Source organism: Oncorhynchus gorbuscha, linkage group LG09, assembly GCF_021184085.1.
Source record: "Oncorhynchus gorbuscha isolate QuinsamMale2020 ecotype Even-year linkage group LG09, OgorEven_v1.0, whole genome shotgun sequence".
Lineage (NCBI taxonomy): Eukaryota > Metazoa > Chordata > Actinopteri > Salmoniformes > Salmonidae > Oncorhynchus > Oncorhynchus gorbuscha.
The window spans coordinates 77,546,506-77,665,806 of NC_060181.1; the positions used below are offsets into that span (position 1 = coordinate 77,546,506).

Below are 119,301 nucleotides of genomic sequence, written 5' to 3' on the forward strand. Positions count from 1 at the left end.
AGATTGTTTCCGGGCCTCAGTGCCAGTGCCTAGACAAGGTGCTGGACTCTAACCCAGAAGCTTACAAGAAATCCTGCTATGCCCTGCTATGAACCATCAATCAGGCAAAGCGTCAATACAGGGGTAAGATTGAATCATACTATACCGGCTCTGATGCTCGTCTTATGTGGCAGGGCCTGAAAACTATTATGGACTACAAAGGGAAGCACAGCCGCGTGCTGCCCAGTGACACGAGCCTACAAGATGAGCTAAATCACTTCTATGCTCGCTTCGAGGGAAGCAACACTGAGGCATGCATGAGAGCATCAGATGTTCCAGACAATTGTGTGATCACGCTCTCCATAGCCGACGTGAGTAAGACCATTAAACAGGTCAACATTCACAAGGCTGCAGGGCCAGACGAATTACCAGGACTTGTGCTCCGGGCATGTGCTGACCAACTGACAGGTGTCTTCACTGACATTTTCAACATGTCCCTGATTGAGTCTGTAATACCAACATGTTTAAAGCAGACCACCATAGTCCCTGTGCCCAAGAACACAAAGGCAACCTGCCTAAATGACTACAGACCAATAGCACTCACGTCCGTAGCCATGAAGTGCTTTGAAAGGTTTGTAATGGCTCACATCAACAACATTATCCCAGAAACCCTAGACCCACTCCAATTTGCATACCGCCCAAACATATCCACAGATGATGCAATCTCTATTGTACGCCACACTGCCCTTTACCACCGAGACAAAAGGAACACTTGTGAGAATGCTATTCATTGACTACAGCTCAGCGTTCAACACCATAGTGCCCTCAAAGCTCATCACGAAGCGAAGGATCCTGGGACTAAACACCTGTACATACTACCCCTATTGGGCCAACCAACCAGTGCTCCCGTACATTGGCTAACCAGGCTATCTGCATTGTGTCGTGCCACCCACCACCTGCCAACCCCTCTTTTACACTACTGGTACTTTCTGTTCATCATATATGCATAGTCACTTTAACCATATCTACATGTACATACTACCTCAATCAGCTTGACTAACCGATGTCTGTATGTAGCCTCGCTAATGTATATAGCCTGTTTTTTTTACTGTTTTATTTCTTTACTTACCTATTGTTCACCTGATACATTTTTTACACTATTTGGTTAGAGCCAGTAAGTAAGCATTTCACTGTAAGGTCTACACCTGTTGTATTCGGCACACGTGACAAATAAACGTTGATTTGATTTACCAGATTGACTGGTGCTGGAACCAGGACCACATCCAAAAAGTCAACCTCCCTCAGAGCTGAACAGCCCTGTCAATGTCAGGAACAATGAGGCATTAACTGATTAAGATTGCATAAGAGTAGACTTCAATCTTGAACTAAAACAGACAATGTCATGGTGGTCTGTCTCCCTGTACCAGGCTTCTCACATGGTACCATTTCCAAAATCATTTTTCATCAGTCTCTGTGGAAATTCACTCTGAATGTGCTGAGGAGAAAAACCCCCACACAGAAACGCCACGGACGCATAGGGATGATGCATACATACAGTATCTATGTCATACTTTGGGTAGTGGGTGTTCAGCGTAGTACTACAGTTTAGTATTCTGTTCAGAATTCAGTTTATTACTATTCCACACAGGGAATTTGAATTATTTTTCAAAATGTTCAAATACTGTGTGAAGAAGATACATGGTCAAAGCTCATCATTACAGTTGTATGACACACGTGCATTCCATGCCTGTTATGCAGAGATGGTCATTTTTAATATGTATAACAGAAAGCGGGTATAGCCAGGTCCAACATTGTCACGATCGTCGTAGTGAGGACACCAAAGCGCAGCGTGATGTGAATACATATTTTTAATGAAAGACGAAAAACACCAAGTACACTAAACAAACAAAATAACAAGACGAACGTGACCGCTATCAAAACTGAGTGCAAACATGCAACATCACATAGAAGATGGCTGCCTAAAAATGTTTCCCAATCAGAGACAACGATAAACAGCTGCCTCTAATTGAGAACCAATCTAGGCAACCATAGACATACATAAACACCGAGATGGTAGACAACGCCATAAACCTAAAAGAAACTAGACAGTACAAAAACACATACATCATCCATGTCACACCCTAACCTAACCAAATATATAAAGAAAACAAAGAATACTCAGGTCAAGGCGTGACAGTACCCCCCCACAAAAGTGTGGACTCCGGCCGCAAAAATCTAATCTAAAGGGGAGGGTCGCGCCTCAGGAGCGGGGACCCTCGCAGCGGGCCCCGGACTGAAGATCATCGTAGAGAGCGCCACTGGACGGAAAGGCACCTCTGGACTGAGGAGCAACTCTGGCAGCTCCGGACTGAGGTGCAGCTCTGGACTGAGGGGCAGCTCTGGACTGAGGGGCAGCTCTGGACTGAAGGGCAGCTCCGGACTGAAGGGCAGCTCCAGACTGGCTGACAGCTCTGGCGGCTCCTGGCTGACGGCTCTGGTGGCTCCTGGCTGGCTGACGGTTCTGGCGGCTCCTGGCTGGCTGGCGGCTCCTGGCTAGCTGATGACTCTGGTGGCTCCTGGCTGACTGGTGGCTCAGGACAGACGGGCGGCTCTGGCGGCTCAGGACAGTCGGGAGGCTCTGGCGGCTCAGGACAGACGGGGGGGCACAGATGGGAGGGCTCAGGACAGACGGGAGGCTCTGGTGGCTCAGGACAGACGGGAGGTTCTGGCGGCTCAGGACAGACGGGGGCACCTGTAGGGATGAGACGGAGAGACAGCCTGGTGTGGGGGGCTGCCACCGGAGGGCTGGTGCGTGGAGGTGGCACCGGATAGACCGGACCGTGAAGGCGCACTGGAGATCTTGAGCATCGAGCCAGCCCAACCTTACCTGGTTGAATGCTCCCTGTAGCCAGTGTGGCGAGGTGGAACAGCCCGCACTGGTCTGTGTTGGCGAAATGGGGACACCATGCGTACGGCTGGTGCCATGTATGCCGGTCCGAGGAGACGCACTGGAGACCAGATGTGTAGAGCCGGCTTCATGGCACCTGGCTCGATGCCCACTTTAGCCCGGCCGATACGAGGAGCTGGAATGTACCGAACCGGGCTATGCACACGCACTGGGGACACAGTGCGCTCCACCTCATAACACGGTGCCTGCCCGGTTCCTCTCTCTCTCTCCGGTAAGCACAGGAATGTTGGCGCAGATCACCTACCTGGCTTCACCACAGTCCCTGTGTGCCTCCCCCAATACATTTTTGGGGCTGCCTCTCGGGCTTCCAGCCACGCCGCCGTGCTGCCTCCTAATACCGGCGCCTCTCTGCTTTTGCTGCCTCCAGCTCTGCTTTGGGGCGGCGATATTCCCCTGGCTGTGCCCAGGATCCTTCGCCGTCTAGAATCTCCTCCCAAGTCCATGAGTCCTGCGTTCTTTGCCGCTGCTGCTGCTGGCCGTTACCACGCTGCTTGGTCCATTGTTGGTGGGTTATTCTGTCACGATCGTCATAGTGAGGAGACCAAAGCGCAGCGTGATGTGAATACATATTTTTAATGAAAGACGAAAAAACACGAAGTACACTTAACAAACAAAATAACAAGACAAACGTGACCGCTATCAAAATTGAGTGCAAACATGCAACATCACATAGACAATAACACACGAAATACCCAAAGAAGATGGCTGCCTAAATATGGTTCCCAATCAGAGACAACGATAAACAGCTGCCTCTAATTGAGAACCAATCTAGGCAACCATAGACATACATAAACACCTAGATGGTACACAACCCCATAAACCTACACAACCCCTAGACAGTGAAAAAACACATACACCACCCATGTCACACCCTGACCTAACCAAAATATATAAAGAAAACAAAGAATGCTCAGGTCAGGGCATTGACAATTATTTTCACCCTTGATAAAGGTGAACAAAAAGCACCAATACTGAGCCGTATTGTATGCTAAACAAATGGGGAAATTATAATATTATATACTAATACAATCCCCCCCCCCAACCCGAGAAAATAACGACACTGAGCATTTTTCTCAAATGTTTTGTGAGATTGTAGAACACATTGGGAAGATCTTAAACCATTCCCCCATACGTCTCCAGAATGTTTTGTCATCCTCCCCCTCAGCACAATGCTCTGCCAACGCAGCATCGATGCTCCAAGCTTTCCCAGACCGACCAACGTGGAGGACACATGTACAGTAGGCCTACTCCTTCATAACAGGACTTCATTTATCTTCTGGATTTTGCTCGCTTTTTTGACCACACAATTGTTTTAGTTTAGCAAAGTTGCAGTATGGTTCCGGTTCCAACCAGGTCTCCAAAATGTAGCACATAAGACTCCTGTGGTCCTAAAAAATATGTTATTTTGGTGTTTACTAAAGAAGAACATTCTGTACTGGTCTGTCTACATTTGTGATGCCAAAACCCATAAGCCATGCAAGCCTGTGGCTGAAGTGTGCTTGTTGGTGACAGGTCCCTGAACACCAATGACCACAGTTGCATTAACTTTGTCTTTAAACAGATGAACTGACACTATTGACTAAGGGCACTTAAAAACATGATCAAGCATTGCAACTGTGGAGTGAAAGACTAAAGCCTGAAAATAGGTATGATGAAAGAGGGAATAGAGGAGAGGTGAAAGAGGGATGACATGTCAGGTTGACAGAGGTGGGAGAAGTGTAAAATGTGAATAAAGCGGAAATAAGAGGGAAGAAGACACGCAGGTTGGAAAGCAGCGTTGGTGGTGTATGAGAAAGAGTGGACGTGTGTGAGTGTGTGTGTTAATGAACACTGATAGCCTGTGAAACAGCCTTAATAAAGACATATGGAGCCTCCTCAGCCCTGCAGCAACATGTGTGTGCCATACAGGATTACTCAATCACTTAAGGAGAGCCATCGTGCATTCCCTACACACACACACACACACGATGTGCACAGAGCTATACGCTATAAGTGTGTACGTCACTCTTTGTTGAACCTGAACTAGACCTCTATGTGTGTGTGTGTGTGTGTGTGTCAGTTAGTTAGTTAGAGAGATAAGATGTGCTATGGACTGCTAGGCGTTTAGGGTTTGCTATAGAATGACCTTACATATAAGTTACACCTCAGACCATTGCATGACACTTTGTGCTAAGGTTAGAGGAGGCAGGGGAGACTGTTTGTTGTGGGAACTACATAGAGGGCTGACTACACCCACACTCACACACACACACACACATACTTTCTGTTTGAAACAGTTCAACCTTGTCTATATAACTTCAGGAATTCAAAGGTGTTCTCTTGCAGTCTAAGCTAGGTGGGCTTCTATTTTGACCCCACGCATTCAGCTAAATGGGTAATCAATATTTGCCATATCTTAAATTTAAGCATTCTAGAAAGTGTGTGCCCTCAGGCCTGGAGGGAAGCAAAAGTAATTCCGCTACCTAAGAATAGTGAAGCCCCCTTTACTGGCTCAAGTAGCTGACCAATCAGCCTGTTACAAACCCTTAGCAAAGTTTTGGAAAAAAATGTGTTTGACTAGATAAAATGCTATTTTACTGTAAACAAATTGACAACAGACTTTCAGCACGCTTATTCAACAGCATGCTTTCAGCACGACATTCAACAAGCACAGCACTTATACAAATGACTGATGACTGGCTGAGAGAAATTGATGATAAAAATATTGTGGGGGCTGTTTTGTTAGACTTCAGTGCAGCTTTTGACATTGTCGATCATAGTCTGCTGCTGGAAAAACACATGTGTTATGCAATATTGTAGATGAAGAGTTACCTGTATAGCAGAACACAGAGGGTGTTCTTTAATAGAAGCCTCTCCAACCTAATCCAGGTAGAATCAGGAATTCCCCAGGGCAGCTCTCTAGGCCCCTTACTTTTTTCAATCTTTACTAATGACATGAGTCAAGCCAGTGTGTCTATGTATGCGGATGACTCAACACTATACATGTCAGCTACTACAGCAACTGAAATGACTGCAACACTTAACAAAGAGCTGCAGTTAGTTTCAGAATGGGTGGCAATTAATAAATTAGTCCTATATATTTCAAAAACTCAAACCATTGTATTTGGGACAAATCATTCACTAAACCCTAAACCTAAACTAAATCTTGTAATAAATCATGTGGAAATTGAGCAAGTTGAGGTGACTAAACTGCTTGGAGTAACCCTGGATTGTAAACTGTCATGGTCAAACATATTGATACAGCTGTAGCTAAGATAGGGAGAAGTCTATCCATAATAAAGTGCTACTCTACCTTCTTAACAGCACTATCAACAAGGCAGGTCCCACAGGCTCTAGTTTTGTCGCACCTGGACTACTGTTCAGTCGTGAGGTCAGGTGCCACAAAGAGGTACTTAGGAAAATTGCAATTGGCTCAGAACAGGGCAGCACGGCTGGCCCTTGGATGTACACAGAGAGCTAACATTAATAATATACATGTCAATCTTTCCTGGCTCAAAGTGGAGGAGAGATTGACTTCATCACTACTTGTATTTCTGAGAGGTTTTGACATGTTGAAAGCTGTCTGTTTAAATGACTAGCACACAGCTAAAAGACCCATGCATACCACACAAGACATGCTACCAGAGGTCTCTTCACAGTCCCTAAGTCCAGAACAAATTATGGGAGCTTCACAGTACTACATAGAGCCATGACTACATGGAACTCTATTCCACATCAGGTAACTGATGCAAGCAGTAGAATCAGATTTAAAAAACAGATGGAACAGTGGGAACTGTGAAGCAACACAAACATAGGCACAGACACATGCCTACACACACATGATAACATACGCACTATACACACACGTCCACATGGATTTTGTGTTGTAGATATGTGGTAGTGGAGTAGGGGCCTGAGGGCACACACTTAGTATGTTGTGAAATCTCTTATGAATGTATTGTATATTGTTAAAATTATATAGCTGCCTTGACCCCAGGATGGGTATCCATAATTAATACAAATACAAATGCACAATCAAGTTGCACATTACTGTAAATGGAAAAGCCAAGCTCTGTCACTAGTAAATAAACTATAAAGAAGAGGATAGCCATACCCTGATGATAATGGTTCATTCATAACAGCAGCCATTACCTTAATTGTTATAAGACGTGACCAGTGCTGTCATTGTGTACACAGCTGCTGACCTCCGCCCCTCAGTAAAGTAGTGTCCAGGGATTGTACTGGTAAACAGTAACTTTATGCCAACAAAGACTTTTAAATATAATTTAAATTGAATGAGGGAGATTAAATATCATCTTACAGTATATACCATGTTGCTTGATTTTAAAGAAAAGATGCAGCAAAATGTAGCTCCTACTAAAAATCCCTTTCGTACACTGAGTTTCACAGATCTACAGTTAACACTTTAGTTAAGTGACTAGGCCCATGCCGGCTTCATCTTTTGTGAAAATATATTATGTTGAAAGTGTGTTAAAAGTGATTGTGAGAGTTTGTTTGTGTGATTCAGTTCACTGTAAGACCTCCCCTTCCTTCAGAGCTCCCACAAGTGTTGATGGAATTTGCCTTTTTTGGATTAAAGCAAATGTGAAACATCACTGACCCAAATAGTTGCCTCATCTGCCATCTGGAAGTGACAAACAAAACTCAGAAAGAACTCAAACCACATCTCTTCACTGACAGAGAATGTGTGTGCGTGTGGGGGGGGGGATGGATGTTTGATACCAGTTTCGGTCAGATCATGTCCAGCTGTTTGCCTGCTCTAAGTTGGAAAGGACTTTTTCTGTTTGTCATTTACTAAATCTTGTTGTTAACCAAGTGCAAAGACTGAGAATGACGACAACCTACTGGGCACACACTGGTTGAATCAACGTTGTTTCCACGTCATTTCAATGAAATTAATGTTGAACTAACGTGGAATAGATGTTGAATTGACGTATGTGCCCAGTGGGAAGCCTTCAGCTACCATACATAGCTTTAGTCACCACCATACTTTGTCTCTGTCAAAAAACAGAACTGTGTTGGTGTGTACACAGTGTTGCATCTACTTTTATCTGACATACAGTATACTGTATGGTTGTTTCAAACAAAGTCTCAGGAACGCTATAGGCTATATTGTGTAAAACCATACTGCACCGTCTCTCCACAATGCTCTCCAGCAGCCTCTGTAGTCCAAGAATGTACCTTGTTTGTCATCCAAAGGTCCATGAAACTATGTTACATAATGGAAGAAACAAAACAATAAAAGGCCTGTATTGTAATAGACCATAATCCTCTTGTTTCCCAGGATGCAAGGAAAACTCCTCTTTTATGAAAATATGTCAGTCCATGTGGTATGTGACTTAATTCAGTATTTTCTAACCTAATCCTTCTTTTTATGACCTAATCTTGTGAATGCAATTGAGTTTTGAGAAACAATCAACCTGGCTCAGTAGTAGGAGATTACTACAATACTTTACCCTAGAATTGGGTGGCAAGTAGCCTAGCGGCTAAGAGCATTGGGCCGTTAACCAAAAGGATGCTGGTTCAAATCCCAGAGCTGACTAGATAAGAAAATACAATTAGTCTGTGCCCTTGAGCAAGGCACCCCACCCTCGTCGCTCTGAATGAGAGCGTCTGCTAAATGACTTCATTTTAAAATGCCATCCTTGGTCCTCTCACCTTTTGACAAAGGCTATTCAAAGACAATCTGATGTTCGGTAAATTATTCTAGCCCTGATCAATGTGTATCTACCACGTATCTACAAACAACAGTCTTACAGTACTTCATGCAGCACATGTTCCCTCTTGGGTAAATGTCATTCAGAAGCAAACAACATTTCTCAACATTTAAAACCACAGAACTCCACCTTTCCACCCCTGCAACACATTTTCCACAATGTTCCTCTGACATTTATACATGACCAGAGGTTGCTTTTATGTAGTGGCAGCAGCCAGAGTCCCTGAGGGGATGTTGTGGAGAGGGAAGAGGAGACAGGTGGAGGTTATAGCTCTTAGTTACGCTAAGCCTCGCTAACTCCTACCCACAGGCTAGCTTCAGCTACAGAGCCTCAGCATTTAAAATTAATTTAGTTGAGGAAGGAAGCATCCCAGCGGATGTCCTTTCTGCCTTTCTCTCTCTTTCTCAATTCAATCTCTCTCTCTCTCGCTCTCTCTCTTTCTCTAACCCTCTCCCTCTCTGCCTCTCTCTCTCTCCAGTGACAACCTGTACTGGTTGTGTAATGGTAGGATATACCGCTGATTATATTTCCCACTTAGTTAGCTATGTGTAAGGTTTTGAAGGGGAGTTTAATGTAACAGCAGCGAGAGAGGGCAAAGGAAGGTGCACTGGCCCTTTGTTGTGTAGGCTACTGATACTTTCTTGTTGTGATATGTTCTTTTGTCCTATATTTTTATTTAATTTGACCATTTTAATCCCAGCCCCCGTCCCCGCAGAAGGCCTTTTGCCGTTTGGTAGGCCGTCATTGTAAATAAGAATTTCTTCTGAACTGACTTGCCTAGTTAAATAAAGGTTCAATAAAATAATCTAAAATAAAAAATACTGGGAGACAATAGGGAGAGGCAAGATTTCTAAATAGGGTCATTGAAAAGTGGGGTTGGCCCCGTCTTCTCCCAATACACGAACATGCACACACACACACGCATGCACGCACGCACACACACACACACACACACACAGAAACAAAACTACAAACATAATAGATTTACCTAGTGTCCTTATAGTCGTGCCAAGGAGATACACCGTAGGGGGGTTAGATCGCCACATGTTTTTATACTCAGGCTGGGGGATGATGGGAAAATAACAGCATGTTTCAGCGCCCACTGTCCATCCCTTAGTGCCACTTCCTGTTGACCCACAGTACAGTTCACACACAAACACTGCTAATAATATGGAGGCAGGAATGCTGTTTACGTCATAGAGCTTCTACCATATTTACTTAGTACACAGAAAGATATATACAGCATCTTAAACAAGATGTTAGGGGACGGACATAGCTCTTGTAATGTAACTGACACAGGATGTTTTGATTTAAAACCAGATAAACAACATAACACCATAAGCATCATTGTTTTTCTGAAAGGTAGCGTTACACCTACATAATGTTCGTCCCTCAACCGATCAGTACAGATGATTCTCTGGGCTACCTGACGTAAGACAATGCACCTTCGTAAGAAGTGAGCGACACTGTCATAAGCACTAAGCACCCCTAAACCTTTAGAAGCAGTGAATAACACTTTTATTTGCAAAACAAGAGCATTTATCATGAACATGTTAGCATGGGGTTGTGCAATCATCATTATGATGGCACACCTATATTGGACTCATTGGAGTCATACCACGTTTGAAATATGTGGTTGTTTGTCAAATCAAATTTATTTATATAGCCCTTCGTACATCAGCTGATATCTCAAAGTGCTGTACAGAAACCCAGCCTAAAACCCCAAACAGCAAGCAATGCAGGTGTAGAAGGACGGTGGCTAGGTCCCTAGAAAGGCCAAAACCTAGGAAGAAACCTAAAGAGGAACCAGGCTATGTGGGGTGGCCAATAATAATAATCACAGGCAGAACAGTTGAAACTGGAGCAGCAGCACGGCCAGGTGGACTGGGGACAGCAAGGAGTCATCATGCCAGGTAGTCCTGAGGCATGGTCCTAGGGCTCAGGTCCTCCGAGAGAGAGAGAAAGAAAGAGAGAATTAGAGAGAGCATACTTAAATTCACACAGGACACCGGATAGGACAGGAAAAGTACTCCAGATATAACAAACTGACCCTAGCCCCCCGACACATAAACTACTGCAGCATAAATACTGGAGGCTGAGACAGGAGGGGTCAGGAGACACTGTGGCCCCATCCGATGATACCCCCGGACAGGGCCAAACAGGAAGGATATAACCCCACACACTTTGCCAAAGCACAGCCCCCACACCACTAGAGGGATATCATCAACCACCAACTTACCATCCTGAGACAAGGCTGAGTATAGCCCACAAAGATCTCTGCCACAGCACAACCCAAGGGGGGCGCCAACCCAGACAGGAAGATCACATCAGTGACTCAACCTACTCAAGTGACACACCCCTCCTAGAGACGGCATGAAAGAGCACCAGTAAACCAGTGACTCAGCCCCTGTAATAGGCAGAGAATAATAGGCAGAGAATCCCAGTGGAAAGAGGGGAACCGGCCAGGCAGAGACAGCAAGGGTGGTTCGTTGCTCCAGAGCCTTTCCGTTCACCTTCACACTCCTGGGCCAGACTACACTCAATCATATGACCCACTGAAGTAATGAGTCTTCAGTAAAGACTTAAAGGTTGAGACTGAGTTTGCGTCTCACATGGGTAGGCAGACCATTCCATAAAAATGGAGCTCTATAGAAGAAAGCCCTGCCTCCAGCTGTTTGCTTAGAAATTCTAGGGACAATTAGGAGGCCTGCGTCTTGTGACCGTAGCGTACATGTATGTATGTACGGCAGGACCAAATCAGAGAGATAGGTAGGATCAAGCCCATGTAATGCTTTGTAGGTTCGCAGTAAAACCTTGAAATCAGCCCTTGCCTTGACAGGAAGCCAGTGTAGGGAGGCTAGCACTGGAGTAATATGATCAAACTTTTTTGGTTCTAGTCAGGATTCTAGCAGCTGTATTTAGCACTAACTGAAGTTTATTTAGTGCTTTATCCGAGGAGTTGGAAAGTAGAGCATTGCAGTAGTCTAACCTAGAAGTAACAAAAAAAATTCTGCATCATTTTTGAACAGAAAGTTTCTGATTTTTGCAATGTTACGTAGATGGAAAAAAGCTATCCTTGAAACAGTCTTGATATGTTCATCAAAAGAGAGATCAGGGTCCAAAGTAACGCCGAGGTAATTCACAGTTTTATTTGAGATGACTGTACAACCATTAAGATTAATTGTCAGATTCAACAGAATATCTCTTTGTTTCTTGGGACCTAGAACAAGCATCTCTGTTTTGTCCGTTTAAAAATAGAAGGTTTGCAGCCATCCACTTCCTTATGTCTGAAACAGGCTTCGAGCGAGGGGAATTTTGGGGCTTCACCATGTTTCATTGAAATGTACAGCTGTGTGTCATCCGCATAGCAGTGACAGTTAAGTCAAATGACATCCCCAAGAGGTAAAATATATAGTGAAAACAATAGTGGTCCTAAAACAGAACCTTGAGGAACACTGAAATTTACAGTTGATTTGTCAGAGGACAAACCATTCACAGAGACAAACTGATATATTTTGGACAGATAAGCTCCAAACCAGGCCAGAACTTGTCCGTGTAGACCAATTTGGCTTTCCAATCTCTCCAAAAGAATGTGATAATCGATGGTATCAAAAGCAGCACTAAGGTCTAGGTGCACAAGGACAGATACAGAGCCTTGGTCTGATGCTATTAAAAGGTAATTTACCACCTTCACAAGTGCAGTTTCAGTGCTATGATGGGGTCTAAAACCAGTCTGAAGCATTTCATATACATTGTTTGTCTTCAGGAAGGCAGTGAGTTGCTGCGCCACAGGCTTTTCTAAGAGGAATGGAAGAGGAATGGAAGATTCGATATAGGCCGATAGTTTTTTATATTTTCTGCTTTATTACTGCCACTTTTAGTGAGTTTGGTACACATCTGGTGGATAGAGAGCCGTTTATTATGTTCAACATAGGAGGGCCAAGCACAGGAAGCAGCTCTTTCAGTAGTTTAGTTGGAATAGGGTCCAGTATGCAGCTTGAAGGTTTAGAGGCCATGATTATTTTCATCATTGTATCAAGAGATATAGTACTAAAACACTTGAGAGTCTCTCTTGATCCTAGGTCCTGGCAGAGTTGTGCAGACTCAGGACAACTGAGCTTTGGATGAATACGCAGATTTAAATAGTCCGTAATTTGCTTTCTAATGATCATGATCTTTTCCTCAATGAAGTTCATGAATTTATTACTGCTGAAGTGAAAGCCATCCTCTCTTGGGGAATGCTGCTTTTTAGTTAGCTTTGCGACAGTATCAAAAATACATTTTGGATTGTTCTTATTTTCCTCAATTAAATTGGAAAAATAGGATGATCGAACAGCAGTGAGGGCTCTTCGATACTGCACGGTACTGTCTTTCTAAACTAGTCGGAAGACTTCCAGTTTGGTGTGGCACCATTTCCGTTCCAATTTTCTGGAAGCTTGCATCGGAGCTTGGGTATTTTCTGTATACCAGGGAGCTAGTTTCTTATGACAAATGTTTTTAGTTTTTAGGCGTGCAATTGCATCTAGGGTATTGCGCAAGGTTAAATGTAGTTCCTCAGTTAGGTGGTTAACTGATTTTTGTCCTCTGATGTCATTGGGTAGACAGAGGGAGTCTGGAAGGACATCAAGGAATCTTTGTGTTGTCTATGAATTTATAGCACTTATATAGAATTATAGCACAATTTATAGTGGTGTTGGCAGAAAGCAGAAGTTTATGCTTTTCAGGGATACAGTCATTTTTACTTCTATTTCCCTGAAAAACAGAAGTGGGATCTCTGCTCAGGTGTCTTTCTACGCTTGCTATATTAGGCTAGTCAGATTTGTCATCATCCTCAGTTGCTGTCATATAGACTCAGAGGTTTGACTCACACTGTGTCCCTTTTAGTATTCATGTATCTTGGTATTTGCCCCTCATGGTGTCTCCACAACCCATTCTGTAAAACAATACAATCAGATGGCTGAGGCCATTACTCCATGAGGAGAAAGCACCAATGTTTGTTATGTTGTTGAATGTGACTTGGATATTACATAATAGAACATGTCTTCCTTCATGCAGGCAATGTTTTGCTTGAAACCATAGTTAAGATTGGGTTTGGTCTCCATCATCATTTCTCCCTGTCCACAACCGCAAGGCTCTCCAGAAGGTGGGTCTGCACAACGCATCCCAGGGGGCAAACTACCTGCCCTCCAGGACACCTACAGCACCCGATGTCACAAGAAGGCCAAAATTATAATCAAGGACAACAACCACCCGAGCCACTGCCTGTTCACCCCGCTACCATCCAGAAGGCGAGGTCAGTACAGGTGCATCAAAGCTGAGACCGAGAGCTTCTATCTCAAGGCCACCAGACTGTTAAAAAGCCATCACTAACACAGGTAGTTGTTGTGGAATTGTTAGATGCCATGTTAGATACTGCTACACTGTCGGAACTAAAAGCACAAGTATTTTGCTACACTCACAATAACATCTGCTAACCATGTGTATGTGACCAATAACATTTGATTTGATTTTAGCAAGGGCCTGGTGCCAAACATAGCTTAGTGGTGGGTTCGCTGCAAGTCCCAGAGGCATTCCTGGGCATTGCCCAATGTGCCAGCCCATTGTTGCGAGTGAGGTTTGTCATTCATTCCTTCTAATGACCTCCATATTGTGTAGCTATGGTTTTGATTGCCTATGTGTGGGGCTTGGCTACTAGCAGGATAAGGTGAAGAAATCCTGACTGATCTGCTCTCTCAGTGTCACCTTTTCTGGAATAATTATCGGACCAAGCTGCAGCGCAATATGGTTTCCACATATTATTTATTAGAAATGCACAAAACAACAAAGAAAGAACAAAACAAACAATGAACTTCAACAAAAAGGTGTAACATACACTAACTCAAAACAATATCCCATAAAACACAGGTGGAAAAAATGCTACTTAAATATGATCCCCAATTAGAGACAACGATAGCCAGCTGCCTCTAATTGGGAATCATACCAAACACCAACATAGAAAAATGAAACTAGAACCCCACATAGAAAATAACAACTAGAAAAAACCCCGGTCACGCCCTGACCTACTCTACCATAGAAGTTAAGGGTTCTCTATGGTCAGGACGTGACACTCAGAGTCTCAAGAGGCTCTCCTGTTAATGGAGTATGGGGGGGGGGGAGCATGTGTGTGCCCCCTTGTCCACATCAAATTCATCAAATAAACTTTTGAAAAAACATGCAAATAAATCACATTATTCTCATGTCTCTACAGAGGGCAGTACATCTGTCATACAGAACAGACCGTGTTGAAGTAAGACATTACAGAATCGTTATCATAATACTTTTAGCTAGAGATGTAGGATCTTCATTTTAGGACCCAGCCAGTCTAACAAACAGCACCATGTATCCAAAGTAATGAATGTGCTGCCACACTACCAATAGTACAATCATCTCAAAACTGTAAACAACAGTTTATTTGGTCTTCATGGCCAAGTTTACTTTAGTCAGCCTGAGTGAGTACTGCTGTATAGGGAGGAATTGCTGACCGTGTTGTTTTGAAATAGGCCACAGCACAGCTCAAACGGTATTTCCAGAGTATTGAGCCAGAGATGCAGAGTGAGAGGCCATGTGATGTGTTAGCAGGGAGTGCAGGATGAGAGGAGGATTGGAGTTGACAAAGAAGGAGTGCTGGGCTGACCCTCCAAGCAGACTTGAGTCATCATCATCATCAGCATCATGCCTGGCTGGCTGAGCTTATGTGCCCCTGCCATGGAGAAACCTCCACACACACACACACACACACACACACACACACACACACACACACACACACACACACACACACACACACACACACACACACACACACACACACACACACACACACACACACACACACACACACACACACACACACACACACACACACACACACACACACACACACACACACAAGCAAGCAAATATTCCTCAAAGGGACTGCTCCCTTCCTTCTCTTCTCCTTATCTCTCTCTCTATATCTCTCTTATTCATACAATGACCAAATGACCAAATGTAACTTTGCTTCAGCTATTTAAGGTAAATTGGGATTGAATTATTTCCCCAGTATCAGCAAAACTGGGGTGAAAAGCATATTCTGACCAATTTCTTCTGACATTTACTAGATATTGTGATGACAAGCCATGTGTTTCTTTTCCACACTAAAGTGGGCTACTCAAATGTCAATTTAGTTTTGCATATGTTCAGATCGCATTTTATTTGTCACATGCACCAAATACGCCAAATAAAACCTTACTGTGAAATGCTTACTTACAAGCCCTTAACCAACAATGCAGTTCAAGAAACAGAGTTGAGAAAATATTTACTTAATAAACTAAAGTAAAAAATAAAATACAAAGTAAAAAATTAAATAATGATGAGGCTATATACAGGGGGTACCGGTAACAAGTCAATGTGCGGGGCTACAGGTTAGTCGTGGTAATTTGAATATGTAGGTAGGGGTAAAGGGACTATGCATAGAAAATAAACAGCAAGTAGAAGCAGTATACAAACAAGGGGGGGGGGTACATTTAAATAGATGTTATGTAGTAATCTGTGCATCCTTAGACATTTGTGATGTTTTTAACGCTTCGAGCTAGCCAAATTAGAGGAGGACGCTAATTCTCCCATTAACACAGAAGCCTGCTCCTCTCTCACAAGGTGCTAATTTGCGGCGTGATGATGGCTGTTATAAATTAGATCAATGAGACCCTGCATCATACTGTATATCAGCCATAGGGAGGGTTGAACCCAACAGGAATGAGTCTACGGCCTCAGAATTAGGTCAGCAACACGCTAGCAGCATGAAGCTAAGGAATAAACTGAAGGGGATGACATTAGCCTGTATATAAAACACAATATGGGTCAATGGAAACTGAAGTCAGAGCATAAGCAGGGAGTCGGCTTCCAGAGGCCATGGGTGATTGGAATTATTGGCTACTGGCGACATCAGGCGCTAGGGTTTATAGTCACCCTCAGATTTTTGGTAGTACATTGCATGCTAGATCATGGAAAATTAAATGTGTTCTAATTGTAATTTTATGTGCTGGATCAGTGTTGTTCGTAACGCAGCATGAGCCGTGATAATTTAACACAAAGCAGCAGGTACTCTTCCTAGAGTACATCATGAGAGAGAGAGAGAGAGAGACAGAGAGACAGAGAGACAGAGAGACAGAGAGACAGAGAGACAGTGCTGCAAACTGAAGCAGATATCTAGATTATTACAACCAGTATGATTATTGGCAGTGCCAGCCTGCTGCGTGCCCTGTACCAGCAATAGGCACAACAGTCCCGTGTGACTTCAGCCCGAGCTCATGCCTGGTGAATGAGAGAAAGAGGTTTGTGAGTGGAAGGGGATGAAGGGGGTGCACACATGGATTCCTCAGAGTGTTTGCCCTCCACTCCATGTGAGAGCAGTGTTTGCCCTCCACTTCATGTGTTTGTCCTCCACTCCATATGAGAGCAGATGTGTGGAGATTAGGTCAGGGGGCTCCATAGTGAGCCCCCTGACTGCTACGCCATCCAAGATGGCGTAGCAGTAACTCGTCCTGTCGTATCGTCTCTCTGTAAATATCGTCTCTTTTTCGTTTTAGATATTTTAGATATTTTTTTCTTCGCATTTCTTTAAAAACATTTTGCTAAACCTAAGCTTCCAAATACTCTTCTGCAACCCGCCAATGTAGCTACTTTTCCTAAAGTAGTTATATTTACTTCGAAACCGGAACCCTTCAACTGAAGCTAGCCAGCTATGCTAGCGGTCTTCAGCTAACCTTTAGCTCGGAAAGCTCTCGCCAGTTCGAACAACGCGACGCTAATCAGAGCATAACGGACCTATTTATTTTTTATTTTTTACTCCCGGATTCCCACCACAAACGGAACATTCTTCAGCTGGATCTTCACAACTAGCTATCGAGCTAAACAGCAACCCTGGTTGATTACTCCTGGCTAGCGTTTCCATCCACGTAGCTTGAAGCTAGCCCGGCCAGAGCTCCTAGCATACTCCTGGGCTACAATACCTTGACTACGACCGGTCTATCGATGTCACCGCATGAAGAGGAATAAACAGACTCACCCCATCGTAACGTCCTCCAAAGGCTAACTCTCTAGCCCTCGTTATCTCCTTGCTTGCTAACTCGGCATGCTAACTGCTAGCTTGTTTAGCTTGTTTAGCCCAGAACACACCCAAGAACCTCCAGAAGCTAACCAGCTAGCTACAAGCTATTTAGCTACCAGCTAGCTAGCTACAAGCTACTTAGTCATTGTTAGTTTTCTTAACCTGGATAACACTCGCCAGCACCCCTGCCCCTGGACTCTGATCACTTGGCTACATAGCTGATGCACGCTGGACTGTCCATTAATCACGGTACTCGATTCTGCTTGTTTGTTTTATCTGTCGGCCCCGTTGCCTAGTCAATGCCATTTTACCTGCTGTTGTTATGCTAGCCGATTAGCTGTTGTCTCACCCACTGTTTTAGCTAGCTTTCCCAATTCAACACCTGTGATTACTGTATGCCTCGCTGTATGTCTCTCCCAAATATCAATATGCCTTGTATACTGTTGCTCAGGTTAGTTATCATTGTTTTAGTTCACTATGGAGCCCCTAGCCCCACTCCTCCTACCCCTGATACCTCCTTTGTCCCTCCTCCAACATATGTGGTGACCTCACCCATTACCACCAGCATGTCCAGAGATAAAACCTCTCTCATCATCACCCAGTGCCTGGGCCTCCTCCGCCATACCCGCACCCCACCATACCCCTGTCTGCGCATTATGCCCTGAATATATTCTACCATGCCCAGAAACCTGCTCCTCTAATTCTCTGTCCCCAACGCTCTAGGCGACCAGTTTTGATAGCCCTTAGCCGCACCCTCATACTACTCCTTCTCTGTTCCGCGGGTGATGTGGAGGTAAACCCTGGCCCTGCATGTCCCCAGGCACCCTCATTTGTTGACTTCTGTGATCGAAAAAGCCTTGGTTTCATGCATGTCAACATCAGAAGCCTCCTCCCTAAGTTTGTTTTACTCACTGCTTTAGCACACTCTGCTAACCCTGATGTCCTTGCCGTGTCTGAATCCTGGCTCAGGAAGGCCACCAAAAATTCAGAGATTTCCATACCCAACTATAACATCTTCCGTCAAGATAGAACTGCTAAAGGGGGGAGGAGTTGCAGTCTACTGCAGAGATAGTCTGCAATGTAATGTCATACTTTCCAGGTCCATACCCAAACAGTTCGAACTACTAATTCTGAAAATCACTCTCTCCAGAAATAAGTCTCTCACTGTTGCCGCCTGCTACCGACCCCCCTCAGCTCCCAGCTGTGCCCTGGACACCATTTGTGAATTGATTGCCCCCCATCTAGCTTCAGAGTTTGTTCTGCTAGGTGACCTAAACTGGGATATGCTTAACACCCCGGCAGTCCTACAATCTAAGCTAGATGCCCTCAATCTCACACAAATCATCAAAGAACCCACCAGGTACAACCCTAACTCTGTAAGCAAGGGCACCCTCATAGACGTCATCCTGACCAACTGGCCCTCCAAATACACCCCCCGCTGTCTTCAACCAGGATCTCAGCGACCACTGCCTCATTGCCTGTATCCGCTACGGTGCCGCAGTCAAACGACCACCCCTCATCACTGTCAAACGCTCCCTAAAACACTTCTGTGAGCAGGCCTTTCTAATCGACCTGGCCCGGGTATCCTGGAAGGACATTGACCTCATCTCGTCAGTTGAGGATGCCTGGTCATTCTTTAAGAGTAACTTCCTCACCATTTTAAATAAGCATGCTCCGTTCAAAAAATGCAGAACTAAGAACAGATACAGCCCTTGGTTCACTCCAGACGTGACTGCCCTCGACCAGCACAAAAACATCCTGTGGCGGACTGCAATAGCATCGAACAGTCCCCGCGATATGCAACTGTTCAGGGAAGTCAGGAACCAATACACGCAGTCAGTCAGGAAAGCTAAGGCCAGCTTCTTCAGGCAGAAGTTTGCATCCTGTAGCTCCAACTCCAAAAAGTTCTGGGACACTGTGAAGTCCATGGAGAACAAGAGCACCTCCTCCCAGCTGCCCACTGCACTGAGGCTAGGGAACACGGTCACCACCGACAAATCCATGATTATCGAAAACTTCAACAAGCATTTCTCAACGGCTGGCCATGCCTTCCGCCTGGCTACTCCTACCTCGGCCAACAGCTCCGGCCCCCCCGCAGCTCCTCGCCCAAGCCTCTCCAGGTTCTCCTTTACCCAAATCCAGATAGCAGATGTTCTGAAAGAGCTGCAAAACCTGGACCCGTATAAATCAGCTGGGCTTGACAATCTGGACCCTCTATTTCTGAAACTATCCGCCGCCATTGTCGCAACCCCTATTACCAGCCTGTTCAACCTCTCTTTCATATCGTCTGAGATCCCCAAGGACTGGAAAGCTGCCGCAGTCATCCCCCTCTTCAAAGGGGGTGACACCCCGGACCCAAACTGTTACAGACCTATATCCATCCTGCCCTGCCTATCTAAGGTCTTCGAAAGCCAAGTCAACAAACAGGTGACTGACCATCTCGAATCCCACCGTACCTTCTCCGCTATGCAATCCGGTTTCCGAGCCGGTCACGGGTGCACCTCAGCCACACTCAAGGTACTAAACGACATCATAACCGCCATCGATAAAAGACAGTACTGTGCAGCCGTCTTCATCGACCTTGCCAAAGCTTTCGACTCTGTCAATCACCATATTCTTATCGGCAGACTCAGTAGCCTCGGTTTTTCGGATGACTGCCTTGCCTGGTTCACCAATTACTTTGCAGACAGACTTCAGTGTGTCAAATCGGAGGGCATGTTGTCCGGTCCTCTGGCAGTCTCTATGGGGGTGCCACAGGGTTCAATTCTCGGGCCGACTCTTTTCTCTGTATATATCAATGATGTTGCTCTTGCTGCGGGCGATTCTCTGATCCACCTCTACGCAGACGACACCATTGTATACACTTTCGGCCCGTCATTGGACACTGTGCTATCTAACCTCCAATCGAGCTTCAATGCCATACAACACTCCTTCCGTGGCCTCCAACTGCTCTTAAACGCTAGTAAAACCAAATGCATGCTTTTCAACCGATCGCTGCCTGCACCCGCATGCCCGACTAGCATCACCACACTGGATGGCTCCGACCTTGAATATGTGGACACCTATAAGTACCTAGGTGTCTGGCTAGACTGCAAACTCTCCTTCCAGACCCATATCAAACATCTCCAATCGAAAATCAAATCAAGAATCGGCTTTCTATTCCGCAACAAAGCCTCCTTCACTCACACTGCCAAGCTTACCCTAGTAAAACTGACTATCCTACCGATCCTCGACTTCGGCGACGTCATCTACAAAATTGCTTCCAACACTCTACTCAGCAAACTGGATGCAGTTCATCACAGTGCCATCCGTTTTGTCACTAAAGCACCTTATACTACCCACCACTGCGACTTGTATGCTCTAGTCGGCTGGCCCTCGCTACATATTCGTCGCCAGACCCACTGGCTTCAGGTCATCTACAAGGCCATGCTAGGCAAAGCTCCGCCTTATCTCAGCTCACTGGTCACGATGGCAACACCCATCCGTAGCACGCGCTCCAGCAGGTGTATCTCATTGATCATCCCTAAAGCCAACACCTCATTCGGCCGCCTTTCGTTCCAGTACTCTGCTGCCTGTGACTGGAACGAATTGCAAAAATCGCTGAAGTTGAAGACTTTTATCTCCCTCACCAACTTCAAACATCAGCTAGCTGAGCAGCTAACCGATCGCTGCAGCTGTACATAATCTATTGGTAAATAGCACACCCATTTTCACCTACCTCATCCCCACAGTTTTTATTTATTTACTTTTCTGCTCTTTTGCACACCAATATCTCTACCTGTACATGATCATTTATCACTCCAGTGTTAATCTGCATTATTGTAATTATTCGCCTACCTCCTCATGCCTTTTGCACACATTGTATATAGACTCCCCTTTTTTTCTCTGTGTTATTGACTTGTTAATTGTTTACTCCATGTGTAACGCTGTGTTGTCTGTTCACACTGCTATGCTTTATCTTGGCCAGGTCGCAGTTGCAAATGAGAACCTGTTCTCAACTAGCCTACCTGGTTAAATAAAGGTGAAATAAAAAAAATATTAAAAAAAGAGGTGAGATAGAGATATCCCTAAACATGCGCTAAGGCTTCGCTAAACCACTTAGGCCTATCTCCAAGAATAATATTAACCTTTCGCTTTTCACTTTTCTGACATTGAATCTGGGTCGATAAGGCATGTGTGATATTTATTCAACATGCTCAGGATCACACCTATCTCCTTCAGTCATCACCATGTCAACACGGTCATGTGAGTGAAGGATTGATACGTATCCCTGGCCTTCCTAGTCACTGATGCAGATTTCAACACTGACAGACCGCAACTATTGTTTTTGTGTGCTGTGGTTTTAATGCTCTCTGGGGGCCAGTTTGACCACAATTTAGAGATTAAGGATTGTTTTGTTTCATACCTATTTGGGGGTCACTAGCTTTACCAAAACTGTCTAACTTTTTATAGACTAATGGTATTGTCAAACCATCTTGCATATAGACAACATATAGACAACTGTTCAGTGGATTTGTTCTTTAATAAATGTTTAGAGACATACTACCACTGGCCTGTAGCTCTATAAACATGTCATAACCCCACTACAGTTCCATAGCATAGCCAACTGATTGCCTGCATAACTTAGGGCTCAGAGCGGTAGGATTGTTGAGCGTCTGCCTGCCGAGAGTAGGACTACTTAGCACCTCTGAACAGAATGTCGGAAATCATTTTGGATTTTACATAGCACAGATCCGCACATATCATCATCCGTCAGCTTTGTTAAAATACTCCCAACCAGAAATTGCCAGTAGCATTACTTTCATAAGCTTTGTTTGGCATGTCCCATTGTTGCTAGTTGTAGGTAGCCAATGTCAGCTAACCACTTAGCTGCTTGTGTTAGAAAGCCCTTGTTGATACTAGCCAGATGGCCACAGCTAGATAGCTAGCTAGCAAGATGATGAAGAAATAATTTTATCCACTCTCCATAATCCCATACTGACAGTGCTAGCCCAACTAGGCACATTTCTAGCTAGCTAGAATGTTAATGTTAGCATGTAATTCGCTAGCTCGCACAACATAGCTAGCTAGCTAAAGACACTCCACTGACTCGATCAGCAGTTAACAGGCAGCTGCTTCATGAAACTAATCCATTGTGATTGATTTCTAATGTTACTAGTTACAGTGGCCAGATAGCTATCTTAGATGAGGATTTAGTGTTGTGTGCATTGTGTCTGTGCACTTAGCTAGCTATCATCTCATTCATTGCATATGAAGTGTGACTGGCTCATTTAGCAAGCTGCAAGGGGGTGTGAAAAGTACCCTATTTGTTTCCGTATTTTTAAAAAATCCTCTTTTCTGATTAGTGCAGAGTAAAATGTCTGTATCGACCGGCAAGGCGGGCAAAATCAGATGGCAGTCAAACGCCATTGTTGTTGGTCCCAAAAACATACCATGCAGTGAACAGGCGGACGAACGGCAGGAAAATGGCAGGTGAACAGCAGACATTCAGTGCTTTGTGTGTGGTCTCTTTTACTGGATGACTGCACCCCTTGACTCCCTCCCTCCCCCCTCCTTCCCTCCTCCCGATCACGACTCAGGAATGTTTTCCTGGAGCGTTATTGATGAAAACCGGCCCAGGTGAGGTCAGGTCACCTGACAAGCCTTCGCTAAAACCACTCATCTCCAAGAATAACATTAACCTTTCACTTGTCGTTTTTCTGCCATTGGATCTGGGATGATAAGGCATGTGTGGTATTTTTTCAACATGCTCAGGATCACGCCTGTCTCTTACAGTCATCACTATGTCAACATGGTCATGTGAGTGAAGGATTGATACCCCTGGCCTGCCTAATTACTGAGACGGGAATTGCAACACTGACAGACCTCAACTATTGTTTTTGTGTGCTGTGGTTTTAATGTGCTCTGGGGGCCAGTTTGGCCACGATTTAGAGATTAAAGGAGAAGTTTACCCAAATCCAGAGTCTCCCAAGTCATTCCATACATTCAAACTACTGTAGTTCAGTCGAGTTTTCCCTCTTCCCTCACAGCTGCAAAAACTGGTCACCTGACACGTGACGTTGCTGGATGCAGGTCTCACTCTGCTCCTTTGTCAGTGAATGCATGATCCACAAACCTGCGAACGGTGGACAAATTCATTGTTTTATTGAAAGCGTACGGAATAATTAGCTATTTTTGTCAAAAGTACTGGCAGTTTTGAGTCAGGAAATGTGTACTTTCACACCTAAAACATTATTTTATGTCATTATTTTATGTAGCTGACTCTCCACAGCAGCGGAGATGGGTAACAACTGTGCATGATTGCCCTCGTATTGGAAACTTTGCTACGTTGAAAAGTCAGGATATGCCCTCATATGGAGCTTGATGTCATAGATTACAGTTATTTTGGGGGGTAGAAGTAGTGAGGACACTAAAGACAGTACAGTTCTCTTGCAAAAAAAACAAGAACATGTCTAACGACGCAAGAGTCGCGAGTGAGGAGGAAGAGTAGCCTACTAGAGGGGCGTTGATGTTGTCGAACCTTATTTATTTATTCTGATGAAGAATTGAGGGGAATTGAACTTCAGATGTCAGCCACCGTTTTAGACACAGAGGCCACAGCAACAGCTGGACCAGAGCCCCAACCCTAAACGGAATTGGAGACACAACCCTGTTCCAGCTGTGCCAAATGGGCAGTTCACTAATGAGTAAGTAGCTAAACTTTACTTCATTGAATGATCGCTTATAATAAACCTCTATGAGCGGGACCGTTAGTTGGTTTATGTTTTCACATTATCTCAAACCACTATATAGCCTATGTTTATTCAACACAACACCTTTTCACCTGTCTTTGTGATTGTCTCCACCCCCCTCTGGTGTCGCCCATCTTCCCCATTATCCCCTGTGTATTTATACCTGTGTTCTCTGTTTGTCTATTGCCAGTTTGTCTTGTTTGTCAAGTCAACCAGCGTTTTGTCTCAGCTCCTGCTTTTCCCCAGTCTCTCTTTTTCTCGCCCTCCTGGTTTTGACCCTTGCCTGTTCTGTCTCTGAGCCCGCCTGCCTGACCACTCTGCCTGACCCTGAGCCTGCCTGCCGTCCTGTACCTTTGCCCCACTACTCTGGATTATCAACCCCTGCCTGCCTTGACCTGTTGTTTGCCTGCCCATGTTGCTATAATAAACATTATTACTTTGACAGTCTGCATCTGGGTCTTACCTTCAAACCTGATAATTGTCTTCTCAACCCCCTGTCATAAATGCATAGGGCACATATCGTTGCTGTCTGATGAAAACCTCTTATCTCCAACTAAATTACCATATTTTCCCATTAACAAACATACAATTATGAAACTACAGAAGCTATTTTGAATACATTTTCTTGGGCATAGAGTCATGAAATGTTCAGAGTACATTGAGGGAAGTTACTGCTTTCGATAAAAACACATTTTTTTAAAAGGCAAAACTTACTTACTAGTTTATCATCAGACAGCGAAGATATGCTAACCTGTAGAGCACCTAGGCCTATATGTCTACATGATGGTGCAGTGGTAATAACACAATAAGAATGCCTCGAACTTCAAGGATCAGGCTACATACCTCTGCACCCTTGCTTTGTCGTTTTCTCTTCTCAAACACACCTTTGTATTTTGGCACTGCACCAGATCTAGTCCATGGAAATACAGTAGTAACAGCTGTATCTTTTATTATAAACTGAGTGGTTCGAGCCCTGAATGCTGATTGGCTGAAAGCCGTGGTTTATCAGACCTTAAACCATGGGTATGATAAAACATGTATTTTTACAGCTCTAAGTTGGTAATCAGTTAATAACCAATGGCAATAAGGCATCTAGGGTGTTCGTGGTATATGGGCAATATACTGTACCACGCCTAAGGGCTGTTCTTAGGCACAAGACAACACGGCGGGCCTTATTGTTTAAGTAATAAGTCCCCCTGAACAAGGCAGTTAACTCACTGATCCTAGGCCATCACTGAAAATAAGAATTTGTTAACTGGTTTGCCTAGTTAAATAAAGAATAAAATATAAAAATAAAATGGTCGTGGACAGGCAAAAAGGTCAAAACCAGATCAGAGTCCAGGAGGTAAAGAGTGGCAGACAGGCTCATGGTCAAGGCAGGCAGAATGGTCAGGCAGGCGGTTACAGAGTCCAGAAACAGTCAAGGGTCACAACCGGGAGGACTAGAAAAAGGAGAATAGCAAAAAGCAGGAGAATGGGAAAAACATACAAGACTAACTGGCACAAAGAGACAGGAAACAGGGATAAATTCACTGGGGAAAATAAGCGACACCTGGAAGGGGTGGAGACAGGGATGTAATGTTGGCGGCAGAAGTTTGTACATCGAATTTACTATTTATAATTGCTACTCACCATTTTCTGCATCTCTATGTGTCTTTCAGTGGAAAACTGTGAAATTTGGTGCCGTCCTCTCTTGATTTAATGTAATCAAATCAAATTTTATTGGTCACATACACATGGTTAGCAGATGTTAATGCGAGTGTAGCGAAATGCTTGCGAAATGCTTAGGTTTGTGGGCGGAGCAGTTGCCGTACCAGGCGGTTATACAGCCGACAGGATGCTCTCGATTGTGCATCTGTAAAAGTTTGTGAGTGTTTTCGGTGACAAGCCAAATTTCTTCAGCATCCTGAGGTTGAAGAGGGGCTGTTGCGCCTTCTTCACCACACTGTCTGTGTGGGTGGACCATTTCAGTTTGTCTGTGATGTGTACGCCGAGGAACTTAAAACTATCCACCTCCACTACTGTCCCTTCAATGTCGATAGGGGGGTTCTCCCTCTGCTGTTTCCTGAAGTCCACGATCATCTCCTTTGTTTTTTTGTTGTTGAGTGTGAGGTTGTTTTCCTGACACCACACACCGAGGGCCCTCACCTCCTCCCTGTAGATCGTCTTGTCGTTGTTGGTAATCAAGCCTAACACTGTAGTGTCGTCTGCAAACTTGATGATTGAGTTGGAGGCGTGCATGGCCACGCAGTCATTGGTGAGCAGGGAGTACAGGAGAGGGCTGAGAACGCACCCTTGTGGGGCCCCAGTGTTGAGGATCAGCAGGGTGAAGATGTTGTTTCCGACCCTCACCACCTGAGGGCGGCCCGTCAGAAAGTCCAGGATCCAGTTGCACAGGGCAGGGTCGAGACCCAGGGTCTCGAGCTTAATGACGAGTTTGGAGGGTACTATGGTGTTAAATGCTTGTCCAGATGGGTTAAGGTAGTGTGCAGTGTGATTGCGATTGGGTCGTCTGTGGACCTATTGGGGCGGTAAGCAATGTATTAAGTCTAAAGTGCAGCCAGCCTACCATTTCTTTTCCATTTTGTGTCACTAACTTTACCTGCGATGGGCCTAACTCGATAAACTTTTGCACCAGCTCCTCCCACCAAATAAAGCTGTGACATAAGGGCATATCGTGATCAGGGTTTCCCCCACAACGGCACACATGCACAGTTGTTACTCATCTCCACTGCTGTGGCAGTCAGCTACATAAAATAATGATATAAAACAATGTTTTTGATTGAAAAGTACACACCTCCTGACTCAAAACTGATAGTAATTTTGACAAAAATAGCTAATTTGGCTGTATGCTTTCAATAAAACAATGAATTTGTCCACAGCTCACTGATTTGTAAATCAAGCATTCACCGACAATGGAGCAGAGTGAGGCCTGCATCCAGAAACGTAGCAGGTCACATGACCCGTTTTTGCAGCTGTCTCAGTTCTGAAATCCCGGGAGAGAGAGGGGGAGAGGGCAAACTGCACTGAACTAGTTTCAATGTAATGCCAGGCTCTCTCCAATGTATGTAATCACTTGAGAGTTTCTGGGTTTTGGGTAAACTTCTCCTTTAAGAATTGTTATGTTTTGTTATTTTTTGTAAGTCACTAGCTTAACCAAAAGCTGTGTCTCTATCTTTTTTTTACAGTCTAAAGCCCTGAATCATAAGGTATTGTCAACCCATCTCTGCATATAGACAACTGTTCAGTGTACTTGTTCTTTAATCAATCTCCAGAAACATAGTACCTCTAGAAACATAGTTCCTCCTGTAGCTACATAAACATCTCATAACCCCACTACAGTTCTATAGCATAGCCAACTGATTGAACGCATGGCTTACTGGATGACCCTTTGGAACCCTGCCTGCCTGTCTCCTGATGTGCTAATCAGGTCGGCTAGCCTAGTGCTACACTAACAACCACCCCGTGGTCTGAGAACATGCTCTATCTAATGGCCTAGTTCTCCTGCAGGAAAATAATGAGAATATCATGAAGAGTTTTAAATGAAAACACGGTGTGGTGGGGTGACCGTGGGCCGTGGGTGGCCTAGACAGACAGATGCCTAATTAGATGTATTCTTTCCCACTCCCTTTAAACTCATTGTTAGCACGACTTGTCAGGTGGCTGCTAGGGATTAATGAAGCTTCAATGGGCCAACAGAAGCAAAGGTGGTTGTTTAAAATGTGATGTGAGAGAATGCTGCTGCTGCTAGATGATAAGACTGTTTAGCTGGAAGTAAATCTCCACATCAGCATGTTGTGTAAATGCCAACACAGTATCACAGCTTATTGTGAAATAGACACAAATTACTTATTCGAAATTTGTGACAGGCACAGGTTAAATGGTCAGAGTTAGCTCAAAAGTAGTAAGTAGTTGCAAAGTAGCTAATTAGCGACAATGCTAAAGTTATCCGTGGTGAGATTCAAACACACAACCTTTAGGTTGCTATACTTTCGAGTTATACGCCCACCCAACCTCCCCCTATCGCATTACATGCCCACCCAACCTCCCTCCTATCGCATTACATGCCCACCCAACCTCCCTCCTATTGCATTACATGCCCACCCAACCTCCCTCCTATCGCATTACATGCCCACCCAATCTCCATCCTATCGCATTACCTGCCCACCCAATCTCCCTCCTATCGCATTACATGCCCACCCAACCTCCATCCTATCGCATTACCTGCCCCCCAACCTCCCTCCTATCGCATTACATGCCCACCCAATCTCCATCCTATCGCATTACATGCCCCCCCAACCTCCCTCCTATCGCATTACCTGCCCCCCAACCTCCCTCCTATCGCATTACATGCCCACCCAATCTCCATCCTATCGCATTACATGCCCCCCAACCTCCCTCCTATCGCATTACATGCCCACCCAATCTCCATCCTATCGCATTACATGCCCCCCAACCTCCCTCCTATCGCATTACATGCCCACCCAATCTCCATCCTATCGCATTACATGCCCCCCAACCTCCCTCCTATCGCATTACATGCCCCCCCCGTCGCGGCCTAGTATGGTTCTCAATCAGAGGCAGGTGTCATTAGTTGTCTCTGATTGAGAATCATACTTAGGTAGCCTGGGTTTCACTGTGTGTTTGTGGGTGATTGTTCCTGTCTCTGTGTTTGCACCAGATAGGACTGTTTGGGGTTTTCACATTTCTTGTTTTTGTATCCAGTTGTTCATGTGTACATTTACGTATTAAAAGAACCATGGACACTTACCACGCCGCATATTGGTCCTCTGATCCTTTTCGCCTCTCCTCTTCGGAATCCCTTACACCCTCCTATCGCATTACATGCCCACCCAACCTCCATCCTATCGCATTACCTGCCCACCCAATCTCCCTCCTATCATATTACATGCCCACCCAATCTCCCTCCTATCGCATTACATGCCCCCCCAACCTCCCTCCTATCGCATTACATGCCCAACCAATCTCCCTCCTATCGTTTCTGTGTTAAGTAACATACAGTCTTTATTTGTGATTGAAATGCACTGAAAACATAATTGTGTACTGCACACAAAAAAATATACTTTTTGGTGTGCCTGTCACAGAATTCCAATAAGCAATTTATGTCTATTTCACAATAATCTGTGATACTGGGTTGGTAAATGCACCAATGCGTGTGCAATGCATATGAGAGAGAAAAGATGCATGTTTTTGTGTGTGTAAGGATAGTTTTTAGGCATCATTTCATGCATGTAGTGAATCTCTGTCCAAACTTAAGGCAGAGAAAATCCCCATCATAATAAATGACTACAAACAGTTACATTTGCCTCTTAGCGTGCTGATAGGAGTTTAATTCTTACATATACACTCACATTGCTTTCATGAACCATTGAAATTGGAGAACATAAACATATGCATGTTGTGATAAGAGTTTGTTTATAGTAATGGTACATTACTTAATCAACACAGTATACACAGAGCAGTCAAATGTCATCAAAATATGGCCTTCTTTACCAGCACAGATCTTTTCTCTTGCAACTCTCTCAGAAATAGGATTACTCCTAGAAAGACTGACTGGTTAAGGCAAAGTGATGTGTTATTTTTAAAATCAAATCAAATCAAATCAAATCCAATTTTATTTGTCACATACACATGGTTAGCAGATGTTAATGCGAGTGTAGCGAAATGCTTGTGCTTCTAGTTCCGACAATGCAGTGATAACCAACAAGTAATCTAACTAACAATTCCAAAAAAAAACTACTGTCTTATACACAGTGTAAGGGGATAAGGAACATGTACATAAGGATATATGAATGAGTGATGGTACAGAGCAGCATACAGTAGATGGTATCGAGTACAGTATATACATATGAGATGAGTGTGTAGACAAAGTAAACAAAGTGGCATAGTTAAAGTGGCTAGTGATACATGTGTTACATAAGGATGCAGTCGATGTTGTAGAGTACAGTATATACATATGCATATGAGATGAATAATGTAGGGTAAGTAACATTATATAAGGTAGCATTGTTTAAAGTGGCTAGTGATATATATATATATATATATTTACATCATTTCCATCAATTCCCATTATTAAAATGGCTGGAGTTGGGTCAGTGTCAATGACAGTGTGTTGGCAGCAGCCACTCAATGTTAGTGGTGGCTATTTAACAGTCTGATGGCCTTGAGATAGAAGCTGTTTTTCAGTCTCTCGGTCCCAGCTTTGATGCACCTGTACTGACCTCGCCTTCTGGATGATAGCGGGGTGAACAGGCAGTGGTTCGGGTGGTTGATGTCCTTGATGATCTTTATGGCCTTCCTGTAACAACGGGTGGTGTAGGTGTCCTGGAGGGCAGGTAGTTTGCCCCCGGTGATGCGTTGTGCAGTCCTCACTACCCTCTGGAGAGCCTTACGGTTGAGGGCGGAGCAGTTGCCGTACCAGGCGGTGATACAGCCCGCCAGGATGCTCTCGATTGTGCATCTGTAGAAGTTTGTGAGTGCTTTTGGTGACAAGCCTAATTTTTTCAGCCTCCTGAGGTTGAATAGGCGCTGCTGCGCCTTCTTCACGACGCTGTCAGTGTGAGTGGACCAATTCAGTTTGTCTGTGATGTGTATGCCGAGGAACTTAAAACTAGCTACCCTCTCCACTACTGTTCCATCGATGTGGATAGGGGGTGTTCCCTCTGCTGTTTCCTGAAGTCCACAATCATCTCCTTAGTTTTGTTGACGTTGAGTGTGAGGTTATTTTCCTGACACCACACTCCAAGGGCCCTCACCTCCTCCCTGTAGGCCGTCTCGTCGTTGTTGGTAATCAAGCCTACCACTGTTGTGTCGTCCGCAAACTTGATGATTGAGTTGGAGGCGTGCGTGGCCACGCAGTCGTGGGTGAACAGGGAGTACAGGAGAGGGCTCAGAACGCACCCTTGTGGGGCCCCGTGTTGAGGATCAGCGGGGAGGAGATGTTGTTGCCTACCCTCACCACCTGGGGCGGCCCGTCAGGAAGTCCAGTACCCAGTTGCACAGGGCGGGGTCGAGACCCAGGGTCTCGAGCTTGATGACGAGCTTGGAGGGTACTATGGTGTTGAATGCCGAGCTGTAGTCGATGAACAGCATTCTCACATAGGTATTCCTCTTGTCCAGGTGGGTTAGGGCAGTGTGCAGTGTGGTTGAGATTGCATCGTCTGTGGACCTATTTGGGCGGTAAGCAAATTGGAGTGGGTCTAGGGTGTCAGGTAGGGTGGAGGTGATATGGTCCTTGACTAGTCTCTCAAAGCACTTCATGATGACGGAAGTGAGTGCTACGGGGCGGTAGTCGTTTAGCTCAGTTACCTTAGCTTTCTTGGGAACAGGAACAATGGTGGCCCTCTTGAAGCATGTGGGAACAGCAGACTGGTATAGGGATTGATTGAATATGTCCGTAAACACACCGGCCAGTACTAGCTTACTTTCAGTTAAATTCAAATGTATGATTCCGTATTGAGAAACGTTATGAACAGTGAATATCAGATACTCAGATGGTCTTGGCAAACCTTCCGTCCATGTTCATTGTGCAGTGTTGTCAGGGGGACGTTGGCTCTAGGGTTAGAATCCTTGCCTTCAGCACCGTATAAAGTAATGTCAGTGTGTATGTTTGCATCATGACAACACACTAACAAAAGTCTGCTATCATAAATATCTCTATTGTGTGACAGAATTATATATAGAGCCAGCCTCGTTCTCTCAACACATCTCACACTCAGGTTTGCATAAAGTGAGCACGTTTTCTTCTTCCAGCTTAGTCCTTATTAGCCCTCCAGGATTATTCTTTCACTGTTTTGGTTTTGTTTAGTTTAGTTTCTCCAGGATGATTTGCTTTATCCTGTGAAGGAGACTGAAGCCATTCTAAATGTCTCTGGCTGAGTGGTGGTAGCTAATCCTCTATTTTTCACTGAAACGTCTCCACACGCCTCTTACTGGAGGCATGCACAGGTGGGTGCAGAGCAACTGAGGGAGAGAAGAGGTAAGGATAGAGAGAGGTTAAGGAGGGAGAGAGAGTCTGCACTCTACAGGGATGCACCTCTGTGTGTTTTGGTTTCCACACTAAACCTCCGTAACCATGGCTGTCAGTCTGACATTGTGTTGGTGGCAGGCAAGCACCGGTGGGATCCCCTAATCTTCCCTGCTGACAGACAGGTTTCCAGACACAGGATGTGTTTTATTACCCTGTTCCTGTGCCAGCAGACTGGCTGTCCAACCTGGCACCTGTTCCATGAGACATTGCACCATTCTGAATTGTATAGATATCCCTCTAGTGGTGTGGGGGCTGTGCTTTGGCAAAGTGGGTGGGGTTATATCCTTCCTGTTTGGCCCTGTCCGGGGGTGTCCTCGAATGGGGCCACAGTGTCTCCTGTCCCCTCCTGTCTCAGCCTCCAGTATTTATGCTGCAGTAGTTTGTGTCGGGGGGCTAGGGTCAGTTTGTTATATCTGGAGTACTTCTCCTGTCCTATTCGGTGTCCTGTGTGAATCTAAATGTGCGTTCTCTAATTCTCTCCTTCTTTCTTTCTCTCTCTCGGAGGACCTGAGCCCTAGGACCATGCCCCAGGACTACCTGACATGATGACTCCTTGCTGTCCCCAGTCCACCTGGCCATGCTGCTGCTCCAGTTTCAACTGACCTGAGCCCTAGGACCATGCCCCAGGACTACCTGACATGATGACTCCTTGCTGTCCCCAGTCCACCTGGCCATGCTGCTGCTCCAGTTTCAACTGTTCTGCCTTACTATTATTCGACCATGCTGGTCATTTATGAACATTCGAACATCTTGGCCATGTTCTGTTATAATCTCCACCCGGCACAGCCAGAAGAGGATGGGCCACCCCACATATGCTCTCTCTAATTCTCTCTTTCTTTCTCTCTCTCGGAGGACCTGAGCCCTAGGACCGTGCCCCAGGACTACCTGACATGATGACTCCTTGCTGTCCCCGGTCCACCTGACTGTGCTGCTGCTCCAGTTTCAACTTCTGCCTTGTTATTATTCGACCATGCTGGTCATTTATGAACATTTGAATATCTTGGCCATGTTCTGTTATAATCTCCACCCGGCACAGCCAGAAGAGGACTGGCCACCCCACATAGCCTGGTTCCTCTCTAGGTTTCTTCCTAGGTTTTAGCCTTTCTAGGGAGTTTTTCCTAGCCACTGTGCTTCTACACCTGCATTGCTTGCTGTTTGGGGTTTTAGGCTGGGTTTCTGTACAGCACTTTGAGATATCAGCTGATGTACGAAGGGCTATATAAATACATTTGATTTGATTTGATAGTACTGATCATGTATGTAAACACATGCACAATGCACATACAGTACATGGAGACACACACACACACACACACACACACACACACACACACACACACACACACACACACACACACACACACACACACACACACACACACACACACACACACACACACACACACACACACACACACACACACACACACACACACACACACACACACACACACACACACATACATACATACATACATAAACATAATGCCTGACAGACAAATAAACAGGCACTTGTGATTTGCATAAAAGAGTGGACAGTGCCAAAGCAGAAGACAAATACTGCCTGTCTTCACTTACATGGGCGTTTTGTGCTTCTTGGGACAAAACAATGACATGTATTTATTTGAATTTGAATGGGTATTGAATCAGTGTTGGGTGTGAAGGAGCCCAACAACAGGGAGCAGCCCTGAGTGACACTGACAGACAAGTCACCGTTTGTTATTCTGACCTCAGGCTTTAGCCGTCAGTTTATCTCCCATCTCTTCTACCTCTCCATCTCCTCCCCTCCCCTCTCCTCTCCCTGATCTCTCTCACCTCCAGGTATAAACGGGAAGAGGTTGCGATAAAGGAATAGAGGACACGGAGAGGCGAGATGAGTGATTGAAGAGTTGACTGGCTATAGAGGAGTTGTATGAGAAATGGCCCAGAGGTGGAGAAGAGTAACGTGTGGAATTTGGAGATAGAGGGTAATCTGTTAAGAGTGAACTAAAGGCAGGGGCGGAAGAGAGCGGGGGGTGTTGGGGATTTGCAAAAATTTGCTCGCTGCTTCCCTTCTTTTTTAAATATGCCTGGAGGGCGCCACAAACCCCACCCCTTACCACCTGAGCCCCTCCCCTATCCCCTCCTCCGACCTGTGTGAGCAGATCTTCCACCTAAGAGAATGCTGAGCTGAGAGGGACAGAGAGAGCTAGCCTGGACAGCGCAACACACTGCCTGACTCACCCTCCCACGGTGGGGCTACTCTGGATGGGATAACGTGCATGGAGCAGCCTGGAGACAGCCAAGCAGGCCAAAGAGTGGAGCATTGGTTAAAGAAGCCATGCTCTCTCCATCTACTAATGGAGGACTCTAAGTAATAGGGCTCAGCTTCAGATATCTCCTCTATCTGCTTTCTACCAGGACCTGAGGCAGCACACACATCCAGACAGTTGTTTATGTGAATGTGTGGGTAGTCCACACCTGAGAGAGAGACAGAGGGAGGGAGGGAGAGAGGTGATAGGTAAAAAAGAGAAGAAGAGGAAGAAGAGAGGAGGAAGGAATACAGAAATCAAGTTAGACCAACTAAATCTCAAACTTGCTGTATCTCAACTTACCTGTGACTGAACCTGTGTCTACACACACAGACACTCAGAGATAAGTTGAGAGGAGATGTACAGAAGAAGTTAGACATGGATCTCTTACTTGGAGACGGAAATCTTGAAGACCACAAGAGGGACAGGTCTGGGAGCTGTGTAGAGTTCTACCAGGTGAAAGTGAGTGAAAAACCACACTACCTTATCTTACCTTATTAATGTTTTTTTTTTTTCTACCCACATGGCACACTTATTCATGTTTTGTACTAGGATATAATTCTACACTGGGCCTTGGCAATGTGGGCTCAGGCATGTGTTTGTTTTTCGATGAAGCTTGAGCAGGGGCAGGGGCAGACAGGGCTGGTCCATTTTTAGCTTAGTGGGCCTGTCTAACAAAAAATATGTGCACTAAATTAGCATTATCAGGTTAATAATGGAGGCCTCAAGGAAAAAAAGGGTCTGCGTGTTAGAAATGCCAGACGCGATTTCTGGTCCCAGTCTGCCCCCGTGAGTGAGTGAGTGACACCTGTTTATCAAGTCTTGCTCACTAGCTGTGGAATTTGTAGTTTTCCTTTTGGGTTAATATAGTTATCGTGTGAATTACATTGTACATTTCGGATAGACAGCTATGGCTATCTTCTACCTCTAAAGATTCTCAACTGAAATCTCTAAAGTGGTCAAATAATCCAAACAAATCAAATTCAATATAGAGACTTGATCAGTCATGACATCATGTCAGTCTCGATGAATATTCAGACATATCACTTTGCCATATGCTCTAATATGTGGGTTAGTGTTCCTTGTGATAATACGTTACCTTGTAATATACACTGAGTGTACAAAACATTAGGAACACCTTCTTAATATTGAGATGCACCCCTTTTGTCCTCAGAAGAGCCTCAGTTCGTTGGGGCATGGACTCTACAAGGGATGCTGGCCCATGTTGACGCCATTGCCTCCCACAGTTGTCAAGTTGGCTAGATGTCCTTTGGGTGGTGGACCATTCTTGATACAGGAAACTGTTAAGCATGAAAAACCCAGCAGTGTCTAAACTCTTGACACACTCAAACCATACCCCATTCAAAGGCACTTAAATATAATTGTCTTGCCCATTCACCACCCTCTGAATGGCACACATACACAATCCATGTCTCAACTGTCTCAAGGCTCAAAAACTCTTCTTTAACCTGCCTCCTCCCCTTCATCTACAGTGATTGAAGTGGATTTAATGGGTGATATCAATAAGGAGTCATAGCTTTCACCTGGATTCACCTGGTCAATGTCATGGAAAGAGTAGGTGTTCCTAATGTTTTTTACACTCAGTGTATATGACTATATTTATGTGACCTGTGTGACCGATCTGGCACCAGTACAGAGTCCCATGACTGTGACTGTCTTTCTGAAGGTAGTTCACAGGGTTACAGTAGAGCATCAGGTGCCTTCGTGTGAGCATGTTAGCAGCAAGTTAGGAGTGTGTGTGTGTGTGTGTGTGTGTGTGTGTGTGTGTGTGTGTGTGTGTGTGTGTGTGTGTGTGTGTGTGTGTGTGTGTGTGTGTGTGTGTGTGTGTGTGTGTGTGTGTGTGTGTGTGTGTGTGTGTGTGTGTGTGTGTGTGTGTGTGTGTGTGAGAATGTATGTGTGTCCATCACATGTGCTTGGTATAGCAGTGAGAAGAATGCGGTGGAATGCTGGTAATGAAACATGAGAGACCTATAAGGTCTGTGATTTAAAAGGATGCGGCCCAGGTTTTTGTTTGGATTAGCTATATATTGACTCCATATGAGTTATTACAGTATAGTAATGATCAGGAGAGTTTGGGGGTGTGAAGCAGGAATGTGCTATAGGCAGGGGTATTTTCCAATCATTTTGTTCTGAACAGAAGTACTCTTTTTTTTGTTATGTTCCACTGTTGCAAGATGCAGCTGAAATTTTACGGGTGGGGAGAAAGCGAGAGAGAGTTGAGGAGGAGGCTTGAAGCGCTGGGCATCTTAATATTACATACATTATCTGAGGTCCACAGAGTTATACCTTGGAGGAGCGGCTTCTATGGAAGAACTTTGAATGTCCTTTGAGCTAGCTGGCTAACAAGCTTGTGTGTGCATAGGAGCATCAGAAATAAAAACACTTCTTACCTTCTTGTAGTTAACAAATTTCAATGTGAAACAGGATTTCTAGGCCTATTGTATCCTTAACTAGCATTATCCATTCTTCTCTAGCTAATTAAAAATCTCTCTTCCTATTTTCTGAATCTGTAACGGCGTTCGTCTGTTGAAGGAGAAGCGGACCAAAATGCAGCGTGGTGGTTACTCATGTTCTTTAATGAAGAAAAGCGATACATGAAATAACTTATAAATATTACATAACAACAAACGGAACGTGAAAACCTATACAGCCTGTCTGGTGAAATAACTAACACAGAGACAGGAACAATCACCCACAAAATACACAGTGAAACCCAGGCTACCTAAATATGGTTCCCAATCAGAGACAACGAGAATCACCTGACTCTGATTGAGAACTGCCTCAGGCAGCCAAGCCTATGCTAGACACACCCCTAATCAGCCACAATCCCAATGCCTACAAAAAAAACAATACGACAACACAATAAACCCATGTCACACCCTGGCCTGAACAAATAATTAAAGAAAACACAAAATACTAAGACCAAGGCGTGACAGAATCGCGCTTGTCACGTCAGTACAGTAGCCTATGCTCCAGAGGGGGAAGGGCCAGGTAGCCTAAACACTCACACGCACAGGCAAATATTATAATCTTGCAGGCAGACACTGGAATACGTTTCTTAGTGACAGAGTGAGGGCTTTGCATAGACGCCTTGTTGCGTTTTATTGTGAGAGTATAAAAAATGCCTGGAACATAAAATAACATTATTAAGCGGTTCCCATGCTTTTAATATAATGTTTCTTTTCCAGAACAGTATGGATCACTTTCGTTTCAGGTTTCATTTCTCTTCCTTGAAAATGTTTGTTCTTTTACAATTTTTGGATCTGTTCCCTGAACCAGTTCCAACCTCTGGCTATAGGTCTTCCAAGCGTTTTACATTTAGCGTAAATATTTACTAGAGTAAATATTACTTAGAGTAAATGTAAGTGTGGATGGCACGTGTTAATGCATGTGCCTTGACTCTATAGCGTGAGCTAGTTAGGTTGGTGAGGGGGAATGTGAGTAGTTGTTGTGTACATAGAGGGAGTGATATGATCAGGTTTGTGTCCCCATCACATCCCTATTATCTCACACACACATGTGCACGCACATACTGCAAGCAGAGTGTATGGAGAGGGGGGTCCATTTGTTGCCTAATCAACAGGTGGCTAACACTGGTAAGTCTACTGTAACAAATATTTGTTCATGTATGGTCATTTTGTATCTTTACGCAGCACACCGTTTCTCAGAATCACACCTATTCCCAGAAATGTACTTAAAAGTACAGTTCTGTAGATGCTAATAACAACCCTCAAATTGATCTGTCTCTGAAAGCTGAGGCGGTCGGATCTTAGAGGTCGGGGTGGCAGTGCAAGGTATTAGACCAAATAAGAAAGATTATGTCTCAATGACCCCATGTTTTCAGGTTAGGGACGAGGGATGGAGGAATGGAGGGATAATAGAGTTTATAATGAGATGGGCTCTGACAGCCCTAGGCGCCCTTTTGGACAACAGCTTTGAGGACTCTGAGGAGAGGGAGTAGAGGGAGAGAAGGGCAAGAAGCCGAAGGGGGAGAGAAGGGCGAGAAAGGGGAGGAGCCCCCTCTACTGTTCACCTTTGGTGCAAACAGCCCCCTCCCCCCCAATTAGATGAAGGAGAATTAGCCGACCCCCCAGAATGAGCGCCTGGGTCAGGGAGGATTAAAGAGCGTGGGGGGTTTGTAAGGGGTAAAGGGGGTAGGTAGGGGTTAACAGGGTCTGTTTTGGTCAAAGACAACATGAGTCAACATGGCTACCTTTTAACGAACAAGCCACTAGAGAAATGGAGAAAGAACTAGAGTGCTCCAGGCCGTCATTCACTATCTAGTAAATTCATGATCTAGAGATCAGATTGAACAATTAGACACTGAAGTATGAGGAAGAGAGGTAGGATGTTTGTCTCTGTGGTTTGATTTCCGGAACTCGCACAGTTCTGTCTACTATATCTGTTTCTCTGGAAGTACTATTCTGCGGCCGATGTTAGTGGGATTATTTCCACATCATAGTTGGAATGTTGTGAGCCAAGCTGCTTCAAGATGGCCTATTAGATTGGCTGGTTTGAGTTGGGCTCTCTGGGTTGCTCCGCCTCCCAAGCCATCCGTGAAGCAATTAGGTCATTAGGTTGGTTGGTCCACGGTGGTTTCTGCACCAGGGAATCCTGGCTGGGAATAATGTAGTAAAAACACAATGTTTTATTTTTTTCTTATTATTCTGTTTGAAGCCTTCACCCAATCTCACTGTGTGAAACCTCAATGGAGGCATAGAAGGCTGTCCATTCACAGTGTTTGAAAAAAATATAAACAGGATAATTGGCTTTTATGTGGACTTTTGCAGAATTCAGAGCGATAGAGCAGAGAATAGAGAAATAAAGTTTTCCTTCAAGCACCCAACGAAGCAATGGAGCATCTGATTCATCCATTGGGCTATACTGTTCTATTCTGGGATGTGGCAGATGATGGATGACCGACAGGACAGCTGGAAGGAGAAAATAGAGAGAGATTTTATTGAACACAGGGACATTTTCCGGGAGGGAGGGAAAATCTTGTTTCAGAGTCTGCAGCCAGCCAGAGAGAAGAGAACAACACTAGTGGTTTCAAATTCCTTCAACGGTTTAATGATGAATGAATTTGAACCGTACTGCTGATAGTTTTATGTTTGTTTGCTTGCATGCTAAAATGAATTACTGTACAGTAATGAATATGTACATGCAGTGTGCGTTGCGTTGTATCAACATGTGTTGTGTCATGGTGTCAGTTTAATCTCTGAAAGCTAACAGATATAGGATCTTAATTTTAGCAAATGTTTCTACAGCAGGAAAATAATCCTGCAGCTACAAGAAATGTTCATTATTATGTGCATTATAATTAATGCACATTTTTGTAAGGGAAAATCAAGTCTGAAATTTCACGGTGGAAGTTACACATTTCTGAAGCCTTTTTAAAGTTCAAATACACTACAATGTTTCCCTTGCAAAGGGGTGATCAAATTAAGATCCTACATCAGTTACAGAACACAGTGTTTTGATTTGACAGATAACCCCTGTACCGTGCTATGGTTTAATATATTTTGGTTTTCGATTTCTTGTTACTCATCTGATTGACACTGTTGATAAATCCTGTGGCCAATTCTTGCACTGACAGGCAGGTTGAAAATGTACAGATATCATATATTGTTAGGGCAGAAGCACAGTCAATATCTGTCTCTGGGGAGAACTAGGGCAAAAAGCAAACCCTTGTCCTTCATCCGTCAGACACAAGATAACACACACCAAAAAGAGAGAGAATGGCATTTATTTGGTTCATTTCTCCTCTCTCATCTCCCTCTCTCTTCTGTCTTTTAATGTCTACTGAATGTTGTGAGAGGTAGGTGGTATAAATAACTTAATCAACTCCGTCCTCTGCAATGAGGTTTGTGTCTCTTGTCTCCTATATGTTCACTTTGATCTGATAGGAATTTGAGCACAGTGAAGTTTATCTACCGGCTGCATTTTCACTTTATCATCAATACACGAGAACAGAGAGCAAGATAGCGGCTTTCCACAAGTCTGGCTCATCTGTTGATAGGGAGGCAGAGAGAGACGAATGAGGGAGGGAGGGAAGAGAATATAAAGAGAAACAGAGGGGCATTCGCCTGATTATTAGAGAGATTTTTAGCAGGTGAAGGTTAGTTGTGGGATTCCATTATTTCTCCTCGGGACCAGTTTCCCTCTATGGCAACAAAATATTTCATTAAATGCTGATGTTTAGAACTTCTCCCTAGGTGTGTGTGTGTGTGTGTGTGTGTGTGTGTGTGTGTGTGTGTGTGTGTGTGTGTGTGTGTGTGTGTGTGTGTGTGTGTGTGTGTGTGTGTGTGTGTGTGTGTGTGTGTGTGTGTGTGTGTGTGTGTGTGTGTGTGTGCGTGTGCTGTGCGCGTGCGCGTGTGCGTGTGCGTGTGTGTGTGTGTGTGCGCGTGCGTGCGTGCAAGCACAAAGCGCAAGCGCAAGCATTGGTGTGGTTTTGGCATGAGGCCCACTAAGAAATACACTGAGTGTACAAAACATTAGGAATACCTGCTCTTTCCATGACATAGACTGACTGGTGAAAACTATGATCCCTTATTGATGTCATTTCTTAAATCCACTTCAATCAGTGTAGATGAAGAGGAGGAGACAGGTTAAAGAAGGATCTTTAAGCCTTGAGACAGTTGAGACATGGATTGTGAATGTGTACCATTCAGAGTGTGAATGGGCAGGACAAAAGATTTAAGTGCCTTTGAACAGGGTAGGTGCCAGGCACACCGGTTTGAGTGTGTCAAGAACTGCAAAGCTGCTGGGTTTTTCACGCTGAACAGTTTCCTGTGTGTATCAAGAATGGTCTACCACCCAAAGGACATCCAGCCAACTTGACACAACTGTGAGAAGCATTGGAGTCAACATGGGCCAGCATTCCTGTGGAACACTTTTCAACACCTTGTAGAGTTGAATTGAGGCTGCTCTGAGGGCGAAAGGGAGTGCAGTTCAATAATAACTAAGCAATAGAACTGTCCATTAGTCCCTTGTGTGACCATCATCAGAGTCCCTCTGCTCACGCCTCCCTATAATGAATCTGCAGCACCAAAGGGCACACACTCACACATTGTAAACATAAAGAAAGAGACATGTACATATTGTATTCACATTCCAAAGGTGCTCTGAGTGAATCCATCTCAAATTCCCACTCTATATTTTTTAAACTGATAAACAAAGGACACCACCACCTCATAAGTTCTTCTCTCCATTCCAAGTGAGCAGACACACTGTCTGCCCAGTAGATGTAGCAGAAGCTCCTTTTCTGGAGCCAAACCTTCAATCCATCATTCAAGAGCATTACTAACCTTTGACCCTACTGATACTTACTGATTACAGTGCTTGCCGCTAGGGCACAGTGCACAGTGAAAATAACGTCTACAATGGCAGACGCAAGTCTTTAGATTTTTTTCTCAATCAAAACACTGTTGAGGTGCGAATCACAAAGATGTCATGTTTCGACTGTCGCTTGAGAAAACCATGACATAAGCCACTCTTCTCCCTCCACAAACTCTTGTCTGTTTCAAACACTCAAGTACATCACGTTTTTGAACCTCTGTCCTCTCTTTGTAAACTCATGGACTTTGTAAATGCATTGACCCACGTACTATTCTCAGCCTACTGTTAATTTGTGTCCGATCGGCTTGATTCGATCTTATGTAGCAAAATTTGACAACATGTTTTTACATTGGATATCATACCCTACAATTGAGGAACAGTGGGAAAGTAATTCTGCTTTGAAAGTTGATTCACTTGTAACCCCACTTTTAAGAAAATGTTCCTTGAATGTTTTGGTACACCTACTGGAGACCTCTTCTTTGGCTATACTCATTCAGAATCGTTCACACCCTCTTAAGCCTTAGCTCCACACATCTCTTTAAGGATTCACATGTGAGGCCATTTGCTATACAGAGTGAGAGGTAGTGTACTAAACAACCAAAGAGTTCAAGACTAAAGGCTGGTTTATACTACGTCTATCGACATGTCTGTAGACCGTTGTCGCAGTGGCATAAACATTCTATTGTCGTCCGACATCAAACTTGTTATTGTCTTTATGAAACAGTATAAACACAAAAACGCATGACATCAGCAGCCTGGTGGTCTAAAATAGTGCAACTGGTGTATTTTAACACCAATAAACCCAACCGTTTAAAAATGAATTTAGTATATGTCAATCTAGCAAACCAGGCAACTTAAAGCAACTTTCTAAACAATGTTTTTGTTATTTTCTATATTGTTAGCTTGCTAGCTACAGTGCCTTGCGAAAGTATTCGGCCCCCTTGAACTTTGCGACCTTTTGCCACATTTCAGGCTTCAAACATAAAGATATACAACTGTATTTTTTTGTGAAGAATCAACAACAAGTGGGACACAATCATGAAGTGGAACGACATTTATTGGATATTTCAAACTTTTTTAACAAATCAAAAATGGAAAAATTGGACGTGCAAAATTATTCAGCCCCTTTACTTTCAGTGCAGCAAACTCTCTCCAGAAGTTCAGTGAAGATCTCTGAATGATCCAATGTTGACCTAAATGACTAAAGATGATAAATACAATCCACCTGTGTGTAATCAAGTCTCCGTATAAATGCACCTGCACTGTGATAGTCTCAGAGGTCTGTTAAAAGCGCAGAGAGCATCATCAAGAACAAGGAACACACCAGGCAGGTCCGAAATACTGTTGTGAAAAAGTTTAAAGCCGGATTTGGATACAAAAAGATTTCCCAAGCTTTAAACATCCCAAGGAGCACTGTGCAAGCGATAATATTGAAATGGAAGGAGTATCATACCACTGCAAATCTACCAAGACCTGGCCGTCCCTCTAAACTTTCAGCTCATACAAGGAGAAGACTGATCAGAGATGCAGCCAAGAGGCCCATGATCACTCTGGATGAACTGCAGAGATCTACAGCTGAGGTGGGAGACTCTGTCCATAGGACAACAATCAGTCGTATATTGCACAAATCTGGCCTTTATGGAAGAGTGGCAAGAAGAAAGCCATTTCTTAAAGATATCCATAAAAAGTGTCGTTTAAAGTTTGCCACAAGCCACCTGGGAGACACACCAAACATGTGGAAGAAGGTGCTCTGGTCAGATGAAACCAAAATTGAACTTTTTGGCAACAATGCAAAACGTTATGTTTGGCGTAAAAGCAACACAGCTCATCACCCTGAACACACCATCCCCACTGTCAAACATGGTGGAGGCACCATCATGGTTTGGGCCTGCTTTTCTTCAGCAGGGACAGGGAAGATGGTTAAAATTGTTGGGAAGATGGATGGAGCCAAATACAGGACCATTCTGGAAGAAAACCTGATGGAGTCTGCAAAAGACCCGAGACTGGGACGGAGATTTGTCTTCCAACAAGACAATGATCCAAAACATAAAGCAAAATCTACAATGGAATGGTTCAAAAATAAACATATCCAGGTGTTAGAATGGCCAAGTCAAAGTCCAGACCTGAATCTAATCGAGAATCTGTGGAAAGAACTGAAAACTGCTGTTCACAAATGCTCTCCATCCAACCTCACTGAGCTCGAGCTGTTTTGCAAGGAGGAATGGGAAAAAATTTCAGTCTCTCGATGTGCAAAACTGATAGAGACATACTCCAAGCGACTTACAGCTGTAATCGCAGCAAAAGGTGGCGCTACAAAGTATTAACTGAATAATTTTGCACGCCCAATTTTTCAGTTTTTGATTTGTTAAAAAAGTTTGAAATATCCAATAAATGTCGTTCCACTTCATGATTGTGTCCCACTTGTTGTTGATTCTTCACAAAAAATACAGTTTTATATCTTTATGTTTGAAGCCTGAAATGTGGCAAAAGGTCGCAAAGTTCAAGGGGGCCGAAAACTTTCGCAAGGCACTGTAGTTCAAATAATGACCATATCATATAGCTAGTCATGAACAAGACGGCCCGGCCCGCGCACTCTTTAAGCTTCCATCGCCGAGGGAACCGGGATGCCTCAGCCAGCTCGTCGGACTTCCACACCATAGCTCGCTCGGGGTTCTTCTTGCCCCGGTGGGCTCGTCAGGCGCCCACCCCACGTCATGCTTCAGCAGGCCATCAGGCTCCCATGCCTCAGTCATATCGTCAGGCTCCCACTCCTCAGCTGGATCGTCAGGCTCCCACGCTTGAGCTGGCTCGCCAGGCTCCCACGCCTCTGCCATTTTCGTCGGGCTTCTACGCCCCAGCTGGTTTGTCCAGCACCCATGCCTCGGCCGGTCCGTCAGGCTCGCACAGGGGGGACGCCAGGTGGTGCCCCTAGAGGGGGTGTACAGCACATCATTGGACTCACTGGACTCCTTTAATTTGTTGTTTGCCTTCCCTATTTCTGTCTGCTTCCCTGTGTTTTCCCTGTATCAGCATTGTTGTCGTTTCCATTTCCCCTGTCCAGACGCTGCCCGTATTCTGCTGCTGTTCTGTTTTGTTATTCATTAAATGTTCACTCCCTGTACCTGCGTCTTGTCCCCGGTGTCTGTCCTTACTGAGACAAGTGTTTTATGCAACAGCCTTCTTCTATGTGTTCTCTTTTTGACTCCCTCTGAATGATTTGCAACAAATGCTCACATTTTCTCCATCTCTTTTGCTATCATACTCTTCTTGCACCGGGCATTCCACTGATATCAAAACTCAGTCCTCCAGAAAGTGGAGAGCATTAACAAACCTTGTGTAGTTATTTGTGATATCTTTCAAAATAGCCACGTTAGAAAGGATTACCTTTCCATACTGAGCAGCTAATGTTATAGACAGAAGCGTGGTACATGGCAGACCAATCCGAACTCATCTCTCGGGATGTCCAGCCCATCCATTATCTCAGCCAATCATGGATAGTGGGAAGGTTCCTGTCTTTAATGTGGCTAAACCAACTAGGCTCATCATTTAACCATTGTATTGTTATTTACAGGTGGCATACAAACAGAGTTTTATTTTTTTAAGTACTTGAGTACTTGCTTCTGCGATTTCTAAATTCATGGAGTATGTTTCTAATCCAAAATGATACTTTTGTTATATGTTTGCTAGCTCAGCTGGTTAGCTAGCTCCATCTCATTTGACCACCAATCATTGCTAAGGCTAGCTAGCTAGCCACTTAATATAACTTGTTTTCTCAAAATGAATGTTAGCTAGCTAATTTAGAAATGTTATGAATACAACTGCCATCTGCTGTCAACATCAGGATACTAGTTAGCTCCAAAAGTGGTTATAGCATAGACTGCATGCTGACAGTGAATTCAGAGACATTCGGTGTTTAGCTACACTACAAACATCGGCTTACCAGGTTCCAGGGGTGCAATTGTAATGATAGTCCTCCACAACATACCCAAGAGTTTCCTGATTAGCAAGGGGTCATCTGTGTTTAATTTCAGTTTGTATTATAAACACAGTTTGAGATCCTTGTGAGGGCATTTCGCCAGTGGTTGAATGGGGAATTGGTCCCCCTGGGAAAATGTTGTACAATGTTGCAACAGTAACCAAGGGGGGCAGGGCTTAGTGAAGGGTTAATTGGGTGGTGTCTCTATAATTAGAGGATAAGCATGTTTAGACATATTCAGTTCTGTAAGTTATAAACAGTCTACAAATATTGCTGAGGAACTGAGAGGATCCTCTGTCCAAGTGTGTGTGTATGTACTGTATGTTTGCGTGTGTGCGTGCATGTGTTTGTGTGTGCGTTTGTTTTGTGCGTGCATGCATAATTACATTGGAGAGGGTTGGTTCTGGGATTGAAAATGGAAAAACTTCAACACTGTAATTCTGCATCCAAGTTTATTTCTGTCCCTGCACAGTGAATGGGCAAGGCTAGCTTTGCACTCTCTTTAAAACACACACACACCATGCCTTTTAATATCAACCAAACCACGCCTTCCCTCTCCTCTTGCTGGTTAACAAACCCACAACGGAACGGAATCCCGTAAAATTACAAATCTTCAGAGCCGCTCCCTCACAATTGAACATGATTCTTTCTGTTCCTGTCCTGTACATAGAACCATGTGTCCTGCTGTATGTATTCCTCTAACAGGGATTTCACAGCAGAGTTATGCACCGTGCCAAAACATGTCCTAAATATATGTTTTTGAAGGATGTTGTTTCTGTACATATACAGTGGGGAGAACAAGTATTTGATACACTGCCAATTTCTCAGGTTTTCCTACTTACAAAGCATGTAGAGGTCTGTAATTTTTTATAATAGGTACACTTCAACTGTGAGAGACGGAATCTAAAACAAAAATCCAGAAAATCACATTGTATGATTTTTAAGTAATTAATTTGCATTTTATTGCATGACATAAGTATTTGATCACCTACCAACCAGTAAGAATTCCGGCTCCCACAGACCTGTTAGTTTTTCTTTAAGAATCCCTCCTGTTCATCCACTCATTACCTGTATTAACTGCACCTGTTTGAACTCGTTACCTGTATAAAAGACACCTGTCCACACACTCAATCAAACAGACTCCAACCTCTCCAAAATGGCCAAGACCAGAGAGCTGTTTAAGGACATCAGGGATAAAATTGTAGACCTGCACAAGGCTGGGATGGGCTACAGGACAATAGGCAAGCAGCTTGGTGAGAAGGCAACAACTGTTGGCGCAATTATTAGAAAATGGAAGAAGTTAAAGATTTTTTTACCTTTATTTTACTAGGCAAGTCAGTTAAGAACAAATTCTTATTTTCAATGACAGCCTAGGAACAGTGGGTTAACTGCCTGTTCAGGGGCAGAATGACAGATTTTGTACCTTGTCAGCTCAGGGATTTGAACTTGCAAGCTTTCGGTTACTAGTCCAATGCTCTAACCACTAGGCTACCCTGGATGACAGTCAGTCATCCTCGGTCTGGGGCTCCATGTAAGATATCACCTCGTGGGGCATCAATGATCATGAGGAAGGTGAGGGATCAGCCCAGAACTACACGGCAGGACCTGGTCAATGACCTGAAGAGAGCTGGGACCACAGTCTCAAAGAAAACCATTAGTAACACACTACGCCGTCATGGATTAAAATCCTGCAGCGCACGCAAGGTCCCCCTGCTGAAGTCAGCGCATGTCCAGGCCCGTCTGAAGTTTGCCAATTACCATCTGGATGATCCAGAGGTGGTCTGATGAGACAAAAATATAGCTTTTTGGTCTAAACTCCACTCGCTGTGTTTGGAAGAAGAAGAAGGATGAGTACAACCCCAAGAACACCATCCCAACCGTGAAGCATGGAGGTGGAAACATCATTCTGTAAATGTAAATGAGAACTTGTTCTCAACTTGCCTACCTGGTTAAATAAAGGTGAAATAAGAAATAAATAAATAAAATAAATTCTTTGGGGATGCTTTTCTGCAAAGGGGAAAGGTTGACTGCACCGTATTGAGGGGAGGATGGATGGGGCCATGTATTGCGAGATCTTGGCCAACAACCTCCTTCCCACAGTAAGAGCATTGAAGATGGGTCGTGGCTGGGTCTTCCAGCATGACAACGACCCGAAACACACAGCCATGGCAACTAAGAAGTGGCTCCGTAAGAAGCATCTCAAGGTCCTGGAGTGGGCTAGCCAATCTCCAGACATGAACCCAATAGAAAATCTTTGGAGGGAGCTGAAAGTCGGTATTGCCCAGCGACAGCCCTGAAACCTGAAGGATCTGGAGAAGGTCTGTATGGAGGAGTGGGCCAAAATCCCTGCTGCAGTGTGTGCAAACCTGGTCAAGAACTACAGGAAATGTATGATCTCTGTAATTGCAAACAAAGGTTTCTGTACCAAATATTAAGTTCTGCTTTTCTGATGTATCAAATACTAATGTCATGCAATAAAATGCAAATTAATTACTTAAAAATCATACAATGTGATTTTCTGGATTATACAGACCTCTACAGGCTTTATAAGTAGGGAAAACCTGCAAAATCGGCAGTGTATCAAATACTTGTTCTCCCCACTGTAAGTCAGTTCCGTTCACATAACTCTCACACAAGTTCACTTGCTGAGATGATGTCATTTTGTAACACAACCTCAACCATTTGCAACAGGATTTTTGACCCCTCTGAACCTTCCTCTAACAGGTCACATGACTTCTGTGTCCTGGGGTGCGTTCAGTTTGCTTCAACGTTTGTGCTATGTCTGGTGACGGTTTGTACTGAACGAATGGTGCGCACTGTTCTTTAACAGCCTTTGAGGTGTGTTTATTCCTGTTTGGTGGGTGTGGTGTATGTAGCCTGATCAAGATGGGTATGACCATTGTAAATAATTGGAAAAAGTCATGCTGCCCACCATATGGTAACTGCGTTTTGGGCCACCAAAATCATGTTTTTCAACTGGTCGTTCAGTACACTACCATTTCCATTCAATTCAACGTTGCACCAAGTTCTGTTGTACTGAATGCAACCCTGTACTTGCCGGATGCCAAAAATGATGGAAGCATTCGGCCAACCACTCATCCTAATGACCACCTCACCAAACCTTCCACCATCTGTCCTCTGGATGAAGTCAGTGGTGACCTTCATCTAATGATTCTGACCCCTTCTGGAATGCAGGGCTTGACCCTTGACCCTTAACCCCTGAGAGGACGATAAGAGGTCCCTGGCGCTGATAGCAGCTCAAACACACACATACACAGCGCGGCTCTCACAGTGTAAACATTAGCGCTGACTAACAAAGCCATTGCCAGTGATAAACCAGCCTGCCACACATAAACACTTTCCTCCACTATCCTCCTTCTTTTAAACGGTCAACATTAGCCTGCCTTTGTTGGCTACTTGCTGGACTGTCCTGACAGAGAGCAAGTGTGGTCATGCATAACTGGCTGGATGAAAACCTTTGCAGTTGCTCTGCTGTCAGTGACATGCCAGGACAGATATGTAGGGCGACAGGGATATCAGAGACTGCAACGTTCTCTGCTTTACGGAGACATGGCTTACTGGGAAAACGCTATCCAGGGCGGTACAGCCAACGGGTTTCTCCACGCATCGCGCCGACAGAAACAAACATCTCTCTGGTAAGAAGAGTGGAGGGGGCGTATGCCTCATGACTAACGGGACATGGTGTGATGAAGGAAACATACAGGAACTCAAATCCTTCTGTTCACCTGATTTAGAATTCCTCACAATCAAATGTAGACCGCATTATCTTCCAAGAGAATTCTCTTCGATTATAATCACAGCCGTATATATCCCCCCCCAAGCAGACACATCGATGGCTCTGAACGAACTTTATTTAACTCTTTGCAAACTGGAAAACATTTATCCGGAGGCTGCATTCATTGTAGCTGGGGATTTTAACAAAGCCAATCTGAAAACAAGACTCCCTAAATTTTATCAGCATATCGATTGCGCAACCAGGGGTGGTAAAACCTTGGATCACTGTTACTCTAACTTCCGCGACGCATATAAGGCCCTGCCCCGCCCCCTTTCGGAAAAGCTGACCACGACTCCATTTTGCTGATCCCTGCCTACAGGCAGAAATTAAAACAAGAGGCTCCCACGCTGAGGTCTGTCCAACGCTGGTCAGACCAAGCTGACTCTACACTCCAAGACTGCTTCCATCACGTGGACTGGGACATGTTTCGTATTGCGTCAGATGGGAATATTGACGAATACGCTGATTCGGTGTGCGAGTTCATTAGAACGTGCGTCGAAGATGTCGTTCCCATAGCAACGATAAAAACATTCCCTAACCAGAAACCGTGGATTGATGGCAGCATTCGCGTGAAACTGAAAGCGCGAACCACTGCTTTTAATCAGGGCAAGGTGTCTGGCAACATGACTGAATACAAACAGTGCAGCTATTCCCTCCGTAAGGCTATCAAACAAGCTAAGCGTCAGTACAGAGACAAAGTGGAATCTCAATTCAATGGCTCAGACACAAGAGGCATGTGGCAGGGTCTACAGTCAATCACGGACTACAAGATGAAATCCAGCCCAGTCACGGACCAGGATGTCTTGCTCCCAGGCAGACTAAATAACTTTTTGCCCGCTTTGAGGACAATACAGTGCCACTGACACGGCCTGCAACGGAAACATGCAGTCTCTCCTTCACTGCAGCCGAGGTGATTAAGACATTTAAACGTGTTAACCCTCGCAAGGCTGCAGGCCCAGACGGCATCCCCAGCCGCGCCCTCCGAGCATGCGCAGACCAGCTGGCCGGTGTGTTTACGGACATATTCAATCAATCCCTATACCAGTCTGCTGTTCCCACATGCTTCAAGAGGGCCACCATTGTTCCTGTTCCCAAGAAAGCTAAGGTAACTGAGCTAAACGACTACCGCCCGTAGCACTCACTTCCGTCATCATGAAGTGCTTTGAGAGACTAGTCAAGGACCATATCACCTCCACCCTACCTGACACCCTAGACCCACTCCAATTTGCTTACCGCCCAAATAGGTCCACAGACGATGCAATCTCAACCACACTGCACACTGCCCTAACCCACCTGGACAAGAGGAATACCTATGTGAGAATGCTGTTCATCGACTACAGCTCGGCATTCAACACCATAGTACCCTCCAAGCTCGTCATCAAGCTCGAGACCCTGGGTCTCGACCCCGCCCTGTGCAACTGGGTACTGGACTTCCTGACGGGCCGCCCCCAGGTGGTGAGGGTAGGCAACAACATCTCCTCCCCGCTGATCCTCAACACGGGGGCCCCACAAGGGTGCGTTCTGAGCCCTCTCCTGTACTCCCTGTTCACCCACGACTGCGTGGCCACGCACGCCTCCAACTCAATCATCAAGTTTGCGGACGACACAACAGTGGTAGGCTTGATTACCAACAACGACGAGACGGCCTACAGGGAGGAGGTGAGGGCCCTTGGAGTGTGGTGTCAGGAAAATAACCTCACACTCAACGTCAACAAAACTAAGGAGATGATTGTGGACTTCAGGAAACAGCAGAGGGAACACCCCCTATCCACATCGATGGAACAGTAGTGGAGAGGGTAGCTAGTTTTAAGTTCCTCGGCATACACATCACAGACAAACTGAATTGGTCCACTCACACTGACAGCGTCGTGAAGAAGGTGCAGCAGCGCCTATTCAACCTCAGGAGGCTGAAGAAATTCGGCTTGTCACCAAAAGCACTCACAAACTTCTACAGATGCACAATCGAGAGCATCCTGGCGGGCTGTATCACCGCCTGGTACGGCAACTGCTCCGCCCTCAACCGTAAGGCTCTCCAGAGGGTAGTGAGGACTGCACAACGCATCACCGGGGGCAAACTACCTGCCCTCCAGGACACCTACACCACCCGTTGTTACAGGAAGGCCATAAAGATCATCAAGGACATCAACCACCCGAACCACTGCCTGTTCACCCCGCTATCATCCAGAAGGCGAGGTCAGTACAGGTGCATCAAAGCTGGGACCGAGAGACTGAAAAACAGCTTCTATCTCAAGGCCATCAGACTGTTAAATAGCCACCACTAACATTGAGTGGCTGCTGCCAACACACTGTCATTGACACTGACCCAACTCCAGCCATTTTAATAATGGGAATTGATGGGAAATGATGTAAATATATCACTAGCCACTTTAAACAATGCTACCTTATATAATGTTACTTACCCTACATTATTCATCTCATATACATATGTATATACTGTACTCTACAACATCGACTGCATCCTTATGTAACACATGTATCACTAGCCACTTTAACTATGCCACTTTGTTTACTTTGTCTACACACTCATCTCATATGTATATACTGTACTCGATACCATCTACTGTATGCTGCTCTGTACCATCACTCATTCATATATCCTTATGTACATATTCCTTATCCCCTTACACTGTGTATAAGACTGTAGTTTTGGAATTGTTAGTTAGATTACTTGTTGGTTATCACTGCATTGTCGGAACTAGAAGCACAAGCATTTCGCTACACTCGCATTAACATCTGCTAACCATGTGTATGTGACAAATAAAATTAGATTTGATTTGATTTGATATGTAGCAATAGCAATTTAGAGGGCCTTTCCTGAACTTTCCAGTGCATCCCAACCCATTTACTTACTACCCTGCTCAACCCTAAAAATGTCCCAAAACCAATTATTCCATTACCTCATGAATTGGTTAATTCCACTCTGTGGCTCAAAGGCTTCTCTCTTACAGTAAACATAGGACCCTCAGGCTCACATTTAGTCAACTAAATCATCACATGCACAATGGGTCCTGGGTCTTATGAACATATCCCCTGTTCAGCTCATCCATCTCCTCTCTAACACCAGTTTGAGCCCTCTGTGAAACCAAAACCATTCCACCCCTAGGGGACAACTTAAACCGGTCCTCTCTGGTCACTCATGTACACACACACACATACATCAATGCTCTCTACTAACAAGTCAGCAATTAGGGTAGTCAGCTCTCTGGGTAGTTTAGTTAATCAGATTAGCTGGGGGAGGGGTGTGGGTGTGTGTCCACAGGAGAGCAGATGTGAAAGGCAGACAGGCTAAGACCGTCTGACTGTCCCTGGGTTTCTTACTGTCTGTCACTCTATCCATCTGTCTAATACTGTCAGTCAGACTGTCTGCCCATGTCCCTCTATCTGTCCGTCTCTCTGTAGGTCTCTCTATAGTTATATATGTCTGTCTATAAGAGGCTAACCCATGGTAACCCATAGTTGTCTCTTTGTGTATCTCTGCCACCTCTATGGTCACTTCAATCACAAACCCTGTCTTTCAATTCTCAATTTCACTCTCCGTCTGTCTATACAACTCTCTCTTCCAAATCTCCCATGACTAATGTTTTGAGAAGCCTAAAGAGACCAAGAGAGGCGTAGCGACTGTTGCAGAATAATGTTGAAATTTCTGCCTTTTATTTTCTTCCCGGTGTTTGTCACTGGGGATTCAGACTAGGAATCATTAAGGGAAACATTTCCTAATTTTTGGGACTGAGACAGGGAGTAAGAGCTTCCCAGAGTGGAAGATTCCCATTCCCAAAGTGGATGCTGTCTGTCTGTCGGACCCCAGCAAACTGTTTTCATGTGATTCCTGAGCTAGAGCTGTTACCACCTCAATTAGTGCTTATTTTCAGGTTAGGAACCCAGCGGCGCTAGGACCTCCTTCAGCTCAGGCTGTAGAGGCACATTTACACATGGGGTGTATTCATTAAGTCTTGCAATGGAAATCGTTTACCGTTTAAGAACTAAACGAAAGAGCCAAAGGGACGTATCTGAATTTGTCCAATTGAACTCTCGTTTTAGTTTCAAAACGTTTTCCGTTTGAAGTAAACTGTTTCTGTTGCAAAACGTTTTGCAACTGAATCGATTAAATGAATGCACCCCTGGGTTTGAGCAGAGACAACTACTGCGCTTCAAACCGAATGTTGACAGGGACGAGAGCGGATTGTCAATAAGTGCGTTCTGTGAGCTGTCAGTAAAGAACTCAGTCCAGGTTTATTTAACGCGTTTTGTTTCTTTTTTTATCCATTCTATTGGCGTGAATGGGGTATTTCCCACCGGTTTGTCTTCTTCGTTTGGTCCTGTCGCTGGATAATTGTGGATGCAATGGGAATAGGAATACGTGCGCTGTGGTCTGAGGCAGCAGGCAGCAGACTCGGTGTCGATCTACTGTAGTAGCCTTGATGGAAACCATGTCTCCCCAGCAGGGAACTATCGGACAGAATAGGTCTGGCTCTTTGACAGGGAAAAGCAAGTTCTGTGCGCTACCAGACAGCAAAAAGGTAACTAGAGAATTGTGGATTTTTAAATTTGCATTATAACGTATTATTGTGCCATTATGTAGTGGGGGGATAGTATTGGTTTTCTTTTGGGTTTGTCATTGGGTTTTCTACTTGCTCTATATCGTCTATCGCCAGGTAGCATGCCATGCAGTTGTATTGTTGGCTAAGTATAGGCTAAATGGGAATTTATATGATAATTTGGCTTCCAGCCTAATTGAGGTTGTGTGCATTATTCACAGATGCTATTGAGCGTTACTGGTCATACTTGAAGCTGAGGGTATGTTATCATCTACATTTCCAGCTTGTTCAGTCTGGGTCTTCTCTTTGTGCCACTTGATTTGAGGGATGGATTCCTGCGCTTTAACCTTTAATATTATTTCATACTTACTAGTGTTTTTTTTGTGTGTATTTCATAATATCAGACAGCTGCTGGATAATTATATTATGGTTACTAATGCGTTCTAAGAAGAAAAAAAGTTATTCAGTTATTCAGTTTGTGGAAATGCATGTGTAAAATTACGCCTTGCCACCTACTGCATATACCTAGATAAAAAATATTAAGATAGCATATTCGGCAGAATGTTTCACATCCATTTAAAAAATATATCTATTCGCGTGAGTCTCCTACTCAAAGTTTGATGAGATACATATTGGTAATGTTTAAAATATGGAAGCAAATGAACTATGAAAGCAAATAAACTACGCAACATGCTGATAATCTGCTCTCAGATCACAAGTCACCAGACAGACAACAGTCACGCTGTGCTTGAGCGGCTACAGTACGTGCGCACTGGGAGTCAATGGATTTACCTACTGTCTGGCCCATCCTTCGCCCCACTCAGCATACAATCCCATTTAGTTTTGTTAATGTTAATTTGCATAAATCATTCACGTAATTCATGAAATAGATATTGCTTTAGACTTGCAACATAGCTTCAGTTTCAGTGCAAATATCACGATGTTCAACACATCTACTCAGCGGCGTTGTATGTACACTTATTTCCCTACAATCCTAACACATATGTGTAGTATAGTATGCTATGTCAATAAACGCGTTGCCTTACTATTGCTGATAATACATTCCGAGCCAACAACAATTAATTAATGAAATTAAGTTATAGTTAACAGCGCCTCCATTCTACTCCTGTTTGGAATATGTAACTGCACTTTGAAGGTATGAGGTCAGTGGTAAGCTTGCCTTTACAATAGTTTTACTGGAGTGCAAAGAAGCAAGTCGTTGAGCTAATTGGAAGTGGTCTTTGAAAGTCACATCCCACTGGGCACAGAAGTGAATTCAATGTCTATTCCACGTTGGTTCAATATAATTGCATTGAAATGACTTGGAAACAATGTTGATTTAAACAGTGTGTGCCCAGTGGGATGATTGACACACTCAATATACATTTTTTGTCATATACAAATATCAATCTCTAGTTCGGGGGCTGGAACATAAATTACCACATTTGGTACTTGGCCACCAGTTGGGGAACCCTGCTCTAGTACAGGACATTTTCAATTTGTAGTATATTTGAGGTTTAAAAAGGCTTCGGAAGTTGGTAATTTCCACTTGGAAAAAATGTGTCAATCCCAACAAAAATCGGCATTAATTATAATCCACATGATAATTCACATTTCCTGTTGCTGTAGGATTATTTTACTGCTGTAGCAAACTGCCTCGAATTAAGATCCTACATCTGTAGTCGGAAGAATCAAGTCAAACTGTTCTCTGATAACAAATATTTTTATGAGGGAAGTTCTCAGTTTATCCCTAATGCCCTCTAATGCGTGCAACCAATGAAAAAAGGATCCTTTGGAAAGTTCCATACAGCTTGTCCTCATGATTGAGTTAATATATATATTATGATTGAGTTCACTTGGTGAATCAATCAAATATTATGATCCACGAATGCTGATGGCTTTATTGATATCGATTCATTGAGGTTAGCCACTGCATTGCAATGGCATCGTCTAAGAATTGTAAAACCAACCGCTAAGCTGCAGCTCTTCATGTAGCATCATGTAACATGTTGTGCAATGTTATAATATGGTTGCCAGCCTGACCAAGCTACTTTGAGAGTTAAACCTTGTTCCATAGTGATTAGGTTTACGATATGAAATGATGTGGTGAGAAATCATAGGATAAAACAGAGAATTTGCAGACTTCAATGGCACGTTGAAAAGAGGTTGTTAAGCCAACCTTATTGTACAAAACATTAAGAACACCTATTTCCATGACAATACTGACCAGGTGAATCAAGATGAAAGCCATGATGCCTTATTTATATCACTTGTTAAATCCACTTCAATGAAGGTGAGGAGACAGTTTAAAGAAATATTTTTAAGCCTTGAGACAATTGAGACATGGATTGTGTATGTGTGCCATTCACAGGGTGAATGAACAAGACAAAAGATTTAAGTGCCTTTGAACGGGATATGGTATTAGGTGCCAGGCGCACCGGTTTCTGTCAAGAACTGCAACGCTACTGGGTTTTTCACACTCAACAGTTTCCCGTGTGTATCAGGAATGGTCCACCACCTAAAGGACATCTAGCCAACTTGAAACAACTGTGGGAAGCCTTGGAGTCAACATGGGCCAGCGTCCCTGTGGAATGCTTTCGATTCCTTGGAGAGTCCATGCTCCAACGAACTGAGGCTGTTCTCAGGGCAAAAGTGGGTGCAACTCAATATTAGGAAGGAGTAAAAATAGTCTGTCCTTGGTTGCAACACTCACTACCGAGTTCCAAACTGCCTCTGGAAGCAACGTCAGCACAAGAACTGTTCGTCGGGAGCTAAGATCTAGTCTAAGATCACCATGCGCAATGCCAACTGTCAGCTGGAGTGATGTAAAGCTCACCGCCATTGTACCCTGGATCAGTGGAAAAACGTTCTCTGGAGTGATGAATCATGCATCACCATCTGGCAGTCCAATGGACGAATCTGGGTTTGGCGGATGCCAGGAGAACGCTACCTTCCCCTAATATGTAGTGCCAACTGTACCTTTTTGTGGAGAAGGAATAATGATCTGGGTCCCCTTAGTTCCAGTGAAGGGAAATCTTAACTCTACAGCATTCAACTACATTCTAGACGATTCGTTGCTTCCAACCTTGTGGCAAAAGTTTGGGGAAGGTCCTTTCTTGTTTCAGCATGACAATGCCCAGTGCAAAAAGCGAGGTACATAGAAATGGTTTGTCGAGATCGGCGTGGAAGAACTTGTCAGGCCTGCACAGAGCCCTGACCTCAACCCCATTGAACATGTTTGGGATGAATTCGAACACTGACTGCGAGCCAGGCCTAATCACCCAACGTCATTGCTCGACCTCACTAATGCTCCTGTGGCTAAATGGAAGCAAGTCCCCGGAGCAATGTTCCAACATTTAGCGGAAAGCCTTCCCAGAAGAGTGGAGGCTGTTTTAGCAACAAATGGGGGGCCAACTCCATATTAATGCCCATGATTTTGGAATGAGATGTTCAATGGGAAGGTGTCCACATACTTTTGTAGTGTACTGTATGTTAACCAAGACACTGGCAGAGACTGCTTCACAATTCACATGTTTTTTTTTCACACACATTTTTGTGGTGGCCTACTCAATACCTGATTTTGTGAGAGAGATTATGATTTATCTAGAAACATCAACAGTACAGAGAGAGATGGCAAACATTGTGCAACAAACCACAATCCTACTTCTTTCTTTCTTTTTTTTCTTTCTTTCTTTCTTTCTTTCTTTCTTTCTTTCTTTCTTTCTTTCTTTCTTTCTTTCTTTCTTTCTTTCTTTCTTTCTTTCTTTCCCCACCCCTTCTTATCCCCCACTAGACAGAGATGTGGTTTATGACTAGCGGGGTGTGTTCCGGTATGACCTCTGTAAGTATGGCTACAGTAAATTAGGGCAAGGGGGATACCTAGTCAGTTGTACAACTGAATGCCTTCAACTGAATGCCTTCAACTGAAATGTGTCTTCTGCATTTAACCCAACCCCTCTGAAACAGAGAGGTGCGGGGGGCTGTCTTAATCAACATCCATGTCTTCGGCGCCCAGGGAACAGTGGGTTAACTGCCTTGCTCAGGGCAGGGCAGAACTTACAGTGGACTATATGAATAATGACTCACTAACTATTTGAAATATAGCCTATTCTGGACTCACTAACTATGTGAACTCTAGCCTATTCTGGAGTGAACACAGTATTCTCTCCCTCCCTCTTTTCTCTCCGTAGCAGATGAAGACCCTGGCCCACCGACGACAGTCTGCCCCCTCCCTGGTCATCAGCAAAGCTCTTACCAAATCACGAAGCATGTCCAGGTACAGTAACAGCTTGTCAGATACCTCTATTCAACTAACCGCTACCTATCACTACGTGTAGTCTCTATAGACAGTGCCCATACATAGGGTCAGGAGTCAGACCAAATGGTTAGGAACAAAACCACTGTTCCAGATTCAGCTATATTGTTTGCTCTCAACTTTTGACTTAGAAAGGGAAAGTAGGTCTGGTATCCACTCTAGGGGATTTATTCTCTTTCTAGGGCATAGTGATATCATTTCCATCTTTCAGCACTGGCCTGACTTATGAGAAAGCACATTCCCTGCAGGCCAATGCAGAGGGAGAATTGCCTCTTTTTCACTATCCATCATTGTTAGTTCTGACAAGGGGATTCTAAAGTACAGCCATCAAAAGGTTTTTTAATATCTTTAGATTGAGGTGTGTGTGCTCACGTTTTTAATGTCTTTAGATTGAGGTGTGTGTGCTCACGTTTTTAATGTCTTTAGATTGAGGTGTCTGTGCTCACGTGTTTTTAATGTCTTTAGTTTGAGGTGTGTGTGCTCACGTGTTTTTAATGTCTTTAGATTGAGGTGTCTGTGCTCACATGTTTTTAATGTCTTTAGATTGAGGTGTGTGTGCTCACGTGTTTTTAATGTCTTTAGATTGAGGTGTGTGCGCGCACGTGTTTATGTGTGTTCTAGTGCTGACTGCTTACCCAGTGATTTTAGGCTGAGTTGGAGCATATTAAGTGTGAAACTGGACCACTAAGGAGTGTTGAGCTGAACACTTTTGACACTTTAATGGGTCATTGCCCTCGTGGATGGAGGTACTGTGTGTCTGCCATAGAGTGTGTGTGTGTGTGTGTGTGTGTGTGTGTGTGTGTGTGTGTGTGTGTGTGTGTGTGTGTGTGTGTGTGTGTGTGTGTGTGTGTGTGTGTGTGTGTGTGTGTGTGTGTGTGTGTGTGTGTGTGTGTGTGTGTGTGTGTGCCTAGAGTTGCTGTTTGTCCTTTCGCTCTTTCCTTTCGCTTAGGTCCTTATGTCACCCCCTCCCCCCGTCACCTCATCTAAAAGTCTCCTCATCCTGCTCCAGCTTTATGACTCCAGGGCTAAAGTCAGTCCCCACTGAGGAACAATATAATACAGGACACACTTCCACAGAGCACCCCGGCCTGCAGCAGTGAAATAGATATGGGAGGAGGGGGATACTAGAAATTAAACATAGTTTTAACAATATTCAAGACCCTGATTTCCATGGCCACCAGGCACCATGTGTCATGCAGGAGATTTCCTGTTATGGAGAGTTTTATAACATAGAGCTTCACTTCTCTTATTATTTCTAATAGCCTGGAGCCCTCTCTACTACCTTCTACCACTGGCGTTATATGACAGTTACTGTATATACGGTACATTGACTATGGTCATTGTCCACACTAGAACTTATGTAGGTACAGAACATGGCTTCTTGTCCTTCCCTACGCTACAACATCACTCTCAACAACCATACCACTCTACAGCACTCCTTCTACCCTATTTATGAAAGACAAAGTGTGTTGGCATTGCTTTCCAAGAACCATGAAGTGAGTTTTGGAAAGAACACACTGGTGGTATTGTTATAAGACCCCCATCTCTCCTGCTACAGGGGTCCACCCCATCTCCCCTGCTACATTGGTCCACTCCATTTCCCCTGCTACAGGGGTCCACTCCATCTCCCCTGCTACATTGGTCCACTCCATTTCCCCTGCTACAGGGGTCCACTCCATCTCGTCTGATACAGGGGTCCACTCCATCTCGTCTGAAACAGGGGTCCACTGCATCTTCCCAGCTACAGGGGTCCACTCCATCTCCCCTGCTACAGGGGTCCACTCCATCTCCCCTGCTACAGGGGTCCACTCCATCTCCCCTGCTACAGGGGTCCACTCCATCTCCCTACTACAGGGGTCCACTCCATCTCCCCTGCTACAGGGGTCCACTCCATCTCCCTGCTACAGGGGTCCACTCCATCTCCCCTGCTACAGGGGTCCACTCCATCTCCCTGCTACAGGGGCCCACTCCATCTCATCTGCTACAGGGGTCCACTGCATCTCGCCAGCTACAGGGGCCCACTCCATCTCCCCTGCTACAGGGGTCCACTCCATCTCCCCTGCTACAGGGGTCCACTCTTTCTCCCCTGCTACAGGGGTCCACTCCTTCTCCCCTGCTACAGGGGTCCACTCCATCTCCCCTGCTACAGGGGTCCACTCCATCTCCCCTGCTACAGGGGTCCACTCCATCTCATCTGCTACAGGGGTCCACTCCATCTCGCCAGCTTCAGGGGTCCACTCCATCTCCCATACTTCAGGGGTCCACTCCATCTCCCATACTTCAGGGGTCCACTCCATCTCCCATACTTCAGGGGTCCACTCCATCTCCCATACTTCAGGGGTCCACTCCATCTCCCATACTTCAGGGGTCCACTCCATCTCCCATACTTCAGGGGTCCACTCCATCTCACTGGATACACTGGATGACTCATGCTAGATAAGGGAACAGATTGTGAATAGAAGAGGTGTGCAGGGGTGTGTGTGAGTGTGTATATTTGAGAAAGCTTGGGTGGATGGGAAAAGAGATAAAGTGAGTGTAGTCCTCTTGGTCAGCTAAAGTTTGTATTATAAATCCAATTGTCAGTTGTGTCATCTTCATTCAAGACGTAACCATGGTATATTGGCAGCAGTGTATTGGTGCAGTGTGCACTTTGGCTTAGGTCTCTCACCATGGTTGACAAGATGGCTAACATACACACACGCATGTATACACACACACTGCACCGTTAATCACGGCACTTCACAGAGTGTCAGTGGTGTTGGTCTGGACAGTGTTGGTCTGGAGGATAACTCAAGCTAATGCTAACCCTTTTTACACACACACACACACACGCACGCACGCACGCACGCACGCACGCACGCACGCACACACACACACACACACACACACACACACACACACACACACACACACACGATAAACACGCAAAACACACACACACCTCTAGGTCCAAACACACTGTTTGACAAACCCGGTCAAAGTTCAAAAGTTACATACAGTAAGCCAATGAGATTTACAAAAAGTTATCCCCCCCTGTTTCTAACCAAGGGGTCTTGTTAAACCACAATTGATTTACTTTTCCCTCGGATTGTCATCATAAACTGCTAAACCTTTTGTGCACCTCTGAGAAGTCAAGTGCACTACTTAGGTCTAGACAGGTGCAGACAAATTGATGATAAATTAGCCTCGACAATAAATTAGCTCAAATTCTTAGGAGAGCTGTTGGCCATTCATTGTTGGAGTGTATATGGTAGAGAAAACAAAAGGACAGTGTCCTATAAGGATGTGTAATGTGTCTGTCTGGGGGATACAGAGCAGGAGGGTCACAGGGCTTAGAGAACATACGTAGTGTGGAGATGAGGTAGGGTTTGTGTGTGTGTGTGTGGCATCTGAGGGACAGCTGTTTATCCAGCTGCTGTCCTCTAGGGGTTCTCTTCTTACAGATGTTCTCGTCCACACTGGGGGGGGGTTACAACACACACATCTGGACCAGGTTGACCTCATCTCCTGGCTGCAGCCCCCGGTAACCTTGACACTCCCCACCTCCTTGTGTGTGTGTGTCAGAGAGAGTGAAAGAGGGAGGGAGGGAGGGAGGGAGAGAGAGGGAGAGAGGGAGGGAGGGAGGGTACATCAAGGAAAGCCAGTGTGACCATGATCAGGATAAGAGGGCGGTGATATTCGTTAGGCGTTCTGATTGGCTAGTCAGCCTGAAATAGTGATGACTGGCTCATCAATATTGACCATTCTCTCCCTAAAGGCATGCTGGGTTGTGCTGTGTTGTCACTAGTTACCATAACCACAAAGTCAAAATTGTCTCTGTCATAAAAATGTATGAAAACAAACATTTGCTTTATGGTCTTCATTTAAGGTTAGGGTTAGGCATACGATTACTAGGTTAGGTTTAAAATCAGATTTTAAGAAGAACAATTGTAGAAATAGGCGGGGTTGAGCCATTATTAAGATCCTATAAGGATGTGTAATGTGTCTGTCTGGGGGATAGGGAGCAGGAGGGTCACAGGGCTTAGAGAACATACGTAGTGTGGAGATGAGGTAGGGTTCGTGTGTGTGTGTGGCATCTGAGGGACAGCTGCTGTCCTCTGGGGGTCTCTTCTTACAGATGTTCTCATCCAGACGGGGGGTGGTGGTACAACACACACATCTGGACCAGGGTGACCTCATCTCCTGGCTGCAGCCTCCGGTAACCTTGATACACCCCACCTCCTTGTGTGTTTGAGAGAGAGAGAGAGAGAGAGAGAGAGAGAGAGAGAGAGAGAGAGAGAGAGAGAGAGAGAGAGAGAGAGAGAGAGAGAGAGAGAGAGAGAGAGAGAGAGAGAGAGAGAGAGAGAGAGAGAGAGAGAGAGAGAGAGAGAGAGAGAGAGAGAGAGAGAGAGAGAGAGAGAGAGAGAGAGAGAGAGAGAGACAGAGAGACAGAGAGAGAGAGAGAGAGAGAGACAGAGAGACAGACAGAGAGACAGAGAGACAGAGAGACAGAGACAGAGAGAGAGTCTAGGTACCAAGGAAAGCCAATGTGACTATAATCAGGATAAGAGGGTGGCATTCTGATTGGCTACTAGGTCTGATATAGTGATGGCTGGCTCATCAATATTCATAATTCTCTCCCTAAAGGTATGCTGGGACATTAGTATGCTGTGTTGTGCTGTTGTCTCACAGGGTTGGGCTTAGAGGCCTTACCCCACACGAGCCCCCCGAGAATAAACAACCTCTTTCTGAAAAGTCAACATCTCGCTCCACAGGACTGTTCCCCAACAAAAATGGCTGTGTATGTGGTGTGTATGCAAATGACCTCTGTGTCCAATTTATCAACATTATATGACACACAATGGTGTTGTTAGCCAATCATCCATCAGCTTCAATGGAACAGGAGCTCAGCTGCCAATAAACCAGTCAGGGGAAGGGATGTGGGTTGAATATGGAAGTTTGGTGTCTGTATAGAAGGAGAGAGAGATATTATGTGAATCTGTTCTGTGTGTGTGTGGACTCTATGACTTAGGCACTTCCTTGATATATTATGTATTAAGAAAAGTGGTTAGAGAAGGAAGGTGTGATATGATTTTATAATCACCCTGAGAGTCGTTGAAGCTTGTTCTAAGTGGTCTTTTGTTATGGTGTTAGTTGGGGTTATATTTCAGACTTTTTAGGGGTCCAGGGGTATGAACCTCTCCCAATTGTCCCTCCTACAAATTCCACCCTAGTTTTGAATCATGGTTTCGGCCTTTAATACTCATCCAGAAGCAATGAATCAATAGGAAACTGAAGACCTTAGTCTGTGATCCTCTTTCACTCACTCTTTTTGGAATAGGAAGAGTTTTAAAAACATAGAAAGACCAAGGCACGTCGGAGTCACTCTGTCTTTCATTAGGTAATTACAATACATAACTGATTAATTACACAAGTCAATGACAAAAGAGATCTGTAAAATGAGTGTGCAGGGATATTTGATGCCAAGCTTTTGGTTCTTCCCAGTGTTAGGAAGAAACTGTTTGAAGGGAGTTCTCTGGGGTTGGTGGTTAGGAATATCTGTGTGTGCACCCGTGTGTTACAGGGCCATTATCTCTCGAATGTGAGCTGAGAATCCGATCTTACTGCCTGCTGTAAACAGGAAAGGACAGAGCCCTGCAACTATTTCCGTTGTTCCTGGAAAAAGGCCAACTTGTTCCATCTGCTGTACTTGCCCATGGCAGATATTGACATCATTCAGAAAGACGTATCTTTCCCTAGAACCTGATACAGAGGTTATATCTCTGTGCTTCTGTGTGTCTTTGCATGTGTAATTGTATGACCACAGGATTCATCCATAAACTCAACCCAGGGGACCCACACCTCCTCTCATTCTGACCCCAAACAGTTATCCTCCTGACCCATTGGCCCATTGGGAGCCAACGTGAAATGACCCCTCTACTGTCTGATGACCTGGTTATTCTAACAGTGTGTGATGTGTGTGTGTGTTGACAGGGAGAACTGCCTGTCCCCAAGCAGCCCAGAGAAGTGTCCCCTGGTGCAGGCGTTCCTCTCTCCATGGAGGGTGTTCCTGGCCCACGCCCACACCCAGCTGCAGACCGGTTTACAGATACAGGAGAGACACCTCTTCCTCTTCACTGACACACTCCTTATCGCCAAGGCCAAGTGAGTCTCTCTCTGTGTCTGTGTGTGTGTGTGTGTCTGTGTGTGAGTGAGTGAGTGAGTGAGTGAGTGTGTGAGTGAGTGTGTGAGTGAGTGTGTGAGTGAGTGAGTGTGTGAGTGAGTGAGTGTGTGAGTGAGTGAGTGTGTGAGTGAGTGAGTGAGTGAGTGAGTGAGTGAGAGACAGGGGGGCGCTAAAAACAGCATTCCATCTCTTTTCCCTCCAGCAAGTCTAAAAACACCCGTTCCAGGTCTGTGAGACATATCCCATCTTTCCTCTACTCCATAGCTCCTATCCAGCCTATAATTACCTCTCAGCCAATCAAATCCATCTGATCCATCCCACCGAGGGGCTCCCCACCCACAACACAACCTTCAGGCAACGATCAGGGTGTTGAACCAATGTTGCTGAGATGTGTCAGCAGAACTGGGCCTCTCTCTCCAACCTATATTCAACATCACGTGCCCCTGGGTGGAGCTGACCCATACAGTGGAGACAGCTATAATTACATTATGGGTGAAAAATAGTAGGCTAGGAAGTTAGGAAGGAGTACGTGTGTGTATCGGAGTTGTGCACGTGTGCACAGACAGAGACATGTGTACAGTATATAGGTTTATTTATGTGTTTATGTGTCTTGTGGCAGAACAGGGGGTTTACACAAATCAGACACGGACTCGTGTTATACCTTAGTTTCACGTTTTTTAAAATTTAAACCAATAAAGAAAAGGCCCAGTTCGAGACCTGACACATCCAGCAGAGGGAGCCACTGCCCCGTAAACTCCATCTGTCACCAGGCCTCGTCTGCACCAGCATTGGTACCTGGAAATCGGGCCTCACGAGAACCGAACGGGAGCACAGGGCTTCCTTCAAGCACCTGAAGCCGCTTTGGCCTCATCTGACCACTTCATTGTTTTCGGGAGGCAGGCCCTGGTCAGATCGGTAAGGGTAGAGGTTATAGCCGCAAAGTTGGGGATAAACCCGCTATAGTATCCCGCCAGCCCCAGGAAGGACTTGACCTGTGTCTTGGTGCGGGGAACGGGCTAGTCACAAACCGCCTGGACCTTCCTCTCCCTACATCCAATCAAATACCAAAGGTACTCCACCTTGTACCGTTTATCCAGGCTGGGTGAGGACGTGGTGTTGAATGAAGGTCGTTCGTTCCGGCTTCTCGGAAAACATGTTGGTGTTCCGATCGATGATGTCACGTTCGTCGTAACGAGGAGAAAAAGGCGCAGCATGATAAGAATACATTCTTATTTATTTAGACGAAGAACACTAAACAAACTAGCTAAACAACAAAACAACCGTGAAGCTATAAGACACGAGTGCTGACAGGCAACTATACATAGACAATAACCCACAAAACCAAAATGGAAAATGGCAACCTAAATAGGATCCCCAATCAGAGACAACGATAAACAGCTGCCTCTGATTGGGAACCATTTCAGACCACCATAGACCTACATTTACCTAGACAAACCGAAACCCCATAGATATACAAAAAACCATAGACAAGACAAAAACACACATACCACCCTCGTCACACCCTGACCTAACCAAAAATAATAAAGAAAACAAAGATAACTAAGGTCAAGGCGTGACAGATGAGCTCCTGGATCGCTTGCTTCTGGGCCAGTTTGAGGTCCTCATTGCTCAGGACCAGTTGATATCCCGGGTTTTGTCCACAACACTGCCAAGGCTGTCCTTACGTGCCATCTCTTCAATTGATTCACATGGTAAATCAGTAGGGGTTTCTGTCTCCCCGGCTGCCGTACACAGTCATTTATGGGTCCCAGCTTCTCTTTCACCTCGTATCGCCAGTGCCGTATTGTCCGGAGCTTACTTTCTGTGGTGGGGATTATAATGAGCACCATGTCACCCACATGGAACTCTCAGGGCTGGGTACCCCGGCTTGGGCGCACTGGGCCTTCTCCATATGTTCCCTTACCAATGGCCATATGGCTGTTATCCACTCCCTCATAGTCTATACATGTTCCACCACACTGCGTAAGGAGGTTGGCTGGGCTTCCCACACCTCCTTGCCAAGATATAGTAGGCTGCATGGTCTCCTCCCATAGAGGATTTCAAAGGGGGAAAACTCAGTGGAGAATGGGGCACTTCTCGGATCGAGAACATTAGGTGGGGTAGTAGCTGGTCCCAGTTCTTCCTGTCCCGCTCAATGACCTTCCGCAACATTTGTTTAACCGCTTGATGAGCCCATCCGTCTCCGGATGAAAGACGGAGTTCCGGATCTGCTTTATCCATAAGAGAGCACACAAATCTTTCATTAGTCGGGACATGAACTCGGTACCTTGATCTTGTTCGGGATGCCCACCCGCCTTAGGGGAATGGCCTCGGGATATCGGGTCGCATAATCTACTACCACCAGGATGAACAGGTGTCCTCAAGCCATTTTTTCCAGGGGCCCACTACGTCCATGGCGATGTGTTCAAATGGCACTCCGATGATCGGAAGGGGAACCAGTGGGTTCCGGAAGTGTGCTTTTGGGGTGGTGATTTGACACTCCAGGCAGCTGCAGCAATAGTCTTCCACGGCCCACCTCATCCCTGGCTATCGTTCAGGCAAATGAGAAATAAGTGCACTCAGGATATTCGGAAGGCCAAAGTTAGTTACTTTAAGGAGCAGTTCCTTCCCTGTGGGTCTAACCCCAAGAAGTTCTGGAAAACAGTTAAAGACCTGGAGAATAAACCCTCCTCCTCACAGCTGCCCATGTTCCTTAATGTTGATGATGTGGTTGTTACTGAAAGAAGCACATAGCTCAGCTCTGTAATCACCACTTCAAAAGTCAGGATTTCTATTTGACTCAGCCATGCCTCCCTGTCCGTCCAACATTTCCTCATCTCTCACTCCTTCTAATGCGACTATCTCCGATGCTTCTCCCTCTTTTCCCCCTGCCTCTCTACAAAGTTTCTCCCTGCAGGCAGTCACTGAGTCAGAGGTAATAAACAAGCTATGTAAACTTGACCCCAAAACTAGACCCTTTCTACTTTAAGGTTGCTGCTCCTATCATCGCTAAGCCTATCTCCAACCTTTTTAACCTGTCTCACCTGTCTGGGGAGGTTTCCATTGCTTGTAAGGCAGCCACAGTTCATCCTTTATTTAAAGGGGGAGATCAAACTGATCTTAACTGTTTTAGGCCTATTTCTATTTTGCCTTGTTTATCAAAAGTGTTGGAAAACCTGTCAATAATCATCTGACTGGCTTTCTTGATGTCTATAGTATTTGCTCTGGTATGCAATCTGGTTTCAGCTCAGGTTATGGATGTGTCACTGCAACCTTAAAAGTCCTCAATGATATCACCATTGCCCTTGATTCTAAGCAAGACGGTGTTGCTATTTTTATGTACTTGGCCAAAGCTTTTGATACACTAGACCATTCCATTCTTGTGGAAGTACTGGTGTCTCTGAGGTGTCTTTGGCCTGGTTTGCTAACTACCTCTCTCAAAGAGTTCAGTGTATAAAGTCAGAAAATCTGCTGTCTCAGCCACTGCCTGTCACCAAGGGAGTACCCCAAGGATCAAACCTAGGCCCCACGCTCTTCTCAATTTACATCAACAACATAGCTCAGGTAGTAGGAAGCTCTCTCATCCATTTATATGCTGATGATACAGTCTTATTCTCAGCTGGCCCCTCCCCGGATGTTGTGTTAACCTCTTAGGCCGACCCACACCGCATTCGGTCGCGTAATCATAGCCTCAAGCTCATTACCATAACGCAACGTTAGCGATTTCTAAAAATCGCAAATGAAATGAAATAAATATGCCTGTTCTCAAGCTTATCCTTTTCTTAACAATCCTGTCGTCTCAGATTTTCAAAATATGCTTTAGAACCAGAGAAAATCAATAATTTGTGTAAGAGTGGTGATAGCTAGCTTAGCATTTAGCATTAGCATTTAGCATGCAACATATTCACAAAAACCAGCAAAGGGATCAAATAAAATAATTTACCTTTGAAGAACTTCAGATGTTTCAATGAGGAGACTCTCAGTTACATAGCAGATGTCCAGTTTTTCCTGAAAGATGCTTGTGTAGGACACAACGTTCCGTTTTGTTACTATGCATTTGGCTACCGAAACTAACCGAAAATTCAGTCACCTACACGTCGAACTTTTTTCCGAATTAACTCCATAATATCGACTGAAACATGGAAAACGTTGTTTGAATCAATCCTCAAGGTGTTTTGTCATATATCTCTTCATTGAAATGCCATTCCTGGAAGCCTGCATTGTTCTCAGATTCGGATGGAAAAATACTGGTAGGTGACTTTTGCGCACCAATTTCCACACAGACACCGTGCGGGACCCCTGGTAAATGTAGTCTCTTATGGTCAATCTTCCAATGATATGCCTACAAATACGTCACAATGCTGCAGACACCTTGGGGAAACGATAGAAAGTGTCCGTTCATTCCTGTCGCATTCACAGCCATATAAGGCGATCGTGGAAAACGTGCCATCAGAAATCCTGTTGATTTCCTGGTCGCTCAAACATCTTGGTTTTGCCTGTAGCTTTTGTTCTAAGGCACTCACAGTGAAAATCTTTGCAGTTCTGGAAACGTCAGAGTGTCTTCTTTCCAAAACTATCAATTCCAAGCATAGTCGAGCATCTTTTCGTGACACAATATTGCGCTAAAAACGGGCACGTCTTTTTATCCAAAAATGAAATACTGCCCCTAGAGTCTTAAGGGGTTAAATGCTCTCTTAGTGTCCAACAAACTTTCTCTACCCATATCCTTGTTCTGAACACCACCAAAACAAAGGTCATGTGGTTTGGTAAGAAGAATGCCCCTCTTCCCACAGGTGTTATTACTACCTCTGAGGGTTTAGGCTTATTCTGTACAGCACTTTGAGATATCAGCTGATGTACGAAGGGCTATATAAATACATTTGATTTGATTTGATTTTGATTTGATACAAGTACTTGGGAGTATGGCTAGACGGTGCACTGTCCTTCTCTCAGCACATATCAAAGCTGCAGGCTAAAGTTGAATCTAGACTTGGTTTCCTCTATCTTAATCGCTCCTCTTTCACCCCAGCTGCCAAACTAACCCTGATTCAGATGACCATCCTACCCATGCTAGATTACAGAGACATAATTTATAGATCGGCAGGTAAGGGTGCTTTCGAGCGGTTAGATGTTCTTTACCATTCGGCCATCAGATTTGTCACCAATGCCCCTTATAGGACACATCACTGCACTCTATACTCCTCTGTAAACTGGTCATTTCTGTATACCCGTCACAAGATCCACTGGTTGATGCTTATTTATAAATCCCTCTTAGGCCTCACTTCCCCTATCTGAGATATCTACTGCAACCCTCATCCTCCACATACAACACCCGTTCTGCCAGTCACATTCTGTTAAAGGTCGCCAAAGTACACACACATCCCTGGGTCGCTCCTCTTTTCAGTTCGCTGTAGCTAGCGACTGGAACGAGCTGCAACAAACACTCAAACTGGACAGTTTTATCCTAATCTCTTCATTCAAAGACTCAATCATGGACACTCTTACTGACAGTTGTGGCTGCTTTGTGTGATGTATTGTTGTCTCTACCTTCTTGCCCTTTGTGCTGTTGTCTGTGCCCAATAATATTTGTACCATGTTTTGTGCTGCTACCTTTTTGTGTTGCTACCATGTTGTGTTGTCATGTGTTGCTGCCTTGCTATGTTGTTGTCTTAGGTTTCTCTTTCTGTAGTGTTGTGTTGTCTCTCTTGTCATGATGTGTGTTTTGTCCTATATTCATATTGGATTTTTTAATTTTTTTTTATCCCAGGCCCACGTCTCCGCAGGAGGCCTTTTTTCCTTTTGGTAAGCTGTCATTGTAAATAAGAATTTGTTCTTAACTGACTTGCCAACTTAAATAAAGGTTAAATAAATACATTTCAAATCCTGGCCAGTGGAACCGTGCGGTGATCCATTCCCAGGTTTTCTCCATTCCCAGGTTTTCTCCATTCCCAGGTTTTCTCCATTCCCAGGTAGGCCCCAAACAAATAAGTGTGGACCAGCTGAAGAACAGTTCCGACGTACTGGCGGGTCAGCAACAACACTTTTTGAAGTTTTCCCTGTTCGTGCAACACCTGATACAACAGCTGGCCATCCACCACTATCACCTGGGCCGCGGCGGCTTTCAAGTTTGGATCCTCCCACTGGGTGGTCCCAAACTGTACCCTCAGGGGTCTCAGGGCAGGTATCTCTGCGGGTCCCTCGAAATTGAGGAGGGGGGCATGGGTTCCTCCTCCGGTTGTTCACCAGGTGAGGTTGGTTCCGGCGCCCCCTCGGATCCCCGACTCCAGGTCCGAAGACCCGGGGCTGGCAACCACTTGCTTCGGGGTCACACAGGTGGCAGTCCGACGGTGCTCTCGTCGGTCGCCGGCTTGTACTCTTTTTCCAAGCTCGTGCCTCCACAGTTCCGTGAACAGAGGACAATCTCGTCCCACAAGGAGGGGTACGGCACCTACCACAATCTGGCAGCTCCCTTGTGGCATCACAATGGTGGCCTGCCCGGTCGAATACCGCTTGGTGTTGCTGTGGACACAGGAGACAGACATCTCCACACCATGGTTGGTAGGATGGGCCAGCAGGCGCGCTTGTACGAGCGTTACCACACTCCAGGAATTGAACAGAGCGTGGGTGTCGTGACCGTTGACTTTCCCCGGGACCATGGGTGCTGGTGGTTTCGCTGTGGGTCCAACAGGATGTGACGTGGTTTACTGCATGGCTCGTCCCGTCTCCGGGGCACGCTGATGGCTACAACTCCTCTCGACCCTGGCAATTCGAGAGTGGAAAGCTGTCATCAAGTTTGGGTTACTACATGATTCCATAAGTGTTATTTCATAGTTTTGATGTCTTCACCATTGTTCAACAATGTAGAAAAAATATATATAATGTAGGAATGTTGAGAATTCGACCATGGATATTAATTAATGTACCGTATGTGCTCAGAAATATGTGATTCAGTGTGTGTGTGCTAGTATATTAAACTGTTTGTGACCCTCTTGTGTTTCCCGCAGGTCGTCCACACACTTCAAGCTGAAGGCTCAGGTGCGTATGTGTGAGATGTGGACAGCAGGCTGTATGGAGGATGTGTGTGAAGGCACCACCAGTCCAGAAAGGAGCTTCGTCATGGGCTGGCCCACTTTCAACTGTGTCGCCACATTCAGGTACACGCACACACACACGCACGCACGCACGCACGCACGCACGCACGCACGCACACACACACACACACACACACACACACACACACACACACACACACACACACACACACACACACACACACACACACACACACACACACACACACACACACACACACACACACACACACACACACACACACACACACACCTATGTATGAAAACAGACTGGTTAGTGTATTATTACTGTATACTCTGTACTTATAGTGAGAAAGTCCCTTTAATAAATCCTAATTGAGTATGCACAGCACAGTACAGGACTTGTTGTACTGTGTCTCAGAACAAGTAACAACCACTAGAACAGTAAATTCTTAACCCTCCACCACACCACAACCTGGGTCATATTCCTAATCGTAATCCCCCCTTACTCTGACCACAGAGAGCCAGGGATTTCAAAATATCCCACACACACACACTATATACCTTGACACCAGGAATTCATAGGAACTATGCACTTTTAGAGGGACACATTATGTAAGAGAAGATGAGAAAAATAAGATGGTTATCCGACTTCATTTCCCCTTCTTATTTTTGGTCTCCTCTGTCTGCAGTTCTGTGGAGCACAAGGAGAAGTGGCTTTCTCTCATCAAAAGGTAACTAAAATTGACGGGAGACGATATTTTTCATAACTTACTCTGACAGTAATATTCTATGGCTTGACTTCAGTATAGAATAGACTAGAAGTATGGCTTGTGTGAAATAAAGTGTTATTTTCTAATTCTGACTTCCTTCATTCCTCCAGTCGAATAAATGAAGAGAAAGAGAAGGATGACCCCAAGACCATTCCTTTGAAAATATTTGCAAAGGACATTGGGAATTGTGCTTATGTAAGTTTACGAATGCGGTGGTGCAGGTCTGTGTGTGTGTGTGGGGGTTCTTTCATGGTTGTGTGTGTGCTTGTGTTAATTTATTTAATGTTTTTGTGCTTTTCCCCAGGCTAAGACTCTAGCTGTCAGTAATTCCGACAGCACCACTGATGTAATCCGAATGGCACTACAGCTGTTTGGCATTTCGGTAAGTGTGTGCGCTTGTTTCTGAGTGTGTGTGCTTGTGTGTGTGACTGGGTATGTTTTGGAAGTGTGTTCTTTGGTGCCATTCTTCCTCTCTCTCTCTCTCTCTCTCTCTCTAGGGCTGTGTGAAAGACCACCAGTTGTGGATGAGCTCCTATAAGGATGACTCCCCCTATCCTCTGATTGGTGAGTTTACCTCCATTACCCAACCCTACTCAGCCCTTTTACACCCAGCATACACCTTAATCAGTGGTCAGGGGCAACTTCTACCTACTCCTACTCTTTACTCCGCGGTCAAAAGTTGCTCTGCTTTGGTATTCTTCCTCCCGTTAATGACGAGGTAGGTAAAAGACTAGCTGAATACTGTAAACCTGGTCTGGTCACATCTCAGGACAGACTCACGTCCCCTGACGTCTAACCTCCTTACCCTCTCCTCTCTAACCCTTCAGGGCACGAGTTTCCCTTCAGTATCAAGATGAGTCACATTCGTAATGTGGGAGCAGGAGGAGATGGAGGGAAGGATGCGATTCCTCCTCTGGAGGAGGACCAGGGGACGATGCTGCTGGACCAGTGTCTCCCTCCAGACACCCAGTGCCAGTTCATCCTCAAGCCCAGCCGGGTGGACCTCAGACAGGCTCCGCTCATAGGTATGAGACCCCTTACCGACAGTGAACGGATTAACAGAAAAAAAGGGTTACATTTCCTTCAAAAATGTGTTGCATCCCTTTTTTGCACTTGTTTACTTCATACCTCCTTCTTTTCCCTCATACGTCTTTCTCTCTGAAAGTACAGAATGAGAGAGAGAGAGAGAGAGAGAGAGAGAGAGAGAGAGAGAGAGAGAGAGAGAGAGAGAGAGAGAGAGAGAGAGAGAGAGAGAGTGTGTGAGAATGTGTTCCAGGATGCTCATTGAGGACGCTCCACTGAATCACCCACAAGACCCTCAGATTCCTCTCTATCCCCGTCAAGTTCTTACATAAGCCTCCATTTAACCACACCGTCCAATATTAGCTACACCAGCCTAATTATTTCCATCTAACAAGTGTTTTACAAACATGGCGAAGGGTGTCACTGACACCAAATATTTTTACCCATCCATCCAGAAAATGAAAGGTTTTTATTGGCTAGGAGAGAAATATGGCATCTGTTTTGCAACAAACCCAAATGGATCCATTAAAATCCATAAAAGGATCAAAACATTGCCCATACAACCAGCCCTCTCGCTCTTTCTCTCCCCCTCGTTCCCTCTCTTTTAAATATTCCCCCTCTCCAAGATTTCTCACACTGGTATATAGTAATGCGTGATTTACAACTTTATAAATATTTAACGATGCTTGGGCTCGTTTAAGAATGTTGGAGCGGCTCTATAACAATGTTGTTTTGATTTGGATTCAAAAATGTAACTGAGAGTAAAGCTGGAGTGTTAAAGTCAGATTTGAACGTGCAGGGTCCTGGGCAGCTAGGGGTGTTGTGCCGCTAATGTGGAAGGGCCTTTTATTGTCCACCCCCCACCCTTATAAACACAGTATAAACTGTGCCTCACACACATTTAATGTTTTTATCCAGAAAGTCCAAGTAGACAGACAAACAGTTACCCACACGCGCAACGTAACTCAAATAAACACACAGACAGAGAGCTCATAGAACACTTTTTTGGTTACTATATGATTCCGTATGTGTTATTTCAGCATTTTGATGACTTCAATATTACTCTGCAACGTAGAAAATAGTAACAATAAAGAAAAACCCTTCAATGAGTAGGTGTGTCCAAACTTTTGACTGGTACTGTACATAGACACGCACGGTATGTAACATACAGTGGCAAGAAGAAGTATGTGAACCCTTTGGAAATACATGGATTTCTGCATAAACTGGTCATAAACTTTTGATCTGACCTTTATCTAGGTCACAACATTAGACAAACACAGTCTGCTTAAACTAGTAACACACAAACAATTATACATTTTCATGTATTTATTGAACACACTGTGTAAACATTCACAGTGCAGGGTGGGAAAAGTATGTGAACCCTTGGATTTAATAACTGGTTGACCCTTCTTTGGCAGCAATAACCTCAACCAAACGTTTTCTGTAGTTGCGGATCAGACCTGCAAGGTCAGGAGAAGTTCCTCTTTACAAAACTGTTTCAGTTCAGCAATATTCTTGGGATGTCTGGTGTGAACTGTTCTCTTGAGGTCTTGCCACAGCATCTCAATCGGGTTGAGGTCAGGACTCTGACTGGGCCACTACAGAAGGTATATTTTCTTCTGTTGAAGCCATTCTGTTGTTGATTTACTTCTGTGTTTTAGGCCGTTGTCCTGTTGCATCACCCAACTTCTGTTGAGTTTCAATTGGTGGAGAGATAACCTAACATTCTCCTGCAAAATGTCTTGATAAACTTGGGAATTCATTTCTGTCGAAGATAGAAACCTGTCCAGGCCCAGAGGCAGCTAAGCCGCCCCAAACCATGATGCTCCGTCCACTATAGTTTACAGTTGGGATGAGGTTTTGATGTTGGTGTGCTATGCCTTTTTTTCTACATTGTTCCTTCTAAACAACTCAACTGGAGTTGTTTTTTTAATTGTTTTTTTTAAACCTTTATTTAACTAGGCAAGTCTAGGCCTAGGAACAGTGGGTTAACTGCCTGTTCAGGGGCAGAACAACAGATTTGTACCTTGTCAGCTCGGGGATTTGAATTTGCAACCTTCCGGTTACTAGTCCAACGCTCTAACCACTAGGCTACCCTGCCACCCCGAGTTTCATCTGTCCACATAATATTTTGCCAGTAGTACTGTGGAACATCCAGGTGCACTTTTGCAAACTTCAGATGTGCAGCAATGCTTTTTTTGGACAGCAGGGGCTTCTTCGTGGTGTCCTCCCATGAACACCATTTTTGTTTAGTGTTTTACGTATCGTAGACTCGTCAACAGTGATGTTAGCATGTTCCAGAGAAGTCTTTAGCTGACACTCTAGGATTCTTCTTAACCTCATTGAGCATTCTGCATTCTGCGCTGTGCTCGTGCAGTCATCTTTGCAGGACTGTCACTCCTAGGGATAGTAGCAACAGTGCTGAACTTTCTCAATTTATAGACAATTTGTCTTACCATGGACAGATGAACATCAAGGCTTTTAGAGATACCTGTGTAACCCTTTCCAGCTTTATACAAGTATTCTGAGGTCTTCTGAGATCTCTTTCGTTTGAGGCATGGATCACATCAGGCAATGCTCCTTGTGAAGAGCAAACTGAAATGTTGTGACTGTTTTTTATAGGGCAAGGCAGCTGTAACCAATTTTTCCAATCTCGTCTCATTGATTGGACTCCATGTTAGCTGAGTCCTGACTCCAATCCTGACTCCAATTCATTAGCCTAGGGGTTCACATACTTTGTCCGACCTACACCGTGAATATTTAAGTTATGTATTCAATATAGACAAGAAAAATACAATAATTTTTGTGTTATTAGTTTAAGCACACAAAGTTTGTCTATTGTTGTGACTTAGATGAAAATCAGATCAAGTTTGATGACCAATTTATGCAGAAATCGAAATAATTCCAAAGGGTTCACAATACTTATTTCATACTTTTTTACATTTTTTATTTCCTTTGGAAATAATTCCAAAGGACTCACAGCTACTTAACATGATATACCAAGTCTCAGAAATATGGTTTCACTAAGCACACACAAACACGTTTTCTTTCTCAGTCTCTCTCTAGCTCTCTCTCTCTCCAGACAGACTGCTCCATCTCCACCCCATTAGACTCAAACTCCTCTCTAGTCACGTCTCTTTCTGAATCAATGCCTGCTTCTCTCTCTCTCTCTCTCTCACACACACACACTACCATTCTCACTCTTTTTCCCTTCCTATGCTCTCTCCAAACACCATTAAGTCTTCATCTCTCTCCCCATCTCTCTCCCTCTCGTTGTGTTTTATTGAGCAGTAGGCCCTACTTCATAATAGAATAATGTCTTTAATGTTGGACTAAACCCCCCCCCCCCTCTCCCTCTCTCTCTCTCTCTCTATAGAGCCAGGTCAGAAGTCTGTTAAGAGGAAGAGGTTGTTGATAAACTGGGCCTTCTGGAGGGGGTCCAGTAGCCAACTGGACGGTGTCCCCCTGTCCCCCACCTCCCTGTCCCCCACCCCGGGACGCCTGTTCGGACGGTCTCTCAGTTCCGTCTGCCGCCCTGACCACACCCTGCCCAAACCTGTCATGGACATGCTGGTGTTTCTGTACCAGGAGGGTCCCTACACCAGGGGTATATTCCGTCGCTCTGCAGGGGCCAAAGCCTGCAGAGAGCTGAGAGACAGACTGGACAATGGGACAGAGGACACACACACACTCACACACGAGTCTGTGTTCGTCACCGCCGCAGTCTTCAAGGTAGGACAGAATGCAAGCAAGCACACACACACACACCAGGGTCCTTTTGTATTAATCAGAGTTTAAAGGGTTTAGCCAGGCTTGTCAGATCAGATAAAATGGGACATGAGAGAGAGGAGGTTTGAAGGATCTGTTTCATCCTGCTTCAACACATTAGAATAATTCACAGCACAGAGCTAACACAGCTGTAGACACACATATTCACCGCCATATCCTGTGTGTGTGTGTGTGTGTGTGTGTGTGTGTGTGTGTGTGTGTGTGTGTGTGTGTGTGTGTGTGTGTGTGTGTGTGTGTGTGTGTGTGTGTGTGTGTGTGTGTGTGTGTGTGTGTGTGTGTGTGTGTGTGTGTGTGTGTGTGTGTGTGTGTGTGTGTGTGTGTGTGTGTGCGAAATCATATAAAGTCTTAGACAGAAAGTAGTGAAGTGATTGGAGTGGAAGACAAAGCTTAGGTAGAAAAACACACTCAATTCAAAGCACATGTTGGGAGGCTTTACTGGAAACCTGTAGCTGTATTTGATCAGACAGAACAGGACACACACACACACACACAGAGAACACATGCTGCTGTTCAGTTAGGCATATTACTTTATTACTATACCCAATCCTAGCCAACAAACTGAAAACAACTGAGCTGACAAACAAACAATGTTGAGTGTAAAAGGATAGATTGCTTCAGTAAAACACACCTGGTTGTGCCATCTTTCAACTACTCTAAAATATTACTGCATAATAGTTGAGTTGCACAGATTCTTTCATAGCATTCTGTTCTACTTTATGTGCCATATTTTCAGGATTCATATAATCTCTACAGAAAAGAAGCATACAGTTGAAGTCGGAAGTTTACATACACCTTAGGCCAATACATTTAAACTCAGTTCTTCACAATTCCTTACATTTAATCCAAGTAAAAATGACCTGTCTTAGGTCAGTTAGGGTCACCACTTTATTTTAAGAATGTGAAATGTCCGAATAATAGTAGAGAGAATTATTTATTTCTTTCATCACATTCCCAGTGGGTCAGAAGTTTACATACACTCAAATAGTATTTGAATGGCATTGCCTTTACATTGTTTAACTTGGGTCAAACATTTCGGGTAGCCTTCCACAAGCTTACCACAATAAGCTTGGTGAATTTTGGCCCATTCCTCCTGACAGAGCTGGTATAACTGAGACAGGTTTGTAAGCCTCCTTGCTCACACACACTTTTTCAGTTCTACCCACAAATTTTCTATAGGATTGAGGTCAGGGCTTTGTGATGGCCACTCCAATACCTTGACTTTGTTGTCCTTAAGCCATTTTGCCACAACTTTGGAAGTATGCTTGAGGTCATTGTCCATTTGGAAGACCCATTTGCGACCAAGCTATAACTTCCTGACTGATGTCTTGAGATGTTGCTTCAATATATTCACATAAGTTTTTAAGGGGTGTTCTAACCTAAATTGTGTCCCTGTGGTTGTGTCCCCCAACAGGACTTCCTGCGGAATGTTCCAGGCAGTCTGCTTTGTGTGGATCTGTATGAGCAGTGGGTTGGAGTGATGGAGAGAGAGGAGGAAGAGGAGAAATGGCTAGCCATCCATAGGTACTGACACTCCCCGTAACGCACCTTCACAAACACATAGGAAAAACAAAGATCACCCTCATCATTCTCTGCCCACTATTTAAATCTTTGTCTGACACATCCAGTCTTACCAGATGTGGTCAATGTTGTGTTTTCATCACTGATTCTTTTGTCGTCGTGCCCCACCTCAGGTTAGTCCATCTTCTGCCCAGTGAAAACCTCTTGCTTCTCAGACACGTGGTTGCCGTGCTCCACTGTATCCAAGGAAATGCAGAAGACAACCAGATGAATGCCTTCAATCTGTCTGTGTGCATCGCTCCCAGCATGCTGTGGACACCAGCCCCCTGTAGCCCACGGGGAGAGGGAGAGGCCACCAAGAAGGTGAGAATGGACCCAAACCTCAAACTTTTTTGTAGATTTCCCTCTCTGCTAACAAATCTTTTCATTTATTTAATATACTTTCATGTCTTATCAATCACATAATTCTACCACACAGTTTATGTGTGTTACTACATCATACTCTTGCCTATATTAAGTATTAATGTCAATGGGACATTTGGGTGAGAGTGAGTTGCTCACGTGTACTTCCAGCTACATTTCCAGTTAAGAACAAGGGCCCCATACATATGTCCATACATACAGACATAAATACATACATACATACATTACACCTCTGCTGTTTTCAACCAAGATCTCAGCGATCACTGCCTCATTGCCTGCATCCGTAATGGGTCAGCGGTCGAACGACCTCCACTCATCACTGTCAAACAATCCCTGAAACACTTCAGCTAGCAGGCCTTTCTAATCGACCTGCCCGGGTATCCTGGAAGGATATTGACCTGTTTTTTTTAAATGCCTTCCTCACCATCTTAAATAAGCATGCCCCATTTAAGAAATTTAGAACCAGGAACAGATATAGCCCTTGGTTCTCTCCAGACCTGACTGCCCTTAACCAACACAAAAACATCATGTGGCGTTCTGCATTAGCATCGAACAGCCCCCGTGTTGTGCAACTTTCAGGGAAGTTAGAAACCAATATACACAGGCAGTTAGAAAAGCCAAGGCTAGCTTTTTCAAGCAGAAATTTGCTTCTTGCAACACAAACTCAAAAAAGTTATGGGTCACTGTAAAGTCCATGGAGAATAAGAGCACCTCCTCCCAGCTGCCCACTGCTCTCAGGCTAGGAAACACTGTTACAACCGACAAATCCACTAGAATTGAGAATTTCAATAAGCATTTCTCTACGGCTGGTGAAGCTTTCCAGCTGGCTACCCCTAACCCGGTCAACTGCCCGGCACCCTCCACAGCAGCCCGCCCAAGCCCCCACCATTTTTCCTTCACCCATATCCAGATAGCTGATGTTCTGAAAGAGCTGCAAAATCTGGACCCCTACAAATCAGCCGGGCTAGACAATCTGGACCCTCTCTTTCTTAACCTGTTGCGTCGAGCAATCCCGTATCCGGGAGCGTAATTATAGCCTCAAGCTCATTACCATAACGCAACGTTAACTATTCATGAAAATCGCAAATGAAATGAAATAAATATATTGGCTCACAAGCTTAGCCTTTGTTAACAACACTGTCATATCAGATTTTCAAAGTATGCTTTTCAACCATAGCTACACAAGCATTTGTGTAAGAGTATTGATAGCTAGCATAGCATTAAGCCTAGCATTCAGCAGGCAACATTCAGCTGGAGATTGCGCAATAATTGCAACGGAGGACACCAAGCAGGGCACCTGGTAAATGTAGTCTCTTATGGTCAATCTTCCAATGATATGCCTACAAATATGTCACAATGCTTCAGACACCTTGGGGAAACGACAGAGAGTGTAGGCTCATTCCTTGCGCATTCACAGCCATATAAGGAGACATTGGAACAAAGCTCATTCAAAATCTGGGGCATTTCCTGTTTGAAATTTCATCTTGGTTTCGCCTGTAGCATCAGTTCTGTGGCACTCACAGATAATATCTTTGCAGATTTGGAAACGTCAGAGTGTTTTCTTTCCAAAGCTGTCAATTATATGCATAGTCAAGCATCTTTTCATGACAAAATATCTTGTTTAAAACGGGAACGTTTTTTTATTCAAAAATTAAAAGAGCGCCCCCTATATCGAAGAAGTTAAATGATCTGCCGAAATTGTTGCAACCCCTATTACTAGCCTGTTCAACCTCTCTTTCGTATCATCTGAGATTCCCAAAGATTGGAAAGCTGCCGCGGTCATCCCCCTCTTCAAAGGGGGGGACACTCTTGACCCAAACTGCTAAAGACCTATATCTATCCTATCCTGCATCTATAAGGTCTTCGAAAGCCAAGTTAACAAACAGATTACTGACCATTTTGAATCACATCGTACCTTCTCCGCTATGCAATCTGGTTTCCGAGCTCAGCCACGCTCAAGGTCCTTAACGATATCATAACCGCCATTGATAAGAGACATTCATTCATCGACCTGTTCAAGGCGTTTGACTCTGTTAATCACCACATTCTTATTGGCAGACTCAACAGCCTTGGTTTCTCAAATGATTGCCTCGCCTGGTTCACCAACTACTTCTCTGATAGAGCTCAGTGTGACAAATTCAAGGGCCTGTTGTCCGGACCTCTGGCAGTCTCTATGGGGGTGCCTACAGGGTTCAATTCTCGGGCCGACTCTCCTTCTAGAATCACATTAATCATCTCCAATCAAAAATTACATCTAGAATCGGCTTCCTATTTCGCAACAAATCTTCCTTCACTCATGCTGCCAAACATACCCTTGTAAGACTGACCATCCTACCGATCCTTGACTTTGGCGAAGTCATCTATAAAATAGCCTCCAACACTCTACTCAGCAAACTGGATGTAGTCTATCCTACCATCCGTTTTGTCACCAAAGCCCCATATACTACCCACCACTGCGACCTGTACGCTCTCGTTGGCTGGCCTTCGCTTCATACTCGTTGCCAAACCCACTGGCTCCAGGTCATCTACAAGACCCTGCTAGGTAAAGTCCCCCCTTATCTCAGCTCGCTGGTCACCATAGCAACACCCACCTGTAGCACGCGCTCCAGCAGGTTTATCTCTCTGTTCACCCCCAAAACCAATTCCTGGCCGCCTCTCCTTCCAGTTCTCTGCTGCCAATGACTGGAATGAACTACAAAAATCTCTGAAACTGGAAACACTTATCTCCCTCACTAGCTTTAAGCACCAGCTGTCAGAGCAGCTCACAGATTTCTGCACCTGTACATAGCCCATCTATAATTTAGCCCAAACAATGACCTCTTCCCCTACTGTATTTATTTATTTATTTATTTTGCTCCTTTGCACCGAATATTTCTATTTCTACTTTTCACATTTTTCAACTGCAAATCTACCATTCCAGTGTTTTACTTGTTATATTGTATTTACTTCGCCACCAAGGCCTTTTTTGCCTTTACCTCCCTTATCTCACCTCATTTGCTCACATTGTATATTGACTTATTTTCTATTGTATTATTGACTGTTTGTTTTACTCCATGTGTAACTCTGTGTTGTTGTATGTGTCGAACTGCTTTGCTTTATCTTAGCTAGGTCTCAATTGTTGATGAGAACTTGTTCTCAACTTGCCTACCTGGTTACATAAAGGTGAAAAAAAACAGAAAACACATTACCGTTCAAAAGTTTGGGGTCACTTAGAAATGTCTATGTTTTTGAAAGAAAAGCACATTTTCTGTCCATTAAAACAACATCAAATTGATCAGAAATACAGTGTAGACATTGTTAATGTTGTAAATGACTATTGTAGCTGGAAACAGCTGATTTTTTAAATGGAATTTCTACATAGGCGTACAGAGGCCCATTATCAGCAACCATCACTCCTGTGTTCCAATGGCATCTTGTGCTAGCTAATCCAAGTTTATCGTTTTAAAAGGCTAATTGATCATTAGAAAACTTTTGCAATTATGTTAGCACAGCTGAAAACTGTTATTCTGATTAAAGAATCAAGAAACTGTCCTTCTTTAGATTAGTTGAGTATCTGGAGCTTTAGCATTTGTGGGTTCGATTACAGGCTCAAAATGGCCAGAAACAATTAACTTTTTTCTAAAACTCGTCAATCTATTCCTGATCTGAGAAATTAATGCTATTCCATGCGAGAAATTGCCAAGAAACTGAAAAGCTCGTACAACGCTGTGTACTACTCTCTTCACAGAACAGAAAGAGGAGTGGGAGGCCCCGTGCACAACTGAGCAAGAGGACAAGTACATTAGAGTGTCTAGTTTGAGAAACAGACGCCTCACAAGTCCTCAACTGGCTGCTTCATTAAATAGTACCCGCAAAACACCAGTCTCAACGTCAACAGTGAAGAGGCAACTCCAGGATGCTGGACTTCTAGGCAGAGTTGCAAAGAAAAAGCCATATCTCAGACTGGCCAATAAAAATAAAATATTAAGATGGGCAAAAGAACACAGACACTGGACAGAGGAAGTGTCATGGCTGTCGAAAGAAGAGGACCAAGGTGCAGCGTGGTGAGCGTACATATTCCTTTATTTATATGACGCCGACAAAAACAATAAACAATCCAAAATAGTGCCAACAAACAACGACAACTACCCACAAAGACAGGTGGGAAAAAGGGCTGCCTAAGTATGGTTCCCAATCAGAGACAACGATAGACAGCTGTCCCTGATTGAAAACCATACCCGGCCAAAACAAAGAAATACAAAACATAGAAAAATGAACATAGAATGCCCACCCAAATCACACCCTGACCAAACCAAAATAGAGACATAGAAAGCTCTCTAGGGTCAATGCGTGACAGGAAAATTGGAAAAAAGTGTTATGGACAGACAAACCTAAGTTTGAGGTGTTTGGATCACAAAGAAGAACATTCGTGAGACACAGAAAAAATGTAAAGATGCTGTAGGAGTGCTTGACGCCATCTGTCAAGCATTGTGGAGACAATGTGATGGTCTGGGGGTGTTTTGGTGATGGTAAAGTGGGAGATTTGTACAGGGTAAAAGGGATCTTGAAAAGGGAAGGCTATCACTCCATTTTGCAACGCCATACCATACCCTGTGAACGGCACTTAATTGGAGCCAATATCTTCCTACAACAGGATAATGACCCAAAGCACAGCTTCAAACTATGCAAAAACTATTTAAGGAAGAAGCAATCAGATGGTATTCTGTTTTTAATGGAGTGTCCAGCACAGTCCCCGGATCTCAACCCTATTGAGTTGTTGTAGGAGCAGCTTGACCGTATGGTACATAAGAAGTGCCCATCAATCCAACTTGTGGGAGGTGCTTCAGGAAGCATGGGGTGAAATCTCTTCAGAATACCACAACAAATTGACGACTAGAATGCCAAAGGTCTGCAGGGCTGTAATTGCTGCAAATGGAGGATTCTTTGACGAAGCAAAGTTTGAAGGACACAATTATTATATCAGTGAAAAATCATTATTTTTATAACCTTGTCAACATCTTGACTATATTTCCTATTCAACTCATTTAATTTACGTTTTCATGAAAAACAAGGACATTTCTAAGTGACCCCAAACTTTTGAACGGTAGTGTAATGTACGCCTAAAGGTCTGGAGGTTTGGAGGGCTGAGGCTAAGGGCCAGGACAGGGAGTAAAGGAAAGTCATACTGTTGCTGCTACTGTAGCTGTCTGACCAAGCAGGATGTCCAATGGAAGAACAAACAGCACTGTGGAGTTAGAGAGTGTGTCAAGCTCCTGCTAGGAGCCTCAGGCTGGGCTATACTATGTATGTTTCCTCTTTAAACCTGGACTGACCTACTTACACTCTCATTTTACATCGATTTAGTCACCGGTTTTCAATATCTGTACTGACACACACAAGCACATAAGTTTGAGATCTCTATCCTTGCAGTCACGGTGACACAAAACAAGTGTGAAATCTATCCACTGACAGAAAAGCTTGGCATTTTACGCTAAGTTACTCACACAGAGTAAGAATTTTTAATTTTTCTTAATTTTTTTTTTATCAGGCAAGTCAGTTAAGAACAAATTCTTATTTTCAATAACAGCCCCAGAACAGTGGGTTAACTGCCTGTTCAGGGGCAGAACAACAGACTTGTACCTCAGCTCAGGGATTCGAACTTGCAACCTTTCGGTTACTAGTCCAACGCTCTAACCACTAGGCTAACCTGCCACCCCAATTGACACAACGAATGCGCTGGGAGTTGGGAAGCTCAAGTTCAGGGAGTGCATAATTGAATAAACAAATGAACGAAACACGAACAACACACAGACAGGAAACTGAAACAGAAATAATGATGCATGGGGAAGGAACCAATGGGAGTGACATATTCTGAGTAGGTAATCAGGGAAGTGATGGAGTCCAGGTGAGTCTAATGACACGCAGGCACGTTTAACGATGGTAAAACAGGTGTGCGCCATAACGAGCAGCCTGGTGACCTAGAGGCCGGAGAGGGAGCACACATGACAGTACTACCTTTACCACTAGACTGTGTCCAACACATGACAGTACTAGCCCTACCACTAGACTGTGTCCAACACATGACAGTACTAGCCCTACCACTAGACTGTGTCAAACACATGACAGTACTAACCCTACCACCAGACTGTGTCCAACACATGACAGTACGAGCCCTACCACTAGACTGTGTCCAACACATGACAGTACTAACCCTACCACTAGACCAGTGGTTCTTAACCTGGTTTCGTTCGAACCCCAGGGGTTCGGTGAGTCGGTCTCAGGGGTTCGGCGGAGGTCAAGACAAACATCCGATTCATATGATTCGTGATGACACGCTCCGCTTGGCCATCATTGGCTGCAAGTGATCACGCTACATCGCTTGGCCTATCTGTGCTGCAGGGAATTTGGCGCGCTCAGTTTGTGACTATGGTGATGGTACGTCTTGTGATTTCTTTCTTAATATTTTAATCCCTTCATATTTACTATGTCGAGCAAAAAAAGAAAGTGGTCGGACGAATATGTACAATATGGATTTACATGTATAACCGAACGTGATGGGAGTCAGTGTCCTAACTGCATGATTTGCAATGCCAAGTTGAGCAATTCTAGTCTAGCACCTTCAAAACTAAGAGAACACTTCCTTAAGCTGCATGGAGATGGAAAATATAAGAACACAACGCTCGCTGAATTCAAGGTGAAGAGAGACAGATTCGATGAGCTACTCTGCCTGTTCTCGGCTTTGTACCCATCAACAAACCGATCCTCACAGCATCGTACGAAGTTGCTTACCTGATCGCAAAGCAGGGCAAACCACACACCATTGGTGAAACACTCATGAAACCAGCTGTGTTGAAGATGGCGAATATCATGCTGGGAAAAGAGACCGAAGTTATCCCAAATTCCTCTTTCAAATGACACCATCAGCAACAGAATAGAGGACATGAGCAAAGACATCTTTGCTCAAGTAGTTGCAGATCTGATTTCAAGTCCGGCAAAATTCAGCCTTCAACTCGACGAGACCACAGACGTTTCCAATCTAAGCCAGCTTGCTGTATTCGTGCGCTATGTGAAAGACGACGTGATAAAGGAAGAATTTTTATTTTGTAAGCCTCTTACAACAACAACCAAGGCAGCCGATGTGAAGAAACTTGTGGATGACTTCTTCAAAGACAACAATCTTTCGTGGGATATGGTTTCAATTTGTAAGTCGCTCTGGATAAGAGCGTCTGCTAAATAACTTAAATGTAAATGTAATGTAAATGTTTCTGCAGTTTGTTCGGACGGAGCTCCAGTCATGCTGGGAAGAAAGTCTGGTTTTGGTGCGCTAGTGAAAGCCAATGCACCACACATCATTGTTACGCATTGTATTCTGCACAGGCATGCGTTGGCAACAAAAACCTTTCCTCCAAAACTGGCAGAAGTATTAAAAATTGTAGTTGAATGCGTGAACTATGTGCGAACTAGTGCTCTGCGGCATCGCATCTTCAGTGAGCTGTGTAAAGAAATGGGCTCTGAATTCGAGGTACTTCTGTACCATTCTAATGTTAGGTGGTTATCCCGGGGACAGGTGCTGAATCGTGTTTTTGCCGTGCGTGTGGAATTAGCCCTGTTTTTGCAAGAGCACCAACATTGTCATGCAGATTGCTTCAAAAATTCTGAGTTCATTCTCATTTTAGCGTACATGGCCGATATCTTCGCAGCTCTCAATCATCTCAATCAAAAGATGCAGGGCGGTGGAGTCAACATCATCAAAGCTGAGGAAAACCTGAAGGCTTTTCAAAAAAAGCTACTGTTATGGAAACGACGAACAGAGAACAAACACTTCGCAAACTTTCCCCTGCTGGACGACTGTGTAAGTAAGATCGAAGATGTATCTCGAATCGAAGACATTTCTGTACCCACTGAACTGAAGCAAGCAATTGCCATGCACTTAGATGAGCTTGCAAAGTCTCTCGACGGATACTTCCCTACAAGAGAGTCATATCCAGCATGGGTGAGACAGCCGTTCACGTTTAGTGTTGAGACAACAGATGTCAATGATGAATACCTCGATGAAATCATTGAAATTCAGCAGAGCCAGGTTCAACAGCAACTTTTCAGAACAACAACGCTTTCAACGTTTTGGTGTCAACAAATGGTAACGTACCCTGTTATTGCTAAGAAAGCTCTGGAGATTTTCATACCGTTTGTTACAACATATCTTTCCGAGCAATCCTTTTCGAGGATGCTGGACATAAAAACGACGAAAAGGAACAGACTTTGTTGCGAAAATGACATGAGTGGCACTTGCCAAGGTGAAGCCGCGCATTTCTGAACTGGTCTCTGAAAGGCAACAGCAGAAGTCACACTGATTTGCAGTAAATATTCATTATTATGTTTTTGTTTTTGTGTGAAAATGTTTTGATGATTTTGTTCTTTGAACACAGTGATGTTGATGCATGGTTCATTTTGTGCACCAGTCAAATATATACACATATGTTTTGAATTTGATTTTTTTTCCAATTAAGAAGGGTTCGGTGAATGCGCATATAAAACTGTTGGGGTTCAGTACCTCCAACAAGGTTAAGAACCACTGCACTAGACTGTGTCCAACACATGACAGTACTAGCCCTACTACTAGACTGTGTCCAACACATGACAGTACTAGCCCTACCACTAGACTGTGTCAAACACATGACGGTACTAACCCTACCACTAGACTGTGTCCAACACATGACAGTACTAACCCTACTAATAGACTGTGTCCAACACATGACAGTACTAGCCCTACCACTTGACTGTGTCCAACACATGACCGTACTAACCCTACCACTAGACTGTGTCCAAAGCATGACAGTACTAGCCCTACCACTAGACTGTGTCAAACACATGACGGTACTAACCCTACCACTAGACTGTGTCCAACACATGACAGTACTAACCCTACTACTAGACTGTGTCCAACACATGACAGTACTAGCCCTACCACTTGACTGTGTCCAACACATGACCGTACTAACCCTACCACTAGACTGTGTCCAAAGCATGACAGTACTAGCCCTACCACTAGACTGTGTCCAACACATGACAGTACTAGCCCTACCACTAGACTGTGTCCAACACATGACAGTACTAGCCCTACCACTAGACTGTGTCCAACACATGACAGTACTAGCCCTACCACTAGACTGTGTCCAACACATGACAGTACTAACCCTACCACTAGACTGTGTCCAACACATGACAGTACTAGCCCTACCACTAGACTGTGTCCAACACATGACAGTACTAACCCTACCACTAGACTGTGTCCAACACATGACAGTACTAGCCCTACCACTAGACTGTGTCCAACACATGACAGTACTAGCCCTACCACTAGACTGTGTCCAACACATGACAGTACTAGCCCTACCACTAGACTGTGTCCAACACATGACAGTACTAGCCCTACCACTAGACTGTGTCCAACACATGACAGTACTAACCCTACCACTAGACTGTGTCCAACACATGACAGTACTAACCCTACCACTAGACTGTGTCCAACACATGACAGTACTAACCCTACCACTAGACTGTGTCCAAAACATGACAGTACTAACCCTACCACTAGACTGTGTCCAACACATGACAGTACTAGCCCTACCACCAGACTGTGTCCAACACATGACAGTACTAACCCTACCACTAGACTGTGTCCAACACATGACAGTACTAGCCCTACCACTAGACTGTGTCCAACACATGACAGTACTAACCCTACCACTAGACTGTGTCCAAAACATGACAGTACTAACCCTACCACTAGACTGTGTCCAACACATGACAGTACTAACCCTACCACTAGACTGTGTCCAACACATGACAGTACTAGCCCTACCACTAGACTGTGTCCAACACATGACAGTATTATTATTATATTTATATTAGCACTAGCCCTACCACCAGACTGTGTCCAACACATGACAGTACGAGCCCTACCACTAGACTGTGTCCAACACATGACAGTACTAACCCTACCACTAGACTGTGTCCAACACATGACAGTACGAGCCCTACCACTAGACGGTGTCCAACACATGACAGTACTAACCCTACCACTAGACTGTGTCCAACACATGACAGTACTAGCCCTACCACTAGACTGTGTCCAACACATGACAGTACTAACCCTACCACTAGACTGTGTCCAACATATTACAGTACTAACCCTACCACTAGACTGTGTCCAACACATGACAGTACTAGCCCTACCACTAGACTGTGTCCAACATATTACAGTACTAACCCTACCACTAGACTGTGTCCAACACATGACAGTACTAACCCTACCACTAGACTGTGTCCAACACATGACAGTACTAACCCTACCACTAGACTGTGTCCAACACATGACAGTACTAACCCTACCACCAGACTGTGTCCAACACATGACAGTATGAGCCCTACCACTAGACTGTGTCCAACACATGACAGTACTAACCCTACCACTAGACTGTGTCCAACACATGACAGTACTAACCCTACCACTAGCCTGTGTCTAAAACATGACAGTACTAACCCTACCACTAGACTGTGTCCAACATATTACAGTACTAACCCTACCACTAGACTGTGTCCAACACATGACAGTACTAGCCCTACCACTAGACTGTGTCCAACATATTACAGTACTAACCCTACCACTAGACTGTGTCCAACACATGACAGTACTAACCCTACCACTAGACTGTGTCCAACACATGACAGTACTAACCCTACCACTAGACTGTGTCCAACACATGACAGTACTAACCCTACCACCAGACTGTGTCCAACACATGACAGTATGAGCCCTACCACTAGACTGTGTCCAACACATGACAGTACTAGCCCTACCACTAGACTGTGTCCAACACATGACAGTACTAACCCTACCACTAGACTGTGTCTAAAACATGACAGTACTAACCCTACCACTAGACTGTGTCCAACACATGACAGTACTAACCCTACCACTAGACTGTGTCCAACACATGACAGTACTAGCCCTACCACTTGACTGTGTCCAACACATGACAGTACTAACCCTACCACTAGACTGAGTCCAACACATGACAGTACTAGCCCTACCACTAGACTGTGTCCAACACATGACAGTACTAACCCTACCACTAGACTGTGCCCAAAACATGACAGTGCTAACCCTACCACTAGACGGTGTCCAACACATGACAGTACTAGCCCTACCACTAGACTGTGTCCAACACATGACAGTACTAACCCTACCACTAGACTGTGCCCAAAACATGACAGTACTAACCCTACCACTAGACTGTGTCCAACACATGACAGTACTAGCCCTACCACTAGACTGTGTCCAAAACATGACAGTACTAACCCTACCACTAGACTGAGTCCAACACATGACAGTACTAGCCCTACCACTAGACTGTGTCCAACACATGACAGTACTAACCCTACCACTAGACTGTGTCCAAAACATGACAGTACTAGCCCTACCACTAGACTGTGTCCAACACATGACAGTACTAACCCTACCACCAGACTGTGTCCAACACATGACAGTATGAGCCCTACCACTAGACTGTGTCCAACACATGACAGTACTAACCCTACCACTAGACTGTGTCCAACACATGACAGTACCAGCCCTACCACTAGACTGTGTCCAACACATGACAGTACTAGCCCTACCACTAGACTGTGTCCAACACATGACAGTACTAACCCTACCACTAGACTGTGTCTAAAACATGACAGTACTAACCCTACCACTAGACTGTGTCCAACACATGACAGTACTAACCCTACCACTAGACTGTGTCCAACACATGACAGTACTAGCCCTACCACTAGACTGTGTCCAACACATGACAGTACTAACCCTACCACTAGACTGTGTCCAAAACATGACAGTACTAACCCTACCACTAGACTGTGTCCAACACATGACAGTACTAACCCTACCACTAGACTGTGTCCAACACATGACAGTACTAGCCCTACCACTAGACTGTGTCCAACACATGACAGTATTATTATTATATTTATATTAGCACTAGCCCTACCACCAGACTGTGTCCAACACATGACAGTACGAGCCCTACCACTAGACTGTGTCCAACACATGACAGTACTAACCCTACCACTAGACTGTGTCCAACACATGACAGTACGAGCCCTACCACTAGACGGTGTCCAACACATGACAGTACTAACCCTACCACTAGACTGTGTCCAACACATGACAGTACTAGCCCTACCACTAGACTGTGTCCAACACATGACAGTACTAACCCTACCACTAGACTGTGTCCAACATATTACAGTACTAACCCTACCACTAGACTGTGTCCAACACATGACAGTACTAGCCCTACCACTAGACTGTGTCCAACATATTACAGTACTAACCCTACCACTAGACTGTGTCCAACACATGACAGTACTAACCCTACCACTAGACTGTGTCCAACACATGACAGTACTAACCCTACCACTAGACTGTGTCCAACACATGACAGTACTAACCCTACCACCAGACTGTGTCCAACACATGACAGTATGAGCCCTACCACTAGACTGTGTCCAACACATGACAGTACTAACCCTACCACTAGACTGTGTCCAAAACATGACAGTACTAACCCTACCACTAGACTGTGTCCAACACATGACAGTACTAGCCCTACCACTAGACTGTGTCCAACACATGACAGTACTAACCCTACCACTAGACTGTGCCCAAAACATGACAGTACTAACCCTACCACTAGACTGTGTCCAACACATGACAGTACTAGCCCTACCACTAGACTGTGTCCAAAACATGACAGTACTAACCCTACCACTAGACTGTGCCCAAAACATGACAGTACTAACCCTACCACTAGACTGTGTCCAACACATGTACTAACCCTACCACTAGACTGTGCCCAAAACTGAACCCTACCACTAGACTGTGTCCAACACATGACAGTACTAGCCCTACCACTAGACTGTGTCCAAACATGACAGTACTAACCCTACCACTAGACTGTGCCCAAAACATGACAGTACTAACCCTACCACTAGACTGTGTCCAACACATGACAGTACTAACCCTACCACTAGACTGTGTCCAACACATGACAGTACTAACCCTACCACTAGACTGTGTCCAAAACATGACAGTACTAGCCCTACTACTGTGTCCAAAACATGACAGTACTAACCCTACCACTAGACTGTGCCCAAAACATGACAGTACTAACCCTACCACTAGACTGTGTCCCACATGACAGTACTAACCCTACCACTAGACTGTGCCCAAAACATGACAGTACTAACCCTACCACTAGACTGTGTCCAAAACATGACAGTACTAACCCTACCACTAGACTGTGTCCAACACATGACAGTACTAACCCTACCACTAGACTGTGTCCAACACATGACAGTACTAGCCCTACCACTAGACTGTGTCCAACACATGACAGTACTAGCCCTACCACTAGACTGTGTCCAAAACATGACAGTACTAACCCTACCACTAGACTGTGCCCAAAACATGACAGTACTAACCCTACCACTAGACTGTGTCCAACACATGACAGTACTAACCCTACCACTAGACTGTGTCCAACACATGACAGTACTAACCCTACCACTAGACTGTGTCCAAAACATGACAGTACTAACCCTACCACTAGACTGTGCCCAAAACATGACAGTACTAACCCTACCACTAGACTGTGTCCAACACATGCTAGTCCTGAAATTATTCAATATGTCACGAGTGGCCCCAGATGTATTGTAAGGTTAATAATAAACAAGAATAAGTCATCACGTCTATAATACTCTCTGAATTACGGTCGATTTTGGACACATTGTTGTTGGAACACACTCAATCTGGTTGTTTCCCGATCTTTCTCAATCCGTGTCAAATGTGTGTTTGTTTCTGGTGAGGCTTGGGCCTGTTGAGGTTCACTGGGAAAAAATCCAAAGCATTTCCTACAGATTCCTGAGGACGAGTGTGTTTTGACAAACCCACGTCTTTAAACACTCCTCTCTTTCTTCACACACTTGCGCAAACTCACACGGACACGCACACACGCGCGCGCACACACACACGTACACGGAGACACTCTTGCTCTCTCTAGCACACACTCTCTCTCACACACACAACACACACTTCTTTCTGTTTGTTTGTATGTGTGGCCCACTGGCTCCAAGGCCTCTGAAGGGGAAAATGTGAGATTTTGACATTCCCCTCGTCGGTCGCGGTCTCACAAGGAGCCAAGTCAAAGTGGGCTGACATGGGTCTGGTCTCTAACGGCACTGGGCAGTCTGGAACACTCCCCTTCCCTCCGCTCTCCTCCGCTCCCCTCCGCTCTCCTCCGCTACCCTCCGCTCTCCTCCGCTACCCTCCGCTCTCCTCCGCTCCCAGATTTTCACCCACTTCACTTCCGCTCCCTTCTCCATCACTCCACGGTTATCATTTAGATGTTTGTGGCTCCTACAGACATGTTAGTCTCTGAGTAGCTTGAGTAAATGTTTGTCAAATGTTTACCTCGGAAAAAGCCCCCCTACTTCTTCACCAATGACAACAGGTTCTGGATTGATGATTGAGTTTCTAGATCTTATCTCAGTGAGTTTGATCGGCAGCCCCCATGATAGACAGAACCAGGCTAAATACAGGGAGGGACAGAAGGACAGCGAGAGAGAAGACAGTTTAGCCTTATTCCCTTGATGGAGTTCTGTTGTGTTAGACTAGCCTGTGAAATTCAAAGCCATTCTCTGTCAGTCCATTCACTCCCGTAGCCCTCTGAACAGAGGCGTATAAAACAGGCTGACATATTGTGAAAACCATGACACAGTCTACCCGGGAAACTACCTGTGAAATAACCTACAGTATAAATTGCAGTCTGAGCCCTGATCTGGGACCAGTCATTAACTTGTGTGACTGTGTAACAAAGTCTATGATCTGTTTCCAGGTCTGTGAGCTGGTACGGTTACTGATTGAGAACTGCAGGAAGGTCCTGGGAGATGATGTCACCTCTCTGTTTGGTGCATTCCCTCAGAAGACCAACAGCAGCGACCATGGATCAGGTAAACAAAGTCTACATTTATTTACTGAAGAAATAACATCTAAATCCAAATGATGTTGTACAGTGCTCTAAACAAATGCTGTTTGTTTTGGTGGCAGAAAACTTGATGATATAAAGTTGGATAGGAACAGAAAAGACAGGGAGAAAAGAGATGCCTCCTAGAGGTGGAGTGAGGAAGACAGAGGTCACAAACCAAGCAGAACTGAAACAACACAGAGGTGGTTTAATTTGACACAGCTCTTCACAAGGGTCAAAAAAGTCACGAGTGTGTGTGTATGTGTCGACAGCGGTTCTGTGTATTGGAGCCCTTATCATCGTTAAAAAGCATATGAACCCTGACTAGCTGCAGTGTGTGTGTGTGTGTGTGTGTGTGTGTGTGTGTGTGTGTGTGTGTGTGTGTGTGTGTGTGTGTGTGTGTGTGTGTGTGTGTGTGTGTGTGTGTGTGTGTGTGTGTGTGTGTGTGTGTGTGTGTGTGTGTGTGTGTGTGTGTGTGTGCGTGCGTGCATGTGTGTGTGTCCGAGTTGAGTCTTTTCTCAGACGTGGCCTCTCCATAAGCCTGTGTCTCGGTGAGGTTTGCTGATTGGGGTCAATATGCTGACCTCAGTCACTTCAGTGATTAGTACACTCTCAGTGACTCATTAACACACCAGCCAATTTCCTCCTTCTCCCCTAAACCACCTAAACCAACCTCTTTGAATGGCAGCTGTATGCTAAGGACCATTACAGCACTTTATGCTTAGTTTTCAAATCCTGTGTCTATCTAACGAAATGGAGGTTTGTTCAAACTCAAACTCCCCCTTCTCTCTTTCCCTCTCTCTCTCCCTCCATAGATGTGTCATCTTTCCAGATGAATGACTCATCCTACGACAGCCTGGAGAACGAGTTAAACGAAGACCCAGAGTCGCCCTTCCAGGAGTCCCTCCCTCTGAGAGACAAGGCCATGCCAGACAGCCACAGCAGAGACTCTGTCATCACGCTGAGTGACTGTGACCCAGACCCTGACCCTGACTCTGAGGCTGACCTCCTACATTTCCCTCCACTGCCCAGACCCAGGAAGTTCACCTCCGCCATACGCCAACCACAGCCACGTCAGTCCTTTGTCCAATCACATGGCCCTCGGAGGTTACGACGCAGCTCGGAGCCCGCCCTTGGACACACCCCCGGAGCTCTGATTGTCCAATCAGATAAGCACAGTTTGGCATCACGTAAAGCGAGCTACGATGCGGCGATGGAGGGAGAGGAAGAAGAGGAGGAGGAAGGGGAAGATGAAGTGTTTCTGAAGCAGGGGCTCAGGGCTCTGCAGCTGAAAGACATTGTAGTCACAGATGGAGAAAGAGGAGGGGTTGGAACTCTAGAGCAGAGGATGCTGAAGCACGCCCCGCCCCCTCCTTTACGATTGGATGCAAGCTGCTCCAGCCTGTCGTCCCCAGCGACCTCCCCCACAGGCTCCTCCCTCAGCTCCCTAGACTCTGCCTTCTCCCAGTATTCCACAGACTATGTCACCAGCACCGGCTTCCATTTGGCTGAGCCTTCCCCTCACTCCCCACTCTCACCCCGCTTCCCCCTCTCACACCTCTTCCCCCTCTCACCCCGCTTACCCCGCTCCCCCAGGGCTCACCCCCAAGAGAGACACAGTGGACTGGATCCAAAGCCACCCCCCCCACTCCTCCCGGACCCCTTCCACCCACCACCCCAACACTTGGTTCAAGAGGGACCGACGGCTGTCGCTTCGGCAACCTGACAACGGACATCTGGAGGAGGAAGTGGGGGAGGGGGAAGGGGTTAGCCTCCCAAAATCCCCAGAGGTTGAAGGTGTAGAGGTGACCACCAAGAGGAGGTCCAGTAGCCCTCCATCCTACCAGCAGGCTATCCTACAGCTACAGGGGAGTAGGTCTCCCTTCTACAGAGGCACAGAGAAACCCCTCACTGTAAGAGAGCTACGGCTGCTGCACGACCAGTCCTGCAAAGTCACCCACAGACCCCCCACAGGAAGTGACGTCACCCATCAGCCCACTGGAATAGGAAGTGAGGTCACTCAGCCCCCCCTGTGTGTGTTCTATGGACAGAGTAGCTCAACACTTACCCTCCAGAGGCATAAGTCTCATTCCCTCACCCCGGCCATGGAGGGCAGCCGCAAGGTCCTCACCATGCCTCGCAGAGCCTCCGAGCCCTCATGCCTGACAGATGCAGCCTCTAGCCTTACCCTTGAGAGGCCCAGGGTCAAGTCCCAGACCCACAGGGTCAAAGATCAGCAGCTCCCTGAGAGCGGACTTAGAGTCTCTGACGTGGAGCCACAGCGGAACGGAGCAGGCTCAAACTCAGTGCCAGGGATCTGCCTATCACCCTCCACCACGCGGGCAGTGAGGGACTACTTTTCCTCGCAGGGGCAGGTGGATGCAGACGCATGCCTGGGTAGGAGTCAAGAGGTGGCTCTGGCCCTCGTCCAGGGGAAGAGGGAGTGGCAGAGCAGGAAGTGTAGTGACCCGTGTGTTGACGACTTTGACCAAATGTTCTTTGCTGAAGAGTCCTACGTTTAATACATCCAAGAGGATTTTAAGAGTGTCTGGGTTTGTTTTATATGGCTGGTCAATGTTGTTTATAGCATATCGTTTGTATGTTTATATGGTATTGTTGTTGGTGTTTATATTGTCATATATGTACAGTTATTTTCCCCTGGTCATAGTAGATGTTTGGTTGTGCTTGAGCTCTGTTTCTGCATGTCTGTTGTTCAACAACAGGTAGAGCTCTATATTTATGTTCATATGATGCTTTGTTATAGTGTTGTACGACCTGAAAGAAATCATATGTGTATTTTTGTACATGATGCCAATCCTGCTGCTGTCCTATAGAGTATATTTGCTACAGAACACACCGTTTGTATATCTGATGTCTAATGCTTATGAAAATTAATTAAAACTATTATAACAAAATGTTGCTCTTGTGAAAGTATCTTTATGTATCAACGGGAGTATTAATTTCTCTTTATTAAAAAGGCAACATTTTAAAAATTGTTCTTCTGTTATTTTGTGCCTTCTTTTTGACGTTATGGGTCTCCATGACTTGGGTTCTGGCCTACGACTCTGCAGGACTGACAAAGTAGGACAAGCTGTACTATACTAAAAGCACAGTGCTGTATTAGTGATACAATGTCAACTCTTTACACCTGTTTAGCATGAATCATCAGACTCATAGTGTGATGTAAGCATAATATTTCCATGAATATAGACCAAGCTGACTCTACACTCCAAGACTGCTTCCATCACGTGGACTGGGACATGTTTCGTATTGCGTCAGATGGGAATATTGACGAATACGCTGATTCGGTGTGCGAGTTCATTAGAACGTGTGTCGAAGATGTCGTTCCCATAGCAACGATAAAAACATTCCCTAACCAGAAACCGTGGATTGATGGCAGCATTCGCGTGAAACTGAAAGCGCGAACCACTGCTTTTAACCAGGGCAAGGTGTCTGGCAACATGACTGAATACAAACAGTGCAGCTATTCCCTCCGTAAGGCTATTAAACAAGCTAAGCGTCAGTACAGAGACAAAGTGGAATCTCAATTCAATGGCTCAGACACAAGATGTCATGTTTTGTCTTATATTGTCTTGTCATTTTGCTTTTCCCTCTGTTCGTTTTCCCCCTGCTGGTCTTTTTAGGTTCGTTCCCCTTTTTCTCTCTCCCTTCCTCTCTCTCTTCTCTCTATCGTTCCGTTCCTGCTCCCAGCTGTTCCTATTCCCCTAATCAATCATTTAGTCTTCCCACACCTGTTCCCTATCTTTTCCCCTGATTAGAGTCCCTATTTCTCCCCTTGTTTTCCGTTTCTGCCCTGTCGGATCCTTGTATATTGTTCACCGTGCTGTGTCTTTGTATCGCCCTGTCGTGTCGTGTTTCCCTCAGATGCTGCGTGGTGAGCAGGTGTCTGAGTCTGCTACGGTCAAGTGCCTTCCCGAGGCAACCTGCAGTTTATTATCGAGTCTCCAGTCAGTTCTCGTGATTACGAGTGAAATTGTTTTTATGCTTTATTTACCGCTCCGATTTGTCTAGGAGTATTGCTATTTCCTTAAACTGGATTAAAGACTCTGTTTTCGCCAAGTCGCTTTTGGGTCCTCATTCACCTGCATAACAGAAGGATCCGACCAAAGAATGGACCCAGCGACTACAGACGCTCGTAACACTGCCGTCGAGATCCAAGGAGCCATGCTCGGCAGACACGAGCAGGAATTGTCTGCTGCTCGTCATGCCATGGAGAACCTGGCCGCTCAGGTTTCCGACCTCTCTGGACAGTTCCAGAGTCTTCGTCTCGTGCCACCTGTTACTTCCTGGTCTGCCGAGCCTCCGGAACCTAGGGTTAATAACCCACCTTGCTACTCCGGGCAGCCCAAGGAGTGCCGCTCCTTTCTCACCCAGTGTGATATTGTGTTCTCTCTCCAACCCAACACATACTCTAGAGAGAGAGCTCGGGTTGCTTACGTCATTTCACTCCTTACTGGCCGGGCTCGAGAGTGGGGCACAGCTATCTGGGAGGCAAGGGCTGATTGTTCAAACAATTACCAGAACTTTAAAGAGGAGATGATTCGGGTTTTTGACCGTTCAGTTTTTGGTAGGGAGGCTTCTAGGGCCCTGGCTTCCCTATGCCAAGGTGATCGATCCATAACGGATTACTCTATAGAGTTTCGCACTCTTGCTGCCTCTAGTGACTGGAACGAGCCGGCGCTGCTCGCTCGTTTTCTGGAGGGACTCCACGCAGTGGTCAAAGATGAGATTCTCTCCCGGGAGGTTCCTTCCAGTGTGGACTCTTTGATTGCTCTCGCCATCCGCATAGAACGACGGGTAGATCTTCGTCACCAAGCTCGTGGAAGAGAGCTCGCGTCAACGGTGTTTCCCTGCTCCGCATCGCAACCATCTCCCTCCTCTGGCTCAGAGACTGAGCCCATGCAGCTGGGAGGTATTCGCATCTCGACTAAGGAGAGGGAACGGAGGATCACCAACCGCCTGTGCCTCTATTGCGGATTTGATGGACATTTTGTCAATTCATGTCCAGTAAAAGCCAGAGCTCATCAGTAAGCGGAGGGCTACTGGTGAGCGCTACTACTCAGGTCTCTCCATCTAGATCCTGTACTACTATGTCGGTCCATCTACGCTGGACCGGTTCGGGTGCTACTACATGCAGTGCCTTGATAGACTCTGGGGCTGAGGGTTGTTTCATGGACGAAGCATGGGCTCGGAAACATGACATTCCTTTCAGACAGTTAGACAAGCCTACGCCCATGTTCGCCTTAGATGGTAGTCATCTTCCCAGTATCAGATTTGAGACACTACCTTTAACCCTCACAGTATCTGGTAACCACAGTGAGACTATTTCTTTTTGATTTTTCGTTCACCTTTTACACCTGTTGTTTTGGGTCATCCCTGGCTAGTATGTCATAATCATTCTATTAATTGGTCTAGTAATTCTATCCTATCCTGGAACGTTTCTTGTCATGTGAAGTGTTTAATGTCTGCCATCCCTCCCATTTCTTCTGTCCCCACTTCTCAGGAGGAACCTGGCGATTTGACAGGAGTGCCGGAGGAATATCATGATCTGCGCACGGTCTTCAGTCGGTCCCGAGCCAACTCCCTTCCTCCTCACCGGTCGTATGATTGTAGTATTGATCTCCTTCCGGGGACCACTCCTCCTCGGGGTAGACTATACTCTCTGTCAGCTCCCGAACGTAAGGCTCTCGAGGATTATTTGTCTGTGTCTCTTGACGCCGGTACCATAGTGCCTTCTTCCTCTCCGGCCGGGGCGGGGTTTTTTTGTTAAGAAAAAGGACGGTACTCTGCGCCCCGCGTGGATTATCGAGGGCTGAATGACATAACGGTTAAGAATCGTTATCCGCTTCCCCTTATGTCATCAGCCTTCGAGATTCTGCAGGGAGCCAGGTGCTTTACTAAGTTGGACCTTCGTAACGCTTACCATCTCGTGCGCATCAGAGAGGGGGACGAGTGGAAAACGGCGTTTAACACTCCGTTAGGGCATTTTGAGTACCGGGTTCTGCCGTTTGGTCTCGCCAATGCGCCAGCTGTTTTTCAGGCATTAGTTAATGATGTTCTGAGAGACATGCTGAACATCTTTGTTTTTGTCTACCTTGACGATATCCTGATTTTTTCACCGTCACTCGAGATTCATGTTCAGCACGTTCGACGTGTTCTCCAGCGCCTTTTAGAGAATTGTCTCTACGTGAAGGCTGAGAAGTGCTCTTTTCATGTCTCCTCCGTTACTTTTCTCGGTTCCGTTATTTCCGCTGAAGGCATTCAGATGGATTCCGCTAAGGTCCAAGCTGTCAGTGAGTGGCCCGTTCCAAGGTCACGTGTCGAGTTGCAGCGCTTTCTAGGTTTCGCTAATTTCTATCGGCGTTTCATTCGTAATTTCGGTCAAGTTGCTGCCCCTCTCACAGCTCTTACTTCTGTCAAGACGTGTTTTAAGTGGTCCGGTTCCGCCCAGGGAGCTTTTGATCTTCTAAAAGAACGTTTTACGTCCGCTCCTATCCTCGTTACTCCTGACGTCACTAGACAATTCATTGTCGAGGTTGACGCTTCAGAGGTAGGCGTGGGAGCCATTCTATCCCAGCGCTTCCAGTCTGACGATAAGGTTCATCCTTGCGCTTATTTTTCTCATCGTCTGTCGCCATCTGAACGCAACTATGATGTGGGTAACCGCGAACTGCTCGCCATCCGCTTAGCCCTAGGCGAATGGCGACAGTGGTTGGAGGGGGCGACCGTTCCTTTTGTCGTTTGGACAGACCATAAGAACCTTGAGTACATCCGTTCTGCCAAACGACTTAATGCTCGTCAAGCTCGTTGGGCGTTATTTTTCGCTCGTTTCGAGTTTGTGATTTCTTACCGTCCGGGTAGCAAGAACGCCAAGCCTGATGCCTTATCCCGTCTTTTTAGTTCTTCTGTGGCTTCTACTGATCCCGAGGGGATTCTTCCTTATGGGCGTGTTGTCGGGTTGACAGTCTGGGGAATTGAAAGACAGGTTAAGCAAGCACTCACGCACACTGCGTCGCCGCGCGCTTGTCCTAGTAACCTTCTTTTCGTTCCTGTTTCCACTCGTCTGGCTGTTCTTCAGTGGGCTCACTCTGCCAAGTTAGCTGGTCATCCCGGTGTTCGAGGCACTCTTGCTTCTATTCGCCAGCGCTTTTGGTGGCCGACTCAGGAGCGTGACACGCGCCGTTTCGTGGCTGCTTGTTCGGACTGCGCGCAGACTAAGTCAGGTAACTCTCCTCCTGCCGGTCGTCTCAGACCGCTCCCCATTCCTTCTCGACCATGGTCTCACATCGCCCTAGACTTCATTACCGGTCTGCCTTTGTCTGCGGGGAAGACTGTGATTCTTACGGTTGTCGATAGGTTCTCTAAGGCGGCACATTTCATTCCTCTCGCTAAACTTCCTTCCGCTAAGGAGACGGCACAAATCATCATCGAGAATGTGTTCAGAATTCATGGCCTCCCGTTAGACGCCGTTTCAGACAGAGGTCCGTAATTCACGTCACAGTTTTGGAGGGAGTTCTGTCGTTTGATTGGTGCGTCCGTCAGTCTCTCTTCCGGGTTTCATCCCCAGTCTAACGGTCAAGCAGAGAGGGCCAATCAGACGATTGGTCGCATACTACGCAGCCTTTCTTTCAGAAACCCTGCGTCTTGGGCAGAACAGCTCCCCTGGGCAGAATACGCTCACAACTCGCTTCCTTCGTCTGCTACCGGGTTATCTCCGTTTCAGAGTAGTCTGGGTTACCAGCCTCCTCTGTTCTCATCCCAGCTTGCCGAGTCCAGCGTTCCCTCCGCTCAAGCGTTTGTCCAACGTTGTGAGCGCACCTGGAGGAGGGTGAGGTCTGCACTTTGCCGTTACAGGGCACAGACTGTGAGAGCCGCCAATAAACGTAGGATTAAGAGTCCAAGGTATTGTTGCGGCCAGAGAGTGTGGCTTTCCACTCGCAACCTTCCTCTTACGACAGCTTCTCGTAAGTTGACTCCGCGGTTCATTGGTCCGTTCCGTGTCTCCCAGGTCGTCAATCCTGTCGCTGTGCGACTGCTTCTTCCGCGACATCTTCGTCGCGTCCATCCTGTCTTCCATGTCTCCTGTGTCAAGCCCTTTCTTCGCACCCCCGTTCGTCTTCCCTCCCCCTCCCGTCCTTGTCGAGAGCGCACCTATTTACAAGGTACGTAGGATCATGGACATGCGTTCTCGGGGACGGGGTCACCAATACTTAGTGGATTGGGAGGGTTACGGTCCTGAGGAGAGGAGTTGGGTTCCGTCTCGGGACGTGCTGGACCGTTCACTGATTGATGATTTCCTCCGTTGCCGCCAGGATTCCTCCTCGAGTGCGCCAGGAGGCGCTCGGTGAGTGGGGGGGTACTGTCATGTTTTGTCTTATATTGTCTTGTCATTTTGCTTTTCCTTCTGTTCGTTTTCCCCCTGCTGCTCTTTTTAGGTTCGTTCCCCTTTTTCTCTCTCCCTTCCTCTCTCTCTTCTCTCTATCGTTCCGTTCCTGCTCCCAGCTGTTCCTATTCCCCTAATCAATCATTTAGTCTTCCCACACCTGTTTTCTATCTTTTCCCCTGATTAGAGTCCCTATTTCTCCCCTTGTTTTCCGTTTCTGCCCTGTCGGATCCTTGTATATTGTTCACCGTGCTGTGTCTTTGTATCGCCCTGTCGTGTCGTGTTTCCCTCAGATGCTGCGTGGTGAGCAGGTGTCTGAGTCTGCTACGGTCAAGTGCCTTCCCGAGGCAACCTGCAGTTTATTATCGAGTCTCCAGTCAGTTCTCGTGATTACGAGTGAAATTGTTTTTATGCTTTATTTACCGCTCCGATTTGTCTAGGAGTATTGCTATTTCCTTAAACTGGATTAAAGACTCTGTTTTCGCCAAGTCGCTTTTGGGTCCTCATTCACCTGCATAACACAAGAGGCATGTGACAGGGTCTACAGTCAATCACGGACTACAAGATGAAATCCAGCCCAGTCACGGACCAGGATGTCTTGCTCCCAGGCAGACTAAATAACTTTTTTGCCCGCTTTGAGGACAATACAGTGCCACTGACACGGCCTGCAACGGAAACATGCGGTCTCTCCTTCACTGCAGCCGAGGTGAGTAAGACATTTAAACGTGTTAACCCTCGCAAGGCTGCAGGCCCAGACGGCATCCCCAGCCGCGCCCTCAGAGCATGCGCAGACCAGCTGGCCGGTGTGTTTACGGACATATTCAATCAATCCCTATACCAGTCTGCTGTTCCCACATGCTTCAAGAGGGCCACCATTGTTCCTGTTCCCAAGAAAGCTAAGGTAACTGAGCTAAACAACTACCGCCCCGTAGCACTCACTTCCGTCATCATGAAGTGCTTTGAGAGACTAGTCAAGGACCATATCACCTCCACCCTACCTGACACCCTAGACCCACTCCAATTTGCTTACCGCCCAAATAGGTCCACAGACGATGCAATCTCAACCACACTGCACACTGCCCTAACCCACCTGGACAAGAGGAATACCTATGTGAGAATGCTGTTCATCGACTACAGCTCGGCATTCAACACCATAGTACCCTCCAAGCTCGTCATCAAGCTCGAGACCCTGGGTCTCGACTCCGCCCTGTGCAACTGGGTACTGGACTTCCTGACGGGCCGCCCCCAGGTGGTGAGGGTAGGCAACAACATCTCCTCCCCGCTGATCCTCAACACGGGGGCCCCACAAGGGTGCGTTCTGAGCCCTCTCCTGTACTCCCTGTTCACCCACGACTGCGTGGCCACGCACGCCTCCAACTCAATCATCAAGTTTGCGGATGACACAACAGTGGTAGGCTTGATTACCAACAACGACGAGACGGCCTACAGGGAGGAGGTGAGGGCCCTCGGAGTGTGGTGTCAGGAAAATAACCTCACACTCAACGTCAACAAAACTAAGGAGATGATTGTGGACTTCAGGAAACAGCAGAGGGAACACCCCCTATCCACATCGATGGAACAGTAGTGGAGAGGGTAGCTAGTTTTAAGTTCCTCGGCATACACATCACAGACAAACTGAATTGGTCCACTCACACTGACAGCGTCGTGAAGAAGGCGCAGCAGCGCCTATTCAACCTCAGGAGGCTGAAGAAATTTGGCTTGTCACCAAAAGCACTCACAAACTTCTACAGATGCACAATCGAGAGCATCCTGGCGGGCTGTATCACCGCCTGGTACGGCAACTGCTCCGCCCTCAACCGTAAGGCTCTCCAGAGGGTAGTGAGGACTGCACAACGCATCACCGGGGGCAAACTACCTGCCCTCCAGGACACCTACACCACCCGTTGTTACAGGAAGGCCATAAAGATCATCAAGGACATCAACCACCCGAACCACTGCCTGTTCACCCCGCTATCATCCAGAAGGCGAGGTCAGTACAGGTGCATCAAAGCTGGGACCGAGAGACTGAAAAACAGCTTCTATCTCAAGGCCATCAGACTGTTAAACAGCCACCACTAACACTGAGTGGCTGCTGCCAACACACTGTCATTGACACTGACCCAACTCCAGCCATTTTAATAATGGGAATTGATGGGAAATGATGTAAATATATCACTAGCCACTTTAAACAATGCTACCTTATATAATGTTACTTACCCTACATTATTCATCTCATATGCATATGTATATACTGTACTCTACATCATCGACTGCATCCTTATGTAACACATGTATCACTAGCCACTTTAACTATGCCACTTTGTTTACTTTGTCTACACACTCATCTCATATGTATATACTGTACTCGATACCATCTACTGTATGCTGCTCTGTACCATCACTCATTCATATATCCTTATGTACATGTTCCTTATCCCCTTACACTGTGTATAAGACAGTAGTTTTGGAATTGTTAGTTAGATTACTTGTTGGTTATCACTGCATTGTCGGAACTAGAAGCACAAGCATTTCGCTACACTCGCATTAACATCTGCTAACCATGTGTATGTGACAAATAAAATTTGATTTGATTTGATTTGATTTGGAAGCAGAGCCATGAAGCCCACGGGTTTGGCCCGCCTTCCTGGACCTGCCTCAAAGTATAATATCTGCTCAAAATGTGTGTGTGTACAAGTTGTGTAGGGCTGGATGCTGTTGTACTTGAATCACTGGAGCATGACTCCATCAGTAATAAGTGTTACGTCTCTAGTCTAAAAGGTACTATATGCTGGCCCACATGGGTCATGTTAACATGCACTGTGGAGTTCTAAGGTCAGGGGTCTAGCTGGATGTTGAAGTGATTCTGCCTATTTATGTCTAATTGTCACACCTCTACAGAGGTGAGAAGCTTAGTGGGAAAGCAGCACAAGTAGGAATAGTTGGTTTAGCGAGGGAGCTTGTTGGAGTCATTAGTAGTTATAAGTTATAATAACTAGGGTGGACAGGAAAGACTCCTGGCCCTCACAGAACATGCTTCATTAGAATTCACTGTGTAACCCCCTCACCACAAGGCTTGGATAAATCACCTTGGGAATAATGGTGAAAATGACATCTCTGTAAATTAACTTGTATGATAAGTGAGGGGAAAAACAAGAGGCTAGAGATATTACTGAAATATAGACACAGAATGTAAAAGACATTAGGAACCCCTTTCCATGATAGACTGACCAGGTGAATCTAGGTGAAAGCTATGATCCCTTATTGATGTCACTTGTTAGATCCACTTCAATCAGTCTAGATGAAAGGGAAGAGACAGGTTAAAGAAGGATTTTTAAGCGTTGAGACAATTGAGACATGGTTTGTGTATGTGTACAATTCAGAGAGCGAATGGGTAAGACTAAATATTTCAGTGCCTTTGAATGGGGTATGGTAGTAGGTTTGAGTGTGTCAAGAACTGCAACACTGCTGGGTTTTTCACACTCACCAGTTTCTTGTATGTATCAAGAATGGTCCACCACCCAAAGGACATGCAGCCAACCTGATACAACTGTGGAACGCTTTCAAGTCCATACCCCGGCGAATTGATGCTGTTCTGAGGGCAAAAGGGGGAGCAACCCAATATTAGGAAGTTGTTCCTAATGTTTTGTACACAAAGTGTATACAGGCTTTGAATACCTTTTTCAGGATGTTATCCAATGAAATAAGAAAAAATGCACGACTGAATGAAATAACCACCCAAGGAATACATAATATATATATAGTACAAGTCAAAAGTTTGGACACACCTACTCATTCAAGGTTCTATCTTTGTTTTCACTATTTTCTACATTGTAGAAATATAGTAAATACATCAAAACTATGAAATAACACATACGGAATCATGTAGTAGAAACTTTAAGAGTTCTTGAAATTTGACTGACTGATCCTCATGTCTTAAAGTAATGATGGACTGTCGATTCTCTTTGCTTATTTAAGCTGTTCTTGCCATAATACAGACTTTGTCTTTTACCAAATATGGATATCTTCTGTATACCACCCCTACCTGTTCAAACACAATTGATTGGCTCAAACGCATTAAGAAGGAAATAGAATCCACAAATGAACTTTTATCAAGGCACACCTGTTCATTGAAATGCATTCCAGGTGACTACCTCATGAAGCTGGTTTAGAGAATGCCTAGAGTGTGCAAAGCTGTCATCAAGGTAAAGGGTGACTACTTTGAAGAATCTCAAATATAAAATAGAGAGAATAAAGTACGGCACACATCAAAATATTGATTGATGGCCCTATGTCCGGATGTCGTGTGCCTGCCCATGTTTGGGCATCCTGTCAGGACATCCTGGCCTGTTCTCACGCATTAGAGGGTGTGCTAATTTATGCATATATTGCATCTATTCCTTTGAAGTTGTCATGATGATTGATGTCTCGGGACCTATTTGAACTGGGGGGATGTGTTTGAACATTTCAAAGAGTATGGCCCCCCACCCCCTGTTTTATTGACCTTAGGGCTGTTGTCTATGAAACAGGAATGTCCGGGGGTATTGGGTGTGGCAGATGCATTATAAATAAAGCCCAGAACAAGACATGCGGCCCCAGAACACTAAACAAGATTTAAAAAATAAAACCCAGAACATTCAACAGAAAATTATGTCTCCTAGGCCGTTTCTCCGGGTGCTATGTGTCTCTTGTCATGAACCCAATGACAAAAGCCTCGAGAAAGTTTTGTGTGAGACCCCAGAATGTTTTAAAGGAATTTTGGGTACAAGTGAGGGCCATAGGTCTTACATATTCCAACCTGAGGAATCTACGGTTAAAATATTCACAGACAGCGGCTCCAAACCCCTATCAGGCAAAACCCGGGAGTTTTTCTCCTGCACTGCGGATGAGAGAATGGCTTAAGATAAGGCTAGCACTCTGTCAAATTGAACAGGCCCTGAGCGGTACAACGCTCCCTGGATATGCACTGGAAGAACTGGTCTGTGGACGCAGTGATCTGAAGGCCCTAAGAATCGCTTCAATGGCGTATAGCCCTGACTCCAAAGTAACAATTTTAGCATGTGAACAATTTGACAGTGCAAATGCGACGAAGTCTGTAAGTTCATATGTATTTTCCAAAGCATGCAAGGATGTCAACTTTTTTATGCCCGTGTTTAGCTTTAAATTGATTAATTATCCCATATTCATAACCCGTATGAATAAGCTGGACAGTCGTTTCCAAAATCGTGAACAATTATGGCGCTGGCCGCATCTATCCTTAAGACATACCCAGGATCTACAGGCCCGACAGAGGATCTTTCCCTGGAGTGAAAACTTACGGAGCTTTGATGGAGCGTGCAAGAGAGCCTGTCTTGGCGATGGTTTTGGTGTTTTTAACTAGATGTACTAAAGATTTAGAATTCAATAAATGGTTTTAAAATTGTATCTCACCCCCTAATGAACGGGAAGCTCTCATCTTCTATTGCGCCCCGGTCTGTTGCGGAGAAAGTCTTTTCTGGGAAAATGGGCATGTGCGTTTAAAAAAAAACCTATGTATTATTTTATACGAATACATTCTTCCTACAACAGATAGTTCTAAACATTTTATAGATTATTAAAAGTGTAGTACTATGTTTGGTAATGATGTACAACTGCTGTACACCAATGTTTATACATAAAACATTAGGGCATGTTTAAATATTGAGCAGTAAAATTGGTTAATTAATTATAACAGGTTTTAAACTGTATGTACAAAATATTTTGAATTAAATAAATGTTTTTCAAAGCAGTATCTCACCATTTAACGAAAGAGCTCTGTATTTTCTCTCTATCATGCATGTCTCGGAGAAAAATAATTTCTGAAAAGCTGTGTGCGTGCGCGGGTGTGTATGGGTGTGTGTTTCAAAAACAAAGGGTTGGGGGTGTGTGTCTCTGCAGGGTTCATTTGAAACCATGGTTTGCACTATCAGGCCAACAGTATGTACAGATATCTGCCTACCCCCCATCAAAAAGTGTCTTGGCGTCTCTTAAAATTGGAACTTCCGATTCACAAGTCTTTCAAATCCAAATTTATCTCACCCCAGAGGATGTGGGGGCTAAAAAGTCAAACAGCCCCAGAAAGAATACAATATGTCCAGACAGCCCCCTGGAGGTTAAACATTGTTATTTATAATCAGCGCATATACTAACAGTCCCCCCATCCCCGGTCTATAAATTTACATCGGACACCCCCCAAGCTGCTACCCCTGAGGATGCAGGAAACCAAAAGGCAATACCTGTAGACATAATGTATAGACATCCCCTCCTGCTGGTTTAAATCACTGCCTTTGTAATGGGCCTGTACTCCAGGCCCATTTCTAACATACAGGATATCGCCCGAAAAAACATCACCCCAGGATCTGTAAACTCATTCCGTACTATCTCTCCTTAGGGACACGTCCGCGGAACAAGTCTCGTGAAACAGATACTTTAGAGTTATCAGACCGAACAGTTAAAAGATCATCCGTGAATCCATCCTAATGGCGCTTTCTGAAGGTGAGTTAGGGAAAATAATATATTTTAAGATTTGGAGTCGGGGAATTGTTTGAATATTATTGATATTATTGGAATATTAAACATGAGTTATATGTGTTTTAAAACTGGAGGGGCACTGCACGTATTCTTATGAGTTAATTTTTAAAATATAGGATAAATAAATGTTAATATTATGTAACGTTACTAGGTTCTCAATCCTTTACGCAGCTGCTCTGAGGGTTAAATGATCTGGGACAGACAGCGTTAGACGGGGATTCTCAGGAGCAAAACGCCTGCAGCCAATCCCCGTCCCATTATTGTAGACGTAAGTCCAATAATCACATACACAATAATATTTATACATTAAAAAACAAAAAGTGTGCACCCTATACTAAAAGCTATTTTTGTGTTTACAGCTGACATACAGCCAAGAAGGATAACGGGCTCCTTATGGACCCTGAACGACTTCGGAGGAGCAGATGACACATCAGATGGCACAGAGGCAATTCTCCCGTTCTTTACAAACGTTTTTTCAAACACACTGAGAACAGAGGATTTAAACTTCCTGGCAACTCCCCCAGGAACCTCCACCCGCTCGCTCCATATTCCAGACCCTAACAAGCAACGCACAACTCGGGTTATAGTACATTGCACAGAATCCTCCACTCCAGAAAAGTACTACTGGGCAAGGCTTCACGAGACGGCGCTCCATGGACACGGTATGAAGCCATTATATATATGTTATTGATTATACATAATTTATTATTTATACATTTTTTTTGGCTTGAATATGTTAAAACACGGACAAATAATGTTTTTTCAGGCTCCAACGAGACAGGCCCTGCAGAATCGGGAATGCTTGATGAAAAAAGTCATGTCCCCCCGGTTTCAGCAATTCCTCAGAACAGCCCTCTTCAAAAAAGCAGAGGTATTTCAATTATGTATTGTTAATATATACAGTAGTATTATACCTGAAATGTATTTGACATTTTTGTATCTAACATATTTGTATATTTAATAACCTATTTTGTATGTATTATTTTCTTTCAGACTCCTCCCCGGCGTATAACGGCACAGAAGACCACACACATCTAGAGCCAGCGGAGGATTCCGGCTCACCGAACATTCCCAATGAAACAACCAAACCGTAGGATTTCACCGATTTAAATGACATTTCAGAGGCTATTATGGGATGCGGCCAACCTTCTTGATTCAGCCAATTCTTTGGCGGAAACATCCGGATCTGAAATAGAACACGGTAGGTTTTTCACAGCCTTTTCCAGGGCTCTAAAATCCCGAAAGGTTTTTCTACACAAACGAGTGGGGGTTTTACTTGAGCGCCAATACCGCCAGGATCTATCCTTCTGGCATAGAACAATTCCACGTATGTTAAACAGCAATCCGATTAAAAAAACGCAAATACAGGCACTAAAATCATATATGTAACACGGATCCTTCCAGAATAACCCAAGAACGCACATCATTAATTATCCAAATGGCAGAGCCAACAGACCTAATTGAGTTGAAAGCCGCTTATCACAGATACCGCCAGAACTCCAAGCTATAATTAAACATATGAATGAGGTGGGGGTAACAGACATAATACCGATAGATGAAAGCATATTATCACAGATACCACCAGAACTCCAAGCTATAATTAAACATGAATGAGGTGGGGGTAACAGACATAATACCGATAGATGAAAGCATATTATCACAGATTCCAGCCGAACTCCTAGAAATGATTAATCGTATGAACGAGTCAGGAAAGCCCGATGAAAACCTGTTATCACAGGTTCCCGAAGACCTCATATCCCTAATAAATCAGATTAATGAGAGACCGACATCTTCGGGATGTTCGTTACCTGCAAATAGCATATCGTCCAAAACCAGCAGATTGTTTTTATGAGGAGGGAGAAGTTCATCATCAGACAGGGATTCAGGTATTCCTTCAACAAACTTGATTTTTATTTTCTTCAACAATTCATCATACAGAGGTTGATAACACGAATAACACCACACAATATTATCAGGCTTTTGAGATAACACATGTTCAGAATTCTCTAATATACCTTTTACAAAACAAGTTTTACCACTATTAGATGGGCCTGCGATTAAGGCCGAAAATGGTAGTTGCAACCGGGGGTCAAAACCTTCTACAGCGCAGTCATTATATCTTAAGCTTTAAGACACTGTAGCTTGTGGCCTTTCTCTCTGGTAGGCCTTGTGTAGTTGGTTGGAGCGAGTGGTCGCATCTGCACTTCGCTCCCACGGGTAGTATAACTTTTTCATTATATTTCATTATATCACAACGGTTTGATTTGTCTTATCTTAGCAATTTCTTCTCAGCTAGCTACATAGCCGTCTTTGTATCAAAGATAATTGCGTAATTATCGTATTTCGCCGTCCTAACGTAGTCTTCACTAGCCAGCTAGCTAACGTCCACTGATTAGCTGCACTGGAGAAACTATTACACTCAACTGAACGACTTGATTAGTTTAGTGTTAGCTAGCTACATAGCTGTCTTTGCTGTCTTCGTATCATCGTATCCAAGATAATTGTGTTGTTTAGGTTTAGAGTGTGTAGTCTTAGAGTGATTATCTTAATTTACCGAGGTTAGCTAGCCAGCTATTTGTCGTCCTTAACGTAGGTGACTCTGCTAGCTAGCCAACGCTAGCCAACGTCTTCTGTATAGAACTCAACTACCCGGTCGCATTCACAGGTAGTATCACATTTTCACTTCATTTCATTACAGTACAACGGTTTGATTTGTTTGATCGTAGCTAGCTACTTAGCTAGCTACATAGCCGTCTTTGTATCAAAGATAATTGTGTAGTCTAGAGCGATTTTGTAGGTTCGCTAGCCATCTATTGTCGTTCTTTTAACGCAACGTAACGTAAACAACACTGCTAGCTAGCCTGCTAGCCCCCGAATAGCAACACTGCAGAAACTATTACACTCAACGGAACGACTTGATTAGTGTAGTGTCAACAACGCACCCACTGCCAGCTGGCCTACTTCAGCAGTACTGTATCATTTTAATCATTTTAGTCAATAAGATTCTTGCTACGTAGCTTAACTTTCTGAACATTCGAGACGTGTAGTCCACTTGTCATTCCAATCTCCTTTGCATTAGCGTAGCCTCTTCTGTAGCCTGTCAACTATGTGTCTGTTTATCCCTGTTCTCTCCTCTCTGCACAGACCATACAAACGCTCCTCACCGCGTGGCCGCGGCCACCCTACTCTGGTGGTCCCAGCGCGCACGACCCACGTGGAGTTCCAGGTCTCCGGTAGCCTCTGGAACTGCCAATCTGCGGTCAACAAGGCAGAGTTCATCTCAGCCTATGCCTCCCTCCAGTCCCTCGATTTCTTGGCACTGACGGAAACATGGATCACCACAGACAACACTGCTACTCCTACTGCTCTCTCTTCGTCCGCCCACGTGTTCTCGCACACCCCGAGAGCGTCTGGTCAGCGGGGTGGTGGCACCGGGATCCTCATCTCTCCCATTCTCTCTTTCTCCCCTTACCCATCTGTCTATCGCCTCCTTTGAATTCCATGCTGTCACAGTTACTAGCCCTTTCAAGCTTAACATCCTTATCATTTATCGCCCTCCAGGTTCCCTCGGAGAGTTCATCAATGAGCTTGATGCCTTGATAAGCTCCTTTCCTGAGGACGGCTCACCTCTCACAGTTCTGGGCGACTTTAACCTCCCCACGTCTACCTTTGACTCTTTCCTCTCTGCCTCCTTCTTTCCACTCCTCTCCTCTTTTGACCTCACCCTCTCACCTTCCCCCCCTACTCACAAGGCAGGCAATACGCTCGACCTCATCTTTACTAGATGCTGTTCTTCCACTAACCTCATTGCAACTCCCCTCCAAGTCTCCGACCACTGCCTTGTATCCTTTTCCCTCTCGCTCTCATCCAACACCTCCCACACTGCCCCTACTCGGATGGTATCGCGCCGTCCCAACCTTCGCTCTCTCTCCCCCGCTACTCTCTCCTCTTCCATCCTATCATCTCTTCCCTCCGCTCAAACCTTCTCCCACCTATCTCCTGATTCTGCCTCCTCAACCCTCCTCTCCTCCCTCTCTGCATCCCTTGACTCTCTATGTCCCCTATCCTCCAGGCCGGCTCGGTCCTCCCCTCCCGCTCCGTGGCTCGATGACTCATTGCGAGCTCACAGAACAGGGCTCCGGGCAGCCTCCCTGCGGACCTGGCATCCTTTCACTCCCTCCTCTCTACATTTTCCTCCTCTGTCTCTGCTGCTAAAGCCACTTTCTACCACGCTAAATTCCAAGCATCTGCCTCTAACCCTAGGAAGCTCTTTGCCACCTTCTCCTCCCTCCTGAATCCTCCACCCCCTCCCCCTCCTCCCTCTCTGCAGATGACTTCGTCAACCATTTTGAAAAGAAGGTCGACGACATCCGATCCTCGTTTGCTAAGTCAAACGACACCGCTGGTTCTGCTCACACTGCCCTACCCTGTGCTCTGACCTCTTTCTCCCCTCTCTCTCCAGATGAAATCTCGCGTCTTGTGACGGCCGGCCGCCCAACAACCTGCCCGCTTGACCCTATCCCCTCCTCTCTTCTCCAGACCATTTCCGGAGACCTTCTCCCTTACCTCACCTCGCTCATCAACTCATCCCTGACCGCTGGCTACGTCCCTTCCGTCTTCAAGAGAGCGAGAGTTGCACCCCTTCTGAAAAAACCTACACTCGATCCCTCCGATGTCAACAATTACAGACCAGTATCCCTTCTTTCTTTTCTCTCCAAAACTCTTGAACGTGCCGTCCTTGGCCAGCTCTCCCGCTATCTCTCTCTGAATGACCTTTTTGATCCAAATCAGTCAGGTTTCAAGACTAGTCATTCAACTGAGACTGCTCTCCTCTGTATCACGGAGGCGCTCCGCACTGCTAAAGCTAACTCTCTCTCCTCTGCTCTTATCCTTCTAGATCTATCGGCTGCCTTCGATACTGTGAACCATCAGATCCTCCTCTCCACCCTCTCCGAGTTGGGCATCTCCGGCGCGGCCCACGCTTGGATTGCGTCCTACCTGACAGGTCGCTCCTACCAGGTGGCGTGGCGAGAATCTGTCTCCTCACCACGCGCTCTCACCACTGGTGTCCCCCAGGGCTCTGTTCTTGGCCCTCTCCTATTCTCGCTATACACCAAGTCACTTGGCTCTGTCATAACCTCACATGGTCTCTCTTATCATTGCTATGCAGACGACACACAATTAATCTTCTCCTTTCCCCCTTCTGATGACCAGGTGGCGAATCGCATCTCTGCATGTCTGGCAGACATATCAGTGTGGATGACGGATCACCACCTCAAGCTGAACCTCGGCAAGACGGAGCTGCTCTTCCTCCCGGGGAAGGACTGCCCGTTCCATGATCTCGCCATCACGGTTGACAACTCCATTGTGTCCTCCTCCCAGAGCGCCAAGAACCTTGGCGTGATCCTGGACAACACCCTGTCGTTCTCAACCAACATCAAGGCGGTGGCCCGTTCCTGTAGGTTCATGCTCTACAACATCCGCAGAGTACGACCCTGCCTCACACAGGAAGCGGCGCAGGTCCTAATCCAGGCACTTGTCATCTCCCGTCTGGATTACTGCAACTTGCTGTTGGCTGGGCTCCCTGCCTGTGCCATTAAACCCCTTCAACTCATCCAGAACGCCGCAGCCCGTCTGGTGTTCAACCTTCCCAAGTTCTCTCACGTCACCCCGCTCCTCCGTTCTCTCCACTGGCTTCCAGTTGAAGCTCGCATCCGCTACAAGACCATGGTGCTTGCCTACGGAGCTGTGAGGGGAACGGCACCTCAGTACCTCCAGGCTCTGATCAGGCCCTACACCCAAACAAGGGCACTGCGTTCATCCACTTCTGGCCTGCTCGCCTCCCTACCACTGAGGAAGTACAGCTCCCGCTCAGCCCAGTCAAAACTGTTCGCTGCCCTGGCCCCCCAATGGTGGAACAAACTCCCTCACGACGCCAGGACAGCGGAGTCAATCACCACCTTCCGGAGACACCTGAAACCCCACCTCTTTAAGGAATACCTAGGATAGGATAAGTAATCCCTCTCACCCCACCCCCCTAAGTTTTAGATGCACTATTGTTAAGTGACTGTCCCACTGGACGTCATAAGGTGAATGCACCAATTTGTAAGTCGCTCTGGATAAGAGCGTCTGCTAAATGACTTAAATGTAATGTAAATGTAGCATAAGTCAGTAGCCAAAGGGCAATGTGGTCCCATCTGTCATGTTTTGTCTTATATTGTCTTGTCATTATGCTTTCCCTTCTGTTCGTTTCCCCCTGCTGGTCTTATTAGGTTCGTTCCTTTTTTCTATCCCTCTCTCTCCCCCTCCCTCTCTCTCATCTCTCTATCGTTCCGTTCCTGCTCCCAGCTGTTCCTCATTCTCCTAACTCACTCATTTAGTCTTTTCACACCTGTCCCCTATTTTGTCCTCTGATTAGAGTCCCTATTTCTCCCCTTGTTTTCCGCTTCTGTCCTTGTCGGATCCTTGTATGATGTTCGCTGTGCTGTGTCATTGTCTCGCCCTGTCGTGTCTTGTCTCCTTCAGATGCTGCGTGTGAGCAGGTGTCTTAGGCTGCTACGGTCGGTGCCTTCCCGAGGCAACCTGCAGTCAATGGTCGAGTCTCCAGTCTGTCCTCGTCACTACGAGTGGATTTAAGTTTTTTCATGTTTTGTTTTCTTCTTTAATTGTCCAGGAGTATTACTTTTGCCATTTACTGGAATAAAGAATCTGTTTTCGCCAAGTCGCTTTTGGGTCCTCATTCACCTGCATAACAGAAGGATCCGACCAAGAATGGACCCAGCGACTACGGATTCTCGTAACACTGCCGTCGAGATCCAGGGAGCTATGCTCGGCAGACACGAGCAGGAATTGTCTGCTGCTCGTCATGCCGTTGAGACCCTGGCCGCTCAGGTTTCCGACCTCTCTGGACAGTTCCAGAGTCTTCGTCTCGTGCCACCAGCTACTTCCTGGTCTGCCGAGTCTCCGGAACCTAGGGTTAATAACCCACCTTGTTACTCCGGGCAGCCCACTGAGTGCCGCTCCTTTCTCACCCAGTGTGATATTGTGTTCTCTCTCCAACCCAACACATACTCAAGAGAGAGAGCTCGGGTTGCTTACGTCATATCACTCCTTACTGGCCGGGCTCGAGAGTGGGGCACAGCTATCTGGGAGGCAAGGGCTGTTTGTTCTAACAATTACCTGAGCTTTAAAGAGGAGATGATACGGGTTTTTGATCGTTCAGTTTTTGGTAGGGAGGCTTCTAGGGCCCTGGCTTCCCTATGTCAAGGTGATCGATCCATAACGGATTACTCTATAGAGTTTCGCACTCTTGCTGCCTCTAGTGACTGGAACGAGCCGGCACTGCTCGCTCGTTTTCTGGAGGGACTCCACGCAGAGGTTAAGGATGAGATTCTCTCCCGGGAGGTTCCTTCCAGTGTGGACTCTTTGATTGCACTCGCCATCCGCATTGAACGACGGGTAGATCTTCGTCACCGAGCTCGTGGAAGAGAGCTCACGTTAACGGTGTTTCCCCTCTCCGCATCGCAACCATCTCCTTCCTCCGGCTCAGAGACTGAGCCCATGCAGCTGGGAGGTATTCGCATCTCGACTAAGGAGAGGGAACGGAGGATCACCAACCGCCTGTGCCTCTATTGCGGATTTGCTGGACATTTTGTCAATTCATGTCCAGTAAAAGCCAGAGCTCATCAGTAAGCGGAGGGCTACTGGTGAGCGCTACTACTCAGGTCTCTCCATCAAGATCCTGTACTACTATGTCGGTCCATCTATGCTGGACCGGTTCGGCTGCTTCATGCAGTGCCTTGATAGACTCTGGGGCTGAGGGTTGTTTTATGGACGAAGCATGGGCTCGGAAACATGACATTCCTCTCAGACAGTTAGGGAAGCCCACGCCCATGTTCGCCTTAGATGGTAGTCATCTCCCCAGTATCAGATATGAGACACTACCTTTAACCCTCACAGTATCTGGTAACCACAGTGAGACTATTTCCTTTTTGATTTTTCGTTCACCTTTTACACCGGTTGTTTTGGGTCATCCCTGGCTAGTATGTCATAATCCTTCTATTAATTGGTCTAGTAATTCTATCCTATCCTGGAACGTTTCTTGTCATGTGAAGTGTTTAATGTCTGCTATCCCTGTTTCTTCTGTCCCCTCTTCTCAGGAGGAACCTGGTGATTTGACAGGAATTTGTGATTTCTTATCGCCCGGGTAATAAGAACACCAAGCCTGATGCCTTATCCCGTCTCTTTAGTTCTTCTGTGGCTTCTACTGATCCCGAGGGGATTCTTCCTTATGGGCGTGTTGTCGGGTTGACAGTCTGGGGAATTGAGAGACAGGTTAAGCAAGCACTCACTCACACTGCGTCGCCGCGCGCTTGTCCTAGTAACCTTCTTTTCGTTCCTGTTTCTACTCGTCTGGCTGTTCTTCAGTGGGCTCACTCTGCCAAGTTAGCTGGCCATCCCGGCGTTCGAGGTACTCTTGCCTCTATTCGCCAGCGCTTTTGGTGGCCTACTCAGGAGCGTGACACGCGCCGTTTCGTGGCTGCTTGTTCGGACTGCGCGCAGACTAAGTCAGGTAACTCTCCTCCTGCCGGTCATCTCAGACCGCTTCCCATTCCTTCTCGACCATGGTCTCACATCGCCTTAGACTTCATTACCGGTCTGCCTTCGTCTGCGGGGAAGACTGTGATTCTTACGGTTGTCGATAGGTTCTCTAAGGCGGCACATTTCATTCCCCTCGCTAAGCTTCCTTCCGCTAAGGAGACGGCACAAATCATCATCGAGAATGTGTTCAGAATTCATGGCCTCCCGTTAGACGCCGTTTCAGACAGAGGTCCGCAATTCACGTCACAGTTTTGGAGGGAGTTCTGTCGTTTGATTGGTGCTTCCATCAGTCTCTCTTCCGGTTTTCATCCCCAGTCTAACGGTCAAGCAGAAAGGGCCAATCAGACGATTGGTCGCATACTACGCAGCCTTTCTTTTATAAACCCTGCGTCTTGGGCAGAACAGCTCCCCTGGGCAGAATACGCTCACAACTCGCTTCCTTCGTCTGCTACCGGGCTATCTCCGTTTCAGAGTAGTCTGGGTTACCAGCCTCCTCTGTTCTCGTCCCAGCTCGCCGAGTCCAGCGTTCCCTCCGCTCAGGCGTTTGTCCAACGTTGTGAGCGCACCTGGAGGAGGGTGAGGTCTGCACTTTGCCGTTACAGGGCGCAGACTGTGAGAGCCGCCAATAAACGTAGGATTAAGAGTCCTAGGTATTGTCGTGGCGAGAGAGTGTGGCTTTCCACTCGTAACCTTCCCCTTACGACAGCTTCTCGTAAGTTGACTCCGCGGTTCATTGGTCCGTTCCGTGTCTCCCAGGTCGTCAATCCTGTCGCTGTGCGACTGCTTCTTCCGCGACATCTTCGTTGCGTCCATCCTGTCTTCCATGTCTCCTGTGTCAAGCCCTTTCTTCGCACCCCGTTCGTCTTCCCCCCGTCCTTGTCGAGGGCGCACCTATTTACAAGGTACGTAGGATCATGGACATGCGTTCTCGGGGACGTGGTCACCAGTACTTAGTGGATTGGGAGGGTTACGGTCCTGAGGAGAGGAGTTGGGTTCCATCTCGGGACGTGCTGGACCGTTCGCTGATTGATGATTTCCTCCGTTGCCGCCAGGATTCCTCCTTGGCGAAAGACTCT

At 45.4% G+C, this 119,301-nt stretch overlaps 1 protein-coding gene across 4 annotated transcripts; it reads left to right on the top strand.

The window, feature by feature from the left end:
- Positions 1-35,072: 35,072 nt before the first annotated feature.
- LOC124044114 (rho GTPase-activating protein 20-like) lies at positions 35,073-97,669 on the top strand. Of its 4 annotated transcripts, none has more exons than XM_046363576.1 (14): positions 35,073-35,325; positions 58,741-58,826; positions 64,839-65,009; positions 72,033-72,182; positions 72,773-72,814; positions 72,964-73,048; positions 73,158-73,235; positions 73,351-73,417; positions 73,681-73,878; positions 77,253-77,608; positions 79,077-79,186; positions 79,357-79,546; positions 94,546-94,660; positions 95,490-97,669. In XM_046363576.1, the coding sequence occupies exons 1-14, from the start codon at positions 35,242-35,244 to the stop codon at positions 96,398-96,400; spliced, it is 2,643 nt and encodes an 880-aa protein (XP_046219532.1). In that variant the 5' UTR covers positions 35,073-35,241; the 3' UTR covers positions 96,401-97,669. The 4 variants fall into 4 exon arrangements, with proteins under 4 accessions (XP_046219532.1, XP_046219530.1, XP_046219533.1 ...); XM_046363574.1 differs by lacking the exon at positions 35,073-35,325 and adding an exon at positions 54,172-54,532; XM_046363577.1 differs by lacking the exon at positions 35,073-35,325 and adding an exon at positions 54,172-54,532 and having other exon boundaries at positions 79,399-79,546.
- The last annotated feature ends 21,632 nt before the right edge of the window (positions 97,670-119,301 follow it).

What these genes read in the sequence shown, in the direction of transcription:
- LOC124044114 (XM_046363574.1), top strand. Translation starts at nt 54,434, where the DNA reads ATGGAAACCATGTCTCCCCAGCAGGGAACTATCGGACAGAATAGGTCT. An exon ending in TACAGCTGTTTGGCATTTCG is followed by an intron (nt 73,236 to 73,350) that starts GTAAGTGTGTGC and finishes CTCTCTCTCTAG; the next exon opens with GGCTGTGTGAAAGACCACCA. An exon ending in AGGGAGAGGCCACCAAGAAG is followed by an intron (nt 79,547 to 94,545) that starts GTGAGAATGGAC and finishes ATCTGTTTCCAG; the next exon opens with GTCTGTGAGCTGGTACGGTT.